The sequence below is a fragment of the Staurois parvus genome, unplaced genomic scaffold (genome assembly GCF_062004578.1).
Source record: "Staurois parvus isolate SC_StPar_1 unplaced genomic scaffold, SC_StPar_1.0 ptg000096l, whole genome shotgun sequence".
NCBI classification, from domain to species: domain Eukaryota; kingdom Metazoa; phylum Chordata; class Amphibia; order Anura; family Ranidae; genus Staurois; species Staurois parvus.
Window position 1 is genome coordinate 15,458,909 of NW_028317892.1, and position 144,179 is coordinate 15,603,087.

The window sequence follows — 144,179 nt, forward strand, 5'->3', positions numbered from 1 at the left end:
TTCATATACCAGATAGTACAATTTTTGTTTAATTGGTACAGTTTTCATCCAAAGATACAATACATTACATCACTTCCAAAATCTTATTCTGTTGTGCAAGAATTTTTGTAACTTTAGTAACCTCTTCATTTTCATTATGAGACTAGAATGCAAAAAAAAAAAAAAAAAAGGCTAATCATTCGTCCTATAATCTCATGGTGTGTACAGGGCTTTAGAAGCCGGTTCAACAGACCAAGGGGTTGATTTACTAAAGGCAAATAGACTGTTCACTTTGCAAAGTGCAGTTGCTCCAAAGCTGAGTTGAAGAGGTAAAGCTTTCCTTTGCCAAAAATATCCAATCACATTCAAGGAATATTTAAAAAAAAAAAAAAGCATTTTTTTTTTTGCACATGATTGGATGATGGAAGTCAGCAGAGTTTCTGCTCATTTACTAAGCTCCGGAGCAACTACACTTGCAGAATACAATTGCTTTTTGCAAAGTGCAGAGTCTATTTTCCTTTAGTAAGTCAGCCTCCAAGTATTTAGCTACAAAAGTTGTGCATATGCACAGAGACATTCTAGAGACTTAAAAATTACATTGTTCAGAGCATCAACACACACAAAAACCTGAGGGCATCAGCTGCAATTGTTCTAAGAGAGCAGGGACATCAAAGATAAGTTGCTGTTTATTTTTCTTGTTCAGTTAGCAATAGTCTGGCAAATAGACCTGGCTAAGCAGACACTAGTGTGCAGGGGCGGACTGACAACTCATGGGGCCCCTGGGCAATAGGGGATCATGGGGCCCCTGTGTCCTTGCCCAAACTCAAAAAAGCCTATGAAAAAGGTACCAGGGGCATCTCATGGGGCCCCCTACTGACCCCAGGCCGAGTTTCCAAATGGTCAGTCCGCCCCTGCTAGTGTGCACTGTGTCAGTGGGTCCTCAGTAGAGAGTATTTGGAGAAAAGCTGTAGCTTGTAACTCATAAAAGAGGAAGGAAAATCCTTTGTAGTCCCTGCTAGTAAATCTGGGTCCTCAATGCTTTCTTCCATAATATATTCTAGCAAAGGAAGTTCCATCTTCAATTTCTGAACAGGGTCAGGGGGAACAGAAGATGTTTAGAATTTCTATAAATCAAAGGTTTACAAGTAATATTCTTCTGCATTGTGTCTACATTAGAAGTGTAGTGACCTTATGCACTTCTGGTTGTATGGAGGCTCAGCATTTCCCTGCAGCAATAGTGAACTATTGCTGGTTGATTGCACAGGTTCATGGGGGGGGGTTAGATCAAGTCTCCACTGGCAAAATTCAGACCAGAACAAAAGTATAGTGTGAAACCCTAAGGGCTCGTTTACACTTGACTGTTTTACCAATGGTTGCCAAACGCCCCTATAGCATTTGGCAAGCGTTGGTCCGGCGCTTGCGGAACGTTTTTTAACGCTTGGCAAACGCTCCGCAAATGCCGCATGCGCGGTTTAGTGGCGGTTGCTAGGTGTTTGCTGAGAGTTAAAAACGCCACACAAACGCCTATAATAAAGTTTGAATGTTGTTACCGCTCCACAATCGCCCCACAACTGTCCTCACTCCCATAGTTTTCATTTCTATTTACCTGCATTGGTTTTTAGGTAGCAGTGAGGGGAGCGTTTTTTTAATTTTTAGTTATTGCTTTTTTCCCCTCTCTTACCTTATATACATTATTTTTCATTGTTAGTGCCTCCCATGCAATTAGCATATGCAGATATGGATGCTTATGAGGTCCGTGGTTAGAATGTCGATATTCTTTAAAGCCATATATGAACGGAGAGTTTGTTTGTAATGACACTGGGCCTCCATAAAAAAGGCTGTGATTCTGGCCTTTATACATCATATGGAGCTACAGTAAAATGGCCGCGTTAGATTCTCCCTCAGTGGACTGATTGGCAATCGGCTCTCCTATAAGAATGAGCTCTTGTCACAATGATGCTATCCTGAGAAAGTCATGTGGATGTGATGCAACGCGTAGATACGATGTGGTGACGCACTTCCATCAGAGAGCCATCTTGCTACAACATCAGGTTTACACAGTACACCCATACTGAGTGGTGTGACAAGCCTTGTTTGATCTGCGTTAATGTGAGTGCAATATTTGGTGATTTAACATGCTTTTAACATATTAAATAGTGTTGCACTATGGGAGACTTGTCTTTTTGTTCTTTCATGGCTGTAATATGATACTCATTTATTGGCCTGCACTGCGTTTATCCCTGAAAGGAAGAGTGATTCATATTGGAAGGAAGTTACCAGTGAGGTTCAGTGGAATCAGTGCGACCTGGAGAGTTGGTACCTGTAGGATCCAGAGTGATCCAAAAGGCGTGTTGACCCTTTTGGGTCTCAGCAAGGTGGTGAGGGGGCATGTCTGCCATCTATGGATATATGCTCACCATCTGCACCAGCACTATAGCACATGGTTGGAAGATACAGGCACATTTTGGCAGCCATTGCCATCTTTGCTATATTTTTTTTCGCACTTTGTTGGACACTGTTCATCGTTTTATGCGTTTATGAAGTTTATGTTTATATATTGTGTTTAACATTATTCACTAGTCACTTTATTTGGTTTATATCCCAATTCTGGAATACACTTTATATATCATTCACTTTATTTGTGATCATATCCCTTATTTTGGGATCCATTGTATATAGCACCTAGTTTTTTGGGGTTTGGTCCCAAGTGGGACTGGGTATTGTCACTGTTTGAGGATCCGGACGTAGGACCAGTTTCATCATATGCACTTTATGTACTGATAATATCACAGTTTGAGACACTGTTTTTCTAGATCTTGAAAGATCTATCACATATATTTATATTCCTTTATTGATGTGATTTACAGTATGTTTTTCTGTGGAGTTTGCACATATAGTTATCAGCACTACACCATTATTTTATCATTTATATTTGTCCACTTATAGGTAGAGGATAGGGAATTAGCAGCATATAGAAATTAGGTTCCATATTAGCGCAGGGGGATCTGTCACTACATTCATGTGGACTGCTGACACCGAAAGCACGCTGATTTCTGCCCATCCTAGAATTTCCTGAGCTAGGTCCAGGAGATTCCAGGATATAATGCCCCCCTGACGACTCAGACATATTGAATGACAGAATTTGGACTTATTTTCCTTCAATCCTGTCTGCAAAGGCTTTCAAGGCCTGACCTACTGCCAACAGCTCTCTGCAGTTGGAGGAGGTCTCTGTTTTGCGTTGCCCCCACAGGCCTTGGGCTTGTTGGTCCTCTAGATGAGCCCCCCTGCCCCATTTGCTTGCATTCGTGGTTACCCAAAATGGGTCCCACTGTGCCCACGGTCTCCCTTTACCCACATTCTGGGGCCTGAGCCACCATCCTACACTTTACAATCTCCGGGCGGGAAACTCTCTCATCCAGCGACTCCTGTTTCCTGTTCCAGGAGAAGAGAAGGAAGAATTGAAGCTCCCTGGAAAGTAGTTGTGCCCACTCCACGGCCAGAATGCAGGCTGTCATGAGATCTAGCATTCTCATGATGTGCCTGCGCGAGCAATCTGAAACCACTATCAGAGCAGAGTCTGCCCTCACTACCTTTTCGGTCTTCTGTTGGGGTAAAAATAGTCCACTACGTACCCCAAGAACACCTTTGTTTGGGAGGGAGTCAACGAGGACATCTCCACCCCAGCTGACTATCCACCCCAAAGAGTCCAAGGTGAGGAACACCTTTTCCAGGTCTCTCAGGGCTTGGTGCCGTGAGATTCCATAGATCATCAGATCATCTAGGTAAGGAATGAGGGAAATTCCCTGAAGGTGTAAAAAGGCTACTACTTCAGCCAAGACTTGGTAAATATTCTGGGACTGGCCGCTAGTCCAAAAGGGAGAGCTCGGAACTGCCAGTGACTGACGCCCTGCTCCATGAAGATGGCAAAGCATAAGAAGGCTTGGTACTCCGAGGCGATGGGAAAATAGAAGTAGGCATCCCTGAGATCCACAGTGGCCATAAAGACTCCTTTGAGCAGATGATTTGGCACACTGTAGATACTTTCCATACAGAACTTCTTTTATTAAAGGAAGCTGTTCAACCTTCCCAGCTTTATGATCAAGCAGAATTTCCCTGAAGGCTTTGGAACCACGAACATGTAGGAATAAAATCCCTGAAACAGTTGGTACGCTGGCACCTTTATCCCTCCAAAGAAACCCTCTCCATTTGTCCCATATCTGGGGGGATAAGTCAGCACAAAGGTATGAGGGGGGAGAAAGGAGAATTCCAACTGCTACCCCTCCCTTATTAACTGCAGGATGTACAGGCTCTCCGTAATCTTCCCACCCTGAAGTCTATGTCATTTGGGGTCCTTACTGGTGGGTTTGGAGCCAGAAAAAAGGAAACTTCGTTTTTGTCTCCCTTTATTGATTCATTTTTTAAGAGAGTCTTTCCTAAACCTTTGTTGGCCTTTATCAAGGGGGGCACGAAAAAACTTCTTTCCCTTAGCCTTTTTGGCCTTGGTAGGGAACTACTTCCTCTTTTCAGTGGACCTAGATACCACCTGGTCCAGCTCTGGGCCAAACAAAAAGAAGCCCTCAAAGGGTAAACCACAGAGACGGGCTCTTGACGTTTGATCGCCCTCCCACGTTTTAACCCACACTGCTCTCTGGGCTGAGTTAAGGAGAGCTGCGGTCTTAAGCGATGTTCTGACCATCTCCACCGCAGCATCTGCCAGGTAGGCCACTGCCTTACCAACCACCTCCAGGAAATCCAAGACCTCTTTTGACTGGGTTTCCCCTTTTTTCTTTGTACCCTGCGAGACGTGGTCAATTATTTTGTGCATCCAAGCATCAGCATTTCTAGCGATGCAGGTGGATGCCAGGGCTGAGGCCATCTTGTCTTGGGCTGAGACCTGCCTTGGTGGTTCTGGAATGTCCTCCAAGGCATAGAAAGCCCTTCCATGTTTTCCACAGCATAAAGGTGTCTAACCGGTCTAAATTCCTCACTAGCCAGACTAGCACCTTCCGAATCTTCCCTTTCTCCCAGGGGGCTTTGGCCAAAAACCTCTGCCTCCTCTAAGTCTTCTTCCTTCGTGACCTTAGAGGATGAGGGACCTAAACCTCCTCACTGATTCCCCATCCAAGCTCCCTCCTGGGAAGACTATCCTTCCCTAGAGGATCAGGTATCCACCTCCCGAGCTGTCAGGGCTGTCTTGAAGGATTGTAAGGTGGCTAACATTTCCGTCTGCACTGACAAAAAATCCTTCATAGCCGCCTAGCTTTTTTTCATGGACAACTCGTGGATACACTTAAAAGGGTCTGTCATGTTCTTGTAGGACCTTATCATTACAATAACCACACCCTTTGGAGCGGGGGGGGGGCTTTAGGTGTCTTGTGGGTGCTCTCCTGAAAAGTTCCACACAGCTCTAAGAAGAGATAAACAGGGGCTCGGGTTGGAATATTCCTTTCCCCCCTAAGCACACCCCTCCTCTCCCTCATTAGCTGAGTCAGACTCACCACTCGTGGTCTTCTCACTGGCTGAGGAACTGCTTTGCCTTCCATCTTGCAGGGTCCTTCAGGACTGCGCTGCCTTCGCTGGGCTCCTGGGTCTCCATTCCCAGGTGTAACTCCTGGAGGCTCCTCACTGGCCTCATAAGGAGAAATTTCCAACTGGCACCGCCATCTTTACCCCGGAAGTTCCACACCCACTGGAAGTTGTATTGGGAGTGAGGCTTGGACCGCAGCTCCTACTTCCAGTCCTGCGTCCTGAGCTCTCACTGTAGGGGTGCGCCTCACGATCTAGCCAGTCGGCCTCAGCATACCCGCAAGAAGCATCTCGTGGCCCAGTCCTCACCAGACATGCCTCCCTGTTGCCTTGGAAGAGGGAGGAAGACGCCTGTCCCTGGCACGCTGGCACACCTCCCTTGTGCACGGGAAGCAACGCACTAATGGGACCCCTGGAGTGGGTGTGTAAAAGCCTGCCCTCCCTGGCTTGGCTACTACCTCCCCAGGGGGGAGCTCCAGGCCCCGACCTTAGCTCCACAAAAGAAACAAACATTTTACTGCCAGGGAAACACAATCAAACACCGAGGTGTAGAGGGAAGGGCAGGGAATTTAAACTCTGTCAATTGTTGATTGTTTTTCCTGTCAGGTGGAGCTAGTCATCTCTCAGGTGTGCCGTCCTGGAAGGTGACTAGAGAAAAAAAAAGTTTTTCTTTTTTTCCCTATCAAAAATTTGCAAATAGGTAATTTTTCTCCACTGATGTGCGTTGATAAGGCTGCACTGATAGGCACACATTGGCAGCACTGTTGAGTACTTTTGGGGCTGCACTGATAATCAGTGCAGATATCTCCTTTAACGGTTGCTGGTTATTGACAGTACTTTCCTCACACTATGACAGCGTGAGGAAAGTACTGCCGATAACCAGCATGCATGCTTACATGGTGATCAGCTGTGATTGGTCACAGCTGACCACATGGTAAAAGGCTGCTGTGACTGGCCTTTTAACCATGCCATGTGATCAGCTGTGTCCAAAGGACACAGCAATCATAGAGAGCACCAGGTGCGCATTGCTGGGGGCACAACCTCGCTGTAGCCATCATTCGGCTATAGCATGGTCAAGAAGTGGTTAAACTGCTAAAATGTATTGTCACCAGCCCACTTTCTTTCACATTTTCAGCAGTCTCATTCTGAGCATGTGATGCAAGCTGCTTTGGCAATATTCTAAAAAGGTTGAAGTGCAGATAAAAAGCTCTTCATGCAATCTTTGAATCTGAAGTGAGTAAAGAATGTAAATTTCTTCAGTGAAGTGCTCCGTGTTCAAGTGGAAAATCAATAAAAATGCACTTTTTGTGCTCCATCATTCATTTTGTTTAACCAAGCATTGCAACCCAGTACAATGTAAACCTCTATAATGTTGTAATATTTTGTTGATACCACCCATTACAAAGCCTACAAAATCAAAATAGTTTGCCCATTAGTCTATACAAATATAAAAATGTTTCACTTAAACAGTGCATACATGTACAATACAGACAAAATTAAACTTGGTGGGTTAGCAGGTATAGATTTTTTTTCTTTTTTGGAAAATTTTCACAGAATAGCAGTAATGTGTGGCAAAATGCATGCATTATTGTAATGCATCAAGTACAATGCAAAGTGCTGCTCTACTTTTTTTTTTGTTGCAAAAAATGTGTGGTAGTGCACTGTAGGGTAGGTACTTCCTGAAGGTGCATTAGTGTGCCATCTAAAATTTATATCTGTGGACTAATCATACTTTACTATATATTAAAACTAATCCAGAAAAGAATCACCCCCCCCCTTTAAAATAATCACATGTTGCGCTTTGCAGGATGAAATTAAGACACACACAGTTTTTGTTTTACTCAGTGCAACTTAGAACATCCAAGTTAAAGATAGAACACCAACATGTCAGAAAAAAAAAACAAAAACAGAATCACTGAGTTGGAAAAAAAAAAAAAAAAAAAAGATTACCTCCCTCCTAAAAAAGACTTAACTCAATCAGGTGTAAATAATCACCTTCTCAATGGCACACAAGCCCATGTGACTTTCAACTGATCAGCTGTTGCCATTTTGCTCAGCATGAAAAGAGCATTTTAGTCCCTTGTAGTGCAACTGAAGCAAACAATCAACTATAGGCGGCAAGGCACTGTCAAAAGATGTCCGGGATAAAGTTGTGGACAGACACAAGTCAGGAGATTGATCCAAAAAAAATGTCAAATGCTATATCAATGACTAGAAGCATAGTGAAGTCTAATATTAAGAAGTGGAAGGTATTTGGTACAACACAGACCCTCCCTGGATTAGGACGTCGCTCCAAATTGGATGAAAGAGCCAGGAGGAAACTGGTCAGAGGGGCTATCAAAAGGCCTACAGCAACTCTGAAGCAGTCACAGGAAGTTATGACACAAAGTGGTCATTGTGTGCATGTGACAACAATATCACAAATTCTCCACAGATGTGGCTTGCACGAAAAAAGCCACGCCTCAAGAAAGGCCACATTTAGTCACCACTGAGCTTTGCTAAAACACACCTTGAAGATTCTGAGGCCACATGGAAAAAGGTGTTATGGTCAGAGGAGACTAAAATTAAATTATTTGGCCTCAACACTAACCATTATGTATGGCAGAAACCCAATACAGCTCGCCAAATAACATCATTCCTACAGTAAAGCATGGAGGTGGGAATATCCTGTTATGGGAGTGTTTCTCTGCAGCAGGGACAGGAGCACTTGTCAAGATAGAAGAAAAATGGATGGGGCACAATACTGTCAAATTCTTGAAGAAGATCTGCTGCCCTCTGCCAGAACGTTGTCAATGGGAAAAAGGTTTACTTTCCAACATGACAATTACCGAAAGCACACAGCAAAAATGACCAGACAGTGGTTGAAGGAGAAAAAGGTGATTGTCCTTGTCAGAGCCCAGACTCAAACCCCGTTGAAAATCTGTGGAATGCAGTCCACAAATGGTCACCATCAAATTTAACTGAACTTGAGGAGTTCTACAAAGAAGAGTGGGCAAATATTGCAAAGTCTAGATCTGCAAAGTTAGCTGAGACACATCCCAACAGACTATAGGCTGTAATTAAAGTAAAAGGTGGTTCAGCAAAATATTGACACAAGGGGGTGATCTTTTTTCCAACTCAGATATGTTGGTTTTATATCTTTCAGTTGGGTGTTATAAGTCATACTGAGTAAATACAGCTGGATAAAACAAAAACTGTGTATGTCTTCATTTCAGGCTGTAAAGCAGCAAAATGTGATGATTTTAAAGGGGGGTGATTCTTTTCTATAACCACTGTATATATAGTTAGGTCCATATATATTTGGACACAGGAACAATATTCATACTTTTGGTTCTGTATGCCACCAGAACAAATTCATTTAGATTGATTCATTTTAATTTAAAGTACAGACTTTCAGCTTTAATTCAAGGGGTTAAACAAATATCAAGTACAAATTTTAGGAACTGCAACCATTTTATACACAGTCTTTCTTTTCCTTAAAAAGCTCCTGGGTTGCTTTTGCAGTGTGTTTTGGATCATTGTTCATCTGTACTGTGAAGCGCCGTCCAATCAACTTTGCTGCATTTCGCTGAATCTGGGCTGACAGTATATCTCTAAACCAGTGTTTCTCAACCAGGGTTCCATGAAGTCCAAAGATTCTTCCAGAGGTTGCCAAGGGTTCCTTTAGCAATGAGCCTCCCAGTTAGGTTCCCACTGACACCATTGATCTTTTTACATATCTGTAAGGAGGGAATTCTTCCCAAAGACCACAAGTGTAAAAAGCATTCTTCCCACTGACCATCACACTAATGTATCCAGAGTTATAAATATCGTAATTTTGAGCACAGGTTCCTCTGTGTTGAAATGTTGGGAAAGGTTGCTCTAAACACTGCATAATTCATCCAGCTGCTTCTGTCTTCTGTCACATCATCAATAAACACCAATAACCCAGTGCCACTGGAAGCCATGCATGCCCATGCCATCACACTGCCTCCACCATGTTTTACAGATGACGTTGTGTGCTTTGGATCATGAGGTGTTCCAAGCCTTTTCCACACTTTTTTCTTCCTATCATCCTGGTACAGATTAATCTTAGCTTCATCCGTTCAAAGAATGCTTTTCCAGAACTGGTCTGGCTTTTTTAGATTTTTTTTGCAAAGTCAAATCTGGCTTTTCTATTCTTCAGGCTTAAAAATGGTTTGCACCTGTGATGAACCCTCTGTATTTGCTCTCGTGAAGTCTTCTCTTGATTGTAGACTTTGACAATGATACGCCCACCTCCTGGAGAGTGTCCTTCACTTGTCTGGATGTTGTGAATGGGTTTTTCTTTACCATAGAGAGGTCCTGCAATTAACCACCACTGTTGTCTTCCGTGGACATCCATACCTTTTTATGTTGCTGAGCTCACCAGTGCGTTCTTCTTTCCTCAGAATGTACCAGACTGTTGGTTTGGCCACTCCTAATGTTGCTGCTATCTCTCTGATGGATTTGTTTAGTTTTTGAAGCCTTACAATAGCTTGTTTCACTTGCATGGACAGCTCCTTTGAACACATGATGTAAATTCACAATAGATTCCAAATGCATATACTACACTTAGAATCGACTCCAAACCTTTTACCTGCTTAACTGATAAATAAATAACGGAGTAGCCCACACCTGGCCCTGAAACAGCTTTTGATTCAATTGTCCAATTACTTTTGGTCCCTTGAAAAAGGGGGGATGGCTATTCTTAAGAGCTGTAATTCCTAAACCCTTCCTCCAATTTGAATGTACATACCCTCAAATTAAACCTGCGAGTGTGCTTTTTCAGCCCATATCCATTATATAACCATAGCTTAAAAATGTTTTTGTCAATACCTGAAAAAAAACTAAAATTGTGCCTGTGTCCAAATATATATCGACTTAACTGTATTTATTTTAATATACATTATTTATTGATTTATTTTGCTGTCACATATGGGTAAGTGCTGTACATATGTCATTTTACGTTAAAGTGGTTCTACAGCAGCGGTTCTCAACCTGGGGGTCGCGACCCCTTTGGGGGTCGAACGACCATTTCCCAGGGGTCGCCTAAGACCATCGGAAAACACATATTTCCGATGGTCTTAGGAACCGAGACACCGCTGCTCTGTCTCGCGATCTGTGGGCGGGATGATATGCTGCCCCTGTAACCTGGCCACACCTCCGGGATCACTCAACAGCTCCGCCTCCTCGCCGCTGATTGGCCACCGGAACTGTAGCTCAGGAGAGGCACACAGGCGGCCAATCACCGGCGAGGAGGTGGAGCTTGGAGAGGAGGAGCTGAGCGGCAGAGCGCGCAGATCGAAGAAGATCGAGGGAGCTGCAGGACCGAGTGAAGAGGAGAGAGGCCAGAGAAGGAAGACAGCTGACAGGTAAGTGCAAATTTTGCTTCTGCAGGCTGTAGATGGGAGAGGGAGAGAGCGAGCCCAGGCTGGAGCAGGGGTCAGCAAGGTAAGTATCATTGGTGTCAGTGGGAGGAATAGTGCCCCATCATTTGTGTCACTAATACCAACGATGGGGCACTATTCCTCCCCCCACTGACACCAACGATGGGGCACTATTCCTCCCCCCACTGACACCAACGATGGGGCACTATTCCTCCCCCCACTGACACCAACGATGGGGCACTATTCCTCCCCCCACTGACACCAACGATGGGGCACTATTCCTCCCCCCACTGACACCAACGATGGGGCACTATTCCTCCCCCCACTGACACCAATGATAGGCACTATTCCTCCCACTGACACCAATGATGGGGCACTATTCCTCCCACTGACACCAATGATGGGACACTATTCCTCCCACTGATACCAATGATGGGGCACTATTCCTCCCACTGACACCAATGATGGGACACTATTCCTCCCACTGACACCAATGATGGAGCACTATTCCCCCCACTGACACCAATGATGGGGCACTATTCCTCCCACTGACACCAATGATGGGGCACTATTCCTCCCACTGATACCAATGATGGGGCACTATTCCTCCCACTGACACCAACGATGGGGCACTATTCCTCCCACTGATACCAACGATGGGACACTATTCCTCCCACTGACATCAGTGATGGGGCGCTAGTCCTCCCACTGATACCAATGATGGGGCACTATTCCTCCCACTGATACCAATGATGGGGCACTATTCCTCCCACTGACACCAATGGCGGGACACTATTCCTCCCACTGATACCAACGATGGGACACTATTCCTCCCACTGACATCAGTGATGGGGCACTATTCCTCCCACTGATACCAACGATGGGACACTATTCCTCCACTGATACCAATGATGGGGCACTATTCCTCCCACTGACACCAATGGCGGGACACTATTCCTCCCACTGACATCAGTGATGGGGCGCTAGTCCTCCCACTGATACCAATGATGGGGCACTATTCCTCCCACTGCAAAATTACAGTTCTGAAGTAGCAACGAAAATAATTTTATGGTTGGGGGTCACCACAACATGAGGAACTGTATTAAGGGGTCGCGGCGTTAGAAAGGTTGAGAACCACTGTTCTACAGGCTTAAGGTTTTTTTTTACCTTCATGCATTCTATGTATGAAGGTAACAAACCTTCTCTGTGCAACAGCCCCCCCCCCCAATACTGACCTAAGCCCCCTCTCAATCCAGAGATGTGCACTGGAGTCTTGGCTATCCTGGGATTCCCTCTCCTCCTTGGCTGAGACAGAAGTGGGAGCCATTGGCTCCCACTGCTGTCAATCACAGCCAGTGAGCCAATGAGAAGGGGGGGGGGGAGCGGACCATGGCTCCATGTGTGAATGGACACACACAGAGCAGCAGGTACCCCCATAGCAAGCTGCTTGCTGTGGGAACACCTGACAGGAGGGAGGGGCCAGAAACGCCAGCAGGGAACCCAAGAAGAAGAGTATCTGGGCTGCTCTGTGCAAAACTACTGCACACAGCAGGCAAGTATAGACATGTTTATTTGTTTTTAAATAAGCCTTTAGAATCACTTTAATTTGACTCACTTTATGAGTTATGGTAGCTTTAGAAATGTTTTTGTTATAGTAATAGAGCACAGTACTTGGCAAAAGGATTTACCAACAGGACAGACTGTGTTTAAAAGGTGATAGACATATCTGAAAGATATGCCTACTGTCACATAAATAAATGTCATAATGAATGACTATATATGGCCCTGTGGAGGGTAGCTTGGCAGTTAATGTGATTCCTGTAGGAAATGGGGTACATAGCATTACACATAACTGAAATGTTTGGTGCTGTGCTGCCCCGCACCCCTTCCCCCCCCAAAAAAAAATGCCAGCTTAAAATCCTAAATGAAAATGTCACAAAAGTGACATTATGGAAAAGAAGCACCAAATACATTGCCGACTATGTGTGTGTGAAAAGTGCCCAAGCCGAAAGTAGAATAGTTACATTTTGCTATAAAGTTTACTGATCTAATGATAGCTACCCTAGAAGGCAGAAGGAGGCAGTAAATTGTCATTTCTTCTATAGGATTACTGAAGGGGAAATAGGCTATATGTTTGAAAAGACTGTTCCTCACATACCACCTACAATTTAAAATGGCATCATCTTACTTCCCAGCTTTGTTTTTTCAATTTAAATGTCTTGCGGTCCAGTAAACTCCAGAAGTCCACATATAAATGCTATTAACATTTTACAAAAAATTATTTACGAAAAACAATGTTATTATTTTTGGTGACCCAACAGTTGCTGAGTTGATTTGATCTATTAACTGACACACAACTTTGATAAAAGTTCTGTCGCGTTCTGCCCAATATTGCTTTGATTTATATTGGATGGGGCAATCCATCTGATCACTTCATCACCAGCTAACATTTCCCCTTGTGTTCTTAGGGTGTGCATGATATATGGACTTTCAATAACAAGCAGAACACATTTTCAGGTGTGTTTTATTATTTAAAAAAGTCATAAACATATTTACTTTAAATTTTTGTCTTTTTTGCATGGACAATCAAAACCATTAACAAAAAATAAGTTCTGGACCAGTTGTTCCCTTTAATCTGCTTCAGATAAGGCCCCAGTGTAAACAGAACTCTCCCTCTCTCCTGGCTCTAAGGGTTGAAATATCAACATGTTGCAGTTTTTACAGCTTTAAATTTTGGAGAAAAGAATAAAGCACATCGAGGGGGAACTTCATGCCACCAACACAGTTCATGCGAACATCAGGAACCCCTAAGTAAGGAGGGAAAAGAAAACAACAGGACTGTACAAAAAAATCAGTGATGTCAGTCCTCTGAAATATATATAGAAAAAGAGGTAAACGCCATAGAAACATTTTCTGGAAACACGCTCAGTGAAAAAAAATTAGGAAGCTGCATCGTGGGACATTAAATTCCTTCAGTGGCTCTGTTGTAATAGATAAAGCCTCTTCTGCTTAGTGTTACGTAAGTGAAAAGCTTCTCCACGCTGGAGTGGTTGGTGTGAGTTTCATATTGTGTCCAGACCTCTTCTTAGCTCAGTTAAAGCAGCTTTTCATGTAGGAATTTTCTAGAAGAGCAGTAAACACACATAATAAACTTAGAAAAAGGGAATGGGGATCAAGAAAAGTTAAAGTTTGGTATATTTGCTTTGTAACAACACAAGTGAAGGGTCCTTCAGGTTGTTAGTCACACTGTATTAAGAATTGTGCAACATTTTCCAACGTTATGCCAGACAGTCTTCATTTAGGCTCTGGTTTGTCCTGCAACAGCGGTATAATAGACTCCCATGCAGTAAGGCACTAGTAGAGGACAAAAAACAAGTGTAAAGGACACAATTCTGTATCTACATGATTTATATTTGCTATTTTTCACATCTTTGCAAAACATGGTGAATCATTTTAGAAAGTAACTTTTTTTTAGGCTGCATTTAATTTTTTTCTAGAACATGCATAACAGCTATTGTTATGTTTTGCAGTATGTGGAGGACAAGGGACTGAGATGTGCAATTGGAAAAAAGGTGATCTTAACAGTATGATCTAAAGGTAAAAGTAAACCCTCACCTTGTAAAACAGCCCATTCAGTTTAAAATAGAAATGAAAGGCAAAACATTTGAGTATAGATATAAAAACATTATAAACACATATTTTCCCGCTTTGTTTTTATAAGTAATCACATTCCCTCTGTTCCCAGCAGCAAAAGAGGTGGGGGAGGAGAAACAGCAGGAAACTGGGCTTCCTAGTGAAAGGCTGTGTGGGGGGTGGGTGTCAAGAAAAGTCTGATCATTGGAGAGCATAGCTAGAGAACCGACCACTGTGTGCTCTCCTGCCTAGTGTGGTCAGTTTTAATAGGAAAGCAGGGGGAATGGCAGGAACCCCTGGGATTTCACACAAAGGAAGCAACACAAAGAGAACGGGTTACTTTTTCATACAAGTACATGATACAGTAGGAACATATGAGGAATATGAAATGTTGGGTTAACATATTCTTTAATTATTGAATGCCAGAGTTCATAACCTGCAAACAACCAATTCATTAAGGGATTTTTCACCCACAATCTATATTAACCACCTCCCGTCCGGCCATTGTATATAAACGGCCGGACGCTGGCAGTGCAGGGACGGGTGGCCGTTTATAAACGGCCTCCCCGCACCCTGCTTATGTGCGCTCCCTTGGAGCGCGCAGCACCGCGATCCGGTGCCCGCTGTGTCCTCCGGACACAGTGGAACACCGATCATCGGACGGGACCTCTGTACGAGGTCCCGATCATGTTAACACTGATTGGCCAATCAGTGATCACATGCAGAGTAGTAAGCAAGATGTCACTTGTGACATCATTGCTTACTACGTGTGAAATCTGTGAATGATCACAGGAGGTCACATGGTACAAGGCTATTCACAACAGCCTTGTACCATGTGGCAAGCTGTGACCAATCACAGCTCACTCAGTAGTTCTCAATGGCTGCAAGAATGCAGCCAGAGAGAAGAATAAATTATTGCTTTTACAGCCTTTATCACCCCCCACAAGTAGTACAGTGCCACCATGGTGACACTGTACTGCTAGGGTGACAGTATGTAAAAAAAAAAAAAAAAAAAAAATAATATAAAAAAATATAAAACAAATTTTTTTTTAAATGTAAAAAAAAAAAAAAAAAAAGGTTTAAAAATTATAATTTTTAAACCTTTTTTTTTTTTTTACTTTTTTTACATTTAAAAAAAAATTTGTTTTATTTTTTTTTATAAGTAAAAAAAAAAAAAAAGGTTTAAAAATTATAATTTTTGGTTATAAACCAATTTGGGTTATTCTTTTTCTACTAAAAATATAACAGAATAAATTTTGGCCAAGATTTATGATGAAATACTATTTGCAAAATTTTATAAGAAAAACACTTTTTTTTCAAAATTTTTGGACTTTTTCATTTACATAGCAAAAAAAAAAAAAAAAAATCCCAGTGGTGAATAAATACCACCAAAATAAAGCTTTATCTGTCTCAAAAGAATGCTAAAAAATTCATATGGCTACAGTGCTGCATGACCGCGCAATTGTCATTCAAAGTGTGATAGCACTGAAAGCTGAAAATTGGCCTGGGCAGGAAGGGGGTAAAAGTGTCCAGACTGGAAGTGGTTAACGATCCCCAACACACTGCACTATGTAGAGGAATTGTTGAGAGCAAGCAGCTGACATTTTTGCGTGGCTGCTCACTGTCACCAACTAAGAAATTGGGGAACTCTTTGAGCTCTGACATAGTGATCACATGCAGGCTGCAGGCTTTACTGACATACACCAAATATGAATTCCCCTATTTCATAGTTGGTAACAGTGTGGACTTAATATCTCTTATTAATGAAACATCCATTTTTTGACAGTTCACAAAAGCTATTATAATAGTTCACTAATAAGTGTCCGTGCTTCATGACAGTTCCAGCTTAAATATTTAGTGCCACACAAGTTGCTCCGAAAATGTGCTTCAAGATGGCGATCTTCCAGGAGAAAAATAGGACACATACAATTTCACACCACACTCACCACATGGTTTGACCCCTTGTGGCAGTGAGTCAATGTGGCATATAATACAAGAGTCATCCTCCTGCTCCTAGGTATGGGTAAACCACCGTTCCTAAATATGTTGCAGAAAACATGTCCTCCATGTATGTGCAGAAAGAGAGAGGAACCTATTGTTTATTCCAACACAAACCTTTGCCTCTTGTTGTTTGTGTCGAGTTGTAGGATAAACAAAAGTTTTCTGAGACATAATTAGGAATGATGGTTTACCCATACCGAGGAGCTGAAGAAAGACCCCTGTGTTGCCTTCACAGGCTAATTGAATTCTAGTTACTTATATGGGATATGTAGTGTATCACTGCCATCTAGTGGCAAACATGAATAGCAGTTCTCCTCTGGATATGTAAATTTCTCAGACAGGAAATGACTTTTGGTTTAGGAAGTTCTTCAGCCATTTTAAATTGCCATTCACTGTGGATGCAGCGTGCCTGCTTCTCTCCCAAGGGGCTTGAGACATCACCTGTAAGTGCCTTTCTGCTGTGTCATCTGTCATTTATGCTACATTAGTTATTCTATGTATACTGATATGCGGTCATTGTATTGTGTTTCAGTTTCACCTATAAAATAAAGTTGGATTCTTTGGTAGACAACACAAGTAGTGGGCTTCTGTTTGCTGGAGATTCTGACAAGGGTTTAGCTGTCCGTTTAGAGCCACACATAGTCAGTGATGTGAGAACGGAACAACCCCCTTTGGGCCTGGACCCATGTACGACCTGGTACATTAACTCACTTGCTAACACAAATGGACAAAACCATCTGGTGAGTATGGTGTGAAATCCTGTTAGCCTGGGCATCTAGGGCCTCTGGAAATGAAAAGGAAATTCATAAGGTATTCTTGAGGTCAGAAGTCTTCTTTTCTCCCACGATCTAAAGGCATTATGGTTTGTGTACACTCACCAGCCACTTCATTAGGTACACCTGTTCAATTGCTTGGTAACACAAATTGCTTATCAGCCAATCACATGGCAGCAACTCAATGTATTTAGGAATGTAGACGTGGGGAAGATGACTTCTTGAAGTTCAAACTGAGCATTAGAATGGGAAAGAAAGAAGATTTAAGTGACTTTCAACATGGCATGGTTGTTGGTGGCAGACAGGCTGGTCTGAGTATTTCACAAACTGCTGATCTCCTGGGAATTTAATGCACAACCATCTCTAGTGTTTACAGAGAATGGTCCGAAAAAGAGAAAATATCCAGTGAGCAGCAGTTGTGTGAATAAAAATGCCTTGTTGATGTCAGAGGTCAAAGAAGAATAAGCAGACTGGTTGCTGCAACATTCAGATGGTATGGCCAGAATTTGGCGTAAACAACATGGAAGCATGGATCCATCCTGCCTTGTATCAATGGTTCAGGCTGCTGGTGGTGATGTAATGGTGTGGGGGATATTTTCTTGGCTCTAGCAAGGTATACCCAATAAAGATGCCGGTGAGTGTATATGGACCTCAAACAGGTTTGCTGTACTTTTTCAGCAGTAGGTGCTCCCCAGTAGCACCTACTGCTGGATATGTATGGAACCTACTTCCTTCTTCCTCTTATAAGTATTTTGTGATTTACACATAAACACACAAAGAATTGCATTCATAATACAACCACATTTTTCATCCTTGGTATTCTATATCCAAACAGATGTCAGTCTCCACAAGTCACCTGCACACTGCATATCTGAAAAATATCATTACATTTGCTTCTTGAAGGTTTGGACATTTCAAACATAAACTCATGTCCAGTTAAAGACGGTAGCTATAACACAGCAGCTATTCCTCATCAACTAATAAAAATTTGAGTGAATAATCCTGTAAAAAAAAGCAAATATTTACCTGTCCATCAGTTGAAGAGTCTCTTGCAGAGCTACAGGTGCACTTCTGGGCTTTTTCAGCTGCCTGGTCCTCTACTGGGTGTTGTGGTTTCTCCCACTGGCCACTGCGTCACTACTGTGATATGTAGTGACAAAGCATCAGGCAGGTGGAACCACGAGGTGAAGTGGGGGACATGCTACCTGACACACCCAGAAGTGTTGGATAGCAGCAGCGCCTATAGCTCTGCAAAATAATGAAAAACGTAGCTTAGCACCGGGTCTATTGTGAATTGATCCATTGCAGAAATTGCATCATGCAACCATCTTGGCCTAATACATTTTCTCCTCACTGTAACATGATGGGAGTTTTTCAAATAAGCCTAGTACTGAGCTGATGTCAAATATTTGTGCTCAAAATTGGAAACCGATATACATTTTTAGGAAACACTGCAGAGTCTCAGCTCATTTGTGTGACTTTATTCTTGTCAGTGTCCTTATTAATGGAAGCTCTCAGGTGTAGAAAAAATAAAAAGTATTAAAAAAAAGAGAAAGGACCCAGGATTTTTAATGGGTTACACACGTACTTGGGCCTCATGTACACATTAACTCCCCTAGACGCTCAGCTCTCCTAGCAGCAGAAAAATGCTAAACGTGGCTAGCGTTTACACACATTTTGCCACGTTTTGCATTTTTTGACCAAAATGTTCCTCTCCTAAAAGTGATTTTTCTGTGTTTAGGGGCAGCTAAACGTTCCTCTCCTGAACTCTGGTAAAAGCCTATGTGTATATAGACACACAGGCTTTTATTGAGTGGAGTTCAGGGGCTTTGGGAAAAAAAAAGCCAAATGCTCCTAAATTTAAAGTTTAGGAGTAGCATTATACACGAGGCCTTAGAAATGAGAAGGCTATTCAAAGGAAATGAAAAAAAAAAAAAAAAAACAACTCAAAACATGAAAGTGGCTGTAAAGGCTCAAGGTTCTTTACCTTCATGCATTCTATGAGCCAATGAGAAAAGGGGGGCAGGGCCAAGCTGCAGCTGTGTGTGTGAATAGACACACAAGGCAGTGGGTGCCCCCATAGCAAGCTGCTTGCTGTGGGGGCACCCGACAGGAAGGAGGGGCCAGGAGAGCCTGTGGGGGACCAGAGAAGAGGAGGAACCGGGCTGCTCTGTGCAAAACCACTGCACATAGAACAAGTAAGTATAGACATGTTTGTTATTTTTAAAAAGAAAAAAATTAAGCCTTTAGAATTGCTTTAAAATATGGCATACATGAACTATTAAATGTTTATTCTCTTTACCTTTTCATAATATTGAATATTTTTGTCAGCCATTCCCATGAGCAGCTGGCGAAAATCTTGCCTCTTGTTATTCTGCCACCTTTCCATGTCTGCTTTCAAGTCAGCATTGAAGCATTCTACTTTGTCCTGGCACTTCTCTACTTCAGTTGGCCCCTGAAAGACAAAAATGATGCATATCTAAATTGTTTGTAAAGGCTATACAGAGTCATTTCTAAGATAATTAAATTTGCACTTCTTTTAGTTAACCTATTCATGTTCAGCAGCAAATCGAACCTTCATCACCATGTTCAGCAGCAAATCGAACCTTCATCACCAGACCAAATTTTGATTTTGGTTTGCAGTGGTTTACTCAATAGTGACTTTTGAACAGCTTTATATACCAAAATGTTTTTAACACCCCCTTTAACACAGGGCTTGACAAACTTGCTTTGAATCTAAGAGCCAGCTAAAAACGTTAGCAGCCAAACTTCTGTACCCTATATTTTACACCCCTCTAGGTTATCAGTTTAGCATTACGGAGGAGGTCTGGTGCTAGAATTATTGCTCTACTTCCTCATATGTGGGGGTGGGCCTCAAAATAGTTTTTTTGGGGGGGAAAAAAGGGGGGGGGGGGATTTTATGTGTTTTGTTTTTTTTTTTAACATCTGTCAAAAAGTCTATGTGATGATTTTTTGGGTGACAGGTTCTCTTTAATGAGACATGCAGGGTCTAAAAAGCCCCTGCATTGTCTCCCCTGTGCTCCACTGAATGTAATGCAGTGCAGATCGCACTGTATTACATTCTTTCCCGGCCATGCTGTTCGGGGAAACTGTCAACGGAGACCCGGAAGTGATATCATGTCACTTCTGGGTCAGGAACAAGATGAGGGGGGAGAGCAGATGTGTGTCCGCTCTCCTCCCTCCCCTCCACCCTGCGGTGCCCACTATGCCGGTCCCGGGCCTACAGATGGGCAAGCAGAGTTCAGGATACATAATGGGGGCCAGGGGTCAGAAATCATGGAGTCCCATACAGCCTGATGGAATCCCCAACCCTGTCCTGACACCTGGGGGGAGGGGGGAAGAAGTGGGGGGAGTGAGGAGGTGAGAAAAGAGGGATGCGAGAGAGGGTGACGAGTTGAGAGAGGGGGGTTAGAGAAAGGGGGATGAGAGGAGGGGATGTTCCCTGTTCTGTGGCTGGACACCAAGCTCTCCGATGTCTCCATCCTGTCCTCATGTAAGTGGGTCCGTGTATGCAGGGAGGACCGATCACATTTCACCAATCTGGGAAACTGGACTGGTAAGAAATTGGTGAAGAGAGTAACGTGAACAGAGATCGCTCTGCAGGCAAGTTTGATGGAGTATGATCTGTGCTGCACTACAAGTAGAGGTACAGTGATGGAGCCTGCATGTCCCGGGCATTGGGCAGTACAAATTGTGCATCCCTGTAACAGTGAATGGGCTGATAAAAACCCAGGCGCCAGGACACAATTTTTTTTCACTATGGCGACCTGACATCTGGGATTTGTCGAGCCCTGTTTTAAGTACATATTCTTCAGGACCTTTCTTATTTAAATAAAATCATAATGAGCAGAGAAATTGACAAAAATGCAAACAATATGCAGATTTAGATATTTATTTTATTTAGATAGACCAGATATTTTTGCTAATCTATTTTCTACAGGGACCCCAAATATTCCCAGGTTTTATTAAATACACAACCTATGGTTGATAAACAAGTGTGTATATTTTAGATTTCTAAATATTAGCCATTTACCTGGTTTTTTTTTTCGAAATGGCCTGGGATGATGATAATGTACAGCAGGATCATTGCAGACAGGTTGGTAAAGAGAGGGAATTGTCAGTTTTAAAATTTATAGGAGGTCTGATCAATAAAATGTTCTTCTAAATTGCATGTTTGTGCAATGACACATCACCCCCCCCCCCCATCATTCATAGCAGTGTCCTCAGGCCCGTTTACGTCACCCATACCCTCCCCCCCCCCCCCCCAGCAGTGTCCTCTGCCCCCCCTTCACATCACTGCCCCCCCCCCTTCACATCATAGCACTCATAGTTGTGACCTCTTCCCCCATTCACATCACAACACCTCAGATCACAAGGTCCTCTGGTCCACTGCTCCCCCTTCACATCACAGCAGTGTTCTCTGGTCCACTACCCCCCCCCCTTTCACATCACAGCAGTGTACTCTGGTTCACTGCCCCCCTCCTTCACATCCCAGCTGTTTCTTCTGATCCATGCCCATCCCCCACCACCTTCACATCACAGCAGTGTCCTATGGTCCATTGCGCCCCCCACCATCACATCATAGCGGTGTCCTGTCATCCACTGTCCCTCCTTCACTTCACAGCAGTGTCCTATTGTCCACTGCCCCCCCCCCCCCCCCACCATAGCGGTGACTTCTTATCCATCCCCCACCTTCCCCCTTCACAGAGGTGTCCTCTACCCCTTTACTTTTCTACTTGGGCACACAGTAGAGAGAAAGAGGTTGTACAATTCTGATCGGTGAGTGGGAGCTGCCAGAGTTAACTATTGATATTGCCAAGCTAATGATTGGTTGTTAGGACATCCCTGTGTCCCAGGAACCAATCACCTGCTAGTTAACTTGAAATCCAACGCCGGCAGCTCCTGCCCACCCTTCAGAAATGTACAACCTCCCGCTCTGCTGAGAATGACAGGCTGAGGCTTCGAGGAAAAGTCAGCTCCTAAATGGTGGGACTGCAGCAGTCCAAATAGAGGCTGCAGCAGTGGGACTGCAACAGTCCGGTGGGACTGCAGCAGTCCAAGTAATTTTGACATGGAACGTGGTCTGCAATTTAGTGATGCCTGGCTTAGAGAATAAATATTTCTAACCTAGATTTATGCATGTGTGTCCTTACAACACCACACACTGCACAGAAAGTGGGCAGATACACACTCCTGCCAGGTTCCAGCCGCTGCTAGTAGAGATCTGTGGCACAGAACACCGAACCGCTTTACCAGACTATTAGCAATCTGGAGCTGGAAGACAAGGACTGAGCCATCATTCTGCAATTCCCATTGAATCCACTTACTGGTTACTCCCTTCTGCATAGTGGCTGTGTATAGAGCACCCTACTTATGGTTGCATGGGAGTGTAATACAATGTTTGTGTTTAGGTGAATAAAATATTTGTTTTTGCACCCGGTCTGTGTGATTTCTTCTTTCCTTTGGTCATACGTACTTGCAAATGCCTCCCTCATGTAGACCATTGTTTCTCGACCTTTTTTCAGTTAAGGCACCCTTTAAAATTCAGCACAATCTCAAGGAACCCTTTCAAATTCTGGACAATCTTGAGGCACCCATTGCAAAGATTAAAAGAAAAACTAAACTAATAGTTTTGCAGAACGCAGCAACATCTGTACATATGAGACACCCAACGTTAGAGGCGATTTATTCTTCCTAAGCAAATACACCTTTGTGCACCGGTACTGAATATTAATCCAGTGTTTCTCTTCTCGCTCAGTATCGCTCTGTCACTCAGCTAATGTAACCCCAATGCTGATGGAGAGGAGCAGGGGAGGGGCAAACAAGGATGTTGTGCAAGGGCCTAATGTCCTTCTTATCTACTGATGACATCATTGGTTTTGTATGTGGTCGGCAGCTAAAAAGTTGTAATGGTGCACAATGAAAACCTGTGGGTTAGTGTAACTAAAAGACAAGCTTGACCCACCCACTGGCTTGTACACAATTTTTGGCCAATTTTGATGCATTTCGACAAAGCACCCCTGAAGGTACCTGAAGGCACCCTGGCTGCAAAAGGATGTTATAGACATTCAAAAGTCCTAAGACTGCTGATGGACGCTGCCATCTTGGATGTGATTACAGCTGTCCCTGCAGAGTCGTCATATCATATCGTATTCTGCTACACTCCATCCCTGGCAGTACATAAAAGTTTATGTAAGAAGATGAAGAGGAAACATAAATGCTGGGTCAGCACAGACAATTATTAGATCCTCCCAAAAAGGGAAACGTCGTTTTATGCAGAAGTCACATTTTGTAGCAAGTTCAAAGGCATATTACACATCAATAAATATATAATAGAATGGAAACTTTTTTTTATTACAATTATACTGTTAATTACAAATAAACTTATCGGACATCTTATTCCAAAACCACAGGCATTAATATGGAGTTGCCCCCCCCCCCCCCCATTTTTTTTTTTTCATTAAAACTTGCATATACACTGCTCAAAAAAATTAAAGGAACACTTTGAAAACACATCAGATCTCAATGAGGAAAAATATCATGCTATGGACTGGGTAATGTGTTAGGAACATAAGGATGCCCCATCGTTTGATGGAAATGAAAATTATCAACCTACAGAGGAATGAATTCAAAGACACCTCGAAAATCGCAGAGAAAAAAAAATGATTCAGCAGGCTAGTCCATTTTGCTGAAATTTCATTGCAGTAACTCAAAATGGTACTCCGTAGTTTGTATGGCCCCCACGTGCTTGTATGCATGCCTGACAATGTCGGGGCATGCTCCTAATGAGACGATGGATGATGTCCTGGGGTATTTCCTCCCAGATCTGGAGCAGGGCATCCGCTGAGCTCCTGGAGGTTCACCCTATTTGTCCTGTTGTTTTTTAATGAGCTAATTTAAATTTTTTTTTTATTTTTGACAAACGAAAACAAAAAAGCATACCTATGCCCAGCGGGTGAAAAACCAGTTCATCTTGATACGATGAACAAAGTAGCTCTCTAAATACAAGAAAGAGAATGAGCACGTTACCTGCCATGGGGGACTATCAGGGAAATCCTTCACAGAAACAAGAGTCATTATGATATGAAATACCAGGAGACACATTCCCAGCAGAGAAACACTACGCAACTCTAATCTAGTGAGTCACCTGATAAAATAAATAAGGATTCTGTGAACGATAACCACGGTTCCCATGTTTTAAAAATTTTTTTAGGGTATCCCCTGTGCTTATGCATACATTTTTTCCTCCTCAAAGTAAAGTTAACAGCGTCCTTCCATTGTGATATGTGGGGGGGAGATTAAAATCTACAGGTAATGTATTTTCTAGGAAAATGCGCAGAAAAGCCAGTTTGGAATCAGTAGGAATACTAGTAGAGCAAATACTGTTAAGCACCTGAATCTATTTCTCCTGTTTACCATTGTCACTCAAAGTGAAATAAAATCCTAAATTTTGGGTTGTCCTCAGAAAAGTAATAGAAGGAAAATCTTCCAATGGGGACAGTAGTTCTTGTGACCTGGATGTCCCCAAGGAATTCCCTTAATTTGAAGATTTCCTCACGTCTTATTTGGTTATGGGATAGGAAGTTAAGGGAATTCTCCGCAATGGGACATAGATGGCAAAAAAAAAAAAAATATCTGACAAAAGGTTATAACTCTCCCTTGCTCTATCCAAAATGAAGGAAAAAAAATAAAAAATTTGCCTATAGTTCTACTTTAAAACCCCTGTCATTTTGCCAGCTATATTCCACTTGGGAGATTTCTCTTCACTTCCTGTCCTGTAGCCATGACAGGATACAAAAGGTGAAAACTCTTCGAGGTGAGGAAAATCTCCTTTGAGACAGCTATCACCATAACGAATGTCCCAATAGGAAGATTGCCCCCTCTATTCCTGTCCTAGTGACAACTCAAACATTTTGGATTTTGCCACCACTTTCTTTCCCAGTGATCACCAGAGCAAACGGAAAGTAGAAATCTCCCTAGTTGCGACAAAGCAATCAATAGTTGATAAAGGAAAAAAAAAAAAGTGTTACATTTAGATATACTTTAGAGTTCATTTTATAAAGTCCTGCTCGATGTATTTTGGAACAGGCATACATCTGCAGCGTGCGTGTACAGGACTACAAAAGAATTACGCTCCACTCAGATTTCAAAATTATAGTCCTGGCTCTGACTACAGGGCTTTCATGTAGTCAGCTCACCCCTGTTCAATACACAATCATGGGATTAGGCAGATTCATACTGAAATTCAGTCACTAAAATCTTAACAAAAAAAAACACCATGAAATTTAATGAGGCTCCTCGAACATATGCAATCAGAAATAAAAACTCACCCCAGTTCTTTCTTCTCTTCTCAAGGCTGCAGCGTCCAGTTTAGCCTCATATTCTGCCTGCACTTGATCCCTTTTCTTTAGTACATTCTAGAAATACAGTTATTAGTTATCAGCTTGCGGGATGTGTTCTTGCATAGATAACTTTCTATTAAAAAACTGAAAAAAAGAAACAAGCCAGCAACTCAAGAAAATGAATGTGTGACTGTATCTTTAGATCCTTAGTTCGGACTTCTTTTTGAACATAAATAGCACAATAATTTTTTAGGGCTCATTCACACAAGGTGTGCTGCTTAGCAAAGTCCCACTGCAAGACAAGGCAATATGATAGACTCTCTTCTCTGTATTAAGGTAAAAAATGTCTCAGTAAATGTGTCGTCCTCTGACCTCTGTTCTGTTTACCGTCTTCACCTGACTCCTATATTGATCCAGCACTGTGCCCATCTGCAGCCAGTGTTGCGCTCTTTCCCTCTTCACACAGGCACAGAGGCAGCAGTCAATTAAACCCTTTGAGGAGGGAGCAGGGCCCAGCTGTACTGTGTGTGTCTACAGACGCACACAGTCCGGCTCAGAAGTGATCCCACAGGTGCACCTATGGTGGCACACAAAGAAGAAGAGGAACCCAGAAGAGGAGGATCAGGGCCGCTCTGTTACAATTGCACACAGCAGGTAAGTATAACATTACTAGTATAAAAAAAAAAAAAAAAAAAAAAACAGTATATACCATAGTAAGTGCTATAACTTTCACACAAACCTATCAATATACACTTATTGTTTTTTTTGTTTTTTTTTATTAAAGACGTGGCAGACTATATTATTGGCCAACATTTATGAAGAAATTTGATTTTTTTTTTTCTAGATATCTTCTGTAGCAGAAAGTAAAAAATATTGTTTTTTTTTCTTCAAAATTTTCAGCCTTTATTTGTTTATATCACAAAAAAAAAAAAAAACCAGTGGTGATCAAATATCACCAAAAAAAAAAAAAAAGGTCTATTTGTGTGAAAATTTGTTTTCAAATTTTGTTTTGAGTACAGTGTTGCACAACTGCGCAATTACAAGTTAACCGTTTCCCGACCGCCCTATAGCAGAAATACTGCTACAGGGTGGCATGAGTGCACAAAATCACGTATATATACGTGATTTTGCATTTCCGGGTAGGGGGCGTGCGCAAACTGTGTGCGCGTTACCCACACTGCTGTTCACGGCTGTCAATCATAGAGTCAGGCCCGGTAATTACTCGCTGGCGACCGTTGATTTCCAACGATCTCCGATGGGGAGGAGAACTGTTTTGTTTACTAACAGTTCTCCTCCCTGTCAGCTCGGGTACACTGCTCTGGATGGCTGGGCACAGCACAGCCATTCAGAGCAATGTGATTACAGTGAAGCACACTGACGCTGCACCTAGTAAAACACTCCCAGTACACAGTTAACCCTTTGATTGCTCATGTTAACCCCTTCCTGCCCAGTGCCATTAGTACAGTGTTAGTACTTTTTTTTTTTTTTTAGCACTGATCACTGTCTTTGTGTTGCTGGGGATGTCAGTGACAGCAAGTCAGTTCCCCATAGTGTCAGAATGTCCGTCGCAGTTCCGCTAGAAGTCACTGATCACTGCCATTACTAGTAGAAAAAAAAAATCACAGTATAAACACCATTTGTAAACGCTATAACTTTAACGGAAACCAATTAATTTACATGTATGGGGATTTTTTTTGTAGCAAAGATGTCGCAGAATACATTTTGGCCTAAATTTATGACGAAATTAGATTTTTAAAATTTTTTTATTGGACATGTTTAATAGCAAAAAGTCCAAAATATTGTTTTTTTTCAAAATTGCCGGTGTTTTTTTTTTATAGCGCAAAAAATTAAAAACCGCACAGGTGATCAAGTACCACCAAAAGAAAGCTCAATTTGTGGGAAAAAAGGACATAAATTTCATTTGGGTGCAGTGTTGCATGATCGCACAATTGTCAGTTGAAGTAACGCAGCGCCGTAACGCAAAAAAATTGCCTGGTCAATAAGGGGGGTAAATCCTCTGGAGGGCAAGTGATTAAAGTAGCACAGTGCTAAACAGCAAAAAAAAAAAAAAAAAGGCCTGATCATGAAGGGGGTAAAATCTTTCAGAGCTTAGATGGTTAATTAGGACACATAGGGTGTTTTTTTACTTTAATGCACTAATCTTTTAGACTTTAGAACTACTTTAAGATTACACAAGCTGGCCATGTCAGGATGTAGCAGAACATCTCTTAGCTAGAGGGTGGTATTGTTTGTTGGAGTGCTTGACAGGAGTACAGCTTAACCACTTCAAATCTGGACACTTTCACCCCCTTACTGTCCAGGCCAATTTTCAGCTTTCAGTGCTATCACACTTTGAATGACAATAGAGCGGTCATGCAATGCTGTACCCATCTGAATTGTTTTGCATTTTTTTGAGACAGATAAAACTTTATTTTGGTGGTATTTATTCACCACTGGGATTTTTATTTTTTTGTTATATAAATGAAAAAGTCCAAACATTTTGAAAAAAAAAGTGTTTTTCTTACAAAATTTTGCAAATAAATAATCTTCCTTCATAAATCTTGGCCAAAATGTATTCAGCTATCTTTTTTGTGGAAATAAAATAACCCAAAATTAGTTTATTATCAAAAATAGTATTTTTCAAAATTTGTTTTACATTTTTATTTATTTTTTTTATATGATTAATTTAGGTTTTTTTTTTTTTTTACACTGTCACCCTAGCAGTACAGTGTCACCATAGTGACACTGTATTACTTGTGGGGGTGAGATTTTTTTTTTTTTTTTACATGGATTACTTTTACACCCATGAAGGCTGGAAAAGCAATCATTTCTCCTTCTCTCTGGCTGCATTCTTGCAGCCATTGAAAAATACTGTGAGCTGTGATTGGTCACAGCTTGTCACATGGTACAAGGCTGTTGTGAATAGCCTTGTACCATGTGACCTCTGTGAGCATTCACAGATTTCACTAGTAGTAAGCAATGATGTCAGAAGTGACATCTTGCTTACTACTATTCTTGCGATCACTGATTGGCCTATCTGTGATCACATGATCAGGACCTCACACAGAGGTCCCGTACAGCGAATGGACACAGCGGGCACCGGATTGCGGTGCCACGCGCTCCCAGGGAGAGCGCACAGGCAGGGAAGCGGGAGGATGTTTATAAATGGCCACCCGCTCCTGCACTGCTCCCGTACGGCCGTTTATATACATGGGCCGGATGGGAAGTGGTTAATTGCTTGTGACAGAGAATTTAACTTGTACGAGAAAGCTAAAGCAAACAAGGCCCATGTAAACATAATATAAATGAATTGTTCAATAGAGAAAATATAAATACAGAGCAAGCAGGAATAATCACCTTCATAGATTCAGAGTAAAGGATATACTCTCTGAGCACGGGAAGGAAGTCTTCGGTCATGTCCTCAGTCAGCTCTTCTAGTGCTGTGCTGCAGTTCCCAACACAGGCAGACACTCCCTCTAGTGGCTCGCTTAGCTCTCCTTCCAGAGCACTCCAGGTAGAATAGACCGGACCATACTCCCGAAGCTCCACTAGATATTCTAACAGACAACAGAATCTTTTTTCAGCCAAGAATAATCTTGCACATTTAGAGCAACAATAAATGGCAAATAATAATACGAATTCTGCATTTTGAATATTCAGCAGATACACATACTGGGATTTAACTGTCCTGTGAAACTGACACGTTATATTTATTAGTGGAAGCAATAGTAAATGACTCTAGACCAGGGGTGTCAAACTGGCGGCCCTCTAGCTGTTGCGAAACTACAAGTCCCATCATGCCTCTACCTTTGGGAGTCATGCTTGTAACTGTCAATCTTGCAATGCCTCATGGGACTTGTAGTTTGGCAACAGCTGGAGGGCCGCCAGTTTGACACCTGTGTTCTAGACTGTATCTAAATAAGATTTGTTGCTCAAAACATATCACACTTCTGTGAAAGAAGAATATAATAGAGTTGCTTGCTAACAGAACCACATGAACACATGAGTTTTTTTCTTTTAGTGAAAAATGTATCAGTTTAAAAGCTAGTACTAAATGTCTGATTGACAAACACTTAAAATAGTTTTTTCTATTATATAGTACTTACTGCTTTTCTACCCTGTGTTTAATATTTTTGCTTTTGTATCTGCACTTTTTCATTCATTTATATTTTAGAAATCCATAGTGTGTTTCCTTGCTTTGATTCAAAGACTTAGAAATGAACATAAACTAAATCAATTATTACAACACATTTGCTCACACATAAAAAAGTTCTAACACAGGTAGCTCTTCTCAGCTCTAAGGATGTACCAATTTTGTGCATATACTTACCAATCTGATGTTGCTACAATCCGGTTATGTGATCTTCCTGGCAGCAGCTGCAGGGGAGAGGAGAAATTGCTGACAACAGCTGCGATGCCTAGGCGGTGACATCACCCATAGGCTTACTATGGGGCATCTGTTGTCAGCTGTCCCTTCTCTCCCCTGAAGCCGATCATGTGACCGGATCAGAGCGCCTTCGAAGTAGGTAGATATATACATCTTCCTTCTACAGGCTAGTTAAAATAGGCTTTAGAAAGGGGGTAGAAAAGGTTTCAGCTTAGTTACATCATTCCTCGACTTCCACTTTAAATACAAATTAACCTTTTTGGCTACAACCACCAAACAACAAGCTATGATCTTTGTCAAAGGGAGCGTCCCTAAATACTGACTTACTAGGGTAACCCCCTTGTGATAGCAACAAAGTAAAATAAAAAAAAAAAAAAGGAAAAAAAATAAAATAAAATTATAACATTTTTCAATTAAGCTTTGGCAATAAAACCTGGAAGTTGATTGGTTTCTATGCGAGCTGCACCAGATTTAGTAAATATCCCCCCTTATGTTCTGGGGGTTTTAATTTTATAGCCAAAAAAATGCAGATTTAAACGTGTGCAAAAAAAAATAAAAAATCAGAAAATTGTCCTAGAGGAGAACTAGATGTTTAGCAGAAACATCCAAATGGTACTAAAAGATCAGAATATATATAAAAAAAAAAAAAAAAATGTAATTCCTACATACAGAGCAAAACATACCTACTTCCTCTTTAATAATGCGTTGTGCTATCCTGTCAATAGTTCCAAGTTTTAATGCAAAGGTGTCCAAATACTCTCCTATGGCTGAAAATTCCAAAGGGCGGTTTCGGAGCTTGTATCCACTTGTTACATATCGCACAGACTCTCCCATCTTTGAAAGCAGAGTGGCCCCCTGTTTTTTGTGACTGTTCAGATCCTACGTGTAAATACAAATAGATTAGTTCCTCATTTCAGATTAAAATATTTTAAAAAGTCATAAGATTACCCCAATAATAAAAAAAACGTACAAAGGAATATTTATCTGAAAGCCTGGGCAAGAGCAAGTAAATGATCCCTTTGTGTACTTTTAGGCAACAGATCCAGACCTGCTGATTGACAAATACAGTGTGAGAATCAGGCCATCTCCCATATAATGGTTTATGATATGTTGGCCTTTAACAATAGTTCTATATTTAGGTTGTATCTATATTATCAACCAATAACTGTGGATTTGAAGCTGGCTACAGGGCAACATCTTAAAGTGAACCTGTCAAGTTATAAAATTGAAAAAACTGAAGAGAGTCCAAAAGTGCACTTGTTTTCAGCTCTGTTCACACTAGTGCAATTTCAGATGTGACAAAATTACATGACAATGGAAATCACATTGTTTTCAATGGTGCCTGTTCACATCAATGTAACTCAGCATTGTGTGATTTTAAAAGGTTCCGGTACCACTTTTGTGCAATTGCAGATCAATTTTTGTCCCGTAGAATATATAGGCCTTACCAAAGTTGCATCCAAGTTGCGCTACATAAAATCACACTGAAATTTGGATCAAAATCTGATCACAACAGTGTGAACCTAGCTTTATAATGACAGATTATTATGCTGTTAAGCAGACTGAATGAGAAAAAACAAACAGCATTTTCCATCCACACAAGCAAGGTGAATAGAGGAATCCTCCATGCTGGGACATTGTACTCTGACAGTGGGACTCTGATCAGTGGGGGCCGGCTGACCAAGAAAAATTTTCCAGCAAGCATGTTCGACAAAAGTCAATCTAATGATCAATGTCCATCAAACAGGCATGACATACCTAAATTTGTCCGGTCCCTGCTGAAATGATCCATCTTTGGCTAGCTTAACTATTTCATCTCTGGAATATTTACCTCCCTTCATGACCAGGCCATTTTTTGCAATGTGGCACTGCGTTATTTTAACTGACAATTGTGCGGTCATGCAACACTGTACTCAAATTAAATTTATGTCCTTTTTCCCCACATTATAGAGCTTTCTTTTGGTGGTATTTGAACACCTCTGTGGTTTTTACTTTTTGCGTTATAAGCAAAAAAAAAGACTGACAATTTAAAAAACAAAAAAACCAATATTTTTTTATTTTCTACTATAAAACCTATCCAATAAAAAAATTAAAAATCTAAATGTCTTCATAGAGTTATGCTGAAATATATTATGCTACATATTTTTGGTAAAAAAAATCCAAATAAGGAGTAAATTGATTAGTTTGTGCAACAGTTATAGCATCTACAAACTATACAAACAAATTAGTGCAGTGCCTTCCAATTACCAGAAAAAAATAATTGTAAATATGTACACATAACAAAACTTACATAGTCTGGCTGAACAAAGACAAAAGTTCATCCAGTTCAACCATTAAAAAAAAAAAAAGTTATAATCCTATACACAGTTGATCCAGAGGAAGGCAAAAAACCCAGCAAAGCACAATCCAATTTCTTCCTGATCCCCGGAGGGGCAATCCAATTCCCTGGATCAACTTTACCTATAAATGTTAGTATCCTTTTATATACCTATAAATGTTAGTATCCTTTTATATTGTGTATCTAAGAAAAAATCCAGGCCTATTTTAAAGCAATCCACTGAGCTGGCCACAACCAACTCTTGAGGGAGTCTATTCCACATTTTCACAGCTCTCACTGTAAAGAAACCTTTCTGTATTTGGAGATTACATTTGTTTTCCTCCAGATGTAAAGAGTGCCCCCTTGTCCTCTGTGATGACCTCACGGTGAATAACTCTACACCGAGTTCACTATATGAACCACTGATGTATTTATTCATATCCCCCCTTAATCTCCTCCTCTCAAGAGAGAATAAATTCAGTTCCTCTAAATCTTTCCTCATAGCTGAGCTCCTCCATATAGAAAAACTAGTGCATAATAGTGTATATATAAAGTACCATATATTTTGATGTAATATAATCTTTCCATATTGTATCTTCACACGACATATAGCAGTGTTCCTCCACCAACACCCAAGTTGTGCTCTCACCTGGAGCTTTTTGAGCTCACATTATACAATGTTTTGGTCACACCACACCTGTGTTCTCTAAATGGGACAAAGTAAGATGCAGGTTCCCCTGTCGGCACTCCTTCCCACAACAGGCTTTAAATTTTGTCAACCTTCACCTTCTCCTCCTCTCCCCAGCGAAAATGCCACTCACATGCTTTTGGTGCTAAATCGCACCAGATGTGTACCGCATAAACTTCCTCCGTTTTCCTATACTCTGACTCCGTGTAGCGTTGTGATGTCCATGCTGACAGAAGAGAGACCTGTGTTTACACACAGGTCTCTCCCCTATCAGCTTTGCCGGCGTTCACCGAGACCCGGCCGGGAATCGCTGGCTGGGACCTGGTGACTGACATCCCCAGCCGCCAATAGCGTCGAGGGTAGGGCGGTGCACGTACCCAGAAATTCAAGGGTAGATGGCAAGTGGTTAAAGTATTTGTGAAGGTATTTTTTTTTAACCTCTTCCCTACCGTGCTATAGACGAAAGACGGCTACAGAGCGGTTGTCTAGTTCTGGGATGATGTCCATGGACGTCATTCCAGAACAAGTCCCCTGCGCTCCCCCAGCGCCTCTGGTGATAGCTGTGTCCTACGGACACAGCTGATCACATGATACGGTAAACGGCCAATCACAGCGGCCTTTTACCACGTGACCATGTGCGGGTAAATACAGTTACCGGTTATCGGCTATACTAGTGATAAACAGCAATTGTCAGAAAAGTGATCGGCACGGATTATCCGTGCCCTGATGATCAGTGCCCATCAGTGCCACCCACCTGTACCCATCAGTGCTGCCCACCTGTGCCCATCAATGCCACTCACATGTGCCCTGCAGTTTCACCCAGCAGTGCTACCAGTCAGTGCAGCATCATCAGTGCCCATCAGTGCACATCAGTGAAGGAGAAAAATTACTTCTTTGCAAAATTGTATAATACAAAAAAAAAAGAAAAACTTTTTTTTTTTACTCTTTTTTTGTTTATAGCGCAAAAAATAAAACACCCAGTGGCGAGTACATACCACCAAAAGAAAGCTCTATTTGTGTGAAAAAAATTATAAAAATTTCATATAGGTACAGTGTTGCATGACTGCGCAATTGTCATTCAAAGTGCAACAGTGCTGAATGCTGAAAATTGACCTGGGCAGGAAGGGGGTATAAGTGGTTAAATACCAAACATGCCATACTTACCTACTCTGTGCACGGGTTTTGCTCACAGCAGCCCCGATCTCCTCTTTTTGGGTCCTCAGCTGGCACTCCAGGCCCCAATGGTCTGCTGAGTGCCCCCAGAGCAAGTTGTGCATGCTCGCTCCCAAGCCACCTCTGTGTTTCTCGCCCTTACCCCCCGCTCCCTCCTCACTCGCTGAGTGACAGCAGTGGGAGCCACAAAGATGCAGAGACAGGGAGAGCTTCTGCTCTCATGCACATTGCTGGATGAGGATCAGGTGAGTATAAAGGGAAGGGGGGGGGGACTGCATACTGAAGGTTTCAGCCTTTAAAACCACTTTAAAGGCATGATGTGAATGTAAAAAGCTGTGCAAACTACCATTGCTATAAAAGATAAAAAAAAGTTTTGGCTGGAATTCAGAACCTTTTGGTAGCAGCCAAAAAAGTATAAGAGAAAACCCTAGAAGAGGGTAATCCACCTTTTTCACAGAACTACAGAGTCGTCTACTGAATGCCAACCTTAGATGTTAGAAAAACATGGAAGTGCTCATTGAAGGAGAGAACAGGGTGGTCTGCAATCCTCTTAAGAAACTTGTCCAAAGCTCTTCTTCTGGTCTCCACAAACTCTTCAGAAAAACGGTCCACTACGCCTTTCACTACAAATTTCTCTGGAAGAGGCTGAAATGAAGACAGAAAACCACAAGTTTGTAGCAATACACATACAGTCAATATGAACAGTGCAAACATCTAGAGAAAGACATGACAACATCCATTTATAAGTAACTAATTAAAGGAAACCTTTAGTGAGAAATAATGGAGGCTGCTAATGTTCATTTCATCTCTAAAAACGTTAGTTGTCTGGTCATCATGTTGGTCCAATGACTTTATAGCTCAACTCAAGGCAACAAAAATAACGAAAACAGTCTTGTTTTCCTTTCCTTCAGGCTCAATTCACACTTCTGCAACTTCAAAATCGTGCGAACATCGTAAGTATGGCATGTGTTGGCATGTTCGTGCAAACAGTCGCACATATACGAACAGTACTCATTGGGAAACATGGGGTGTGACTTGTCATGCGACTTTGGACCGCAAAGTCGCATGACAAGTTGCATTAGTGTGAATGGCCTCTAAGTCTGACTTTGTAATCTACATGATTGTTCTGGGTGAGTGTCAAGGTCCTACCTTTTCCCAGAGGTTATGTTACTCCATGTGCTGGCATCCATCTTGGATTTCTGCTGAGCATGGTGGGAATCTTTTATGCCTTCAGGTCTCTGAGGTCCATCCCCCAGAGGGGTGTGGCTGATTACATATAAGCCTGGGGCCCGCACATGCTCTTTGCACTTGTGTCTTGGTGTTGCTATTACTCTGTTCTGACTCTCGTGACTCTCCTGGAATCTGACTCGGCTTGTTACTCGACTATTCTTTGTGTTCTCCTTTGATCTGACCCTCTGTTGCTGAACCCGGCTCGTGACCTGTGATTCTCGTCTGCTGTCCTGTACCGTTTTGTCCCGTTGTTGTCGACCCGGCCTGCCTGACTATTGTCTTTTCCACCAGCTACTCGCCATTGGCGGTGGCCATTACCGCAACTGAGGTGTCTTGGGGGCCGCGAACTGGTTCCTGGCTGCGTCAAGTCCATCCCCACCATCAGGGGCCCTGGTGAAGGGCAGCCTGGGACTTAGACTCCGCGCCCTGAGGGACTTCGGTCTGTGGGTGGTGGTTGTCGTCAGCCAGTGCGTTACATTGTTATTAGACCTGCCTGTCCGTTCCTCAGCTCCTGCCCTGACAGTGAGTGACCCAGGGAGGCAGGCAAGCAGCATTTTTACACAAAACTGGCAATGGTAGTCTGAAGGGTTATCTCGGTACAGGTTCTGTCTAATACCAGTTCAATATATAATGCACAGAAATGATGTCAGTTAAAGCTCATCTAAACCAAGATTAAAACATAAAATTATTGAAGCTTGCCAGTTGTTAGATGTACTTCAGTGTGTAATTGGAGTCTTAGTGCGTCCTGGAGCGACAGATGCAGCATCCAGCACTGCTCTAGGTTGCTTGTCAAAGTGTATGGCAGGCTGCAGTGGTAGCCATGTTCTGCACATTTAGGGACAAGGGTCCGAGAGCGTTCAGCCCTAGCCAACTGCTGCCTGCTATAGGCTTTCACAAGATGCCTGCAGCATTGCTGGGCGCTGCCCCTGTCCCTACTAAGAGATAAAATGCCGGGAGAGACACACTGCTCCTAGATGGCCCAGTGTGCAAGAGATCTTGGTGTTTACACACACTTCCACAAATCAAGACTCATTTCACAATGCTTGCAGGCAAAAATAAAAAGGAGGAAATATTTCACTTTGGTTAAAGGACTTTAAACTGCTAATGTAATGTCATTTAAAAAAATATAAAGAAAAGTGCATTAAAGCAAAAGAGCAATTTAGAGAGAGAAGGATTGAATGTGTAAAACTATTTCCAATCCTTAAAGTGATTCTAATGGTTCACTTATTCTTTAATAACAAACGTTATACTTTCCTGCTCTGTGCAGAGGTTTTGCACAAAGCAGCCCCAAACCTCTTCTTCTGGGGTCCCCCACCACTGCTCTGGGTTACTCCTCCCTTCTGAGTGCCCCCAGAGCAAGCCATTTGCTATAGGAGAAACTGTGTGGGCTGGGGGGTTGGGGGCTAATCTTGAAAGGTCTTTAAAACCCCAATCCAAAAAAGCTGGGTTACTGTGTAAAATCTACATAAAACACAGAATGCAAGGAGCATGCAGAATGCAAGGATTTGCAAATCTCATAAACCCTTATTTTATTCACTTTAGAAAATAAATCAAAATGTTTAAACTGAGAAAATGTACCATTTTAAGAAAAAAAATAAAGTAATTTTGAAATTGATGGCAGCAACACATCTCAAAAAAGCTGAGACAGGGTAGCAACAAGCTAAGTGGTACCAAGAAGGAAGAATCGGAAGAACATTTTAGAACTACTTTGGTTAGGGTAGGTTAACTGGAAACAGGTCAGTAACATGATTGGGTATAAAGAGTATTTAGAGAGTCAGAGTGTCTCAGAGGTAAAGAGAAGAAAGTCACCCATCAATGTCAAAATTACCTTATTTTTTTCTTAAAATGGTACATTTTCTCAGTTTAAACATTTGATATGGTTTCAATTTTCTATAGTGTATAAAATATGGGTTTATGAGATTTGCAAATCATTGCATTCTGTTTTTATGTAGATTTTACACAGCATCCCAACTTTTTTGGAACTCTTGTATCTTAAAAAAAAAAAACCTTAAGCCTTTACAACCACTAATAATTTATTTAAACTGGGATGTCAGACTGTTTATATGAAAAGAAAGCAAATAGCCTTGTCTTGGACTGTCAAACTGTCTGACTGTAGAAACTTAGATTTTACACTGGTCAATAAATGCAGCATTTCACAACCAGCGATGAGCAAACTGACTGTTGCCAATACATGTTATTAGGAATGCACTGATATATTGGCGGCCGAAAATAGTTATTTTGCCAATAGGAAAAAATGTGCCAATAATGGCCACTGAAAACGTTTGTTACCAACGGTTTTACCACGTTTAGGGTGTGTTTTTCATAGGTCATGTGACAAAAAAAATGCATCAAAAACGCAACACGTGTGCATTTTCAATGCATTTCAGGCCTGGTTCACACCAATGCAATTAGCATTTTGTCTATTTTGCAGTGCGTTTTGCGTTTTTGTACGCATGTTTTTGACTTTTTTTATGCATTTTATGTTCTTTGAATTTTTTTTTTGGGGGGGAAGGGACACGACTTGTTGTTGGGCAGATAAAAAATATGCAACGCATCAAAAAGGCAACACGTGTGCATTTTTTAAATGCGTTTTCAATGCATTGCAGGCCTGGTTCCCACCAATGCAGTTTGCGTTTTGTAGTGCCCCTAATTAATAACAATACCAAAAAAAAAAAAAAATCAGCAAATTTTGCTCTACATTCCCAAATGAGCTTGTATTGCCAGGCCAGCACTTACAAACCAGCTGGCTGTACAGCTTGACTTGTGAAAAGCCAGTTTAATTACAGGATTGCGGAAATTAACTAATATAATTAAGGAAATATATGTAATGCGACTCCAACATTCATATTTTGGTGTAAATCAACAGATTTCTACTTTGAGACACTTCCAAAGAACGACATCTAAAACACACCTATTTAACTGGGAGCAATGCAATAGTACAGAGCTCATAGAACATCCCTATCAAATACAGTGATCATTCAATTGTTCATGTTCAGTAAAATTGCATGCTGTTTTAAAACAGACACATTTTTATCAATTCAAGGAATCTGGGGCTTATTTTTGGAATGGGAGTATAGCCATGGGAACTGCTCTACTAGTCAGCATTTTATCCTCCATCAATCACCCCCAAAAATAAAATTCCCTAAAATAATCCCTAAAAATAGAACCACTTTACTAAAGAGAGACCATACATTTCAAGTGACACTAAACATTTTTTTAAGATATCAAAAAGAAAGTCTAGATATCATATAGTTTGCTTCCTTTAAAATGTGCCTTTTTTCCTTAGACAGTCCCTGTACTGCTGCCTCTCTCCCACCACACCTCCTGTTTGCAGGTGTCTCATTTATTTAGTAGGCTGCCAAGGAAATACCTGTGTGTGCACGCTGCCATCCAGGGCTGTGTGTGTCTGTTGAAACACACAACGCCCAGAAAGCCACAGAACTGCTCCCTTTCCTTAGACGTCTGCTGAAACCAATTGCTCCCAAACACTCACAGTCTACTCTACAAATCGGAAATTCACGGAACACCACGACTGTAAGGCACAGTAGGTAAGTGTTTTGAGAATAGGAAGGGTTGTAAATGAACTGGGACTTTTTTTTTTTTACCATAATGCTGTAAATGCAGTACGTTAATAAAATGATTGGGCTTTAGTACTACTTTAACTATACCTAAAAATTAGTTCTTGACATGTAATCCCTTCTACTTAAAACCTAACCCTGGTAACAAGCTCCTAAAACCTAACTATTTCCAACATAATCCCGAAAAGGAGCTGAACACGAACCTAAATTGTTGTAAAGACAGGACATTTTTAACCTTAATGCATTTCCTGGATTAATGTAAAAAAATGCATCATTGCTTATATCCTCCCCCCCCCCCCCCCCGTTATACTTACCAGAGTACTATCTCAATTCAGAAGGGTGCCCAAATGCAACAGCGCTGCTTTCACTTCCTCTCCTCAAATGGGAACCATTGGCTCCTGCTGCTGTTAATCAAATCCTGTGATGAAGGAGTGATAGGCGGGGTCAAGCCAAACTGTGTGTGTCTATAGATACACACAGCCCAGTTTGAAAGAGAACTCACAGGAAGCAGCCTTCTATGGTGGGGCACAGAGAAAAGGAGAATTCTAGAAGGGACCCCAGAAAAGGGGGTTTAGGGACTGCTCTGTACATCCTGTTTATTAGTTTAAGAAAAATTAAGCTTTACAACCACTTTAAACACAAACTAAGCACTAACGATAACCCTTATTCTGCTACATGCTCATCATGGAGGCCTCTATGTAATCAGTCCCAAGCACAAAGCATGCAGCACCAAAAGAAACTGTCCCAATAAAAAAAAAATTGTCAAAATTGTAGCTGGGCTCCTTATACATACATCAAATATTTAAACAATTCTTCACTATGATATATAATAAATCAATAAAAAAAAACTAAATACATAGTCACACTAAACACCGAAACATGCAGAAGCATCAGCAAAACTTAGACTCCTTAGGTCACTACTTCTGCACAGCTTATCCAAACAGCAGCAACATACTACCTACGGGAATGAAGTGAGTGGGCTGGGTTTCTTCAAGTTTATTCTTCAACCAATCAAAGTCCTGGTACCTTCGGCGTATGGAATACTCAGGGAAGTCAAACTCTACTCGTGTTGTCTGGGAAAAAAAAAAAAGGGAAAGACACAGAGGTTTTTTTTCTCAACTTACATCAACTGTGTTTTCACAATCCATTCCTAAATGCAAATATGCAAAAGCTCTGTGATGGTGCTGACCAATTATTATCGTTCTGATCCTTCCCGTAAGCACTGCACAGAGAAGAGAGGGGACTTAAAATTCCCATACCACTGCACCAGTTGCATGGGCAATGACAGCTCTGAATCCTAGGAGGTGGTAAGTACAGCGGGGACCAGGAGAGGGGGGGCAGGATGTACGGTGTTCATTCACCTTTTTCATTTTGTTCTGTAAAAGGTAAGCCAACACTTTAAGCTGACCTTGCATTAATAGATTTTTTTTTTGCTCAATCTGTGGGCTGAACGAAAGCATACTAACAGATTCCTCCATCCATACTGGGCTGGGCTAGCTTACAGCTGAATACCCAATTAGTGCCTGCAGCGGATTGGCTGAAGGCTCCGTTCGGCCAACAGTATTTGGACTAGCTCCTTCAATGAAGGTTGATTGAGTGACCTGGCATTGTTACAATTTTGGTTGTTTCCTCTGAATTCGTTGAAATTCTAACAGTGCATGACCAGCTTGAAGCCTAAACACTATTCTCCTGGAAGGAGACAGCAGCATTAAAAACATGCAGAAAGCTGCATTTTTTAAACACAAATAGGCGCATCAAGCATTTTGACATTCATTCATTTTAATGTCCAGAAAAATAATTTATTATGGCTATGCTGTCCCACTAACAGCCGACAGCTAGCTAACAAAAAACTGACAGAAGCAGCATTGTGTTTAATTCCAAAACTGAATTTTCTTCTGTGAACAGATCTGTAAAACTGCAATACAATCACATAAACTGAAGTTACAATATGCTTGTACACATTCCCCTCAGAAACCCAAACAATGGACACATTTCTTACAAACAGCTACCTACAAATCACATTGAATACACTGAAATGCAATCTACTTTCAATCTTTTTATTATCACAAGTACAGAGTTCAGAAACAGATAATTTAGTAAGAGCAAGAATCAATACCATAATATTTATTACAATAGTTAGTATGAGGCCGAGGCCCTGGCTCACATTCATGGGAAATAAAGGGGATAACAATGGCAAATCATAGGCAGGAAGACCAAAGAAACTGTACATTACAGTGTCAGGGTCCCCTAGCAGGAGTACTACCTGAGAAGGTCAAACTACGATCAGGACTAAAGGGCCCAGGCCGTATCTCCAATATATACCACGACTCGGCCCTGAAGAGCCAACTAAAATAAACCGAAATAGGCCATAGCAGATAAAAGAGAAAACGAAAGGAAACAAAAAAGAAAGAAAAGAAAGGAAAGGGGTGGATTCCTGGAGGAGGGGAGGAGTATGGCTCCAGTCTGAAACTCCAGAAAGGAACCTCTATAAATCCACATGAACATATTTTTCCCAAGGTTCCCATATTGCCTCAAATCGTTTGACAGCATCAGTGAGCACACTAGCAAGCTGTTCGTTCAACACTATCCAGGAGACCTTATGTCTGTACAGTGACATAAAGACCGTATGTTTTTTCCAAGATAGGCCATATCATGAGCTTGGATGCTAGGAGCATTAAAAAAAAAAAAAAAAAAAAAAAACACAGCTCTTTAGCGTGGTAGGTCCTCCACTGGATCATCCAAAAGTGCAATACGGGGTGACAGTAGGACCGGGGGCCCAGTGACCTTGCGATCAGAGAAAAAAACTCTCTATTCCAGAATCCATGTAGTTTTGGACTCTCCCACCAGAGATGATACATCGAACCCAGTAACCGTCAGCCCCTAAAACAGAGGGAAGTGGAAGTCAGATATAGCCTCGAAAGCAGAGCAGGGACCATATACCATCTAGTCATTACCTTTATATTTTCTTCCTTAAGGGAGATATTAAGAATGCCTTTATAGGCCAGGTGGAAAATAGATCTCGCCTCCAAGAAAGATATAGAGCATTGGCTTTCTGAGTCCCAAGCACTCATATAGGTGAACTTACCAGTGGAAACAAGCAGCAGCCTGTAGATTGTCAATATCCCTCCCCTATGGCCTGTGTCCTGTTGTGCACTAAGATGCATAAGCAGTAACTGCGGGATTATTTGTTACTGCAGAGCCTAGAGAGCGCAAAAGGTGTGCAATTTAAAAAAAAATGAAATGTTTCAGAGAAAGGCATTTTTAGTTTGGATTGATAATGCTGTAAGGTAAAAGGGCCGCTAGGAGTGAGAAAATGACCTAGTCGGTAAAGGCCCTTATTTAGCCACCACCGGAAGGCTTCAGGTTCAAGACCCAGAGGGAAAGCAGGATTATTGAAAAAATGGGTTAATGCTTTAAGGGGGGATTATTCAGCTCTTTGTCCCAGACACTCAGTGAGTTTGACAGGGTAGGGGCTAGGATTGGCATTCGCAGTTGATGTGGCTGCCATTTGAGAAAGTCCAGAGGGACCAAGTTTAGCTGCACTTCGTTCCATAGCTATCCAGTCTGGTTTTTCAGAGTGGGAATATACCACTGAAAGTTGAGCTACCTGGGCAGCTTGGTAATAATGCAACAAGTTGGGGAGACCCAGCCCCCCAGCCGTTTTATGAGCAAAGAGAACCTGTTTGGATAGCTTGTGCCCCTTACAATTCCAGATGAGGCAAATGAGTTTGGCTTGAAATTTAGCCAATTCCGAAGGGATTATAGCGATCGGCAATGAGCGGAAATAATATAGATATGCGGTAGTAATTTTAATCAAATGGATACTGCCTAGGCAGGATAGATCTTGAGTTGTCCAAACCCGTAAATCCTCTTCTAGTTTTTTTTAAATAAATGGTGGATAATTGAGCTTGTACAGAGAAGATATAGAGGGTGTCAGACGGATTCCCAAGTAAGGGACACTGAAATGCAATCTAGCGATGTATGTGACTTTAACACGCACAATGAAAGGACTTCCAGGCATATGTGTATCAAAGGGAGGAGGGAAGCCTTCACTGGTGTGTTCTTCTGGAAGATAAATTGGAACTGGACTGATTTGTGAGTGAAACTTCCGGTTTCAGAAAAGAATAAACTGCAATTGCAGTGAACGCCCAATTTAATACAATCCCTACTTAATACAATGACGTGAATACAGGACGATGGCCTTTGAAATGAACGTTCAAGCACTGAATGTCTCTAGGGGTTACACCTCAGTCACACTACTCCAATTTCAAATTCATATAGTATTCTGACTTGGGATGCGACTTGCAAGACATCTGCGGCGTAAAAGTTGCACCTAAAGTATTGCATGCACTACTTTAGAAATTGGTGCGGCTCCGACCAAGTTGGAATCGCACAGATATGACCGCTGTAACTGCGGAAAATAGGGTGCAACTTGCCATGCAAATCTCTAAACGCTTACGTGTGTATGTACACATAGGCTAACATGAAGTGGTGTTATAGGCAGGGGAAAAAAAAAAAAAAACCTCAAATGCCCTCAAAAGTATTTTTTTTTTTTTTTTTTACACCAAGTGTGTGTGATGACAGCTATTGTCATTTACATGAGTGGGGAAGAGGTTGACATTCAGAGACAATATGCCTTGGCTTTCATTTTTTTTTTCCTAATTCTTTATGTTGCCATAGTACATTCAGAAACATACGTGTACAGTATATTTGTAAACATTTTCAGTGATAGATTTCCATTAGCATTCAGACATGGGGGAGAAGTACAAAAATAATATACTTTAACATGGCAGAAGACATATCGTCCTTGTATGTTAAAAAGTGTTGATGAAGTTGGAATGGCCCAATATTAATCCCCGACCAACTGCTAAACACAGCAGTTACTACTCAGACGACAGTGCAGATTCTCCTGATTTTTCCAGAGCCATGGATTACATGCTCATTTACCTTTTACAAGTGTCACTTTCTTACTAGTTGCTGCTTAAGTGCTAATGGATTATATTTGATAATTTAAATAGCTTTTACTTTAAATAACATTCATTCTTTCAATCAGTGTTTCATTGGTTTACCTTGGTCATAATACGATAGGTTATATAAGTTTCCATAGTGCACACATGCTTCTTTGGGTCATCAACAGTAACAAAGAGGTCCCTTGTCTCTCCATCCATGTCATCATCTAGTTGTAGCCTGTTAAGAAGTGAGGATGATGATGCTGGACTTGAAGTATCTGCTGGGGTACCATTGGGTAAACTGAGATCCTATAACAAGACACAAAACAAATATAGATTATGAAACAAAATGCAAAATAAATCACTGTACATTAAGCAGCATCAGGCACTGGTACCTTACAAATTCAAAAATCCGGAAATCTTTGGACTTTCTACCATAGGACTGTCAGTGTTCATAATACAGTATAAACACACTCCCTCCCTGTATCTAGCTTCAGTTTGGTAAAGGAAATAACAAGAGAGGACAATGCATAAGTCAGCAAAATACCCACAACAAGGAGCTTGTTTTTTTTATAGCTTGAATGTGCCTAGACTGGAGCAAAAAGGCACAGAAAATATGGTTTGGTAAAGTTCTAAATGACCGTAGAAAGACTACCCATTACATTAACATAATACTGCTATGGAATTATTAATATATAAGATTTATATAGCACCAACAATCTGCGCAGTGCTTTACAAACTTTACTCGGGTAAAATAAATGTGTCATGGCTAAAGGAGAAGTCTTTGTTGTACAGAAAAAGGCCTGCATACATATAATGGTACAACACAGTGTCAGGCCGTCAGAAAAGCACGAAGAACAATATACCCATCCTTTATGTGACCAGCTTTACTGTACAATGAAATGACTAGTTGCTATAACACAAGTAAACACCATTGAATTCAAATCAACAAATGAAAAGATAAACCTTAAAGTGTTATCAAACCCAGGGCCCTGCATTTACTATATCTGGTTTCTCACAGTACACAGAGCAGGGAAAAGAAATTATTGTAGTAAATATAAAACTGCTAAAAACCTTTTCGCATCAGCAATATATAGCAGTCTTGTGACTTCTATCAGTGTCCAGCTAAGCACTGGGTAAAGCTTGCAGGAGGAGTTTTCATTCTCCTCTGTCTGATAACAGGCTGCTAGTCCCCCTAACCCTCTGTCTGGACAGTGCCGATTGGCCCTGTGCCGATCATATGCACCCTCCAAAAAATAAAAAACCCTTCTAGTATTTAACACCAAACTGAGCATGTGCAAAGTGCCTCCTAGGGCTCTGTACTATCAGCAGATGGATTGGGGACTGTGGAAAAAGGGAAGAATCAGGAAAACCGGAATCAAACAGCCTTTTTACACAATGAAGAAGATTAACCCCTTAGGTTCCACAGTGAGTATAACAAGCATGCTTTACTGTATATACAGGCTGATTTTACTGTTGTAGGTTTAGTAATACTTTAAGCTTGTCAGTCAAGACCAGTATAGGTGTAGGTATTACAGGTTGCCTTCTATTTAATAAGTTATTGAACAAAACAACATTATTAGTGGGCCTGTGATTTATTTTCACTTTATTAGGGGCACAACTTTTCATACTTCAGATTTTCAATTGAAAGATATTGGGTGGTAGGGGGCCAACAGAGTCCCCCACATAGCAAATTTCACATATTGTATTGGCCAGCTTTACCAGCACAGGCAGTTATCAGGGCATAGCCAAGAAGTTTGAGAAATTCAAGCCCTGGAAACAAAGAAAAGCTAAATCAGAGAGGAGCAAATAATAGGCTTTTTGGATATTGATGGTAATAGAAGCCTCATTTATATATGAGATTAATGCCAGTTGCCCCAAGCTCCCAGCATATTCCTGTGGCTGGATTCACAGGTAGTGGCAGACAGATGTGGCCGCTCCGCCTGTACAATGACAGGCTGACAGGGGCCACCGCTATCTAGGTATTCGCATGTCTAATTGCCTCTAATTGCCGGCAGTTAGGCCAGCCATAGATGGGTCAAAATTCGACCGATTTTTCGTCCGAAAATCGTACCCAAGAATAATCGGCAGATTTTCGCTCTGTTAGTGGGTCGATGGCACCAGCCAATTTTTGTGGTTCCTCCCCTTTTTGGTGATCGGGCATGTTGGAATGTTTGTGAAAAACTACTAATTTTTGACTCAATGATTGTCAAATCGTACGATCATTTTCCCGAAAAGATTATGCACATGAGCAGTGACCTGGAAGGAACAGAAGTTTCGCCTGTTATATGAGGTTAACTTTATGGTCGGCTGATTTTCTAAATCATTGATGGCACCATCGAAATACCGAGCGAACTACGTTTTCGATTTTCAGACGAAAAATCGTTCGGAATTCGAACCATGTATGATCGCCCTTAGTTGCAAACGCTTGCATTCAAGGGTGATCATCTGTCCCTAACTGCAGGTAATCAAACTGCTCTATGTGTGATTACATAAGAACACTCGGCGACAGCGGGGGACACTTTTTTGCTTCGTAAAGGCTGAGCGGACGCAACTATCCTCATCTACTCATGAATCCAGGTGCAGGAATACACTGGATACTTGTCGCAACTGTCACTAATAGCATGTGTGCATGAGGCTTTATTTTGAAAGTTTAAAATAGCTGACCGCTTCATTTTATAAAAAGTATGTAGAACAGTTTCTACTAAGCAAAAAAAATAAATAAATAAATAAAAATCACACTTCCTCTAAACTTTAAACATTGTCACAAGACTGCTTGACCTGGTTCTCAACATTCATGTCATTGAACAAATATATTTCAAGTATACGAAACAAGTATACGAAAAACCCTACCAACTTCTTTTAGCTCCCATTTGGTCTGCTAGATATACCATATTTTTTTTTATATATAGATTAGTTTGAGGAGTACCAAAAAATGCATATGATCCTGCCAGAAATCATGTGAGCTGATAAATTCCTGGACAGTCTGCTTATGCTGTTATCAGTTAAAGAATAAGTTCACCTTTGGAACATGTTACATCCGTTTTTAGGGTGGAACTTGTAACATGTTCCCATATCTGCAGCCGTGCCCTTACAGATAGTATGGGGAAACTTCTCCTGTGAATGAGTGCCTACAAGTCCCAGAAGCCTTAGCGGCTGTCGGCTTGTAGTTTTCAATCAACTACCACGGAGCTGTGGAGCAGGGTGCAACATGTTCCAATAGCGGCAGCTGCCACCCCCCTCCCTCTGACAGATTAGTATGGGGGGACTTCTCTGTTCCTCTTTCTGTCAAATTTGAATACAACGTGGCCATGCAGAGCTCCGCCCACAAGGCAAACATCATTCATTCACTGACTTCCGTGGATGAATGAATGAACTGCAAAGTCCCGGCAGCCTTAGCAGCTGTGGGCTTGTAGCTTCCCCTCAGTATATCTGCTTGCTCGTACATCACATAGGGCAAGCAGATATTCTGACAGGTCTGCAGGAAACCTGTATGGCATCAGCGATCTACTGATCGCTGCTGCAATGCTTTACAGGCTCCTTTGGACAAAAATAATAAATGCACATTTCTTTACCTGCAAAAAAAAAAAAATGTACATTTATTATTTTTGTCGAAAAGGTGAACTTATCCTTTAACATTATTCCGACCTATCTCTGAGGACTACAGAACACATCTCATTATGTTATAGAGAAGAGGAGAGGGGGAGATATAGTCCTAATACACTCCATAGACACAGTACCAAGAGTGAGTGTTGGGGAAGAAAGTGTGTTACTGGCAGGATTAACAGGGGCCAAAAAAATAAATAAATAAAGCAAATGCAGATGTCACATGCACTGAAGCATGCTATAAGAAAGTAGGTATTTTGCATTTGCAGAGCAGAGCAGGCACTGGCCAGAGAGGGATTACTTTGACACAGTTGGTCAAATTAAACACATATTGCAATGTACCTGCAATGATCAAAAATACCGGTTATGGAAAGTTTGCTAGAGAGAGTGTATAGCATTATGCGGAAGGTTCATTCAGGACTTTTTATATGTTATGATTAGAGCTACTAAATTAATCTCCGACTGAGAACAAGGCAAAATTACATAGCTGTCATATGACTTTAATGTGGTTGCAGTGTATTGAGAAAGTCTGAAGCAGTCATCCCTGACCCATAAGCAGCCAGACTGTATCTGCTGAAATTGCAGATGCTGCAAAACCTGTTTCTGGATTAACACGGCTGATATGCTGAGTATTAAAGTTTTGAATTTACCATCTGATTCCAAACAGCAAAAAATGGTCCATTCAAACAACACCACTGAGTAGAAATCCCTTAGTAAAGGGGTATCTTGAACCTCAGCTAAAATGGAAATATGTAAATTTAAGGCGGTATTAAGCCCAAGACCAACAAATGTATTATATTACAGCTTACCAATCAATAGATGTGGTAGCTGCAGTGTTTTATTTTCTTTGGCTATTTCCCTCTGTTTTCATCTGGTGATCTGGCCAATAATACACCTATTGTATTAGAGTGTCCCCACTCCGGATGAATGAGCACAGGAGACACAGCAGACAGTGACATTGTCAGTCTGGGGGGAGAGGAGTGTTAGATGTACCAGCAGATTTGAATACAATAACAAAATTGAAGCCAAACTACAACTCACACTTTATAATTGGTTGCAGCAAACTTTTTCCTTTTAACTCACCTCTACCAGCAGTAAATGGTTTGTCTCATGCATGCAATATGCTTGAGAGCTTGGCTTTTGAGAAACAACAGACTTGCTGGCTAGATTACCAGATGAAAACAGGAAAATACAGCCATCACATCTAAGAATTGGTAAGCGGCAACATAATAAAATGTTTGCTTTGCAGGTTAGTATTGCTTTAATTTGACAGATTTTATGACAACTCTAAAGTGTATAAAAGTTCCAACTAAATAAATGAACTCTGGTTCTAAAAAGCCACCATAGCATTTCAGAATAGACATAGATTTTTTTCCCTGACTGTGCACACAAGATTTCTGCTGCCAATCATAGTGTAATTAACGGAGAGCAGAGGGCTGAAGAACTTATTGGCGCATTTATTTTTAGCTACACTGCTCTCATGTGGGTGACAAATTGTTTAGTTCCCAGTAGCTTTTAATCCTGTATGTAAGAGAGACTGCGGTCACAAGAGTGACAAGGTAGGGAAAGGCAGCCATTTATCACTGCCCCTTGCAGGAAATAAAAACAGGCAAAAAAGGACTGTTGCACTCTTGTAGCTAAATGACTATAGATGGAAAAAAATAAAATAAATTTAAAAAAAAAAAAAAAAGGGATTATAACTTTCTACATGCCAGTGTTCAAAGTCTCATTCTTGCACATTGTTGCAAAACTGCAGTTAAATGCCGCATGAAGGCAGACCAATAGCCTCATAGGTAGGGGCACTTCATGTTTCCATATAAAAACACAAACAAAAAAAAAACCTAAAAAACCAAAACACAAACAGTATAGTACAGAAGATAGCCCAAGCAGTACAAGCTAATCATGGTTTAATATCCTTTTATCTCTATAAGAATATGTAGCTTAAAAGGAGAAGAAGAAGTACAGCCAAAGCTCTTTCACAGGAGTTCGTTCTGCACTCCTGTGAACCGCTGTCAGCTGACGTCACTCAGCCGGTTCCTGGGGAGAGATCCCAACTTCAAAGTCAGGATCCACCCTAGAGTCTGGAACGCCACCTGGCTTAGCCTCGCAGCGGGTAGAGCAGACAGTGGTGACTGACAGTTCTCAGCTGTGAGAACTCAGCAATCAGGGGCCATGTGATCACCAAATCCTCCAGCATTGAACAGATGTTGCATCCACCTAGGCAAGTATAACTGGGCAAAAAAAACCCTACTTTGCTTTTAAAAGAGCTCTCACCAAAATGTTTAACATTTTTTAAACCCCCAAGGGAACAAGTGCATATAACACTTGTTCTGATTCTGATGGCCCCATTACAGAGTAAAAGCACAGCTTTATTTCTAATACTGGCTGAAGCTCCACCCTAGTCTCAAGCCCAATTTATGGTCATTGCTGTGGGGTGAGGTACGGCCAGAAATGAGCAGCCGTCCCCTCTTTAAATGGTCCATTCAAACATCACCACTGAGTAGAAATCATTTAGTAAAACGGTATCTTCAATTTCAGTTTAAAATGGAAATATTTAAATTTAAGGAGGTAATAAACCCAAAACCAAAAAAGTGTATTCTATTGCAGTTTACCAATCATTAGATGTAGTGGCTGCATCAGTTATATTTTCTTTAGCTTTCTCCCCTCTTTGTTTTCACTTGGTGATCTAGCCAATAACACACCACCTGTATTAGTAAGACACCACTTTAGAGGAATGAGCACAAGACACAGCATCATTGTCAGTCTGAGGGGCAAGGGAGTGTTAAAATGTATTATCTGATTTAAATACAAATACCAAAATGAAGCCAAACTGCATCCAACATTTTATTATCAGTTACAGCAAACATTTTTTTTCTTTTTGGGATAAATTAATAAAGAAAAGCCGATAATTTTAAATCACCCCCGTCAGCAATAAATAGTCTCATACATGTAACCTGATACATTCTGATGGAGAGCTTAAACTTCTGTAAAGCGGCTGTGTTGCTGGCTGGTTCATCAGTTGAAAGCAGATGTGATGGCTGCATTTTGTTTCCTTTTTATGCTTTCTTTCTTCTAAGACTTGGTAAGCTGCAATAGAATGTTTGCTTTTGGGTTTAATACTACTTTACGCTAACTGGGTATTTTACTAGGACTCATGTACACTGAGCATTTTAAAAACACTGGTAACGTTAGTTGTAATTTTTCATTAGCGTTTACACACGTTCTTCCGTGTTAGCGGTTTTTATGGCTCAAAAATGCCGGTTTGCCGTGGTTTACCAGTGTTACAGCATTTTTACAGCTAAAAAACAGCTTTTGAAATCCACTAGTTCTGGGGGGTTTTTCCCAACCAGAAAACGCCCCTGCCAAAAACTGCTCATTAACCGCTTGCCTACTAGGCAATTTTGATCCCCTTCCTGACAGGCCAATTTTCAGCTTTCAGTGCTGTCACACTTTGAATGACAATTGCGTGGCCATGCAACATTGTACCTATATGAAATGTTTATTTTTTTTCACACAAATAGAGCTTTCTTTTGGTGGTATTTCATCGCCACTGGGCATTTAATTTTTTACACTATAAACAAAAAAATGTAAATGGTCTAATTTCAATTGGTAGTAATAGCTGTAGATTGCAACTCCTTAGGTGTAAGATGATCAGTAAAGGACCGGGGTGACTCAGAATTAGTCTCAGAAGCCACCAAGGTCACAGGTAAAACAGACACAGAATCTGCAGGAGAAGATGCCGGAGCACACTTATGGCCTCTGTGGTCAAAATAAGCAAATAAACAGGTAATTTGAGCCATAAAGAACCTTAAAAACTTCAGGCAAAAGGGCCAAGGAAGCGGCAACACCTGATGAAGTCCAAAAAGGAGTCCAATGATGGAACAGACTCAAGGAGCAGAGGGGTAAACAGGATTCCAGGCTGCAGGTGCAAGCACCATTAGGATGCAAGCTGTCAAAACCCTAGAACAGTTTGTAGTGTGAGCTTGGGTCAGATTTTATAGCGGGACTGTCCCCCGTGTCTAGAATCAGACATGTTGAAAGCATGTGGTAGCAGAACAACGTAGGGCTCAGGGTACGAGGTGAGGCCTTAGATACTGACAAAACCCAGACAGCTACTGGCAGTTAAGAGAATAACCATAAGTACTGAAAGATAAATAACCCTAAATAGAAAAACTAATGGGGCTTTGAAGGCATCATACCACAAAATTAAATATTCAAAAAAGTAAGAACATTTTGAATATTTAACTTTGTGGTATGGTGCCTTCAAAGCCCTATTTGTTTCTCTAGTTAGGATTATGTATCTTTCAGTGTCCGATTATAAAGGGTGTGGCACCAATTAAATCCCCTTGGCAAGGTGGGAGACCCTTATTGTGAGACTCCTTCTCCCTTTCTTTTTCTTCTTTAATACAATGACCATAGGTAATTGAGTTTCCATGTGGCTCCTTGCAAACAAGAGCAGCATTGGCAAAATTTTTCTTCAACACTACCTCATGGGAAGGAACGCAGCACATCTGTGCAACACTCCAGCAAACAGATGGGTTCAGTGCTCAGTCCCACAGTGTTAATCCCATCCACAGCAAAACCAGCAACCTATGTAACAGGGCAAGCACTAAGGCAATGCCAGCGACTCGACCTCAAAAGCTTGCATTAATGTGTGCATTTACAAAAGTCAAAGAAACTCGTGTCCCACTTGCAGTGTCGCTCATTGTTAATGGCACCCCAAACAAGGCAAGCAGATGTGCACTATTTGTGAGAAAAAAAAAATCACAACAAACAAGTGGTTAAAGAAAGCATGAAGCTCGAAACTCAAAAATCTGCATGAGCTACTTTGCCGCAATTGTTGCGCATAGAGGGCAACCCACTGAAATGCAGCATGACAGAAAATGAAAAAAAAAAACCAAATAAACAAAAACACACATAAGCGCAACACCTGGCATTGCGTTTTTTTTTGCGAATGGGGCAAGCCCATACATTTATAATTTTTTTTTTAATTTAACCACCAGGTAGAATGAAAGAAATGATCTGATTCTCCCACTGTGCTATTGTGTTCTGACGGCAGGAAGCTTTCCCGACCGCCAGAATACAATGATCAGTGCTGCCGGCTATAGCCAGCAGCACAGATCAATTTGGAAAAACCCAACAGGCTTTGTTGTACAGAAGTCAAACGGTACATCGAATTCTGTACAACCATGATGTCAATACATGGATCAAAATTTGTCCTGTCCTTGCTGAACCATCCAAATTTTGATCCATCTATAGCCAGCAGGAAAGAAAGACAAAGATGCAGATTATTTGTCTGGGAATCTGTTGAAATGGATTTGCAAGATAGAGATATGAAGAAAAAATGCAGACTATAAAAATGGCCAATAACAATGAAAAAGTGATTAAGAGGCAATTTGTACATGTGTTCGGAAGCCTTGTCATATGACACAAGTCAAGCTACAGGGAAAAAAAAAAAAAAAAGTTTGTATGTATGAAAATCTAAAAAGAAAGCACAGGATGAACCTTTATCAAAAACGGAAGGATGACATGATTTTGACTATGCATAATAGATTCAAGGTACTGTCAACTACGAAATATAACAATCTAATCTATATGAAAAAGTATTAAAACCCAATGGAACTTTTAGATTAAGTTAGCTAAATACATTTCAGCTGCTTCAAAACAAAATGTTGTGCAAAGTGTTGAAGTTTGTTTTCTTTAAAAATCAGCCACAACCTAACTAGAAAGACTGTCACCTGCCAGCATGCTGTAGATCAGGGGTCTCCAAACTTTTTAAACAAAAAGGGCCAGTTTACTGTCCTTAACACTTGAGCAGCCGGCATTGTGACCATCGGGAGTAGAAAATGTCACAGCATCAGTTGGAGTAAACAATGTCCCATTCTTGGTGTCATTGGGAGGAACTGTGCCCCATCACTGGTGTAACTGGGCCCCATTGTTGGTGTCACTGGAAGGAATAGTGCCCCATTATTGGTGTCATTGATAGGAATAGTGCCCCATCGTTGATGTAATTGGGAGGAATAGTGCCCCATCATTGGTGTGATTGGGAGGAATAGTGCCCCATCACTGGTATAATTGGGAGGAATAGTGCCCCAACACTGACTTCATTGGGAGGAATTGTGCTCCATCATTGGGCCCCATTGCTGGTGTCATTGGGAGGAACTGTGCCCCACTGTTTGTGTCATTGGGAGGAATTGTGCCCCATCACTAGTGTCATTGGGAGGAATTGTGCCCCATCATTGGGCCCCATTGCTGGTGTAATTGGGAGGAACTGGGCCCATTGTTTGTGTCATTGGGAGGAATTGTGCCCCATCACTAGTGTCATTGGGAGGAATTGTACCCCATCATTAGTGCCATTGAGCCCCATTGTTGGTGTCACTGGAAGGAACTGTGCCCCATTGTTGTTGTCATTGGGAGGAACTATGCCCTATTATTGGTGCCGGTGACTGAAATAGTGCCCCAAGGGCTGAATAAAAGCAAGCAAAGGGCCGCATCTGGCCCCCAGGCCGCAGTTTGGAGACCACTGCTGTAGACTCTTGCTCTCTGTGCAGAAGCAATGGTCCTTCTGCAGTGGTCTGTTACACCCCTTGCAGAGTCAGTACCAGAGGTCTCCAATCAGCAAGTAGCATGAGCCCTGCTGACTGCAGGGCAAGTGGTCTGACTCCGTAATGGGCGTGTTGAACTTCTGCAAAAGAGAGATCACGCACAGCAGGGGTCCATCTTTGCAGGATGTTGGTAGATTAAGGCCTCATTTATACAGTCCCTGAGGCCTGTAAAGAAACAAGCTGTTTATGTGGCTGGAGCTACCTGGGGCTGCATGCAACCAGTCTGTTACTGAATGGGGACACGTTACAGATACAGCTGAAAGTCCAAATTTGTTCCATACAGCCACTGCGTCCCCATGTAGGAACGAGTTACAATTCTGCAGAGCACATGCTAAGCGAAGCAGAAGTGCTCATGTAATGTCAGGGGTGTGGTAATTTTTGAAAAAACTACTTGTCCAGGGACTAAATCGGTGCCCCAATCTACTTATCCCTCATGAAAATCTACTTGTCCAGATAAAAAAAAAAAACATTTTTCAAACAAAACCGTATTTAAATCGGAGGTGATTTTAGGAATGTCTGGGGCTTTTAAAAACAAAAGAGGCTTTATGGTGACTTAAACGTGTAATATTTTTAACATTGCGCTGTTTATCTCCTCCTCCCTTCCCTGTGTCTCTCCAGCACCGCAACCGGGGACTAGCAGAGAGAGGGGAGACCTTGCAGTGTGATGAGCACCGATTGGCTGCTCTTCAGGAAAGGGTGGGGCAGGGCTTATATTTTATCCCTTTCGCTGCCAGAGCCGTTTTTGCGTTTTTTGCACACATTTAAAAAATCATTTTAGGCCTGAAGATTACATAAAACCCCCAAACACTATATATCTTCTGAAAACAGAGACCCTAGAGAATAAAATAGTAGTAGTTACAATTATTTATCTCGCATGATTTTACAGCAAAATTTTTATAAATAATACAAGCAATTTAACTTTAGGGCACAAAAAAAGCAATAAAATTACCCTATTTTTTGTAAAATATAAAAGAGGAGGTTGCAGTGAGTAAATAGATATCCAACTTGTAAAACCTTAAATTTGTGTGCGAAATGGCAACGAACTTCAGTACCCTATATTCTCTATAGGTCGACACTTTTTAAAACTTTATAGGTCACCAGTGTAGTGTTACGGAGGAGGTCTGGTACTAGGATTATTGCTCTCATTCTGGTGCGCGCGTGTTGATTGCAATACACATGTGATGTGTATTGCAATCAACGGTTTCATGCATAGGCACCCCAGCGTGTGCTTTTATGTTTGTACATGCGTATATATGTGGGGGCCTCAATATATTTTTTTTTGGGGGGGGGGGGGAAATGGTATGTGTTTGGGTGTAACTTTCATTTTTTACAATTAAAAAAAACAATTTTTTTAACTTTTTTTTTTTCAATCACATAGTGGACAAAGTCCCCTATGTGATGATTTTTGGTTACAGGTTCTCCGAGACATCCAAGGTCTAAAAGACCCTGCATATCTCCCCTTTGCTCCACTGAATGTAATGAGGTGCACATCACACCGTATTACATTCTTTCCCGGGGATTGCATTACAATCTCTCAACGGGGACCTGGAAGTGACATCGTAACGTTACTTACGGGTCAGCACAAGAAGGAGAAGGGAGTGGACTTGTTTGCTCTTCTCCCTCCTCTCTTGCAGATGGCGAGCTGGGCCCGCAGATTGGCAAGCAGAGCTCTGGAAACCTCACAGAGGCTGGCACTGTGTGGAAGCAATAGTCAGCATTGCTGCTGACTAATGCTTCCACCTGCTTGCCTGCAGCAGGGCTAAAGGTAGAAAAAAACTACCTGCCCGGCACCCAGAACCACATGTCCCAGGCGTCAGGCGATAGGAATCAAACTTTCCTAACTATAAGGATTATGCTGATAGAAGAAAAGAGCAGAGACAAAGTGATAAAGTAGGGCTGTGCTGTGTGGTAGAGCTTTGTACATTTTTAGAACTGGGTAAACTGAAATACAAAATACTTTGGCAGGTAAAACATCTCATTTGCTCTACATTATATCAGATAAAAAGTACAATGACACTGGATTTTCAATAACTTTCTGAAGTCTCAACAGAACTGACTCTGCTCACCTCTGCTAGGCTTTTGAGCATCTATATAGAAAAAAAAATGTGTCTGGTTTGCTATAGCAATGGACAAGCTCTACACTGACTGAATTCTTCCTACAAAACCACTCATTGTGAAATCCCTGGAACATACAATGACATTTCCTGCAGTGACATGGAACATTTCACATACAACATGAACAGTCTACCTGACTACACCCTAAAAAAAAAAAAAAAAAAAAAAGAGTAATGGTAATTATACAGTGCTTTACAAATTCAACACTCTACCTAGAAAAGCAAGCCTTGCTAGTCAGGTTATTTGTTATCTCTGATGCAAAGCATGCTCACATTTAAGGCATTCTTAAAATTAATGCGTTGTTGGGCACATACACTAAGGTTTTTTATATTTCCTTATTAAAGTGTTACTAAACCCAGGAACCTGCATTGACTATATCTGGTCTCCCACAGTACACAGAACATGCAATTATTTTAGTAAATATAAACTGCTAAATACCTTTTCTGATCAGCGGTTAGAGCAGTCTTGTGACTTCTGTCAGTGCTCAGCAGAGCACTGGTTAAAGCTTGTAGGAGTTTTCTTTCTGCTCTAGGAGGATGCAGAACCCCTGACCTCTTTCTGGACAGTGCTGATCACATGCACTCTCCCAAGAAAAAAACAAAAACACACGTGCTCTAGCAATACACACCAAACTGAGCATGTGCAGAGTGTGTCCACACAATAGGAGATAAGAGGGGGGCACTGGAAGGGGAGGATCAGAGAAGTCAGGATCACAGACGTTTTACACGATGCAGAGGATTAACCCCTTAGGTTCCATTGTGAGTATATCAAACATGCTTTACTGCATATACAGACTGATTTTACTGTTGTGGGTTTAGTAACACTTTAAAGTGACTTCATACCAAAAAAATGTGTCCTTAAAGCGGAGTTCCAGCTGAAAAAAAAAAAAAAAAAAAGTCAGCAGCTACATAAAACTGTAGCTGCGGACTTTTAAAATACAGACACTTACCTGTCCCTCGGTCCAGCAGTGTCCTCACCATGGCTGGTTTCACTGGCCATCTTCTCTCCCCGGCATCTTTAGTTTGGGCATCCGGCTTTAGTTAGGAATTCTTGTTATATTTTCTAATATTATCATCTGTATCTGTAGTTACTTAATTAAATGCTATACCTACAAGGGTTTGTTTGATCTCTCTGCACATCTCAAATACAACCCGATACGTAAACTATCACGTAACTGTGATAAAACAGCACTTCAACCAACATTTGAAACAAGACTGAAAGACAACCTCAAATGCTTCCAATTAACATAAATATAGCAAAAAAATAAAGAGACACCACTGGAAAATAACACGATTACAGCATCTCATAAGCATCCCCTTAGCACTACTTCCCTTCACAAACCTCATATCCTTTTGCATTTTCCAGAACTACATAATTACTATTTTCCATTTACCCTTTTCCAGAAATCTATAATTACATTCTTCTATGAACCGAAAGACCCATATAATACATTGAAAAAAAAAAAAAAAAGACAGAATGATCTTTATTAATAATAGTCATTAGGTAATAACCCTTATATTAAAGTGCAACATTTCTGGCAGGTAGGCATTTATTGTAGAAGAGCCTCTGTAAGTCCGTTCTATGATAAAAGCTGCTCTCCTGCCTGCCAACAATGTTCCTACTGAATGTACACTTGGGTGAGCATGTGTAGATCAGTGTACATTTTCAGCATGCCTTTGGTGCTAGGATGATTTAAAGGCTTACTCCATGTTTGTGTAGATCAGTGTACATTTTCAGCATGCCTTTGGTGCTAGGATGATTTAAAGGCTTACTCCATGTTTAAGACCATGTTACACCCATATTTAGAGGGTAACATGCAACATGATGCCAGGCAGATCCCCACTCCCAAAATGGCCACTTCTGATGGTGTGCTGAGATCTTTCTTCCTTGCAGCAGCTGTCAGATTTGAAACTGGAGTCTTACCGCACAGCCGCATCATTCATTCACAAAGATCTCTGAAAGAATAAACTACAATTCCTCTCTGCCACCACAACAGACAGACATTTAGTTTTCAACAGAACAGAAGTATGGCGAGTGTGGCACTCATAGTCCATTAACACTTCCTCCAGCTCTCTGATAGGCTACGTTCATTTAACCAGTTCCCAACCGTGCTATAGCCGAAGGACGGCTACAGCGCAGTTGTGTAATTCTAGGACGACGTCCATAGATGTCATTCCAGAACATGCCCCCCCTGCATGCCCCCAGCAGCATGCACCCGGCGCCGCCAGCGATCGCTGTGTCTTATGGACACAGCTGATCACGTGAAATGGTAAACGGCCAATCACGGCGGCCATTGGACACAGTCCAATGACACAGCAGATCACCGGATAAATACAGTTGCCGGTTATCGGCTGCACTTTCCTCACGCTGTCACAGCACGAGGAAAGTACTGCCGAGAACTGTCAATTGTCAGCAAAGGCATCGGCACTGATGATCAGCAGTGCCACCCATCAGTGCTGCCCATCAGTGCAGCATCAGCAGTGCGGCCTATCAATGCCCATCAGTGCTGCCTATCCGTGCCACCTCATCAGTGCCCATCAGTACTTCCTATCAGTGCTGCCTATCCGTGCCCATCAGTGCTGCCTATCAGTGCAGCCTCATTAACGTGCATCAGTGCTGGAGAAAAATTTACCTGTTTGCAAAATTTTATAATAGAAACAAAGAAAAACTTTTTTTTTTTCAATTTTTTTGTTCTTTTTTTGTTGATAGCGCAAAAAATAAAAATTCCAGTGGCAAGTAAATACCTCCAAAAGAAAGCTCTATGTATGTGAAAAAATTATAAAAATTTCATATGGGTACAGTGTTCCATTACCGCAACAAAGTGCGACAGCTGAAAATTGGCCTGGGCAGGAAGGGGCTAAAACTGCTTGGTAGGCAAGTGGCAACCTTGGTCCAACCTGGAAGCAGTTTGCTGTACAGAACAGACTGGGGAGCAACCAAACAATTATGTGGTGTGAAGGAGCAAGAATTGGGACTGATCTTTAAGGTCTGCTGTTGCAGAAATTGTGGTGGTCCGGGGTTTGAAGGTGCAGAAACCAGGATGTTTCGACGTACGAAGCAGAGTCCCTGAGATGATCTCCTGATATGAAAGCACACCAATCCTGGCGATAGAGGATATAAGGCTATTTCGTGTTACTGTAAAGAGGCGCACTCCTCCTGGTGGTAGGAGACGGCAAGAATGGTGCACTGGTGTTCCTGAGGGCTTTATGCTGAGGACCATTTGGCTGTGACCAGGAGTAGGTCATTATACTCCAATGCACGTTTACTTGCGCTATCTGGTTAGTGCATTTTACAGCTATTCTCCTATCACGGAAGTCACGGATTTGCTTGTCACTTGGATACACCCCCAAAACTTATGACTCTACCATCCCTATCACTATAGGCACTTTGATTAGTTGGATGAATCTTTATTACTTACCTGACCATTGTTTACATTAATTTATGAACGTTGGATCTGGTGCATGTCATAAAATGAATGTTTTTTCTTTTAATTCTGCTATATATATGGTAATTCCCTTTATTATATACTCAAGCGCTGCAATTTTTTGCTGTATTTGACTTTTGATGAAGAGGGTATACGAGGTTTACCTTTATGCTAGCAGCTTGAATCTGTCAGATCCAGCGCTCGTTCTTTTCCCCATATATTACTTAGTATAGCTGTCTGTCAGATAGGGGATCTGTTCCCCATCCTCCGGTGGATCGGATCAAACAACGATTGGGTGAAAACAGACAGGCGGTCCATTTCCCTTCAACTGTCCCATAGGAAAAATCAGGCTGTGTCCGCTCTGCAGCAGCGGAGCAGACACAGACCTGTCAGCCGCTTGCTCAGTAGGAATCAGCAGAGAGATCTCCCAATGAGCAAACAGATCCACTGATGGGTCGACCCCATCTGAAAGGGACCTAATAGTGGACAGTGCAGTCTCCAGTCAGTCAGTTGGCTTTGAGAAGGGAGCAGGAGGGAGGAGTAGGGGAGTGCCTTACCATCCTAGAATATGTGGTTATGTGTTTCTATTGATGCACACAGAGTAGGGAGACACACCTCTAGTCTGTGCATGAAAGGATAGCTCCATGTAAGTGGTTGAAATTGAAAGAAGCTTGCAAGATGCATGACCATCATGGAAATATATATCCGCCTATTAACAATCAAATAGACAGTTGCAGGTCAAGTTTTTCACTCTAGTCACAGTTTTTTTTTTTATTAATGGAATTTACTAAAATTGAAAAAGAAAAATATATAGAAGTCCACCAACAGCACAGTAACAAATTCCGTGAACAACACCATTATTTTATGTGCAATATGCTAGGCAGAGCCATACAAAGCAGCGTGCAGGAGCTGAAAGGGGAGAGATCTGTATTGTTTACATACAGGTCTCTGCCCCATCAGAGATACTCAGTGATCACCGGGTGCTGACAAGTAATAACCGGCCAGGACCCAGTGACTGGCAGCCGAGGCTGCGAATGGCCTCTACCCAGAACTGCAAAATCACATATGTATACTTGCTTTTGAGTACCCCTGCCCCCCTGTAGCAGTATTTCTGCTATAGGGTGGCGCAGATCTCGTCAATGCATCAAGGCAGGGGTCGCCAAACTTTCTAAACAAAGGGCCAGTTTACTGTTCTTCAGACTCTAGGGGGCTGGACTGTGGCCACTGGGAGTCAAAGGTCCCAATGTCAGTGGGGAAAAAAAATGCTCCATCTTTGGTGTCAGTGGAAAGAACAGTGCCCTATCATTTGTGTGATTGGATGGAATTCTGCCCCATCATTGGTGTCGGGGATGGGGGGATAACGGCCCAATGTTGGTGTTTTGAGAGAAATTGTTCCCCGACATTGGTGTCAGAGGAGGGAATAATGAACCATTGTTGGCATCAGTTATGAAATAGTGCCCCAAGGGCCAGAAAACAGCAAAGAGCCGCATCTGGCCCCAGGCAGTTTGGAGATCACTGCATTAAAGGTAAAAAATGTTATGACTTTAGAACCACTTTAACTTAAATGTATTAGGAGGCTAGGTATTCTGGAATAAGGTACACCCCTAAATTGTAATTTAGTTTGAAGAGCTTAACACAACTGGTCTGAAAATAAAATTGCTCACCTGGCAACATAAGTGAAATACAGGGAACATTATTTGTCTGTGTATACCTTCACTTCTCAGCTCAAGTGCCCCAGAAAACGTGGATATGGAAAACGTAACTATTGTACACTTACCCCTTATAGCCCTACATTGCCTATTCAGCTTGTCCAGGACTAATACAGAATAGCAGATGGGGCAACAATAACTTACCCAACACAAAGGGTTTAGTTTTAGGTGAAGCTACTTATTAACAAACATGCTATAAAATAAGAGAAGACTGGCATATTTAGAAAACTAGCTTTTTCTCTGAAGACTAGAAAGTACACATTCAGGAATTTCCCAGAACCATCTTGTTAAACATTGTTTTAATTCCTTACCTATGAAATACTTGAGACAGTTGGTTATCAAGCAGTAGAGAGTACATTTAAAATGTATAACTAAATGATTTAGGTCAGTCGAATTTAATTGCGGTCTGTAAATGTTTATAAAACAGTTTATCATTTGCAAAAAGAAAAGAAAAAAAAAAAAAAACAAACACAACAAAACACACACACAGGGTGTTTAGCCCCGTTGCACCATCTTGCCCCGCTGCCTGCAAAGCTCTATGCAAGGCCGAAAGCCGCTGTGGCTAGATGGTGCACAGAGTGATACTAACATTTAGGGTAGTATGCGCCGAGAGGGACATATGCAAGGAATGCAAATTTCTTGTGTCCTGGGAATATGTCCCCGAGCACATACTATTATTATTATTATTATACAGGATTTATATAGCGCCAACAGTTTGCTCAGTGCTTTACAATATAAAGGGAGACAATACAGCAACAATACAGTTTAATACAAGAAGGATAGGAGGGCCCTGCACCTTGGAGCTTACAATCTAGGAGGGAGGGGACATACCACCCTAACAGTAGTACCACAAGGTGTGCCGTTCACCCCTGTCCAGACACAGTGGCTTTCAGCCTCTCATAGAGTTCTACAGGCTACCAGCAGCGGGGCTGGACAGTGCATCTCTGTCTTCCACCACACCTAGACGCCAAAGCCTTAGGCCCCTTTCACACCTGAGTGTTTTGAAGTGCAAAGCTCAAACCTCCAAAACATTAAGGAAGAAAAAAAAAAAAAAATCAATATTACTCTATGGAGATGGTTCACATCTCCGCTCCAAGTTGCTTGAAGCAGAACACCTGAAGCTCAAAAAAAGTTTTGGAGCTATTTTTGTAGCTCAAATTGGGCAGATTTCCACATTTTTGGCGCATCTTTATTCCCATAGAAAAGGAATAGAAACATGCGATTGGCGCCTTTTTGTGCATTTGTTTTGCGCAATTTTCTGCTCAAATGAAAAGTATGTAAAAAAAGAAGTAATATATGGATAAATAAATGTAAAATAAATATGCATACAAATTAAAAAAATCATGATAAATAACTAACCTCTAACCCTAATAAAAATATATTTTTAAAAATAATCATAATGATAAACACAAAACAAAAAATGATTAAAAACACTACTAACAAAATACCAATAATTTATTATTATTTTAGGGGGTTAAGGTTATGGGTTATTATAAATTATTACAAGTATTTATTTATGATTATTTTTATTTGTGTATTTTACATTTCTTCTTATTATTATTATTATTATTATTATTATTATTAATACATTTTTTGTTTGGGTTTAGGTGCTAAAAAATATATTAAACAAATTATTTTTTATTATTATTATTATGGGTTGGGGGGGCGTTTAATGTTAGGGGTTAATTATTATTTACCTCTAATCTTAACCCTCTAACCCTTAAAAAAAATATATTAAACCATAATTATTAATAACAACAACAGATTGTTGCTCTGACCTTGCAAGCTTCTCAACCCCTCTGACACTCTAGGTTCAGACATGCTTAAACACAAAATTAATGCTCATCAAATTAGTGATAAAGAATATTGGCTAATAAAAGCAAGCTACATAATTCTATAGTAGCCACTGTTATACTGACCACTGGTAATCAAGGGCTACAATTAACCTAACACTTTCTCTGGTACCAATAAAGTCCTACATTTTTGGGGTTTTGGAGGTATAAGATTGAGGGATGTGATACATTAAATAGCAGTCCTAGGTTTCAATATATGAGGCTTCAATTAACATGTAAATAGTCCACAACAATCTCAGAGGGCATATAAAATTAGTGAACCCTAAGTACAGTACCAAGTGGTTGAGCAACAGTAGCAATGTCAACGTATATCTAGGGAGACAGGTTAGCTGCAATTAAAGGTAACCAACAAAGTGCAACACTGGTTGAAGAGACGTAGCTCCCTCTGGATTACTGGAGCACTAAGTTAGTTGTCACTAAAATACTCCTTTGTTTCAGTAACAACATACAAGGGTAGAGTGCTTCCTTAAATGGAGTAGTTTTTCAGAACCTGTATAGGAGACAGTTCCAGTTGGGGGGAAAATGGTCTTCTGCTAGCATTATTTGGGCCGTAGACAATGTTGGATTCCTATAGGCCAGTAATGTTATGCAGGTGAACAACTGGAGTGCTAATAGCAAAGGTGCCTTTATATATGAAATATAAAGATGTCTGTATGCAATGCCTCTAAGCAGTTGAATGGCAGAAACATGTTGGGTGTCTGCCCAGTCACCAATCCCGATAAGGATGCAGCCTACGTGGGAACAGAATGTGCTCTACAGGTCCTTGCATCTCAACTGAGAGGCGAGGGATGGTCACCCAGCAGGCTGTCAGCACAGTGAAAAAAAAAAAAAGCAGCAGAAGCATGGAGATGGACTGTGAAAGTTTCGGAATGCAGATAAACAGCTGTGGCACACGGTCAGTGACTTTTCAGATCCGCTGTCTGGAAAGTCACTGTAACCAGGTAGGCCACAAGGATCTGCTGCAACTATGTGCAGGACAGCAGCTTCCAAGCACCCTAACTGAGGTCCCGAGCCAAGAAAGCGAAACCACCAATCGCAGTCAAATATATTAGGCACTTCATTCTCCTCTGTAGGAGAACTCTCTGGGATGTGTGGTTCAAATGGTGCTTGGAGGTACAATGCCGGATGACTGTGAGACTACAGGTCCCAAGATATCCTGCTGTCACTCAGGAGATAAGCCCTCTCACTCAGGACAAGGAACGATGTATTAGTCCAGATACAGGGCACTAGAGGGTCTTAAATCATAGTTCAGCTTGTCAGTGTCCCTTGATTTCTATTATAATATAGCCGACACTTGGCTGTAGACCATACAAAAATAAGAAAAATAAATGAATATCAAACTCTCTGCAAACTTTAAAAGATCAGATGGAATTTGAAGAGAACGTTCTTTCTGATCTTCTGTCAAGATTTGAGGCTACTGGTACACCAAAATGAAAATTCTGGTGCCAAAAACGAAAATTCAAAATGCACTTGGCCGAAAACCAAAACGTGCAGTTTTTAAAAATTAATATATATTTTTTGGAAAAAAAATACACTTTGATGAAAAAAATATATATTCCCCAATTGTTTTTGTAAAATATGAAAGAGGATGTTACAGCGAGTAATTCAAATTGTGCACGCTCCTGGAATGGCGTGAAACTGCGGTACTTAAAAATCTCCATGGGTGATGCTTTAAAATTTTCTACAGGTTAGTATTGTAAAGTTACAGAGGAGATCTAGTGTGAGAATTATTGCTCTTGCTCTGACGTTCGTGGCGATACCTCACGTGTGTGGTTTGAACATCGTTTACATATGTGGGCAAAGCCTACATATGCGTTAACCACTTCATACGAGCACGGGGGAACGGGGGCACTTTAAACTTTTTTAAAAACATTGATTTAAATTTTTTGGGGGCTTTTTTGCACTGTTCCTTTGAAAAGAAATTGTAAATCGCTTTTGTTCTTATCACAAGAAATGCATGCATCCCTTGTGATAGAAATAATTAGTGACAGGTCCTCTTTATGAAGAGATATGGGGTCAATAAGACCCCACATCTCTCCTCTGCAATGAAAAGCATTAGATCAAAAAAAGCATTGGTCTAGTGCTTTAAAAAAAAAAAAAAAAAAATGGCCGGAACGGGAAGTGACATCGTTCTGGTCCTCCAAGGGCATAGAGATGAGTGGCGGCCATCTTTCCTTCACTCATCTCTATGCCCAGCGCTGGGATTGATGGTTTCTCAGGTATGGCTGAACTACCGAGCAGCGGCCGGCGGTGAGGGACAGGGTTTTCCGGAACCTGTATCGCCAATTTTTTTTTTTTTATTTCGGCCAAAGGCCGAACGGGGTGTCTTCGGCCGAGACGTTTCGGCCACCAAAATTTCAGTGCATCCCTATTTGAGGCACCATCTTTGTAGAAATATTTCCCCATTTCAAATCCTCAATTAGAATCCTCAGCTCTGTTTCCCTGTTCATGTTTAATTGTTCTGCCATTATTCTCACACACAATCTTTGCTCTGAGCAGAGGAGGGTTCGCACTCTGTCCACATTTGCATCAGTCCATGGAGTTTTTGGCTGCTCACTTCTTGCGTCATCGTGGACATCATCCCGCCCCTCCTTTAACCACCTATACCATTCAAAAACACTTGATTTCTTCATGGAATGTTTGCCATAAGCCTGTTGTGAGGTTAATCAGCTGCTCCAGATTCTGTCACTCAATTTCCATCAACAGCGCAACGCACACACGTTATTTCTTTTACAACTCAATAAAGACTGAGTCAACTGTGACCCAGGGAAGTTACAACATGTCAGAATGCGCTCGAGTGCGAATGGCTGTGTGACTAACCACTAGAGTGCTAGTGCATTCCGCCAATAAGGACTGCTCATCAGTTGTCAGTTTGAACAAGCTGGTCTTTATTTTTCACACTTAGCACGTGTTACAGCTTTTAAACAAACAAAATACCTTCACTTCAGGGTCACCAAAGTTCCAACATGAACAGCTCCAACTAACACTAGATGAATAAAAATGGAGCTGCTTGCCTCTCAGTCTTCTGTGTGCAGGAAGACCTGTTATAAAGACTTAAAAACATATGTTCCTGCGCACCCTGATTCGCACTACCTGGGGTGGAACCAAGTGGAGGAATGGACACTGGTACTCGGGCATTGCCTGGGGTCAGTAGGGGGCCCGGTGAGAGGCTCACTGGGCACAATTCACTAAGCGGCATTTTACCGCATCGGAGTATGCGGTAGGATACCGCATAGCATTTTTTTAAAAAAAAGTTTGAATTCACCAAAAAACACTACTAAAATACCGCATGAGTTATTTTATCAAGTCATGCCGAATTGTAGTAGGGAAAACCATGCGTTAATGTTTCAGCGGTCAGTGAGGTTCCCCACTGACAGCTGAATGTAAAAAAAGAAGAATTGCCGACAACTGAAAAAATGATTTAAAAAATGGCGTGGGGCACCCCCTCCATCCATACCAAGCCCTTCGGGTCTGGTAAGGATTTTGAGGGGAAACCCACACCAAAGTTTAGAAGAAGAAAAAAAAAAAATTCATACCAGACCCTTATTCGAGCATGCAGCCCGGCAAGTCAGGAAAGGGGGGGGGGGGTAAGTGCTTTGGGGCGGAGGGGGCTCCCCCTGCCCCAAAGGGCCTCTTCCCCACAACCCTGGACAGTGGTTGTGGGGGTCTGCGGGTGGGGGCTTATCGGAATCTGGAAGCCCCTTTTAGCCCCAATACCCCGCCCCCCATGTGAATGAGTATGGGAGTACATGGTACCGATACCCATTCACAAAAGAAAAAAAAAAAAAAAAAACACAACATGTAGTGTGAAAAAAAAAAAAAAAAAAAAAAAACAGGAGACAGTCTTTGACAAGTTCTTTATTAAAAGAAGAAAAATAAAAGAATGTCCCCCAAAGTAGATCCAACGTCAATCATGATGCCTGCCATCGCTGCTACGCAAAAAAAAGGAAAAAAAGAAAAAGCTCCGTTCCCGACCATCTGACTGGTCTGCTGGTTTGATAGTTCTTAAAGATATAAAGGGGCGGGCCACCTGGGGACATCACGTGTGTGACCCCGCCTCTTGTGGCATCATCAACCAGGGAATGCTGGGTCAATGGTGTCACAAGGTGGTGGGGCCACACACATGGTGTCACTGAGTGGCCCCGCCCCTTACATATTTAAGCACTCTCAAGCCAGTGGAGCATTCAGACGGCCGGGAGCCAGCGTTGGGAACGGAGCCTTTTTTTTTTTTTTTGGGTAGTGGAGGCAGCAGGCATCGTGATTGACGTTGGAATTACTTCGGGGAACATTTTTATTTTAATAAGGAACTTGTCAAAGACTGTCTTTTTTTTTTTTCTGAATGGGTAGCGGTACCATGTACCCCACAGTCATTCACATGGGGGGGGCTGGGATCTTGGGGCTCCCTTGCTAAAGGGGTCTTCCAAATTCCGATAAGCCCCTTGTCCGCAGACCCCCACAACCACAGACCAGGGTTGTGGGGAAGAGGCCCCTGTCCCCACCAACATGAGGACAAGGTGCTTTGGGGGGGGAACCTCCCAAAGCACCCCACCCATGTGCAGGGCATGTGGCCTGTCATGGTTCGGGGGGGGGGCGCTTGTTCGTCTTCCCCCCCCTTTCCGGACCTGCTGTGCTGCATGTTCGGATAAGGGTCTGGTATGGATCTTGGGGGGACCAAAACCTATACCAGACCCTCAAAACCTATACCAGACCTGAGAGGGCTTGGTATGAATGGAGGGGGATCCCACAACGTTTTATTATTTTTAATGTGTGGGTGTGGTTTTGGCTTGAGTGTAGGTAGAGACATAGGGGGCCCCAATACCTCTTATTGCCCGGGGCCCCATGAGTTGTCAGTCCACCCCTGCACTCTACTCTATCACTTGTGAGTCTGGAACACACTGTTACAAACTCACACAGGACCCATTTAATAATGGCACTCAAAACACAATGTGTGAGGATCACATCTGTGTGAACCACCTCAATAGGAACACAAAATATCTAGCCTGTCATGTGAATCTGTGAGTTTCAAAATAAATCCAAAACTGATACAGTGTGTGTGAACCAGGGCTGCTCCATTCACACCTGGGCCTAAAACATGGTGCGGTTTCGCTGTGATTATCATGTTGTAAAAACACATTGCATGAAGTCTCAGGCACTGACATCCCACACTACACTGAAAGAAAAAAAAAAAAAAAAACTGGCTCCTAACTGTTTTAGCTGGCTCCTAGAGTCAAAGAAAATTTGTCAAGCCCTGGCCTAAAGGATCGTTCCACAAAAACTATTTTCCTGGTATTGTTGGCTAATCTCACCTTCAATCTCTTCCATTCTGCATAAAGGGACGCTAAAAACTGCTGATGCCCAAAGCAAATGTTCCTGAACACATGTAAACATTTTCACACCATGTATATCCTACCCTGAAAACTGTCCTTGTAGTGCAAGTGTATCATTACATTTCAGATTACTAGAATGATACAAAACAGTGTAATAAGCATATGGACCATAACAAAGTTTAGCTGCTCTGGATACTTGACTATATCAAATAAAATCTCTCTGAAATGTCCCTTTAGGCATTTGTTCACATAAATGGTTACCGGTATTTAGTGCACTCGCTGTTATTAAATGGGAAAAAGACAATCATAATACACATCCCTACACAAACTGTAACTTCTAACAACTGTCACATTAATACCAAGAACCACAAAAAAAGTTGCTTTAAAAGTATAACTAAAAAGGCAAACTTTTTTTTTCGTTTTGGATAGAGTGGAGCTGGCTTAGAACCAGTCTGTGCAAAGTTAAAAGGGAAGTTCCTCATTAAGCCTTTGTCCCCCGCTCCCCATTAAGGATTGGCACCATTGGGGAGTGAGGGGGGAGAAGGTACCAGAATTTGACAGGTACCCACTCCCACTGCAATCGCCTAGGGCGATCGGAAGAGGAAGTTGTCCTCCCTCCCCCCAGTCTTCTGGGACACGCAACAGATCTCAGAAGACTACGGGGCTATTCACAAACCGCGGTGCTTCCTGCGCAGTGGGCATCTGGCTGTGAAGCCACAAATTGTCACAGCCGGGTGCCCACAGTGAACATGCTAGCGCCAGGAAGAGAAGACAGCCGGTGAAACCAGTAGGAGTGAGGAAACCGCTGGACCGAGGGACAGGTAAGTGTCTGTATTTTAAAAGTCAGCAGCTACAGTTTTTGTAGCTGCTGACTTTTTTTTTTTTTTTTTTATTCTCTTTCAGGTGGAACTTCGCTTTAAGGAGATTCACTCTCTCTATTTGCACTGTTTATCATTATCATTGAAAGTAAAAGAAAACCCCAAATTTTGGGTTGTCCTCCAAAAAGTATAAGGAAAAATCTTCCAATGGGGACAGGAGTTCTGGTGACCTGCAATGGTCACCATTGGTGCGAAACAAAAATTGCCAAGGGTTATAACCCTCCCATACTCTATCCAAATTGGGGAAAAAAAAAAAAAAAAAAAAAAAAAAAAAAAAAAGGTTTAGCTTTAGTTCTACTTTAAAAATGGAAGTGCATTTCTGGAATCCTCCTCCAACCTTTAGCTAATTATGTACATCCAATCAAATTAATGTAATTCTTCTGATTGTATATTGGAACTGTTCTTATGTAGATGCTTTCCAAGTGAGTCCACGCTAGTCAAACTCTTTTTCAGGGCTTAGTAGCCCACTTTTATTAACCACTTGCCCTCCTGAGGATTTACCCCCCTTAATGACCAGGCTTCTTTTTGCTACTCGGCGCTGCACTAATTCAACTGATAATTGCACGGTCATGCAATGCTGCACCCAAACGAAATTTATATCCTTTTTTTCACACAAATAGAGCTTTCTTTCGGTGATATTTGATCACCTGTGCGCTTTTTATTTTTCACGCTATAAACAAAAAAAGACCAAAAGAAAAATGATATTTTTTACTTTCAGCTATAAAAAATATATAGTAAACTCAAAGTTAGTTATAAATTTAGGACAAAATGTATTCTGCTACATGTTTTTGGTAAAAAAAAATCCCAATAAGTATATATTGATTGCTTTGTGTGAAAGTTATAGCGTCTACAAACTATGGTATAGATACTGCAATTTACGCCATTTTTTTTTCTATACAGCACTGCGCTAGTTTAACGGACAATTGCGTGGTCATACAATACGGTACATAAATGAAATTTATGTCCTTTTTTCACATAAATAAAAGCTTTTTTTCGGTGGTATTTGATCACCAGTGCGTTTTTTATTTTTTGCTCTATAAAAAAAAAAAAAAAGCTGACAATTTTGAGAAAAAAAACAATATTTTAGACTTTTTGCTATAAAACATGTCCAGTAAAAAAAAAAATTTAAAAATCAAATTTCGGCATAAATTTTGTCCAAAATGCATTCTGCGACATGTCTATGCTAAAAAAAAAAAAAAAAAACCAATACGTGTAAATTAATTGGTTTACGTGAAAGTTATAGCGTTTACAAATGGCGGGAAAGATACTGGGATTTTTAATTTTTTTTTATACTAATAATGGCAGCGACTTATGGCGGCGATCAGTGACTTATGGCGGGACTGCGGCGGACATTCTGACACTGGGGGGGGAACTGACTTGGGGTCACCGACATCCCTAGTGACACCAATACAGTGATCAGTGTTAAAAAAAAAAAAACAACACTGACACTGTACTAATGGCACTGGGGAGGCAGGGGTTAACTTTATTTACTGAAAGGGTTAACTGTGTGAAGGGAGTGTTTTACTAGGGGGCAGGGGTGTGTACTGCAGGTGACAAGCTGATCGAGAGAGAGACTCTTCTCTCTGGCTCAGCATGTCAGGAGCTGACAGGGAACTGACAGAGAGCAGAGCTACTGCAGCCCTGCTCTCTGTCAGTGATTGCCGCTAATCGGCGGGACACAGCCAGTAACGACCGGCTGTGACCCGGCAACTGACATCCGCGGCCGTGATCGGCGGGACATGTAGGGCGGTGGGGCGCCCCCCCTACCTTTTTTGCAAACACACGTTTTAAAACGTGGTTTTGCCCAGCCGTGCTGCCCTGCTGCCGTATTTCTACAGTGGCTGGGCGGCATGTGGTTAAAAGGCAAGAAACAAAAACACAAAAGTTCTACATAAGCTTTCCCCACACAGGGGTTCTTCTCCAGTGGTAAATACCAATGAAAAATGCTAAGCCTTCTGGCTACTCCTCCTTAGCACTGATGGTCAGCAGTACCTCTGCTGGTAGAGGTCTTCCAGACCACTGGCTATTCCCAGCACACAGTATTGGACTCCTTCAACGCACATAGCATTGAGCCCTTCAACGCACATAGCCTCTGTCTCACACAGAGACATTCAATGGCAGCCACTGCTCCAACTGCACTCCATTCCCCTCTGCAACCCTCAGCAGACCATCATTATAAGGGCTGTGAGCACCTGGGCCCACCCCCTCCTGGTTAACTACAAACTCTGGACACTGGATTGGATATTTCTTCCCTCCCAAGGCACTTTGAAATCTCCAAACTACGAAGCCCCATCCAGAAATATCAAAATCCGGAGAAACGTGCAACAGCAGTTTTCTCCACTCAAAATCTACACTCAGCAGTTCTGCACTCCGCACGTGTGTAAACCCTGTGTCCATTACCAGACCACTTCTACCTGCACTGTTATATATATATATATATATATATATATATATATATATACACACATATACATACACACATATACATACACACATATATACACACACACACACACACATATACACACACACACACACACACACACACACACACACACACAGTTGTGTTCAAAATAATAGCAGTCAGACATCACTAACCTGATCAATCACTGTTTTTGGTAGAAATGATATTTCTACATGGCAAATAATTTACTAGCTGGTGTAGTAGAGTAATAGAAATCCAACAGACCCAACAGTCATGACATGCATGCTGCGGATTCTGTGTAATTGAATCACTAATTGAAAGGGGCATGTTCAAAATAATAGCAGTGTGGAGTTCTATTAGTGAGGTCATTCATTCTTTGAAAAACAGGTGGCAATTATTGCCCTTATTTAAGGAAGGAAGGCAGCAAATGTTGTCCATGCTGGTTACAGTGCATTTCTCTCTGAAATTCTGGAAAATGATAGGCTGCTCAGCTAAAATGATCACAAATGCTTTAAAATGGCAACCAAAACCTGAAAGATGTGGAAGAAAGCGAAAAACTACCATTCGAATGGATAGAAGAATAGCCAAAATGGCAAGGACTCAGCCAACAATCAGCTCCAGGAAGATCAAAGAAGGTCTAAAGTTACCTGTGAGTACTGTTACAATTAGAAGACACCTATGTGAAGCCAAGCTATCTGCAAGAAGCCCCCGCAAAGTCTCACTGTTGAAAAAAAAACACATGTGCTGAAGAGGTTACAATTTGCCAAAGAGCGCATTGACTGGCCTAAAGAGAAATGGCGCAACATTTTGTGGACTGATGTAAGTAAGATTATTCTTTTTGGGTCTAGTGGCCGGAGACAGTTTGCCAGACGACCCCCAAACACTGAATTCAAGCCACAGTACACTGTGAAGACAGTGAAGCATGGTTGCGGAAGCATCATGATATGGGGATGTTTCTCATACTACAGTGTTGGGCCTATTTATCGCATACCAGGGATCATGGATCAGTTAGAATACATCAGAATACTTGAAGAGGTCATGCTGCCTTATACTGAAGAGGAAATGCCCTTGAAATGGGCGTTACAACAAGACAACGACCCCAAACACACCAGTAAACGTGCAACATCTTGGTTCCAGACCAACAAGATTGACGTTATGGAGTGGCCAGCCCAATCCCCGGATCTTAATCCAATAGAAAACTTGTGGGGTGACATCAAAAATGCAGTTTCTGAGGCAAAACCAAGAAATAGAGAAGAACTGTGGAATGTAGTCCAATCATCCTGGGCTGGAATACCTGTTCACAGGTGCCAGAAGTTGGTTGACTCCACGCAACACAGATGTACAGCAGTTCTCAGAAACAGTGCTTATACAACTAAATATTAATTAAGTGATTCAAAGGAAAGCAAAATCTTCAAACATTTTTCAGTTTATATAGTGAATGTTTGAGTTTGTAAAGAATACAAACACTGCTATTTTTTGAACAGTCTAATATTCACTTTTCTTCAAATTTTTTTTTAGAGGAACAACACAAATTTGATATATTTTTCTTCATGTTTTGATTTGCAATAGCATGTGTAGTGTTCCCAATGCATTTGTGTGTATGGAAATAAAAGCTATTAGAAGGATTTTGAGCTTTATTCACTTTTTTCAACACACTGCTATTATCTTGAACACAACTCTACATACACTATATTGCCAAAAGTATTGGGACGCCTGCCTTTACCCACTTTAATGGCATCCCAGTCTTAGTCTGTAGGTTTCAATATTGAGTTGGCCCACCACACACGGTAAAGGGATATGCTTTGTTCATATTTTATATCAGAGGTTTACAACCACTAAGTCTATAAACATATATCCGGACATCTCCAACCAACCAATACCAGATCACAATTTTATGTAGCCTGGATTTAAGTTACCACCAGGTGTGTTGTCTTTCCTCCCTCATATTCACGAGCATGTATTCTAATTTAACCCAAGTATGCATGTTTAAGGAAGAAGACTTCTTAAGAAAGGCCCCTTTGTGGTTGAATTATACCTCCACATGCATCTCTACAGGCAGCCTAAGACAAACAACAAACTGCATAGATCTCAATCTTGGCAGGTTTATTTTAAAATGACTGATCTATCTGGTTAGGTGACCTATATAAATAAATACATAAACAAAAGTAGGATTCATCAACTTTCTGTATCAGGTGGAACTTAGTCACAATAAAAAAATAAATAAATAAATAAAATGCAAAACTGAATGAGGAAATACAGCATATGCTTTCAGTTAAAACATTGGAAGTATGTCTTACGGTTGGTTGAAGATCCCTGTCCGCAGCTTTGTGCAGAAAAGAGGTGCCCAGAATTTCTATTTCTGTAGTCTGACAAGTTTCAGATGAAAAATAGTGAAGAACAACCACAAAGCTTGACTGGCAGTGCTAGAACAGTGCTTTTCAACCTTTTTTCAGTTGCGGCACCCTTTAAAATCCTGCACAATCTCATGGCACTCCATTCTAAAATGTAAAAACTAAACTTAGTTTTAAAAAATGCAGCAACATCCACAAACATAGGACTGATTTTCTCCCCCAATTTAAAAATATACAAGTTAAATTGGTTCCAAAGTCTGAAAATGTTTCACCTTAATGCACTCTCTCCCCACACTCTTTGCCCCCCCCCCCATTTCTAAACACTTACCTGACTTCTTTCCCCACTCCAGTACTGTCTCCAGCTCCAGCACTGGTACCACTCTCCTCTTTCTCATAGGAGAAACTGAGGGCAGCAGACCAATAGTCTCCTGCTGACATCTGTCAAACTCCTGCAAGCTGAAAGCAGGCGCATGGCTTACCAGAACTGTGTGAGTCTATGGATGCACACAGCCTGGCTCGGAAGTGTGCACACACACAGGTGCCTCCTTAGCACCCAGCTTGCTGCATGAGGCTCCTATTTAGGAAATATGAAAATTATAGAGTTAGGACCGCAGTATACAGAGGAGCCTTGACATGGGCATTGCAGCTTACACATAGATTTGTAAATGTGTGCGAGCAAAACCATCTGTTTTTAACGTAAATTGTTAGACAGGATCAGTTCGGTTTTGTTGCAGGCTGGCTGTTAAAGTGTGCTGGGAAATCTTTTGCTTGTTTGTGATGTCTGTTGCCCTTCCATGTGCACCTTACTGCAAAGGCTAGTTATAGGTTGGGGTGGTTGCCACTTTTTTGTACAGTATATTGCTGCATGAGGCACCTGGAATAGAAAGAAATGGACAAACCCAGCACGAGACTACCAGAAGGAGAGGTAAGGGACTTTAGGTCATGTAAGTGTACATTTTTTTTAATATTTAAAAAAATAAAATTACATACCCTTCATTATTACAAAGCAGTCATGAGATCCATTCAAGTGACTCTGCCTAGGCTGAGATGATGTCATTAGTCTGCTGCAGGCAGGAGGAAGCATTTCCCCAGTCTGCTCTCCATCAGTCATGAGACGGCAATGCTGTGGGTTCATTTACACTATGCACAATGACTGGTATTTGTCCACATTGAATAAATGTCAGTCATCACAAGGGCACATATTAAACAAAGGGCATGCATTTTCCCACAATTTAATGGATGGAACCACATCAGGGATGTTGAATTCCTATCACCCAACACCCGGGACATATAGTTTAGGGCGCCGGGCAAGTAATTTATTTTCTACCTTTAGCCCTGCTGTGGGCAAGCAGCGGGCTCACCTGTCAGGTGGAAGCATTCAGGCAGCAGTGCTGCCGCTTGAATGTTTCCACACAGTGTCAGCCTCTCCGCCCCCCCCCCCCCCCCCGTGTGAAGCTCCCCACTGTCTCCCAGGCTCCGCTTGCCCATCTGCGGGCCCGGGAGCAGCCCACCGCCAGCGGTTAGAGGGGAGGTAGGAGAGCGGACACATCCACTCCCCTCCTCTTCTTGTCCTGACCCGGAAGTGATGTTTGACATCACTTCCAGGTCCCCATTCACAGATTCCTGGCAATTGAGGCTGGGAAAGAATGTAACGTGGCGCTATGTGCACTGAATTACATTCAGGGGAGCAGAGGGGAGACATCCAGGGTCTTTTAGACCTTTGATGTCTCAATAAAGATAACCTGCCTCCAAAAAAATCATCACATAGGGGACAATCACCCCAATGTGATGGGAAAAAAAAAAAAAAAAAAAAAAAAAAGGAAAAAAAGTGTTTTTTTTTAACTTTAATTGAAAAAAATGAAAGTTACACCCAAGCACAGAACACCCCCCCACCCCCAAAAAAAATTACCTTACTCACCTATACACATGTACAAACGTAAAAGCACACATTGGGGCACCTAGAAATGAAAATGTTAACTGCGATACACGGAGAACAATAATTCTAGCACCAGACCTCATCCGTAACACTCACGGATGACCTAGAAGGGGCTTTAAAAGCGTCACCTATAGGAAATATAGGGTAGTGACGTTCGCCGCCATTTCGCAAGTGCATGCAAACCTAAGGTTTGACAAATTGGATATCTATTTACTTGCTGCAACCTCATTTTTTATATTTTACAAAAAATAGGGTAACTTATTGCTTTTTTGTGCCCTAAAATTTACTAGTATTTTTACTGAAATTTTGCAGTAAAATCATGCAACATAAAAAATTAGAACTACCACTATTTTATTCTCTAGGGTCTCCGATTTCAGAAAAAATATATAATGTTTGGAGATTTAATGTAATCTTCAGGCCTAAAATGATTTTTTTTAATCTTGTGCAAAAAACTCAATAACAACTCTGGCAGCATAAGGAATAAAGTATAAGCCCTGACCCACCATTTCCCGAGGAGCAGCCAATTGGTGCTCATTACACTGCAAGGTCTCTCTGCTCCCTGCTAGTCCCTGGGTGCGGTGCTGGAAAGAGGCAAGGAGGAGAGAAGGAAAAAAACAGCGCAATGTTAAAAATATTAAATGTTTAAGTCGCCATAAAACGCTTTTGTTTTTTAAACATTCCTAATGTCATACGGGACAAGTACATTGGGGCACTGATTTGGTCCCTTGGACAAGTAGTTTTTTCAAAAATTTCCAGACCCCTGCATGTCACCACACTGCAGAACAACGCACCATGCTGCTGTGCAGAGACATGGATAAAGGGTCACTCTGTGACACTTCCAATATTAGTATGGTTTAAAGCAGGGATGCACCAATACAGGTGAAACTCAAAAAATTAGAATATTGTGCAAAAGTTCATTTATTTCAGTAATGCAACTTAAAAGGTGAAATATATGAGATAGACTCATTACATGCAAAGACACATTACATGCAAAGCAAGATAGTTCAAGCCGTGATTTGTCATAATAGTGATGATTATGGCTTACAGCTCATGAAAACCCCAAATCCACAATCTCAGAAAATTAAAATATTGTGAAAAGATGCAATATTCTAGGCTCAAAGTGTCCCACTCTAATCAGCTAATTAAGCCATAACACCTGCAAAGGGTTCCTGAGCCTTTAAATGGTCTCTCAGTCTGGTTCAGTAGGAATCACAATCATAGAAAAGACTGCTGACCTGACAGTTGTGCAGAAAACCATCATTGACACCCTCCATAAGGAGGGAAAGCCTCAAAAGGTAATTGCAAAAGAAGTTGGATGTTCCCAAAGTGCTGTATCAAAGCACATTAATAGAAAGTTATGTGGAAGGGAAAAGTGTGGAAGAAAAAGGTGCACAAGCAGCAGGGATGACCGCAGCCTGGAGAGGATTGTCAGGAAAAGGCCATTCACTAGTGTTGGGGACTTTCACAAGGAGTGGACTGAGGCTGGAGTCAGTGCATCAAGAGCCACCACACACAGACGGACATGGGTTTCAAATGTCGTATTCCTCTTGTCAAGCCGCTCCTCAACAAACAACATTAGTGGTCCAAAGTCCTCTTTTCTGATGAGAGCAACTTTTGCATCTCATTTGGAAACCAAGGACCTAGAGTATGGAGGAAGAATGGAGAGGCACACACTGCAAGATGCTTGAAGTCCAGTGTGAAGTTTCCACAGTCTGTGTTGATTTGGGGAGCCATGTCATCTGCTGGTGTTGGTCCACTGTGCTTCATTAAGTCCAGGGTCAACGCAGCTGTCAGGGAATGGGAAGATCGCCGCGGCGATCGAATCTGCACATGCGTAGAATCCTGACAAAACGTACAGGCAGGCACTAGGACCCAGGCGCGTCTGTCACCAATGACGGAGCCGGGCAAGCACTAGGACCTAGGAGCGCCTGTCAGGAGTCGGGCGGGCTATTTAAACCCGGCTCTTGCAATGCTCAAGTGCCGTATGGTCTTACCTCTTTCCTGAAGTTCCCGATTTGTAGATTGTCTTGTTGCCGACCCTGCCTGACCCTGATTTGCTGTCTGTCTCCTGTTCTGATCCCTCGCTTGTCTGACCATTCTCCTGCTTAACCCTGCACGTTCTGATCTCCTGTTAACGAATCCAGCTTGTGACCTGTTTATTCCTCTGCCTGCTGATTTTGTACCACGCCGCCACCACTGTTACCAACCGGCCTGCCTGATGCTGCTCTTGTGACCTCCTCTCATCAGACTCTCACCTGCTATACACCTCCAACAGTGCTTCTACCACAGCTGGGTGAACCCAGGGGCCGCGACCTGGTCTCGGCCTGCTCCATCCCCACCATCAGGGGCCCTGGTGAACAAGCAGGTAGGGACTTAGATTCCGCGCCTTGGGGGAATCCGGTCTGTGGAGCGCTAGAGGCTACCGCGGTAGGATCCCGACAGCAGCCGTCTACCAGAAGATTTTGGAAAACTTCATGCTTCCTTCCGCAGACGATCGTTATGGGGATGCTGACTTCATTTTTCAGCAGGACTTGGCACCTGCCCACACTGCCAAAAGCACCAAAACCTGGTTCAATGACCATGGGATTACTGTGCTTGATTGGCCAGCAAACTCGCTTGACCTGAACCCCATAGAGAATCTATGGGGCATTGCCAAGAGAAAGATGAGAGACATGAGACCGAACAATGCAGAAGAGCTGAAGGCCGCTATTGAAGCATCCTGGTCTTCCATAACACCTCAGCAGTGCCACAGGCTGATAGCTTCCATGTCACGCCGCATTGAGGCAGTAATTGCTGCAAAAGGGGCCCAAACCAAGTACTGGAGTACATATGCATGCTTATACTTTTCAGAGGTCCGATATTGTTCTATGTACAATCCTTGTTTTATTGATTGCATGTAATATTCTAATTTTCTGAGATTGTGGATTTGGGGTTTTCATGAGCTGTAAGCCATAAGCATCACAATTATGACAAATCACGGCTTGATCTATCTTGCTTTGCATGTAATGAGTATCTCATATATTAGTTTCACCTTTTAAGTTGCATTACTGAAATAAATTAACTTTTGCACGATATTCTAATTTTTCGCGTTTCACCTGTATATCAGCCACCGAAAATCTGCATTTTGACAATAGAAAAATAAAAAAAAGTTCCCGTAATGGCATGCTGTGTCCCACAGATTTCAATGCAAAATCACGTCCCATGGACTTCAATGCAAAACTGCCAGCCACGTTAAAATTTTACTTTTTTTTTTTTTTTTTTTTTTTTATATAAACTGTCGGTTTCAGCTTTTGGCACAGTGCATCCTGAATTTTCGATTTCAGCACTGGAATTTTCATTTGGATGCATCACTCCTTTAAAGCCCAGCTCTGGGTAACTTGGTTGGATTGTTTGTTTACGTTCCACCAGTGGGCTGAACAGAAAAACAAACTAACAGATTCCTCCATCCACACAAGCCAGGTAGATGGAGGAATCCTCTCCACTGGGCACATTGTATTCTGATAGTGGGACTCTCTGCTATTAGAAAACACTGATCAGCAGCTGCTGATTGACAAACGTTTTCCAGCTTGTCCATTCAACAAAAGTTGATGTACAATTGACTTCTGTCAAATGGGGATGGCCACACAGAAATCAAAAATTTTGCCAGTCCTTTCTGAAACGCCTGGATTTCAGTTTATGCCCAGCTTTAGTCTAGGGGAGAGAAGAAGCACTTTAAATTACCTGATTGTCCACAGCCTCAAGCTCCATCGGTGGATTGTCCCTTGGTGTCATCACATCCAGTGCTTGTCTATGGACCCTGAATTGGTCCTAATGGTGTCAGGACTTTAGACCTCTGGAACACAAGGAAGAAGTTGCTGTGGGGGCCAGTCTGTGCAGAGGATAGGGTAAGCTGCTGTGGGGGGGTTAAAAAAATCTTTTCTGTGTTCCCTAGACCTAAATGATCAACTAACTCTGGCAGCGAGGTTTAAAGTTTCCTAGGTCTGGGCTTTAAGTATACTTCAGCCAAGTCTAACCAGTTTGTGGTTTCAAGCATAGTGTACAGTGACCTGCAATGTTTTCCTTTGTTTAGTCCCATATCTCTAACACCTGTTATCTAAGGACTATATAGGCCAGCCTCGGTTATCTAGACGCAGAAGTTATTCAAAAGCCCAGTCATCCAAGCAGGTACTTGATGTATTTTCAAAAAGTCACGCTTTTATGTTTAAGTTAGTATAAAAAAATATGCATGTAGTTGCTAAGAGAGAAGGTTAGGAACTAGAGGGTGGCAACTTTCCAAATGGTATGACAAAAACAGTCACAATCATATATCTCACTATCTGGATTTCCTAATCTCTTGGCATAACATCCATGACGTGTTCGGTAGTTTCTACATCCAACACACCCTCTGCTCAACATTAAAGCTGAATGCAAGGGAAAGTAAGGCCTCATTCAGACGGATGCTGGCACCTGTACTGCGTGTAGGCTGCATCTGTCCCAAGCAGCCCATAGAAGTGGCCTTCTTTCTGCTTCTGGCCATAGAGTTGGGGTGAAGTGAATGAAAGTATATGCGTATATTGAGCTCTAAATTAAAGTTACTAAACCCTGGACCCAGTATCTGGTCTCCCACAGTACACAGAACATGGAAGTGCGATTATTTTAGTAAATATAAACTGCTAAATACCTTTTCTCATCAGCAGTTAGAGCAGTCTTGTGACTTCAGCAGAGCACTGGTTAAAGCTTGTAGGAGGAGTTTACGTTCTGCTCTAGGAGGATGCAAAACCCCTAACCTCTGTCTGGACAGGACAGTGCTGATTGGCCCTGTGCTGATCACATGCACTCTCCCATGAAAGAAAAAAAAAAAAAAACCTCTCTAGCAATACACACGAAACTGAGCATGTGCAGAAGGGCTACGGGTTCAGTCTGTCTTATCAGAGTAGACATTTGAACAAGAGGAGGGGCAGAGATGTCAGGATCAAACAGCCTTTTTACACAGTGCAGAGAATTATCCCCTTATGTTCCACAGTGAATATAACAAACATGCTTTACTGCATATACAGACTGATGTTACTGTTGTGGGTTTAGTAACACTGTACCCATGTCACATAGTATTAGGGTATAGGTCAATCAAACCATATATTCAGTAAAAAAAAAAAAAACACTAAAAAGTTAATTTGAAGGGCACACAATATATTACCTAATTTTCAGGTAAAATATAAAAGATGAGGTGGCGACAAGTAATTGCCCATAGGCAGCTTTTTAAATGCCCTCACAGGTCATTAATTTAAGTGGTTGTAAAGGCTGTAGGTTATTTTACATTCACACATTCTGCGCATAAAGGTAAAAAAAAAAAACATTCAGTGTGCAGCCCTTCCCATTACTTACCTGAGCCCAATCTCGATTCAGGGAAGTGCACTACGGCAGTGGCTCTCCCCCTCCTCAGTGGCTCAGAGGCAGCAGAGGGACCCATTGGCATATGGATGTATCACTTCCAATAACAAACAATAAATGGTTGTTGTGTTGCGATTTGCTGTGCATTTTAATTCCTGTGTATAAAAGGCCCCGCTGAACCTGAAGTGCCCCAGGCCCCCAAAAATTTGAATCTGGCCCCGACTGGGGTACATTAAGAAATCATTTTGATTGGCTTCAAAATGTTCCCACACTTTGCACATCCTCATGGCTTTACTCCAAATGAAGGCATTATGCACATTTTTTAATAGGTTTCAAGCTGCCTTCCAACCAACTCTAAGGCCCCGTAGTGATGCTACCATGTTGCTTTTTTTGCATGCTTTTTGAGCGACACCATTACATTTTGAATAGGCCACCCTGCACTCCAAAAATGCAAAAAAAAGTCAAGCTCGTTTGGAGTAGCGTGTTTTGCCACAATATTTGTGCATTTTGTCACAAAATAATCACAGCAAAAATCAAATCATGTTTTGGGTGCCATTAAGAAATGAGGAACTGCAAGCGTGTTGCACATTGTACTCCGATTCTGGAATCACAGTCAGAATCGTGTGAGTCTGCCTATAATTCCAGTAAATGTGAACAGGACCTAAGGTTGGCCATACACTGAGCAAACTTTGGCAGGTTACTAATAAACGAATGGAAATTCAAGAGCCGGGCGAACAATTGTCAGGCAAACAGTGAGTATATCAAAATAGATGCAGGCACTGTTTGGGTATTCTGACAGCTGTGGCACTGGCTGTCAGGATACAATAGCCACAGCAAGCGATTGATTAATCTGTGCTGCTTACTGTATATAGAAGAATCTGTTAGATTTCTTTCTGAATGAAAGAAGTCTGTATGTGTAGGAACAACTTAAACCTTGCGATTACAGGTTTCATTCATTTAAAATTCAAATTAATTTACTGATAAAGGTTCATATATAGTCAACACCTCAAGTCCTTGTCCTGAATGAGCCAACGTAACACGTTTCACCACACAGGGGATTCATCACCTTTTGTAGGATACCAACATATCTTCACGATTGAGAGAGAATATAAGGCTTTTTAGACTCCGTGTACACTAGGTGTTTTTTTGTTTTGTTTTTTTTTAAGCTCAAAAAAGCTGGAAAAATGCTGGTAGTAGCGTTTAGGAGCATTAGCATTTTATTAGCGTTTTTACAGTACATGTAGAAAAGTTAAGGAAAAAAAAGCTTTTAGGAGCATTTTAATAGCATAATGCATTTTTTTTGTCTGTTGGAAAAACGCTCCAAAAATTTTTTTTCTGCTCCTGAATCTCAAAAAATACTAACAGCCTAAAAGTAGTGTGCATGGACGCATAGGATAATACTATTTAGGTTCTAGTAGCAGAATAAAAATGCTAATAGCTTCTAGGAGCTTAAAAAACTGCTTTTGTTCATGGAGCCTGAATTGTTTGTGGATTTAACTGATTTGCGCATTGATCAGTTTAAAAAGGAAAAAAAAAAAAAAAAGTGTGTAGGCCACATGCACGTTTTTAACACTAGCGGGGTTTTTTTCTGCCTCTGAACACCCCCCTGCATGTTTGCCTATATGTCTGTACACACAAACTTTTAGGTTTCACTATAGAAACGCAGTCCAGATGTGTTCTGGATGCAATTTTGTATGTGTGTTTTTGATGCGTTCCGGTGCATTTCTGATGTGTTTTTTGTGCGTTCCAGTGAGGTTTTTTTCCCCCCTCTCTTATGCTTTAATTTAAACAGGGGCATGTACATTCCAGTGCGTTTTTGATGCATTTTACTGCGTTCCAGTGCAGAAACAAATTCAGCACGTGCTACTTACTTTTCTGCGACTGCAACGCACTAGAACTGGAAGCACTGATGTGAACTATGACATCGACAACCATATAACCTTTCTGTGCATTTTGGATGCAGAAAAAAAAAGCAACTAAAAACACATGTAGTGTGAACTGGCTCTTAGTGGAGTTTAGAGGCCCCACTGCCAGCATGTCCAAAAGCAGCAGTGCCAAAGAGAGATTAAAAAAAAAAAAAAAAAAGTCCAGTGTGCATAAGGACTTAGGCCTGGTTTATATCTAAGTAGTTTGCATTTGATCCATTTCTGCAGTGCTTTTTTTGCAGTGCATTTTGCACGCGCCTTTTTAGATTAGTTTTTAAGTCAATTTGTTGTTGGGCAGATTAAAAAACGTAAAACACACACTTCTGCAGCGTCTCCATTGAAGTCTATTGAACCAAAAATGCACTGTTTTGCTTTTATTTACGTATTATTTATTTCAGGTACTTATATAGCGCCGTCAATTTACGCAGCGCTTTACATATATATTGTACATTCACATCAGTCTCTAACCCTCAAGGGGCGTACAATCTAAGGTCCCTAACTCACATTCATACATACACATACTAGGGTCAAGTTAGACAGGAGCCAATTAACCTACCAGCATGTCTTTGGAGTGTGGGAGGAAACCGGAGTTCCCGGAGGAAACCCACACAAGCACAGGGAGAACATGCAAACTCCAGGCAGGTGGTGCTGTGGTTGGGATTCAAACCAACGACCCTAGTACTGCCAGGCGGAAGAGCTAACCATTTGGCCACTGTGCTGCCCTGCTTTTAAAAAAAAAAGTCCCTGACCCTTTCCAAAAACACAGCAGCTGAAAAACACAGAGATGTGAACATGTCCCATAGGAATCCATGCTAAATGGATCGTGCAAAAAGCAGCAAAAAAAACACATAGGTGTGAACCAGGTGGCCATAAAAACTGCAATCAGATCTCACAGAAATTGACCAAAATTGTGTAAGGGAAGGACAAACCCATACAATCCACTCAATTCCTATCCAATCGCCCAGGTCATTTTGTGACATGGTTGGTGGTAGATCTAAAGCAGATTGTATGGTGTATGGTCAGCATAGCGATAGAACCAACAGAATACAGGACATATTCAGCTCCACATCAGATCCTGGAATAATGCAGGACCTCTTGTGATCACCCCAGCACCATGCCTGTAGTCCTTACCTTCTCTGCTATGCTGCTGGGATCAGTGTGGGGTAACTCTGGGCTGGGGGTGTCATTGACAATCACCCCAAGGTCCCCTGATTCCTCTTCAGCCCCCGGGGAGCAGCTGAGTGGATGCTTGATGTCATGCAGAGACTTCTGTCCGGAAGATGGCAAGGACTTGGGAGTGCTGGAGCCAGACATGGCCAGGCAGGGGCTGGGCTCTGCTTAGCAACCAGATGCCGCTGTCATAGAGATGATGAGTCCTGGAAGGAAGGGGGATCGCCTCCAAATCCCACTATGTACTGAGACACATCGTGCCCTCCTCCTCCCTCCCTTCTCCTTCAATGTACGGTGCCACCCACCCCCCCAGGCTGCTGATCTCGGAGGAGATGGGATCAGGGGCTCACTCTATGGAGAACCCTCGGGGGGTGCGATCCAACACAGATAACAGCTGTGCCACTTCAGGCTTTCCCGAGACTCCTCCTTTTTCGCTTTCTCTTTTTTTCCTCCATCCCGATCGACCCCCCTCCCACTGTGCGTGACCTCACAGGAAGTGCGACCCAGCCATGATCTCAGGAAGTGATTGGGGGGGGGGGGGAAGCAACTCTGGGACCGGAAGAGCTCACTGGAGCCCCTGGACAGGGCCAGTCGCACTCACATCACACCTGACAACTCATTGAAAAAAGGACATGTGCACCTGGCTCTATAATGACATCTAATCGTCCTGATATGATTCCCCAACTTCCTGGAAGGAGGGCTGATCCAAATGGACGGCTTAGGCCTCATGCACACAGGGAGCTTGTTTAACCACTTCAGTACTGGGCGCTTTCACCCCCTTCCTGCCCAGGCCAGTGTTCAGCTTTCAGTGCTGTCATGCTTTGACAATTGGGTGGTCATGCAACACTGGACTTAAATGATATTTTTATCCCTTTTTGTTTGGAGACAGTTTACATTTGGCATTTAACCACTTGCCCTCCCGAGGATATACCTCCCTTCCTGACCAGGCCATTTTTTGTGTTATTTTAACTGGCAATTGCGCAGTCATGCAGTGCTGCTCCCAATTTAAATTTACGTTCTTTTTTTGCCCACGAATTGAGCTTTCTTTCGGTGGTATTTGATCACCTGTGCGGTTTTTATTTTTTGCTCTATAAAAAAAAAGTGACAATTGTGAGAAAAAAAACAATATTTTTGACTTTTTGCTATTAAACATGTCCAGTAAAAAAATTTAAAAAAATCTAAATTTGTCATAAATTTAGGCCAGTATGTATTCTGCTACATGTCTTTGCTAAATTAATTGGTTTAAAGTTATAGCATTTACAAATGGAGGAATAGATACTGGATTTTTTTTTTTTTACTAGTAATGGCGGCTATCAGCGACTTATAGCGGGACTGTGGCAGACATTCTGACACTGGGAGGAACTGACTTGGTGTCACTGACATCTCCAGTGACACCAATACAGTGATCAGTGCTAAAAAAAAAAAAATCACTGACACTGTACTAATGGCACTGGGTAGGAAGGGGTTAACATGAGGGGCGATCAAAGGGTTAACTGTGTACTGGGAGTGTTTTACTAGGGGGTTGCATCAGTGTGCTTCATTGTAATCACTCTGCTCTGGATGGCTGTGCAGAACTGTAGCAGAATACATTCTGACCTAAATTTATAAAGAAATTTGATTTTTTTTTATTTGATATGATTTATTGCAGAAAGTAGAAAAAAAATATTGTTTTTTCTTTTAAAATTTTCGGTCTTTTTTCATTTCTATAATTAAACCCAGTGGTGATCAAATACCACCAAAAGAAAGCTCTATTTGTGTGAAAAAAATTATATAAAGTTCATCTGGGTACAGTGTTGCATGACCGTGCGTTTGTGAGGTAAAATAGCGCAGGGTAAAATAGCAGAAAAATGGCTTGGTCATGAAGGGTGTAAAATCTTCCAGAGGACAAATGGTTACAGTGGTTGTAAACCCCAGACGTGAAATGTAAGCAAAGCATACCCTCTGTAGTGTGTACTTGTCTCAATCCAGATCACTAAGTGTCATTTCTGTCTTCTGCCTCATTCATCTGTTAATCTAAATGAGTCACTTCTGATGAGTTTACCGGACACCAAAAGAAAAATGGTGACAGGGAGGGCACAGCCTGTGATTGACAGCCACAGCTCTGTCCATGTGTACTGTGTGAAGGAGGTGTGTCCTTTCCCTCCAATCAACTCTCAGAACTCATGTACAGTGTGTATCTGCAGCTCCCCGCCCCTGATTTTTAGAGCTGAGAGATCCTGTTTGAATTGTTCACTATGAATGGATGTAGGGGACAGATGGCTATAGATAAACAGGTACAACCTATGTGGGAAGATTTGTTTCATCTCTGTGTGTCACCTGAGGCCAGTCACTCCACTAGGTATATGTAGAGGTTTACATTACAACCACTTTAATTAAAATACTTTCTACCTTTACAACCACTTTGAGGGTAGGAACTGATTTGAATGTGTTATATGTAAATGGTGACGCTACATAAATACCTATAATAATAATAGAGTGACAACACTTTTGTGGGGATCCAGTGAAGCATTTGCAACATATTTCTGGTAGTGGGGATGTAGTTGAAAGCCTTGCACCAAATTCATGAAACAGTTGACATTTTTAGTGACGCATGCAACATATTTAAGCAATTCATCATATGGCACTACTGTTGAAGAAACACCACCATATCAGTAATAAGGAAATTGACCTCTTTTCTTTTGGTGACAATTGTTGATTGTTTTGAAATTATGCAAATAAATGTAATTATTGTATTGCATCTCTCAGACAATTCTGCAAAAACATTTGTAAATAAAATAAAATTCCGCTTCAACTGAATTTTAATCAATGAGACACGGCTAAAAAAAAATGTGGCATTTTAGCAGTACATTGTTTTACTGATCTGAATACAGCTGTATTTTTTTTTCTATGGGCACTTGCACACAGGGACATAAAGATCAGAAAAATTGCACTGAGTACAGTTTCACAGGAGGGGATAGGAGGGGTGTTCTGTTTGCTCCTAAACCGGAGCTGGCTCAGTCTCGTATGTGACTGAGCCTACACAGGCCGCCCTGCCGTAGTTAACCACTTGCCGCCCAGCCACTGTAGAAATACGGCGGCAGGGCGGCACTGGCAGGCAAAACCACATTTTAAAACGTGTGTTTTGTAAACAAACAGGGGGCGCGCGCGAGGCGCGCCGCCGCCCTATCTGTCCCGCCGATCACCGCCGCGGATGTCAGTAGCCAGGTCACAGCCGGTCCTTAGCGGCTGTTTCCCGGCGATCGGCGGTAAACAGTGACAGAGAGCACAGCTGCAGTAGCTGTGCTGTCTGTCACTTCCTTGTCAGCTCGAGGATGAGCTGATCGAGACAGAAGAGTTTCTCTCTCTCGATCAGCCTTGTCCCGTCCAGCACACCCCCCCGCCCCCTAGTAAAACGCTCCCCTCACTCAGATAACCCTTCCCTGCAAAATAAAGTTAACCCCTTCCTCCCCAGTGCCATTAGTACAGTGTCAGTGTTTTTCTTTTTGCACTGATCACTGTATTAGTGTTTTTGGGGATGTCAGTGACCCCAAGTCAGTACCCCCCAATGTCAGAATGTCCGCCACAGTCCCGCCATAAGTCTCTGGTCGCTGCCATAAGTCGCTGATAGCCGCCATTATTAGTATAAAAAAAACCCTAAAAATCCCAGTATCTTTCCCGCCATTTGTAAACGCTATAACTTTCACATAAACCAATTAATTTACACGTATTGGTTTTTTTTTTAGCAAAGACATGTCGCAGAATGCATTTTGGCAGAAATTTATGACTAAATTTGATTTTTTTTTTTTACTGGACATGTTCTATAGCAAAAAGTCCAAAATATTTTTTTTTTTTCCTCAAAATTGTCAGCCTTTTTTTTTATAGCGCAAAAAATAAAAACCGCACAGGCGATCAAATACCACCAAAAGAAAGCTTAATTTGTGGGGAAAAAAAGGATGTAAATTTCATTTATTTACCGTTTTGCATGACCGCGCAATTGTCCGTTAAACTAGCGCAGCGCTGTATAGGAGAAAAATGGCGTAAATTGCAGTATCTATACCATAGTTTGTAGACGCTATAACTTTCACACAAAGCAATCAATATACACTTATTGGGATTTTTTTTTACCAAAAACATGTAGCAGAATACATTTTGGCCTAAATTTATAACTAACTTTGAGTTTACTATATATTTTTTATAGCTAAAAGTAAAAAATATTGTTTTTCTTCCAAATTTTTGGCCTTTTTTTGTTTATAGCGTGAAAAATAAAAAGTGCACAGATGATCAAATACCACCAAAAGAAAGCTCTATTTGTGTGAAAAAAAGAACGTAAATTTCGTTTGGGTGCAGTATTGCATGACCGCGCAATTATCAGTTGAATTAGTGCAGCGCCGAGTAGCAAAAAGAGGCCTGGTCATTAAGGGGGGGTAAATCCTCTGGAGCTCAAGTGGTTAATGTACTGTGGTGGGGTGGAAAGTGGTTAATGGAATGAGATGGTAGTCTGTCACCCCCACCCTATGGCCTACTGCAGGATCTTTTTGTGTTGTCTACCCTGCTATATGATGAGAGCTCCCTTCTCCACAGGTTTTAATGTTGGTGACTTAAAGCATATGAAAACCCAAAAAACAAAAATGTAATATATTGCAGATTAGCCATACCTAGATGCAATAGCTGCATAGCCGCTTGTGGTGCTGAAACTTTACCCCTAGCCACACTCGTGAATACCTCCAGGGAGGGTTAAAATTTGGCACAATCTTGAGGCACCCCATTCTAAAATGTAAAAAACTAAACAAATAATTTTACATAATGTAGCAGCATCCACATGCGTAGGACATCCAACATTAGAGGTGATTTCTTCTACCAAAGCAAATACACACTTATACTGACTAGTATTCCAATATTTCTCTTCTACCTAAGTTTTAATGCTAATGAACAGGGACAGAAGAGGGGCATGGGTTCCCGATGTCCTCATTATCCACCGATGTTGTCACTGGTTGTTGGGATGCCGGCGACTAAAAAGTTTTAATGCTGCACAATAAAAACCTATGGCTTTGTGTAACTAAAAGGTAGGCTTGATCCACACACTGCCTTGCATACAGTTTTTGGGCCATTTTTAGGCATTTTACCAAGGCATCCCAGGGTGCCTAGGCACCCTGGTTGAAAAAGACTGATCTAATGTCTATTAATGTCATAAGGGAAAAACTGAGGCTGCCATTGCTGACCCCTAGCAAAATAAGCGTGTCTCCTTCTAACTTGCTAGCCCTCTTGCTTCAATACTTTAAGGTCCCTTACCTTGAACAAGTATGCAGATAAGGACTTCTGACTTTCTCCATCTGAACGTTTGTTCTAGCATCAGTGGCTCAGAAAATATTGATGCCTTTCCACATTACAGCCAAACTAGCATTTTCAGAAGAAGGTAAACAGATGGGCTTGTGCTGTATTTTGACAATGAGTGGTTTGCTTTAAAGTGTATCTAAATCCAAAACCTAGTTTTGAATATAGTAAGGAAGGTTTAGACTCCCTGTCGGGGAGAATCACCCTCTCTACTTGTGAGCTGAGAGAAAATTCAAAATGTTGAGTTGTCACAGAACAGGAATAAGAGGGACATCTTTCAATAGGGATCCTAGTTCTGTTGAGAGAGATTTCCATTACTTTGGAGAGATTTCCTCTCACTTTTGTTGTGTTTACAGGGCAGGAAATGAAGGGAAATCTCTGCAATACACACATATGGGAAAAAACTGTCAATGTTTACAACTATCCAAGCTAAGAAAAAAAGTTTGGTCTCCAGGTATACTTTAAATGTTGCCAAATGTCCAAACAAACATGCATGTTATACTGGATACATACTTTTTGGAGCTAGTAATGACAACAATCTGACACTCACAGTTTGAAATTTTTTTGTTTTGAGTGTTTCAGCTACTGAAATTGCATCTTCCAAGCAATTGAAGAAATTGATTTCTATCACTTTCCATTTCAGTTGCGTTCAATGGGAACTCGATGCATGGAAAATATTGAAAATGTGGGTTGACAAATTGCTGTTAGTGAAAGCTGATGGAAAGCTAAAAAAATTGCCAAGTGTGAGGCCTGCATTAAATAGGTCCCATTCACACTTGGCGATTTGGAATCGCAAGCAGAATTGACTAGATTCTGTCCCCAATTCCAAATTGTGTGGCAATCGCTGCAAAAAGCACAATGCACGTTTGGATGCCATTCTTTCTAAAAGGCACCCCAAACGTGGTGCCTTTTTGCCACACAATAGAATCACGCCACAATCACAGGAAAACACGCCTTTAAAATTTGTGTAAAGCTTGTCCTTAACCACTTGCCCTCCAGAGGATTTATCCCCCTTCCTGACCAGGCCATTTTTTTCAATAGAGCGCTGTGTTACTGTAACTGACAATTGCGCGGTCATGCAACGCTGCACCCAAATGACATTTATGTCCTTTTTTCCCATAAATAGAGCTTTCTTTTGGTAGTACTTGATCGCCTGTGCATGCTTTATTTTTTGCACTATAAAAAAAAAGACCACCAATATTGAGAAAAAAACAATATTTTTTTACTTTTTGCTATTAAACATGTCCAGTAAAAAAATTTTAAAAATCAAATGTCGTCATAAATTTAGGTCAAAATGTATTCTGCTACATGTCTTTGCTAAAAAAAAAATCCCAATACGCTTAAACAAATTTGTTTACGTGAAAGTTATAGCATCTACAAATAGTGGTATAGATACTGGAAATTATTTTTTCCTCTATTTACTAGTAATGGCGGCGATCAGCAACTGCGGCAGGCATTCTGACACTTAAGGGGGGGGGACTAACTGTCACTGACATCCCCAGTGGCACCATTACAGTGATCAGTGCTAATAGAAAGCACTGACACTGTACTAATGGCACTGGGCAGGAAGGGGTTAAATCTAGGGTGATCAAAGGGTTAACTGTGTACTGTTTCACAGTGCACTGTGTGTGTGCTTTACACTGTAAACACACTGCCTTGTATGGCTCTGCTATGCAGAGCCATACAAAGCAGTGTGCAGGAGCTGACAGGAGAGAGATCTGTATTGTTTACATACAGGTCTGTCCCCCGTCGGTAATACACGGCGATCACTGGGTGCTGGCAGGGAAACACGCATAGGGCAGCTCAATTAGGTAATTGGGCTTCCCTATGCTTGACATACAGAATCGTATGAATATCGCCCACACAAAAGTGCAAGCGGGAATGCAAGCGGGAAGTGTGAGTGGGGCCTCATTCCGATGGCATGATTGGGTCCTCTAGCGTTCTCTGACAGGGTAAATGGCAAACGACAGACAAACTTATAGGTAAGCCTTATGGAGGCCATGCATACTTATTTTTTTTTTAATTCACTTTCCTACATGAGGCATATCAATCAAATGAGATGCCAATGATAGATCTGTTATTCCTATCGGAGGAGAGTGATCAGAAGAGAGATTGATCTTTTACCAAATCATGTATGGCCACCATTAAACTTTTAGTCATGTCAAGGGGAAAGCAACACATCTATTACACATTTCCACTGCCACTAAAATTGACCTTTTCCTATGCTCCCGCACCACCCTATTTCCCAGCTGGGTATAGATTGGAGATTACACAGTGTTAACAATCTTCCCAGCTACAATGTCACAGTACTTGGGTCTCGTGGATGAACCAAGTACTGGATGATGAAATGAAGTGGTGAAGTTAACATGCCCCCCCATACCTTCATCTACTGGGCATTTCCAAGGGTTGCAGCAGGCAAACAGGGTAGTGAGAGTTATGGGGAGAATAAATAGTAGTAGGGAGACTTTAGAAATAACCTATTATTTTATCCTGGTTGATCAAGGTAGTGGGTTTACTTCACAACATTGGGCAACAATCCAGAATCTACACTTACCTGCACGAATGGTCTTCTACAAAGTGAAGTTGGTCACCAGCAAGACTAGTCTTACCAACAGGAACTGACAGCACACAGGGTGTAGTCCCTGCAAAACCCATTACCTTGCAGATATGCCAAGCCACCCTCCATAGCTGCTATCATGTAGACAGCCCCTACCATCATAACTTCTAACTTTCTGAGATGAGAAAGAGGGACATCTTCTAGCACAATGTATTTAGGCAACGCAGGGCTGGGGCCAGCAGAAGGCAGCTGCCTTAGAGTGCCGGGATAGGTGGGGCAGTAAAATTTGAATCCCCAGCTGCTTGCTGGGGATTCAGATTTTTAACCAAGCTGCAAACACTTGTGTGTGTACCTTTGAGAAGCCGACTTCCGGCTTTCAATGTGGAAGTGATACAAATTACTTCTCAGTCGGGAAGCACTTCCACAACAGCCGTGGTGTGCCCATGTTTACCAGGCTCTGCTATCCCATATTTGGGCCTGGGGCAATCATGGCAGGTGTCGCTGTGAAGGGCGGTAGGAGCTTCCCTCCTGTGTACAGACTAGGAAGTGTTGTGTATGATGTCACTTCCTGGCCTGGAGCTGTTGATCACCAGGATCAACGCTTGGGGGAAGCAGCTAATGGAACACAATCTGTGTTCCATTAGCTGTAGTGGAGTACAATTACAAGGGAGACAGCCAGGGTTTAATAGACCTTGAATGTCTCATAAAGTGAACATGTCACCTATATACTATCACATGGGGGCTGGTGATCCCCTATATGATAGCAATAAAAGTTATTTAAAAAAAAAAGTTTTAAGCATTTGAGACACATAAAAAAAATGCACCTTCGCCTGAGTACAAAAATCCTTGCACCTGCCCTGAGACAATAGGAAAACAACTGCCACAGCCCGATCTTGCAAACCAAAAGGAATTTATATGCCAAAAGTTATTAGCGAAACCAGAATTGTTTTTTTTCTAACATTACTTTTCCTTTATGCTGACTTTTTTAAAAAGCAAAGAACATAAAGAAGTACAACTAAAGCTCTTTTGGCTGTACTTCTCCTGTGGATTACAGGAGTGCAGATCGTTCTGCAGTCCTGTGACCCCTTTTCAGTTGACAGTGGGCTGAAGTCTGCTGTCGGCTGACATCACTCAGAGTCTGGAGCAGCACCTGGCCCAGCCTCTCAGCGATCCGCTGAGAGCCTGAGCCAGCTGATCCCTCCCCCTCCACAGCCCAGCGCTCCAGTGAGCACTGAGGGGGCTGAGCAGGGAGACGGTGACTGTCAGTCTTTGCTCTCCGCTCAGAGCGGCTGTGAGAACTCAGCGACAGATGCAGCATTGGACCAATAAATAGGGGAGAAAAAAAGAAAAAGCCCTACTTCTCTTTTAAGCAAAAAAAATGATGGTTTTAGTGCAGAATAACACTTGGTAGTTAACCACTTGGCGCCCGGCCTATGGTCAAATAATGGCGGGGGCGAACACTTCGTCCCTCCGGGAGGGCGTCATATGACGTCCTTCACGGTTGTGCGTGCCCGCAGGGCAGTGCTGTGGCGAGATCTGTCACTGGCCGTGTCACCTCGGACACGGCCAATGACAGATCTGTGTACCGGCCCCGTTGCCAGTACCATGTGCCCTGCTGTGACCAGTCCATCCCCCACAGTTACTACCTTTTGTACCACTAGCCCCTCCCTCCTAGATTGTAAGCTCCAAGGAGCTTGTATTGAACTGTATTGTTGCTGTATTGTCTCCCGTTATATTGTAAAGTGCTGAGCAACCTGTTGGCGCTATATAAATCCTGTATAATAATAATAATAATGACCAATCACAGCAGGTCACATGACAGTTGTATACAATGAATAGCTTCCATTTATGCCATCCATTGTATAGAACTGTGTCTGTGAATGGTCACAGCGATCACATGCACAGGCTGGGCCAATCACAGCCCATCTGTGTCATGTGATTAGCCATGGCCAATCACAGCTAATCACAACAAAAAAAACCTGAATAAATCGATTTCATTCAGTTAAATGCTTGCTAATAGCAAATAAACTCTTTGCTATAAGCAATCAGATTGTGTAAAAAAAAAAAAAAATTAAAAATACTGATCACTTCCCCAAAGTAGTACAATGTTACTATGGTAACATTATACTACTTTGGTCATGGTGCAATATGAAAAAGAGAAAAAATGTAATAAAAACATTTTTTTTTAAATTATCTTTTTTGTTTTCGTACTGTCACCAGTCAGTGTCCCTGATCACCGCCACACCAGTTATATGCTGACGCTGTACTGCACTCGTGACAGTAAGAAAAATTGTGAAAATAATTTTTTTAATTTCTTAATTTTCCAAAAAATTATGACAAAAAAATTACAACTTCAAAAAACACGCTATGCGGGATACCTGTACTGTTCTGAGATTTTTGGGCCTCAAGAAATTAGATTTGCTGTCAGTAGTTCAGGATTGATCAATTTTCTGATATATCCCATAGTTTGTGAACTCTATAACTTTCCTACAGACTAAATAATAAATACTGATTTGGGTTATTTTCACCAAAGACATGTAGCAGAATACATTTTTGCCTAAATTTATGAAGAACAATTATTTATTTGCAAACTTTTATAACAGAAACAAAGAAAAACGTGGGTTTTGTTTCAAAATTTTCGGTCTTTTTTTGTTAATTTAGCAAAAAATAAAAACCCCAGCGGTGATTAAATACCACCAAAAGAAAGCTCTAGTTGTGTGAAGAAAATTATAAAATTTTAGTTTGGGTACAATGTTGTATGACCGCGCAATTGTCATTCAAAGTGTGAGAGCGTAAGGAGGAAAGAGGGGCAGAGGATTTGGTTCCAAAAGAGGAACAGTCTCTCCAAATGAGGGAAAGTTGTGAGGTATGGCCACCCTACAAGAGTGTCCCCTTCTCTTTTTTTTTTTCAATTTAACAACATCCTAAAAATTCAAAATATAAAAGTTAGATGACCCCTATTTAATTTTTGAAAGTAAACTTCAATTTGAACACAACTAGAGTTAAACCGTTTATTTATTTAGTGTGACATTCACATTTTACAGGGATATCAAACCCAAAACCAAAAATATATATTGCAGCTTGCCAGCCATTAGATGTGGTGGCTGCATTAGTTTTCTTTTTTTAGTCTTTTACCTCTGTTTTCATCTGGTGATAGGACCAGTAACACACCTCATGTATTGGCATGCCCCCACTCTGGATGAAGGATCACAGTGGCACCTTTGAAGAGAAGCACTGTCAGCCTGTGGGGAGGGGAGTGTTAGATGTACTAGCAGATTTAGATACACTAAGCAAATTGCATCCATACTCCAGTTAACACTTTATAAGCAGTTTCAGCAACAGTTTTGTTGTTTTGTTCTTTTGGGGATAAAGGTTTTGCGGAAAGAAAAGCTGATCACTGTAAGCACCCCTGTCAGTGGTAAACAATTTGTCTCAATCCTCTAACCACTACTTTGTCTGGACAGCTTTCTGGTGAGAGGAAGTTAAAAATTAGGACTGAATCACCAGGTGAAAATAAAAGAAAAATAGCCTAAATAAAAGAAAACTAATGCAGCCACCACATCTAAGACTTATTAAACTGTAATATAATAAATATTTATCTGTCGGTTTCTCACTGCTTTAACCACTTCCCGACCGGCCGTTACATATAAACGGCCGGACAGTGGCAGTGCAGGGTTGGGTGGCCGTTTATAAACGGCCTCCCCGCACCCTGCTTGTGCGCGCTCCCTGGGAGCGCAGCACCGCGATCCGGTGTCCGCTGTGTCCTCCGGACACAGTGAAACACAGATCGTCGGACGGGACCTCTGTACGAGGTCCTGATCATGTGATCACTGATTGGCCAATCAGTGATCACATGCAAAGTAGTAAGCAAGATGTCACTTGTGACATCATTGCTTACTACGTGTGAAATCTGTGAATGATCACAGAGGTCACATGGTACAAGCCTATTCACAACAGGTTTGTACCATGTGACAAGCTGTGACCAATCACAGCTCACTCAGTACTTCTCAATGAGTGCAAGAATGCACACAGAGAGAAAGAGAAATGATTGCTTTTACATCCTATATGGGTGTTAAAGCAATGTTTAAAAAAAAAAAAAAAATCTTCATCACCCCCCACAAGTAGTACAGTGTCACCAGGGTGACAGTATGTAAAATAAATAAATAAAAAATAATAATATAAAAATGTAAAAAAAATGTTTAAAAATGATAATTTTTGGTTATAAACTAATTTGGATTTTTTTTTTACTAAAAAGATAACAGAATAAATTTTGGCAAAGATTTATGATGAAATATTATTTATTTGCAAAATTTTATTAAAAAAAACACTTTTTTTCAAAATTTTTGGACTTTTTCATTTACATAGCAAAAAAAATAAAAATCACAGCGGTGAATAAATACCACCAAAATAAAGCTTTATCTCTCTCAAAAAAATGGTAAAAAAGTCATTTGGGTACAGTGTTGCATGACCGTGCAATTGATATTCAAAGTGTGATAGCGCTGAAAATTGCCCTGGTCAGGAAGGGGGTAAAAGTGTCCGGTCTGGAAGTGGTTAACGTACTTGTTATTTAAGTGTGTTTTATAAATGTATAAATGCTCCCTCTGCTGGACATCTGTATATAAAACAATATGATGACCAATTCTTTGTTGACAGAAATTCTTAGGGCCCTTTCACAATGCTCCGCTGGAAAAAAAGTGCTAAAAAAGCATATGCATTTTTAATGTGCTTTCAATGCATTTTTGGTGTTTTTTCTGGATTCCTGACTTCCAGCATGAACCTGTAAAACTTGTGGACTGCAGGTGCATTTTTGATGGGGTTTCCACTAATTTCAATGGGAAGGTGCGTTTTTTGGTGCAATTTTTAAGAATGCACCAAAAATGAAGCATGCAGGAATTTAAAAATGCACTTCATCTGCAGCACTTGTGTGTGAAGAGTTCCAGAGGATTTAAAGGGATACATTTTCCATGCCTTTTTGTTCTACTTTTTAAACACAAAAACAGATCAGTGTGAAAGGGCCCTCAGGCTGACACTGAGTTCTGTTCTAGGTATAGTGCTAATTGCTTGGTTGTCATGCTGATCCAGACATTATCATATATCTTAGTATTGGACCTAAAACAATCATGTACCAAGTGTGTTACAGTCAAAAACCAAAAAGCGGTAGTAAACTCTACCATTTTTTTAACCACTTGCCCTCCAGAGGATTTACCCCCCTTCCTGACCAGGCCATTTTTTGCGTTGCGGTACTGCGTTACTTTAACTGACAATTGTGTGGTCATGCAACGCTGCACCCAAATGAAATTTATGTCCTTTTTCCCCACGAATAGAGCTTCCTTTCGGTGGTATTTATAGTGCAAAAAATATCGCCCCTGCTGTTTTTATTTTTTTACGCTATAAAAAAAAGATTGACAATTTTGAACATGTCCAGTAAAAAAAAATTTAAAAAATCTAATTTCGTCATAAATTTAGGCCAAAATGTATTCTGCTATATGTATTTGCTAAAAAAAAATCCCAATACATGTAAATTAATTGGTTTACATGAAAGTTATAGCGTTTACAAATGGCGGTATATATACTGGGCTTTTTTTTTTGTTAATTTTTACTAGTAATGGTGGCAATCAGCGACTTATAGTGGGACTGACACTCTGACACTGGGGGGAACTGACTTGGTGTCACTGCCATCCCCAGTGACACCAATACAGTGATCGGTGCTAATAAAAAGCACTGATACTGTGCTAATGGCACTGGGCATGAAGGGGTTAACATGCTGGAGCTGACAGGGAGGAGAACTGTTTTGAGGTTCTCAGCAATCACCAAGCGCCGGCGAGTAATCACCTGCCAGGACCCGGTGATTGACAGCTGCGGCCGCGAATGGCGGCGTGGGTAGGGCGCGTGCCCCCTACCTGGAAATGCAAAATAACGTACATATACGTGATTTTGCGCACAGCTGCCACCCTGTAGCAGTATCTTTGCTATAGGGCGGAGCTGAAGCAGTTAATGACACATAGGCCCTGATTTACTAAGACTTGAGTCTACCAGCAGACTCTGAACATTCAGGCAGACTCAGTTAAATCAGTCAGTCTTCTGAGCGGCGTCTAGCAATCTCATTGACGAATGTCTACTTTGCAATTAGTAAATGTGGAATCGCGTCTGGCACATTTTTAGGTGCAATACCGGATATGTTCGCTAGATGGCGCACAAGCGCGGGCTTTGTAGCATTGGCGTTTTCCTGTTAGCAAAAGAGAATACTTAGAATGTAACATAATTAGTACACCTATATTTTTTTTTTTTTTTGCTGTTTCTCCAAAATGATCAGACAACTAATACATTTACTAATGAATGTAATACATTCTATTTTCAAATGTTAAACATTTTCACACTTATATCTCAAATAATTTGGATAGTTCTAATTTCCCAATATAATGATATATCTTCATTCTCTTTATTCACGTAACTATTCTATGTTAAAGTCAAGTGCAGCGCTATAAATACATGTGATCAATAATGAACGCATGTAAAAACCAAAAAGTGCAAAGAATTGCAATAATGATCTAAAATGGTAAATGGTGCGAAAATAAGTTCATATAATCATTCCTGAATAATGGAATGTCCTTCGTGTGAGAGTACCAACTCAGAGAGTGCCTATGAATGGCACGTGTGGTTTCTCCGTGACGGACAGTAGTGCATGAACTCGTGAAAGATAAACCACCCTTGGGACTGGTCTACACTCACCAGAACAAAAGTATTAATGCGCATGGGTTATACACATCACAAATCTGGGGGTGCAGCAGTATGCTGGCAGCTATGGGTTAGTCATCCAGCTCCAGCCATCCATCAGGGTGGGTGCCCAAATGGTCCTGGAGAGGAATTAGCTCAGCCACAGGAGCCAGAAAGGTACTTAGTAGTGCAGTACACTGTCACAAGGGTGGATGACCTTTCACGAGTTCATGCACTACTGTTCGTGGTTATATTTATCTTGTGTAATACCATTTTAGTAGTCTATATAATTTTATCAGCGCTCACTTTATCATTTTTAAACAATGTAACTATTCTACATAGTAGCTCAAACTGTGTCTCCCACAGTGGTTTAGTGGTTAGAGCTCAGAACTTTCAGCACTTGGGTCATGGGTTCTAATCCCAGTTATAGCTGCATCCCAGTTTGCATGCTTTCCCTGTATGGATGTGTTTCTGCCAACACGCAAAATACATGCTGTTAGGTTACATGGCTGAGTTTTTGCACTTAGATTATAAGCTCCTTGACATTTATGAACGTTAAAAAAATGGAGATCAATTTTCTGGGTTGTGTCAGTGCCAGGAATATTGATCAATCAATTATGATTTTGCCTAATGACTAGAAAGTGGATGAATGTTACCTGCGTCCTGTTCTTCTGCCAATTAGAAAATGTGCAAGTTTCATGCTGTGTATATTTCATTGTAACTTTTTTCTCTTCTTTTAAATCTGTCTCCTTATACAACTTGACCCCCTCCCCCACCCCATCATCACCTGTCCCATATGCAAATCTATGGATCACCGCCCAACTCTTTTTAACTATTTACTGATCAAGTGAATGTGTCTCATTTTCTATCAGCTACAGCTTAGATCTCACATTATTATACGATTGCTGATTGTATATCACCACTAGCCTGATTGAATTCACAATCCCTGGTCAGTCCCGTTCCCTTACCTCTAATAATCTTTAGGGCCAGTTCACACTACATGTGTTTCAGTTGCTTTTTCGGCATCACAAACGCACAGAAAGAAGGTTATATGGTTGTCAATGTCATAGTTCACATCAGCGCTTGCATTTTCAGTGCATTGCAGGTGCTGTAAACAAAGTTGACCACGCTGCATTGTTTCTGCACAGAACTGTACTGGAACACATTAAAACGTCCTTGAATGTACTAAAACGCACATGTCCCTAATTAAATTGAATAAAAAGAAAGTAGAAAAAACTAACTGGAAGGGATACAAAAATGCAATGCAACATGTCCAAAACGCATCCAAAATGTACTGGAACACACTAAACATGCATGCCAAAAGGGCATGCAAAAACGCATCAGGAACACATCTAGACTATTTCTATAGTGTGAACTGGCCCTTAGGACTTGTTCACGCCATTGGTGGTGCAGAAACGCCTGCAAAAACACACATTTTCCAGCACAACAAAGAAATGCAATGCCCTTTGCAGATGTGCGCGGTTAGGTGCAACACACTTTTAAAATAATATGCCTGCAGTATTTTTGCATGTTCCCACACATTAGGCAGCCCATTGAAATTAATGAGCTGAGGAAAAAAAAAAGTAAAAAATGCCCCATTCACACAGGTCCTCTGGCCTGTACAGCATGAATGAGTGGGTTGTTTATATGGCTAGAGCCACCTGTTACACTATGGGGACACAGCAGCTGTATGAACACAGGTTTTAATCTGACAGGTGTGAAGGCGTGGGGAAGTGGCCCTTAATGCTCACTGTCTGTGTTCAGGGCTGTACACCTGCACCCATATGCTTGTCAAATTATGACCTGCAGCAATTCCATAGTGTAACATAGGTTGCCTGCAAACGGCGACAGCCACAAAAGCAAACCACTGACTCCCACTCTACAGGCCACAGCACCCATGAGCCCCAAACCTCAATTACACCTCAATTACACACACAGCTTTATTTATGAACGTAGTACAGTTTTATCATTTAGATTTCACAGGAATATGGTTGGAATTATGTCCATTAACAATGGTCTTAGTGTATTTTTACCATAAATTTAATTTGGATATTTTCTCTGGCAGTGGGGGGCTGTCAGGTATGCTGTACGGGGCCCCATGATATCTAACAGTGGCCCTGGGTGTATGCTTGTGTCTGTGCCACCTGTATAGTTAGGAAGAACCTTGAACCTCTGCTATGTTCCTCAATGGATCTAGGAATTGGACATGTTTTCAACTGAAAATACAACAATTATTAGTAATGTTTCCCCAGCAAATGAGGATCAGCTCCTCGGTGGAGAACAGCGATCTTGCCATGTCCAGATGTGGTCTGGAATTCCACAAAAGAACAATTCACAAAACTAAAAAATAGACTTGCAAATTACCACTAAACTCTCCTAACTACACTCCCATCCACTCACACTCCCGGGTGTGTGCAAACATCCTTCCGCCAACATCATGACGTATTTTCGGTATGACAGATGCTCTAGCGCCTCCTCCAACAGCCGTCCTGGCGTTTATTTGTGCACCTTAGCAATTTTAAATGCGGCTCCATTGTGTATATGACATTCGCAAATATATGTTTGCAGTTCTATTGTAGATTTGGCATTGGTGAATGTATGCTTGCAGCTATACTGTGTATATGAGATTGGCAAATATATATTTGCCAGTAAAGGCCCAAAGTCAACATAAATTGGGGGCCCAATTTATTACTGTTAAGAGGATTGTAGAAAAAGAATAGCTAGCTGCACATTGAACACGACCTATTCATTGGTACATAACATGATCTTGTGGTGCAATAGGGGGCTTTTGGTTTGTTATTTTGGACATACTTGCACATGTGCGCTCTAACAAGGAAGATTTGGGCATATTATATAGCTAGCAAAAATAAGTGTTAGGGGTGCTAGTACATTTCAGATACTTATATAGCGCTGTCAATTTACACAGTGCTTTACATATAGATGTGGTAAATTCACATCAGTCCCTAACCCTCAAGGGGCGTACTAAGAGCCCTAACTTACATTCATACATATACTAGGGCCAATTTTGACAGGATCCAATTAACCTACCAGCATGTCTTTAGAGTGTGGGAGGAAACCAGAGTACCCAAAGAAAACACAGGCACAGGGAGAACATGCAAACTCCAGGCAGGAGGTGCCGTAGCTGGGATTCAAACCAACGACCCTAGTACTACCAGGTGGAAGTGCTAACCATTTAGCCACTGTGCAACATTCAACTAGAACATGAAATAATCCCCCCAAAAAAGTACAAATGTTTATTGATCAAATACACATTCCACATTTGGACAGCAACAAAAAGCTATATTCAATATCTTGGTGTGAAAAAAAAAAGCAGGATTGATGTTGCTAAAATAGAACGGTCCTGCTCAAAAGAGCTTACAATCTAAAAGATTATACTTATAATGAACTGTGCTTTCACAGGTTACAGCAGGAAACAAACGGTTAATATGAATCACTTGGGCTTATTCACAAAAGCTGCAGATCGAAATATCAATATAAAAATACATACGTGGCAAAATAAAAACACCTCCCACCTCCCCAAATCCCCCAAACATACATTTCTCACCATGTTTGTCTGAAAACTGCATTTCATTCTAAATAAAGCAAACTTGGAAGTGCAGAGCAATGGACATTAGAGATGAGCGAAGAAATGAAAAATTCGATTCGACTGATTCGGCGAATTCGTGGACAATATTCGATTCGAGTCGAATAAATTCGCTGTGAATTTAACTTAAAAAAGGGTGTTTCTAGGCTTCAGAGAGACTTAATATTAGTGCAGAACACTGTACCTTTAATTTAAATGCCCTTGGAGTCTGCTGGGGAAGAGAAATAATACTGTCAGTCAGTATGACATGCAGATGAGTGCCGTCGATCTTAGAATCACCGCACACTTCACTCATTTGGGCAGTCACGGGGCCAAAACCAGAGTGTGGAGCCACAGTGTGGCGGTGGAGGCAGCAGCAATGGGAGGCCATACAGCACCCTATGACAAAAATGGAAACCACCAGCAGTGTGAGGAGACCTGAAAGTGGCACATGGCAGAGTGTGGCGATAGAGACAGCAGCAATGGGAGGCCGTACAGGGACCCATGACACACTCTGGACCTGGCAGCAGCATGAGGAGGCGGTACAGGGGCCCATGACAGATTACGGGCCTGGCAGCAGCATGAGGAGTCGGTACAGGGGCCCATGGCAGATTACGGGCCTGGCAGCAGCAATGGGAGGCCGTACAGGGACCCATGACACACTCTGGACCTGGCAGCAGCATGGGGAGGCGGTACAGGGGCCCATGACAGATTACGGGCCTGGCAGCAGCATGAGGAGTCGGTACGGGGGCCCATGACACACTCTGGACCTGGCAGCAGCATGAGGAGGCGGTACAGGGGCGCATGACAGATTACGAGCCTGGCAGCAGCAACTTGGACAGGAGGACGTTCAGCTTCTGCACCGTCGGGTGCGTGCTCGCAAACTGTTGTCTCTTGGAAACGGATTCCAAGAAAGACTGCTGACGGAATCCGTGAAGAGGAGTAGCAGGAGAAGGAGCATCTGAACGAGCGGAATATGCCAACAAGCGACAACAGTGGCCCATGACAGATTACGGGCCTGGCAGCAGCATGAGGAGTCGGTACGGGGGCCCATGGCAGATTACGGGCCTGGCAGCAGCTATGGGAGGCCCGTAATCTGCCAGCACCCTATGACAAAAAATGGAACCCACCAGCAGTGTGAGGAGACCTGAAAGTGGCACATGGCAGAGTGTGGCGATGGAGACAGCAGCAATGGGAGGCCGTACAGGGACCCATGAGAGACTCTGGACCTGGCAGCAGCATGAGGAGGCGGTATAGGGGCCCATGGCAGATTAGGGGCCTGGCAGCAGCTATGGGAGGCCCGTAATCTGCCAGCACCCTATGACAAAAAATGGAACACACCAGCAGTGTGAGGAGACCTGAAAGTGGCACATGGCAGAGTGTGGCGATGGAGGCAGCAGCAATGGGAGGCCGTACAGGGACCCATGAGAGACTCTGGACTTGGCAGCAGCATGAGGAGGCGGTATAGGGGCCCATGGCAGATTAGGGGCCTGGCAGCAGCTATGGGAGGCCCGTAATCTGCCAGCACCCTATGACAAAAAATGGAACACACCAGCAGTGTGAGGAGACCTGAAAGTGGCACATGTTTGGGGCATGATTCATGGCGGATTTAGTCAGTTGTGTCAGGAACTGGTGGTTTGAAATCCAGACTAATCCACGCCTGATTCATTTTCACAAACGTCAGTCTCTCCACACTTTGGGTGGACAGTCGTGTCCTCCGCGGAGTTGCAATACCTCCTGCCGCACTAAACACGCGCTCCGATGCCACGCTACTGGCCGGGCATGACAGCCTTTCAAGGGCAAATTCAGCTAGTTGGGGCCAAAGGTCAAGTTTCGTTGCCCAGTAGTCAAGGGGATTGTCTACCTCGGTTGGCAGGGTGCTGTCCAAGTAGGCCTAAGCCTGTTGTTTGAGGTCCTGCTCCAGGTCCACCTGATGCTGCTGCTGCTGCTGCGGCTGGTTAGTAGTTTCCTCACTGCGCTGGTGAAGAAAGCTACTCATCATCGACTGCAGACTGAGGCAGCCGCTGCTGGTGGAGCTGCCACTGCTCCTACCACCCCACCCCTCCCCTGCTGCCATGGCAGCGGAACACGAGCGCACAGGGCCCACAGTGTCTGAGGATGGACGTTGGCGCAGACAGGCAGAGACCAGCTGACTACATAGGTGTTTTTTATAGTACGTTATTTTGGCCTCCCTCTCAGCAGGTGTGAAAAAGGCCACCATTTTTGAACGGTAGCGAGGGTCCAACAAGGTGGACAGCCAAAAGTCATCCCTCTGTCTGATGGTTATTATTCGGCTGTCGCTACGCAAGCAACCGAGCATGCTATGGGCCATTTGTGCCAAGGAATGCGAGGGACTCCCTGCCTCCATCTCCACAGCATACTGCCACGGTGCGTCTAGGTCCTCTGTCTCCTCTTCCTCCTCCTCTACCAGATGCTCCTGCTCCTCCACTCCTGTCCGCTGAGTGGAAAAACCACCCATTTCACTCAATAATTCCTGAGCACCAATGTCCTCCTCTACCTCCTCCTCTTCTTCCAGTCCTGCCCCCACAGGGGCCATGTGGCGTTGAGATCTGTGCGCCACGTCTACCGCACCCTGACCAGCCATTGTTAACAGCATTTGTTCCAGGACGTGCAACAGAGGAATGACGTCGTTCATCCCATAGTCCTGCCGACTCACGAATAGCGTGGCCTCCTCAAAGGGCCTGAGCAAGCGCAGGTGTCACGCATGAGCTGCCAATGGCTGACATCTAAGTTACACAGGGAGTACCTTTATCTGCTTTTAACATCAGGAAATCTGTGATGGCCTTTTGCTGTTCGTAAAGGCGGTCTAACATATGTAGGGTTGAATTCCACCTTGTTGCAACGTCACAGCATGAGGAGTCGGTATAGGGGCCCATGGCAGATTAGGGGCCTGGCAGCAGTTATGGGAGGCCCATAATCTGCCAGCACCCTATGACAAAAAATGGAACACACCAGCAGTGTGAGGAGACCTGAAAGTGGCACATGGCAGAGTGTGGCGATGGAGACAGCAGCAATGGGAGGCCGTACAGGGACCCATGAGAGACTCTGGACCTGGCAGCAGCATGAGGAGGCGGTATATAGGGGCCTACGGCAGATTAGGGGCCTGGCAGCAGCTATAGGAGGCCCGTAATCTGCCAGCACCCTATGTCAAAAAATTTAACACACCAGCAGTGTGAAGAGACCTGAAAGTGGCACATGGCAGCAGAGTGTGGCGATGGAGACAGCAGCAATGGGAGGCCGTACAGGGACCCATGAGAGACTCTAGACTTGGCAGCAGCATGAGGAGGCGGTATATAGGGGCCCATGGCAGATTAGGGGCCTGGCAGCAGCTATGTGAGGCCCGTAATCTGCCTGCACCCTATGTCAAAAAATTAAACACACCAGCAGTGTGAAGAGACCTGAAAGTGGCACATGGCATGAGAGACTCTGGACCTGGCAGCAGCAGGAGGAGGCGGTATAGGGGCCCATGGCTGATTAGGGGCCTGGCAGCAGCTATGTGAGGCCCGTTATCTTGCAGCACCCTATGTCAAAAAATTTAACACACCAGCAGTGTGAAGAGACCTGAAAGTGGCACATGGCAGCAGAGTGTGGCGATGGAGACAGCAGCAATGGGAGGCCGTACAGGGACCATGACAGACTCTGGACTTGGCAGCAGCATGAGGAGGCGGTATATAGGGGCCCATGGCAGATTAGGGGCCTGGCAGCAGCTATGTGAGGCCCGTTATCTTGCAGCACCCTATGTCAAAAAATTTTACACACCAGCAGTGTGAAGAGACCTGAAAGTGGCACATGGCAGCAGAGTGTGGCGATGGAGACAGCAGCAATGGGAGGCCGTACAGGGACCCATGAGAGACTCTGGACCTGGCAGCAGCAGGAGGAGGTGGTATATAGGGGCCCATGGCAGATTAGGGGCCTGGCAGCAGCTATGTGAGGCCCGTAATCTGCCTGCACCCTATGTCAAAAAATTTAACACACCAGCAGTGTGAAGAGACCTGAAAGTGGCACATGGCAGCAGAGTGTGGCGATGGAGACAGCAGCAATGGGAGGCCGTACAGGGACCATGACAGACTCTGGACTTGGCAGCAGCATGAGGAGGCGGTATATAGGGGCCCATGGCAGATTAGGGGCCTGGCAGCAGCTATGTGAGGCCCGTAATCTGCCTGCACCCTATGTCAAAAAATTTAACACACCAGCAGTGTGAAGAGACCTGAAAGTGGCACATGGCAGCAGAGTGTGGCGATGGAGACAGCAGCAATGGGAGGCCGTACAGGGACCATGACAGACTCTGGACTTGGCAGCAGCATGAGGAGGCGGTATATAGGGGCCCATGGCAGATTAGGGGCCTGGCAGCAGCTATGTGAGGCCCGTAATCTGCCTGCACCCTATGTCAAAAAATTTAACACACCAGCAGTGTGAAGAGACCTGAAAGTGGCACATGGCAGCAGAGTGTGGCGATGGAGACAGCAGCAATGGGAGGCCGTACAGGGACCATGACAGACTCTGGACTTGGCAGCAGCATGAGGAGGCGGTATATAGGGGCCCATGGCAGATTAGGGGCCTGGCAGCAGCTATGTGAGGCCCGTTATCTTGCAGCACCCTATGTCAAAAAATTTAACACACCAGCAGTGTGAAGAGACCTGAAAGTGGCACATGGCAGCAGAGTGTGGCGATGGAGACAGCAGCAATGGGAGGCCGTACAGGGACCCATGAGAGACTCTAGACTTGGCAGCAGCATGAGGAGGCGGTATATAGGGGCCCATGGCAGATTAGGGGCCTGGCAGCAGCTATGTGAGGCCCGTAATCTGCCTGCACCCTATGTCAAAAAATTTAACACACCAGCAGTGTGAAGAGACCTGAAAGTGGCACATGGCAGCAGAGTGTGGCGATGGAGACAGCAGCAATGGGAGGCCGTACAGGGACCATGACAGACTCTGGACTTGGCAGCAGCATGAGGAGGCGGTATATAGGGGCCCATGGCAGATTAGGGGCCTGGCAGCAGCTATGTGAGGCCCGTTATCTTGCAGCACCCTATGTCAAAAAATGTAACACACCAGCAGTGTGAAGAGACCTGAAAGTGGCACATGGCAGCAGAGTGTGGCGATGGAGACAGCAGCAATGGGAGGCCGTACAGGGACCCATGAGAGACTCTGGACCTGGCAGCAGCAGGAGGAGGTGGTATATAGGGGCCCATGGCAGATTAGGGGCCTGGCAGCAGCTATGTGAGGCCCGTAATCTGCCTGCACCCTATGTCAAAAAATTTAACACACCAGCAGTGTGAAGAGACCTGAAAGTGGCACATGGCAGCAGAGTGTGGCGATGGAGACAGCAGCAATGGGAGGCCGTACAGGGACCATGACAGACTCTGGACTTGGCAGCAGCATGAGGAGGCGGTATATAGGGGCCCATGGCAGATTAGGGGCCTGGCAGCAGCTATGTGAGGCCCGTAATCTGCCTGCACCCTATGTCAAAAAATTTAACACACCAGCAGTGTGAAGAGACCTGAAAGTGGCACATGGCAGCAGAGTGTGGCGATGGAGACAGCAGCAATGGGAGGCCGTACAGGGACCATGACAGACTCTGGACTTGGCAGCAGCATGAGGAGGCGGTATATAGGGGCCCATGGCAGATTAGGGGCCTGGCAGCAGCTATGTGAGGCCCGTAATCTGCCTGCACCCTATGTCAAAAAATTTAACACACCAGCAGTGTGAAGAGACCTGAAAGTGGCACATGGCAGCAGAGTGTGGCGATGGAGACAGCAGCAATGGGAGGCCGTACAGGGACCATGACAGACTCTGGACTTGGCAGCAGCATGAGGAGGCGGTATATAGGGGCCCATGGCAGATTAGGGGCCTGGCAGCAGCTATGTGAGGCCCGTTATCTTGCAGCACCCTATGTCAAAAAATTTAACACACCAGCAGTGTGAAGAGACCTGAAAGTGGCACATGGCAGCAGAGTGTGGCGATGGAGACAGCAGCAATGGGAGGCCGTACAGGGACCCATGAGAGACTCTAGACTTGGCAGCAGCATGAGGAGGCGGTATATAGGGGCCCATGGCAGATTAGGGGCCTGGCAGCAGCTATGTGAGGCCCGTAATCTGCCTGCACCCTATGTCAAAAAATTTAACACACCAGCAGTGTGAAGAGACCTGAAAGTGGCACATGGCAGCAGAGTGTGGCGATGGAGACAGCAGCAATGGGAGGCCGTACAGGGACCATGACAGACTCTGGACTTGGCAGCAGCATGAGGAGGCGGTATATAGGGGCCCATGGCAGATTAGGGGCCTGGCAGCAGCTATGTGAGGCCCGTAATCTGCCTGCACCCTATGTCAAAAAATTAAACACACCAGCAGTGTGAAGAGACCTGAAAGTGGCACATGGCATGAGAGACTCTGGACCTGGCAGCAGCAGGAGGAGGCGGTATAGGGGCCCATGGCTGATTAGGGGCCTGGCAGCAGCTATGTGAGGCCCGTTATCTTGCAGCACCCTATGTCAAAAAATTTAACACACCAGCAGTGTGAAGAGACCTGAAAGTGGCACATGGCAGCAGAGTGTGGCGATGGAGACAGCAGCAATGGGAGGCCGTACAGGGACCATGACAGACTCTGGACTTGGCAGCAGCATGAGGAGGCGGTATATAGGGGCCCATGGCAGATTAGGGGCCTGGCAGCAGCTATGTGAGGCCCGTTATCTTGCAGCACCCTATGTCAAAAAATTTAACACACCAGCAGTGTGAAGAGACCTGAAAGTGGCACATGGCAGCAGAGTGTGGCGATGGAGACAGCAGCAATGGGAGGCCGTACAGGGACCCATGAGAGACTCTGGACCTGGCAGCAGCAGGAGGAGGCGGTATATAGGGGCCCATGGCAGATTAGGGGCCTGGCAGCAGCTATGTGAGGCCCGTAATCTGCCTGCACCCTATGTCAAAAAATTTAACACACCAGCAGTGTGAAGAGACCTGAAAGTGGCACATGGCAGCAGAGTGTGGCGATGGAGACAGCAGCAATGGGAGGCCGTACAGGGACCCATGAGAGACTCTAGACTTGGCAGCAGCATGAGGAGGCGGTATATAGGGGCCCATGGCAGATTAGGGGCCTGGCAGCAGCTATGTGAGGCCCGTAATCTGCCTGCACCCTATGTCAAAAAATTTAACACACCAGCAGTGTGAAGAGACCTGAAAGTGGCACATGGCAGCAGAGTGTGGCGATGGAGACAGCAGCAATGGGAGGCCGTACAGGGACCCATGAGAGACTCTAGACTTGGCAGCAGCATGAGGAGGCGGTATATAGGGGCCCATGGCAGATTAGGGGCCTGGCAGCAGCTATGTGAGGCCCGTAATCTGCCTGCACCCTATGTCAAAAAATTTAACACACCAGCAGTGTGAAGAGACCTGAAAGTGGCACATGGCAGCAGAGTGTGGCGATGGAGACAGCAGCAATGGGAGGCCGTACAGGGACCATGACAGACTCTGGACTTGGCAGCAGCATGAGGAGGCGGTATATAGGGGCCCATGGCAGATTAGGGGCCTGGCAGCAGCTATGTGAGGCCCGTAATCTGCCTGCACCCTATGTCAAAAAATTTAACACACCAGCAGTGTGAAGAGACCTGAAAGTGGCACATGGCAGCAGAGTGTGGCGATGGAGACAGCAGCAATGGGAGGCCGTACAGGGACCCATGAGAGACTCTAGACTTGGCAGCAGCATGAGGAGGCGGTATATAGGGGCCCATGGCAGATTAGGGGCCTGGCAGCAGCTATGTGAGGCCCGTAATCTGCCTGCACCCTATGTCAAAAAATTTAACACACCAGCAGTGTGAAGAGACCTGAAAGTGGCACATGGCATGAGAGACTCTGGACCTGGCAGCAGCAGGAGGAGGCGGTATAGGGGCCCATGGCTGATTAGGGGCCTGGCAGCAGCTATGTGAGGCCCGTTATCTTGCAGCACCCTATGTCAAAAAATTTAACACACCAGCAGTGTGAAGAGACCTGAAAGTGGCACATGGCAGCAGAGTGTGGCGATGGAGACAGCAGCAATGGGAGGCCGTACAGGGACCATGACAGACTCTGGACTTGGCAGCAGCATGAGGAGGCGGTATATAGGGGCCCATGGCAGATTAGGGGCCTGGCAGCAGCTATGTGAGGCCCGTTATCTTGCAGCACCCTATGTCAAAAAATTTTACACACCAGCAGTGTGAAGAGACCTGAAAGTGGCACATGGCAGCAGAGTGTGGCGATGGAGACAGCAGCAATGGGAGGCCGTACAGGGACCCATGAGAGACTCTGGACCTGGCAGCAGCAGGAGGAGGTGGTATATAGGGGCCCATGGCAGATTAGGGGCCTGGCAGCAGCTATGTGAGGCCCGTAATCTGCCTGCACCCTATGTCAAAAAATTTAACACACCAGCAGTGTGAAGAGACCTGAAAGTGGCACATGGCAGCAGAGTGTGGCGATGGAGACAGCAGCAATGGGAGGCCGTACAGGGACCATGACAGACTCTGGACTTGGCAGCAGCATGAGGAGGCGGTATATAGGGGCCCATGGCAGATTAGGGGCCTGGCAGCAGCTATGTGAGGCCCGTTATCTTGCAGCACCCTATGTCAAAAAATTTAACACACCAGCAGTGTGAAGAGACCTGAAAGTGGCACATGGCAGCAGAGTGTGGCGATGGAGACAGCAGCAATGGGAGGCCGTACAGGGACCCATGAGAGACTCTGGACCTGGCAGCAGCAGGAGGAGGTGGTATATAGGGGCCCATGGCAGATTAGGGGCCTGGCAGCAGCTATGTGAGGCCCGTAATCTGCCTGCACCCTATGTCAAAAAATTTAACACACCAGCAGTGTGAAGAGACCTGAAAGTGGCACATGGCAGCAGAGTGTGGCGATGGAGACAGCAGCAATGGGAGGCCGTACAGGGACCATGACAGACTCTGGACTTGGCAGCAGCATGAGGAGGCGGTATATAGGGGCCCATGGCAGATTAGGGGCCTGGCAGCAGCTATGTGAGGCCCGTTATCTTGCAGCACCCTATGTCAAAAAATTTAACACACCAGCAGTGTGAAGAGACCTGAAAGTGGCACATGGCAGCAGAGTGTGGCGATGGAGACAGCAGCAATGGGAGGCCGTACAGGGACCCATGAGAGACTCTGGACCTGGCAGCAGCAGGAGGAGGCGGTATATAGGGGCCCATGGCAGATTAGGGGCCTGGCAGCAGCTATGTGAGGCCCGTAATCTGCCTGCACCCTATGTCAAAAAATTTAACACACCAGCAGTGTGAAGAGACCTGAAAGTGGCACATGGCAGCAGAGTGTGGCGATGGAGACAGCAGCAATGGGAGGCCGTACAGGGACCATGACAGACTCTGGACTTGGCAGCAGCATGAGGAGGCGGTATATAGGGGCCCATGGCAGATTAGGGGCCTGGCAGCAGCTATGTGAGGCCCGTTATCTTGCAGCACCCTATGTCAAAAAATTTAACACACCAGCAGTGTGAAGAGACCTGAAAGTGGCACATGGCAGCAGAGTGTGGCGATGGAGACAGAAGCAATGGGAGGCCGTACAGGGACCCATGAGAGACTCTGGACCTGGCAGCAGCAGGAGGAGGCGGTATATAGGGGCCCATGGCAGATTAGGGGCCTGGCAGCAGCTATGTGAGGCCCGTAATCTGCCTGCACCCTATGTCAAAAAATTTAACACACCAGCAGTGTGAAGAGACCTGAAAGTGGCACATGGCAGCAGAGTGTGGCGATGGAGACAGCAGCAATGGGAGGCCGTACAGGGACCATGACAGACTCTGGACTTGGCAGCAGCATGAGGAGGCGGTATATAGGGGCCCATGGCAGATTAGGGGCCTGGCAGCAGCTATGTGAGGCCCGTAATCTGCCTGCACCCTATGTCAAAAAATTTAACACACCAGCAGTGTGAAGAGACCTGAAAGTGGCACATGGCAGCAGAGTGTGGCGATGGAGACAGCAGCAATGGGAGGCCGTACAGGGACCCATGAGAGACTCTAGACTTGGCAGCAGCATGAGGAGGCGGTATATAGGGGCCCATGGCAGATTAGGGGCCTGGCAGCAGCTATGTGAGGCCCGTAATCTGCCTGCACCCTATGTCAAAAAATTTAACACACCAGCAGTGTGAAGAGACCTGAAAGTGGCACATGGCATGAGAGACTCTGGACCTGGCAGCAGCAGGAGGAGGCGGTATAGGGGCCCATGGCTGATTAGGGGCCTGGCAGCAGCTATGTGAGGCCCGTTATCTTGCAGCACCCTATGTCAAAAAATTTAACACACCAGCAGTGTGAAGAGACCTGAAAGTGGCACATGGCAGCAGAGTGTGGCGATGGAGACAGCAGCAATGGGAGGCCGTACAGGGACCATGACAGACTCTGGACTTGGCAGCAGCATGAGGAGGCGGTATATAGGGGCCCATGGCAGATTAGGGGCCTGGCAGCAGCTATGTGAGGCCCGTTATCTTGCAGCACCCTATGTCAAAAAATTTTACACACCAGCAGTGTGAAGAGACCTGAAAGTGGCACATGGCAGCAGAGTGTGGCGATGGAGACAGCAGCAATGGGAGGCCGTACAGGGACCCATGAGAGACTCTGGACCTGGCAGCAGCAGGAGGAGGTGGTATATAGGGGCCCATGGCAGATTAGGGGCCTGGCAGCAGCTATGTGAGGCCCGTAATCTGCCTGCACCCTATGTCAAAAAATTTAACACACCAGCAGTGTGAAGAGACCTGAAAGTGGCACATGGCAGCAGAGTGTGGCGATGGAGACAGCAGCAATGGGAGGCCGTACAGGGACCATGACAGACTCTGGACTTGGCAGCAGCATGAGGAGGCGGTATATAGGGGCCCATGGCAGATTAGGGGCCTGGCAGCAGCTATGTGAGGCCCGTTATCTTGCAGCACCCTATGTCAAAAAATTTAACACACCAGCAGTGTGAAGAGACCTGAAAGTGGCACATGGCAGCAGAGTGTGGCGATGGAGACAGCAGCAATGGGAGGCCGTACAGGGACCCATGAGAGACTCTGGACCTGGCAGCAGCAGGAGGAGGTGGTATATAGGGGCCCATGGCAGATTAGGGGCCTGGCAGCAGCTATGTGAGGCCCGTAATCTGCCTGCACCCTATGTCAAAAAATTTAACACACCAGCAGTGTGAAGAGACCTGAAAGTGGCACATGGCAGCAGAGTGTGGCGATGGAGACAGCAGCAATGGGAGGCCGTACAGGGACCATGACAGACTCTGGACTTGGCAGCAGCATGAGGAGGCGGTATATAGGGGCCCATGGCAGATTAGGGGCCTGGCAGCAGCTATGTGAGGCCCGTTATCTTGCAGCACCCTATGTCAAAAAATTTAACACACCAGCAGTGTGAAGAGACCTGAAAGTGGCACATGGCAGCAGAGTGTGGCGATGGAGACAGCAGCAATGGGAGGCCGTACAGGGACCCATGAGAGACTCTGGACCTGGCAGCAGCAGGAGGAGGCGGTATATAGGGGCCCATGGCAGATTAGGGGCCTGGCAGCAGCTATGTGAGGCCCGTAATCTGCCTGCACCCTATGTCAAAAAATTTAACACACCAGCAGTGTGAAGAGACCTGAAAGTGGCACATGGCAGCAGAGTGTGGCGATGGAGACAGCAGCAATGGGAGGCCGTACAGGGACCATGACAGACTCTGGACTTGGCAGCAGCATGAGGAGGCGGTATATAGGGGCCCATGGCAGATTAGGGGCCTGGCAGCAGCTATGTGAGGCCCGTTATCTTGCAGCACCCTATGTCAAAAAATTTAACACACCAGCAGTGTGAAGAGACCTGAAAGTGGCACATGGCAGCAGAGTGTGGCGATGGAGACAGCAGCAATGGGAGGCCGTACAGGGACCCATGAGAGACTCTGGACCTGGCAGCAGCAGGAGGAGGCGGTATATAGGGGCCCATGGCAGATTAGGGGCCTGGCAGCAGCTATGTGAGGCCCGTAATCTGCCTGCACCCTATGTCAAAAAATTTAACACACCAGCAGTGTGAAGAGACCTGAAAGTGGCACATGGCAGCAGAGTGTGGCGATGGAGACAGCAGCAATGGGAGGCCGTACAGGGACCATGACAGACTCTGGACTTGGCAGCAGCATGAGGAGGCGGTATATAGGGGCCCATGGCAGATTAGGGGCCTGGCAGCAGCTATGTGAGGCCCGTAATCTGCCTGCACCCTATGTCAAAAAATTTAACACACCAGCAGTGTGAAGAGACCTGAAAGTGGCACATGGCAGCAGAGTGTGGCGATGGAGACAGCAGCAATGGGAGGCCGTACAGGGACCCATGAGAGACTCTAGACTTGGCAGCAGCATGAGGAGGCGGTATATAGGGGCCCATGGCAGATTAGGGGCCTGGCAGCAGCTATGTGAGGCCCGTAATCTGCCTGCACCCTATGTCAAAAAATTTAACACACCAGCAGTGTGAAGAGACCTGAAAGTGGCACATGGCAGCAGAGTGTGGCGATGGAGACAGCAGCAATGGGAGGCCGTACAGGGACCATGACAGACTCTGGACTTGGCAGCAGCATGAGGAGGCGGTATATAGGGGCCCATGGCAGATTAGGGGCCTGGCAGCAGCTATGTGAGGCCCGTAATCTGCCTGCACCCTATGTCAAAAAATTTAACACACCAGCAGTGTGAAGAGACCTGAAAGTGGCACATGGCAGCAGAGTGTGGCGATGGAGACAGCAGCAATGGGAGGCCGTACAGGGACCCATGAGAGACTCTAGACTTGGCAGCAGCATGAGGAGGCGGTATATAGGGGCCCATGGCAGATTAGGGGCCTGGCAGCAGCTATGTGAGGCCCGTAATCTGCCTGCACCCTATGTCAAAAAATTTAACACACCAGCAGTGTGAAGAGACCTGAAAGTGGCACATGGCAGCAGAGTGTGGCGATGGAGACAGCAGCAATGGGAGGCCGTACAGGGACCATGACAGACTCTGGACTTGGCAGCAGCATGAGGAGGCGGTATATAGGGGCCCATGGCAGATTAGGGGCCTGGCAGCAGCTATGTGAGGCCCGTAATCTGCCTGCACCCTATGTCAAAAAATTTAACACACCAGCAGTGTGAAGAGACCTGAAAGTGGCACATGGCAGCAGAGTGTGGCGATGGAGACAGCAGCAATGGGAGGCCGTACAGGGACCCATGAGAGACTCTAGACTTGGCAGCAGCATGAGGAGGCGGTATATAGGGGCCCATGGCAGATTAGGGGCCTGGCAGCAGCTATGTGAGGCCCGTAATCTGCCTGCACCCTATGTCAAAAAATTTAACACACCAGCAGTGTGAAGAGACCTGAAAGTGGCACATGGCAGCAGAGTGTGGCGATGGAGACAGCAGCAATGGGAGGCCGTACAGGGACCATGACAGACTCTGGACTTGGCAGCAGCATGAGGAGGCGGTATATAGGGGCCCATGGCAGATTAGGGGCCTGGCAGCAGCTATGTGAGGCCCGTAATCTGCCTGCACCCTATGTCAAAAAATTTAACACACCAGCAGTGTGAAGAGACCTGAAAGTGGCACATGGCAGCAGAGTGTGGCGATGGAGACAGCAGCAATGGGAGGCCGTACAGGGACCCATGAGAGACTCTAGACTTGGCAGCAGCATGAGGAGGCGGTATATAGGGGCCCATGGCAGATTAGGGGCCTGGCAGCAGCTATGTGAGGCCCGTAATCTGCCTGCACCCTATGTCAAAAAATTTAACACACCAGCAGTGTGAAGAGACCTGAAAGTGGCACATGGCAGCAGAGTGTGGCGATGGAGACAGCAGCAATGGGAGGCCGTACAGGGACCCATGAGAGACTCTGGAACTGGCAGCAGCATGAGGAGGCGGTATATAGGGGCCCATGGCAGATTAGGGGCCTGGCAGCAGCTATAGGGGGCCCGTAATCTGCCAGCACCCTATGTCAAAAAATTCAACACACCAGCAGTGTGTGAGGAGACCTGAAAGTGGCACATGGCAGAGTGTGGCGATGGAGACAGCAGCAATGGGAGGCCGTACAGGGACCCATGAGAGACTCTGGACTTGGCAGCAGCATGAGGAGGCGGTATATAGGGGCCCATGGCAGATTAGGGGCCTGGCAGCAGCTATGGGAGGTCCGTAATCTGCCAGCACCCTATGTCACTCTCCTCGCCAGTACTTCTTCGCCTGGCTGCTGAAAAGGCTGATGTCTCCCCCCGTTTCTGACCGCCCTCTGTTAGCTCTTCCTCACTGTACAGTGGGGCTGAGCCCACAGCATGCGATACTTCGCTTGGTGAGGGAACAGCAAAGGACAGGGGCAGGTAGAGGACACGTGATTTCAGTGGGCTTGGTCCCGGGCCATGCCAACTAACGGTTGTGTCTGACGTACCCACCGACCGTTGGCTGTAGGTGTCAGAGGTGACCTGGGAAGAGGAAGACGACCGAGCCAACCAATCAATGACGGCAGGGTTGTCGGTGGAGACACGACCGCTGGATGACACCGGGAGCACTGGCCTCTGGCTGCGAATACTGCTGCCTCGACCCCTTCCTCTGCTGCCACGTCTGCTCGCTCCTAAAACATTGCCTCCTCTGCCACTCCTCTGCATGTTGTCTGACATACTATTTAATTCAACGATTAGGTGTCCCTGAGTAACAATTCTCTGGCACTCAGTAACAATTCTGTCTGTCCCTGAGTATGAATTCTGTGGCCCTGAGTAACAATTGTGTGTCTGTGCAAGTAACAATTCTGTGTCTGTGCAAGTAACAATTTTGTGTCTGTGAGAGTAACAATTCTCTGGCACTCAGTAACAATTCTGTCTGTCCCTGAGTAACAATTCTCTGGCACTCAGTAACAATTCTGTCTGTCCCTGAGTAACAATTCTGTCTGTCCCTGAGTATGAATTCTGTGGCCCTGAGTAAGAATTCTCTGGCACTCAGTAACAATTCTGTCTGTCCCTGAGTATGAATTCTGTGGCCCTGAGTAACAATTGTGTGTCTGTGCAAGTAACAATTCTGTGTCTGTGCAAGTAACAATTTTGTGTCTGTGAGAGTAACAATTCTCTGGCACTCAGTAACAATTCTGTCTGTCCCTGAGTAACAATTCTCTGGCACTCAGTAACAATTCTGTCTGTCCCTGAGTATGAATTCTGTGGCCCTGAGTAACAATTCTGTCTCTGTGCGAGTAACAATTCTGTGTCTGTGCAAGTAACAATTTTGTGTCTGTGAGAGTAACAATTCTCTGGCACTCAGTAACAATTCTGTCTGTCCCTGAGTAACAATTCTCTGGCACTCAGTAACAATTCTGTCTGTCCCTGAGTAACAATTCTCTGGCACTCAGTAACAATTCTGTCTGTCCCTGAGTAACAATTCTCTGGCACTCAGTAACAATTGTGTGTCTGTGCAAGTAACAATTCTGTGTCTGTGCAAGTAACAATTTTGTGTCTGTGAGAGTAACAATTCTCTGGCACTCAGTAACAATTCTGTCTGTCCCTGAGTAACAATTCTCTGGCACTCAGTAACAATTCTGTCTGTCCCTGAGTATGAATTCTGTGGCCCTGAGTAACAATTCTGTCTCTGTGCGAGTAACAATTCTGTGTCTGTGCAAGTAACAATTTTGTGTCTGTGAGAGTAACAATTCTCTGGCACTCAGTAACAATTCTGTCTGTCCCTGAGTAACAATTCTATGGCACTCAGTAACAATTCTGTCTTCCCTGAGTAACAATTCTCTGGCACTCAGTAACAATTCTGTCTGTCCCTGAGTATGAATTCTGTGGCCCTGAGTAACAATTCTGTCTCTGTGCGAGTAACAATTCTGTGTCTGTGCAAGTAACAATTTTGTGTCTGTGAGAGTAACAATTCTCTGGCACTCAGTAACAATTCTGTCTGTCCCTGAGTAACAATTCTCTGGCACTCAGTAACAATTCTGTCTGTCCCTGAGTATGAATTCTGTGGCCCTGAGTAACAATTGTGTGTCTGTGCAAGTAACAATTCTGTGTCTGTGCAAGTAACAATTTTGTGTCTGTGAGAGTAACAATTCTCTGGCACTCAGTAACAATTCTGTCTGTCCCTGAGTAACAATTCTCTGGCACTCAGTAACAATTCTGTCTGTCCCTGAGTATGAATTCTGTGGCCCTGAGTAACAATTCTGTCTCTGTGCGAGTAACAATTCTGTGTCTGTGCAAGTAACAATTTTGTGTCTGTGAGAGTAACAATTCTCTGGCACTCAGTAACAATTCTGTCTGTCCCTGAGTAACAATTCTCTGGCACTCAGTAACAATTCTGTCTGTCCCTGAGTAACAATTCTCTGGCACTCAGTAACAATTCTGTCTGTCCCTGAGTATGAATTCTGTGGCCCTGAGTAACAATTGTGTGTCTGTGCAAGTAACAATTCTGTGTCTGTGCAAGTAACAATTTTGTGTCTGTGAGAGTAACAATTCTCTGGCACTCAGTAACAATTCTGTCTGTCCCTGAGTAACAATTCTCTGGCACTCAGTAACAATTCTGTCTGTCCCTGAGTATGAATTCTGTGGCCCTGAGTAACAATTCTGTCTCTGTGCGAGTAACAATTCTGTGTCTGTGCAAGTAACAATTTTGTGTCTGTGAGAGTAACAATTCTCTGGCACTCAGTAACAATTCTGTCTGTCCCTGAGTAACAATTCTCTGGCACTCAGTAACAATTCTGTCTGTCCCTGAGTAACAATTCTCTGGCACTCAGTAACAATTCTGTCTGTCCCTGAGTAACAATTCTCTGGCACTCAGTAACAATTGTGTGTCTGTGCAAGTAACAATTCTGTGTCTGTGCAAGTAACAATTTTGTGTCTGTGAGAGTAACAATTCTCTGGCACTCAGTAACAATTCTGTCTGTCCCTGAGTAACAATTCTCTGGCACTCAGTAACAATTCTGTCTGTCCCTGAGTATGAATTCTGTGGCCCTGAGTAACAATTCTGTCTCTGTGCGAGTAACAATTCTGTGTCTGTGCAAGTAACAATTTTGTGTCTGTGAGAGTAACAATTCTCTGGCACTCAGTAACAATTCTGTCTGTCCCTGAGTAACAATTCTATGGCACTCAGTAACAATTCTGTCTTCCCTGAGTAACAATTCTCTGGCACTCAGTAACAATTCTGTCTGTCCCTGAGTATGAATTCTGTGGCCCTGAGTAACAATTCTGTCTCTGTGCGAGTAACAATTCTGTGTCTGTGCAAGTAACAATTTTGTGTCTGTGAGAGTAACAATTCTCTGGCACTCAGTAACAATTCTGTCTGTCCCTGAGTAACAATTCTCTGGCACTCAGTAACAATTCTGTCTGTCCCTGAGTATGAATTCTGTGGCCCTGAGTAACAATTGTGTGTCTGTGCAAGTAACAATTCTGTGTCTGTGCAAGTAACAATTTTGTGTCTGTGAGAGTAACAATTCTCTGGCACTCAGTAACAATTCTGTCTGTCCCTGAGTAACAATTCTCTGGCACTCAGTAACAATTCTGTCTGTCCCTGAGTAACAATTCTGTCTGTCCCTGAGTATGAATTCTGTGGCCCTGAGTAAGAATTCTCTGGCACTCAGTAACAATTCTGTCTGTCCCTGAGTATGAATTCTGTGGCCCTGAGTAACAATTGTGTGTCTGTGCAAGTAACAATTCTGTGTCTGTGCAAGTAACAATTTTGTGTCTGTGAGAGTAACAATTCTCTGGCACTCAGTAACAATTCTGTCTGTCCCTGAGTAACAATTCTCTGGCACTCAGTAACAATTCTGTCTGTCCCTGAGTAACAATTCTCTGGCACTCAGTAACAATTCTGTCTGTCCCTGAGTAACAATTCTGTCTGTCCCTGAGAATGAATTCTGTGGCCCTGAGTAAGAATTCTCTGGCACTCAGTAACAATTCTGTCTGTCCCTGAGTAACAATTCTCTGGCACTCAGTAACAATTCTGTCTGTCCCTGAGTAAAAATTCTGTGGCCCTAATAACGTTTCTGTGGCCCTAAGTAACAATTCTCTGGCACTGAGTAACAATTCTGTCTGTCCCTGAGTATGAATTCTGTGGCCCTAACTAGCGTTTCTTTGTCCCTAAATAACGATTCTGTGGCCCTCATTAACAAGTCTGTGTCCCTGAGTAATGGTTCTCTGTCCCTAAGTAACTTCTCTCTGTCCCCAATTCTCGTTTCTGTGGCCCTAACTCTGTCCCTGTCCCTAGTACAGAGCGGTCTGCCTCTGTTCAATGACTGCAGGCAAATGAAGATTTCCAAAATGGCCGCTATATATACCTCGACCATTACACAGTGCTGGCTGGCTGGCTGCTGATTGGCTGATGCGATCACATGTCGTTGAGGAATGCATTATGGGGCAGCGCGCCTTGTCTGCGCGCCTTCCCCGACATCCCCGCTCCGTCGCCGCACATGTCAGCCGCCATTTTCGGAAAAATTTCGATTCGCGCGTCCGAATTAGGCTGTTTTTCGGATTCGGCACGAATCGAAATTTTTCCGAAATTCGACTCGAATTCCACTTCGGATACTTCGATTCGCTCATCTCTAATGGACATGTGTTAGGATTACAATGCAAAGATAATAAACACACAATCATTGTACAATACAATAACACACAAACACACCTTAGAAGGAAGAACATGCAAAACATTTACAGCCCACATCAAAACACAGCGTGAGTGTGGCCTGGGGCAATTCACCACAATATCTCTTCCTCCCCAAACCACCACAGACAAGGACATGAAGAAATAATGTGCCTGTAGAAGGCAAAAAATCAGCCGCTACTGCATCTCTTTATATAAGGTAGGCCACACCCACCACTGTCATTCATTTGGTCAGAGAAAGTGTTTGCACCTGATTAATTCTCTTCCCACCTGCGTTAACCCTTGGTATACAGGCCCCACAAATCAGAGTCAGAAAGAAAGCCACAGTGAAGTGTACCTGTGCAGCATACAACAGAACATTGAACAGGGATGTGAAAGGGAACCCCATTGGCAATATTTCTTGGCCCTATGGGCACAATTCACTCCAGATTATCGCATGAGTTAAGGCAGTCACATGACCACATCTCGCATGCAATACTGAAAATGTCAATTCACTTTTGCTAGTTTACGGCATTTTCCATAAATCGGAAAAACACTCAGGAAATCAAACATAAAAAGGCCTTACACCGCGGTCACATCAAAGCCGATTTAGAAATTGTGCGACGTACAGTGAAGATGCTGATTTCCTTACGATTTGCAAGACATCTGACACAGATATCTATGCAAATCGTCACAAAAGTAGTACATGTATTACTTTAGAAATCAGTGTCGGAAACGCACCCATGTGACTGCTCTAATAGCAGACAATAGGGTGCGACTTGGTATACGATTTGCAAGTCGCATGCCATGCAAATCGCATTTCAAGTCGCATCCAGGGTGCACGATTTCAGGTGCGATTTGGGAATTGAAATTGTACCTGATATCCGATCTACTGAATGTGGATGTGAGTGTCTTAACGTAAGCGATTTGCTGCAGCACAATTTCAAAAGTAGTTCTCGTCTAACTTTTTCAGCATTTTGTAGCGATTTCACATATAGACTACAATCGAAAACGCAATGCAAAACACAATTGAAAACGCAATAACTCATTGGTAAATCTACAGAAAACACGGTGAAATTGCCAACAAAAAGCACAATTTTAAATCACATCTAGTGTGAACCAAGCAGGCAATTCAACAAAGGAAATAAATCTTTGAAGGCATGCGGTATCTGCATGCTCAGATAAGGGTCTGTTATGGATTTGGGGGGGGGACTCCATGCCATTATTTTATTTTATTTTTTTAATCCATTTCTTTCGCTCACTCTTCTCATGGTTTGACAAAGTTTCCCAAAAGGAGGTGGAGTGCAAAGCAGCATTATCCAATCAATCATTAGTCCAGGCCCTTATCTCATCCCATCGTTTGACATTCACATAAGGTGCTACTTTAACCTCCCTAGCAGTATGATTATTTTTTTATATTTTTGGTGCTGAAAGCGGTACCATTATTTTGCATGGAAATATGTTGTGCTGCCTTGTATTACACAAGGCATTCTTTAGCATTCAGCAGTGTCTGTCCCCTTTAAGGCTAGGGACGTCCTGTCTGCTAACTTGGGAGCTAGTGACCTCATCTCTTCAGACTGAAGAAATTCTACTATGCAAGTAGATGTGGGATGCTGTTCTCTCTTCATATATGGGCTTGATTAGACCCCCAAAGTCTGTAAGTACCCCTCCTATATACTGAGGAATGTTATGCATATTGCTAGGTAGTTAGATATGTACTCATGTCTGTTTGTTCTGTTTGTATTCCAGTTTTACCGCGCATTTACATTTATTCACATTTCATGTACTATGATCACATGTTATCAGTAAAAGATCATCGGTTATCAATCATCGACTCTTTACTGTGTGGACATCAAAGGCTATACTGCCTGTTACCCTCTGTAACCCTTTCATAACTGCAGAGAAGGCAGGACATATGTAGTTTTTTTATTGTAGGCTGTAATTTTTAGGAATAACTCACTGAAATCTGTCCGAACAAGAGTCTATTAAACATCCCGGGTATGATAAAATTTGAAACACGAAATCATAAATTATAATTTAATAAATAATCATAAAAAATAATAATATAATAATAATACATTTAATTCAATAATATAATCAAATCAAAAACACTGAAATTTGAAATAGAGCACCAAGTTCGCACATCACTGAGCAAAGTCGCAATATCGTTTTCGGTGTCTGATGACGAATTTCCCCACAATTCATTATCACTCAATTCTGCAAGTGGTTCTGATTTACTATCGCTGTTTTCTAGCTGGTCTAAAACCACTTTTGACCTAAAGGGACGCTTTTTGGACGCCATGGACTTTTCTCAGTTTCCAGGCAGAAAGAACAGACAAATTGCAGGCAGGGCACAGGAGACAAAGCACTAGGGACAAAATGTATGTGAAATGGGTTGAAACAGCAATGTTTTACTATGTAAAATTTGTTTGGAAAAGAAATGAAATTTTTTAAAATTTTCAAATTTCCCGCGTCCCGACATCACGAACACAGAAGCCGGATATGCTGCAGGGGACACATCACGGGAGCGCAGGACAAGGTAAGCTCTGCAGAGACTCCATATGCAGCGTCACATGGTAAGCCCGAGTGTAGCTCGGGGTTACCGCTTTTGGTACTGACATTTTACCCCAAGCTACACTCGGGAATACCGCTAGGGAGGTTAAAGGTGTTTGAACAGACAAGGCCTCATTCTAATTCACATTCTAGGGATCATTTAAACAGAAAGCAAAGATGCTGCCACCAGCACATGTATGTTAGGGTAGTCACACAGATATCATGCAAATTCATTGCTGTGGTTGGGATTCAAACCGACAACCCTAACATTGTAAAGCAGCAGTGCTAACCACTAATCCACGGAGCTGTTGAACACTAATCCCACCTGTATTTCTGTGGTGTGAATCAATCCTAGGTCCCTGGGCAAGGTCAATGTACAGTTGCAAGAAAAAGTATGTGAACCCCTTGGGATTACGTGGAGTTTTGCATGAATTGGGCATAAAATGTGCTCTGAACGTCATCTAAGTCACAACAATAGAAGAACACAGTCTGCTGAACACAATACTACACAAACATTAGATGTTGCCATGGTTTAATTGCGCATAACATGAAAACATTCACAGTGCAGGGAGGAAAAAGTATGTGAGGCCCTAGCTTAATGACTTCTCCCAGAGCTAATTGGAGCCAGGAGTGAGCCAACCTGGACTACAATCAGTGTGATGATATTGGATGTGTTGCTGACAGCTGTCCTGCCCTTAAAAAACACACACCTGTTTTGGGTTTACTGGTTTCAAGAAGCACTGTCTGATGTGAACCATGCCTCGCAGAAAAGATCTCTCAGAAGACCTACGATCAAGAATTGTTGACTTGCATGAAGCTGGAAAGGGTTACAAAAGTATCTCCAAAAGCCTTGATGTTCATGTGTCCACGGTAAGACAGACTGTCTACAAATGGAGAAAGTTTAGCACTGTTGCTACTCTCCCTAGGCGTGAAAAATGACTGCAAGAGCACAGCGCAGAATGCTGCATGAGGTAAAGAAGAATCCCAGAGTGTCAGCTAAAGACCTACAGAAATCTTTGGCACATGCTAACATTTTTGTTGACACATCTACAATAAGGAAAACATTAAACAAGAATGGAGTACATGGTAGGACACTACGGAGGAAGCCATTGCTGTCCAAAAAGAATATTGCAGCACGTTTGAAGTTTGCAAAAGAGCACCAGGATGTTCCACAGCACTACTGGCAAAATATACTGTGGACAGATGAAACCAAGATTGAGTTGTTTGGGAAGAACACACAACACTATGTGTGGAGAAAAATAGGCACAGCACACCCACATCAAAACCTCATCCCCACTGTAAAACATGGCGGAGGGAGCATCATGGTTTGGGGCTGCTTTGCTGCCTCAGGGCCTGGACGGATTGTTGTCATTGATGGGAAAATGAATTCCAGAGTTTATCAAGACATTTTGCAGGAAAATGTATGACCATCTGTCCGCCAACTGAAGCTCCGCAGAGGATGGGTGATGCAACAGGACAATGACCCAAAGCATACAAGTAATTCAACAAAACAATGGCTGCAACAGCACAGAATACGCCTTCTGGAGTGGCCCAGTCAGAGTCCTGACCTCAACCCGATTGAAATGCTGTGGCATGACCTTAAGAGAACGATTCACACCAGACATCCCAAGATTTTGCTACACTGAAACAGTTTTGTGAAGAGGAGTGGTCTAAAATTACTCCAGATCGTTGTGCAGGTCTGATCTGCAACTACAGGAAACGTTTGGTTGAGGTTATTGCTGCCAAAGAGGGTCAACCAGTTATTAAGTCCAAAGGTTCACATACTTTTTCCTCCCTGCACTGTGAATGTTTACATGTTATGTGCAATTAAACCATGGCAACATCTAATGTTTGTGTAGTATTATGTTCAGCAGACTGTGTTCTTCTATTGTTGTGACTTAGATGATGTTCAGAGCACATTTTATGCCCAATTCATGCAAAACTCCACGTAATCCCAAGGGGTTCACATACTTTTTCTTGCAACTGTAACTATCCAGATATCTCAAATGCGACACAAATGTTGTGCTATGTTGCCAATTCAGATGTATGTTGGTTCTATATATCCCAATACAAAGGATTGCGATACTAATGCAGCCGTACCTCGGTTTACCAACGCCTCAGTTAACGTAATGAAAATCCATTGAAAATAATTCCTTGGTTTACACAATTGTTAATGATTTTTTTCGCAATACAAAGTGTATGTCAGCGCTGATTTTCAAATGCAAATGCCAGCCTTTTTTTTTCTTCACTATAGTTCACAAGCTTAGAAGTCACTTTCCCCGAAGTTACAGAAAACTTTGTATCTTTTAATAAACTCAAAGTAAACATTGTTTCCTTTAGGGATATAAATTCCAAGAAAACTTTCTTTTTTAGCTGGGGGAAGTGACAGGTGAATTTCTGAGTTATAGTGAAGAAAAAAAAGGGAAAATTACATTTAAAAACCAGTACCATAATAAATACAAAACGGCATGGGGTCCCCCCTCCCATCCACACCAAGCCCTTTGGGTCTGATATGGATATTAAGGGGTAACTCCACGCCAAAATTAAATACAAAACAGCTTGGGTATCCCCCCAAAATCCATACCAGACACTTATCCGAGCATGTAGCCCGGCAGGTCAGGAAAGGGGGGGGGACGAGCGAGCGCCCCCCCTCCTGAACCATACCAGGCCACATGCCCTCAACATGGGGGGGTGCTTTGGGGCAGGGGAGGCTCCCCCCCAAAGCACCTTATCCAAATGTTAATGGGGACAAGGGCCTCTTCCGTTAGTGGGTTAATTGGTCGGCCATTTTTCGGGATTTTGGCATATTTGGTTTATCAGTAAAGTTGGACATTTTTTTTTTCCAAATTTACTGATAAAAAAAAGGTGCCAAAATCCTGAAAAACGGCCGACCAATTAACCCACTAACGGACCGAAAATCGTTTGATTTTTTTTTTCGGCAGAAAAATTGGCTGATTTTGGACCCATCTATGGCCTGCTTTAGATGGGTCTAAAATCGGCCGGAAAAAAAAATCGGCTAATTTTCGGGCCGTTAGTGGGTTAATTGGTCAGCCATTTTATGGGATTTTGCCACTTTTTTTAATCGGTAAATTTGGATAAAAATCAGCCGATTTTGCAGATCGGCCGATTTTAGCGGCAATGATCGGCAAATTGGCTGATCTTTTTACAGATAAAAAATCTGCGCATGAGCCATGCCCTGCAAGAAAAAGAAGAAGAAAATTAAAAAGAAGAATAAAAAAAAGAATAAGAAAAAGAAGAAAAAGAAAAATGCAGGCCATAGATGGAGCGAAAACTGGCTGTGTTTAAAAAAAAAAAAAATTGGTTGTTCAATGGGCCGACGTTACCACCAACAGTAAAAAAATTGTCCGATTTTCGCCCCATCTACGGCCGGCAAATATAATAGCGAAGTAATTACTTCTGTCCCTGCAGAGAGCTGCGCTATTATATTTGACATTAAAAAGTATAAAGGTTGCAACATTGTATCTATATGTATCTGAATAAAAACATCTATATCCGAAATGGATACAAATAGATACAATGTTGCAGTCTCTATACTTTTTAATGTCAAATATAATAGCGGAGCTCTCTGCAGGGACAGAAGGAATGTTTCAGCTGTCATCGGGGTTTCCCTCTGACAGCTGAATTTTAAATTATTTCCGTAAATTAAATAAATAATTTAAAAAACAGCGTGGGGTTCCCCCTCCCATCCTTACCAAGCCTTTTGGGTCTGGTATGGATGTTAAGTGGTAACTCCACACCGAAAATTAAAAAATAAAACAGCATGGAGTACCCCCCAATAAATAAGAACTGTCTCCTGCATACAGCTAGTTAGCCTCAGTGGAGAGACAGGGTGACAGTTCATAAATAGGTAAGGGGCGGGGCCAGCCAGGGACATCATCCGAGAAACCCCGCCCCATGTGACATCAATGACGGGACCGGAACTTTTTTTTTTACTTTTTTCGGTTCGCCGCCGTGATTGATGTTGGATCTACTTTGGGGGACATTGTTTTAATAAAGGACTTGTCAAAGACCCTGTACTGTGTTTTTTTTACACCACACTTTGTTTTTTTGTGAATGAGTCGCGGGACCATGTACCGCAGACTCATTTACGTAGGGGGGGGCTGGGATCTGGGGGCCCCCTTGTTAAAGGGGGCTTCCAGATTCTGATAAGCCCCCCGCCCGCAGACCCCCACAACCACCGGCCAGGGTTGTGGGGAAGAGGCCCTTGTTTCCATCAACATGGAGACAAGGTGCTTTGGGGGGGAGCCCCCCCTGCCCCAAAGCACCCCCCCATGTTGAGGGCATGTGGCCTGGTATGGTGCAGGAGGGGGGGCGCTCGCTCGTCCCCCCCCCTTTCCTGACCTGCCGGGCTGCATGCTCGGATAAGGGTCTGGTATGTGTCAGGGCAGGAACGACGGAACGGGCAGGCAAGCCTATGGTACGGTCACGCCACGACTGACAACAGCCACTACCCACAGACCAGAGTCCCTCAGGGCTCGGAGTCTAAGCCCCAGGCTACCCTTCACCAGGGCCCCTGATGGTGGGGATGGACTTGACGCAGCCTGAGACCAGGTCGCGGCCCCCGAGTTACCCCAGCTGCGGTAACAACTGCTGCCAATGGCATACAGCTGGTGGGAGCTAGATGGGAACATGTGTAGCGTAGTCAGACAGGCCGGGTCAATAACAACGGAGCAGACAGTACTAGACAGTAAGCAAAGAATACTCAGGTCACGGGCCGGGTTCAGCAACGGGAGGTCAGGTAAAGGGTTAAAGCAGCGAATAGTCTTGTCCAAGCCGAGTCGGTTACCAGGAGAGCAACGAGAACAGAACAAGAGCTTGCAACAAGGAAACATACAGGACAATAATGCAGAGAGCACTTGCAGACAGCAGGTTTAAATGTGCTCAACCACACCCTTCTGAGGAGGAGCCGCAGAAGCCTGAAGGCATAAAGGTTCCCACCATGCTTTGCAGAAACCCAAGATGGATGCCAGCACATGGCGATGCACAAGCTCTGAAGAAAGGTAGGACCTTGACAGTATGGATATTGAGGGGGACCCACGCTGTTTTTGTTTTTAAATTTCGGCGTGGAGTTCCCCCTTAATATCCATACCAGACCTGAAGGGCTTGGTATGGATGAGAGGGGGGACCCACGCTGTTTTTTGTTTTTTTTTTATTGCGGACCTTTATTTTTACATTCAGCTGTCAAAATAAGTAAAATCATTACAGAAATAATTATAAAGGATAAGAAACAAAAATAGAATCACTAGAACTAAGGAAATCAAATTAGAATACATAAAGATATGCTTAGTGCTGTTCGTTAAACACATTAGACGCGACCGAGTGCCGGCTGTCAGAGGAATCCACACTGAGATTTACTATTGAGCAGTGGCAAAAAAGCAAGCGCCCACAGAGGACGTCTAAAATGTGTTCTGCACATGCGCATTTATATCGGCCAAAGACACTGCACGGACGTCTAGTTTTTTACTGTGTTGATTTGCTTTAAAAAAACTATTTTTAAAACATTCTTAATTTTTCTTGAAATGGCAGATATTGTTTAAAGTGAAGTCCTGATATTTGGCAAAGCAATTTTCTAAGTGAACATGTCTCTGCAGTGATTTTTCATGGTGTTAGACATGCCTCTTAGCAAGTCTGCTTTGTGAGTCTGATTCCGGGCGTGTGTCTCGTTAGTAAATTCGATTGGGCGTCTACTTATGGACGCTGCCCAATAGTAAATCTCGTTGCGGGGTAAAATTAAACGGTCACTCGTAAAAATTAGACGTTCGCCCATGGAAATGCGCCCAGGCACAATAGTAAATCAGGGCCAAAGTGTCCCTCCTCTCCAAATTAGAGTAAATTAAAAATGGTGGGTTTAGTGAAGTGCTGAGGCCAGTTAGACACTAGCTCCAGTGGAGTATTTAGGTTTTGTGCTGCCCTAGGCAACACAAAAATCACTCCCCCGCAGAGAGACCCTGACACCGACCAACACCCCCCTCCCCCACGAAGAGTGCCTGACATTGACTAACAACACCTCAGCCCCCACCCGATAGAGCCTTCAACTACCACCACCCCCCATACACTGGCAACCTCCCCCTCACCCCACCTCGGTGAGAGGAGACACCTTCACAGCTCTGGACATCCCCAGAAACAAGAGTCAGGCTCTGCATACACCATCAAGCAGCCCGCAGCCTCTCTCCTGGTCCCCATGCTGTATGTGTCTCTTCTTCCTTCCCTTTTTTAGGGGTGCACCGCTGCCCCCCTGAAAGATGCCGCCCTAGGCAAATGCCTTGTTTACCTTGTGGTAAATACGCCCCTGACTAGCTCCCCTGGGAGAGTATGTTACAGGCTATTTTGCCCACTTAACTCCTGACACACCTAAAAAGATAGGAGGTTCAGTGGAGGGCAGGAACCTGGATATTCCAGGAGTATTATGGCAGCTTTTCCCCTGTCCACAGTGCTATAACAGGCAATCTGAATCTATTATGCCAGCTGCTATGGATCTGGCAAGATTCCTCCAACATGAGTTTTCATCTGTTTTTTGCCCGTTTACATCCATTTTTCATCTGTTTACATCCATTTTTAGTCTGTTATTATACAGTTCCTTTTTTTAACGGAAGAAAAATAGGGTTTTCTTCCGTTTAGAAAAAACTGATGTTAACGGATACGGACATTAACGGATATAAACAGACCCACATGGAAGAAAAACATATTTGAAATATATTTTAAAAATATTCTTCCCAAATATATTTACATATATTTATATATATATATGTGTATATATATATATATACTGCCAGACTCATCCACCTTACTAACCGTTCTGTATCTGCCACCCCTCTCTGACAATCCCTCCACTGGTTTCCCGTTGCCCAACAGATAAAATTCAAAACAATAACGTATAAAGCCATTTATAACTCTGCCCCAAATTACATCACTGATCTTGTCTCTAAATATCACCCAAACCGTACTCTCCGCTCCTTGCAAGACCTCCTACTCTCTAGCTCCCTTGTCTCCCCCTCCCATGCTCGTCTCCAGGACTTCTCCAGAGCTTCCCCCATCCTCTGGAACCTTCTACCCCAATTTATCAGACTATCACCTACTCTGCTCACTTTTAGGCGATCTCTGAAAACCTATCTCTTCAGGGAAGGCTATCCTACCCTCAGCTAATACTGGAATCGTCCACTCTTCCAACCAGTCCATCCCCCACAGTTACTACCTTTTGTACCATTAGCCCCTCCCTCCTAGATTGTAAGCTCCAAGGAGCAAATCCCTCTTCTATTGAACTGTATTGTTGCTGTGTTGTCTCCCGTTATATTGTAAAGCGCTAAGCAAACTGTTGGCGCTATATAAATCCTGTTTATTGAAATATATTTTGGAATTTATTGAATATGGCCAAAAATGTAGTATTTCAAATATATGTCAATATATTTGGGAAGAATATTTTTAAAATATATTTAAAATATATTTTTTTTCCATGTTGGGATGATCATCTGTTTACATCTGCTAGTCCATAGAAATACATGGGTGTCCGTTTTTTCATCTGTAAACAGACAGATGAAAAACAGACATACCCGTGTGAAAGGGGCCTTACACTGTTGTTATAATTTGTGGTGTGTAAACACAAGTGGGGTTTGTTTTTGGGTTACAGCCTACCCTGAACTAGAAGCATAAAAGGTTATATTGCAGCCCTTAATTGTTGGGTTCCTGGTGCAAACATCCATGCAGGAGATAACTACATAAACCTGTACCAAATGATTGCTTGTTAAGGCCTGCTGGGTACACCCGCCTTCATTTACCACAGGGAAGGCTTGGACTTGCTCCCACCTGTGTATAGGCTAGCTAAACCTACTTATACTTATATCAGTGGATGGGGAATTCACAGAGATGCATGACTAAGTATGCAGCATTAGGATGACTCCTATTTTGCACCTATTCCAAACCAAAACCTTTGGTGCGGTTTAAGCTTAGTGGTGGAAACTATAATCTATTGCTGGTTACCAACAGCTACTACAATGGTGGTACGTTCACCTTAGATTTCCATCATCCAAGACCCTTCACTGGATGGATGGATGAAGGATTAGTATCTAGTGTCCTGGCCATACCTATGATAGGTAGTGCTGTTTGTGTAGTGTTTCTTATACAAATACACCATGACTGTGACTTTATGCTTCGGCAGCATTTGTCCCTGTTTACCCGGTTGCACGTCGGAAATACACAACTTTGAGGTATGAGTTTTTTCTGTTTGTAATATTTTCCTGCACATCAGAAATGCAGACAACATTGAAGTTTGTGTCCTGTCTGGTTATATGTGTTATAATATTTTAGCTGGTGGTACATCAGAAATACACATTGAAATAAGTTTGTGTCTTTTCTGTTTATAGTTGTTATATCACTTTAACCACTTGACCTCCAGAGAATTTACCCTCCTTCCTGACCAGGCTATTTTTTGCTGTTCGCCACTGTGCTGTTTCAACTGGTAATTGCGTTGTCGTGCAATGCTGTACCCAAATGAAATTTATGGGTTTTTTTTCACACAAATAGAACTTTCTTTTGGTGGTATTTGATCACCTCTGCGGTTTTTAATTTTTTTTGCTATAAACAAAAAAATACTGCAAATTTTGAAGAATATTGAAGAATATAAGTATTTTTCACTTTTGGTTATAAAATATATCCAATAAACTCAAAGTTCATAGTTTCAAAGTCATACATTTAGGATAAAATGTATTCTGCTACATGTCTTTGGTAAAAAAAATCTCAGTACATGTATATTAATTGGTTTGTGTGAAAGTTATAGCGTTTACAAACCAATTAATATACATGTACTATGATTTTCATCTGTGCGTTTACAGATGAAAAAACAGACATCCATGTATTTCTATGGACTAGCGGATGTAAACATGATCAAACTGAAATTATGAAATTCTTGTAGCTTCCGGTCTCTTAGACTATAGAGATGATTGGAGCCATTCTGTTCTCTGATCAGCTCTATGGTCAGCCAGCATAACTGCCGGCTGCATTCTCGGATTCCCCTGTGGGACAGGAGCGCCCAAGAAAACTCTGGAAGGCAACAAGAAGGGGGGGGATGTCCCTTCCCGCTGCTCGTAAAAACAATTCAGCAGCTAATTAGCCACTGGGATTGCTTTTACATGAAAGCCGACCTCCAGCGGAAAAAAAAGATACCAGAATGATGCCTGTAGCTGCAGGCATCATCCTGGTACAACCACTCAAAGTTCAACAACATACCAGTACATTGCTCATCTTGGGCATATACAGTGGGGCAAAAAAGTATTTAGTCAGCCACCAATTGTGCAAGTTCTCCCACTTAAAAAGATGAGAGAGGCCTGTAATTGGCATCATAGGTAGACCTCAACTATGAGAAAATCCAGACAATCACATTGGCTGATTTGGAAAGAATTTATTAGCAAATTATGGTGGAAAATAAGTATTTGGTCACCTACAAACAAGCAAGATTTCTGGCTCTCACAGACCTGTACCTTCTTCTTTAAGAGGCTCCTCTGTCCTGCACTCATTAACTGTATCAATGGCACCTGTTTGAACTTGTTATCAGTATAAAAGACACCTGTCCACAACCTCAAACAGTCACACTCCAAACTCCACTATGGTGAAGACCAATGAGCTGTCGAAGGACACCAGAAACAAAATTGTAGACCTGCACCAGGCTGGGAAGACTGCATCTGCAATAGGCAAGCAGCTTGGTGTGAACAAATCAACTGTGGGAGCAATAATTAGAAAATGGAAGACATAGAAGACCACTGATCATCTCCCTCAATCTGGGACTCCATGCAAGATCTTACCCCATGGGGTCAAAATGATCACAAGAACGGTGACCAATATCCCAGGACCACACGGGGGGACCTAGTGAATGACCTGCAGAGAGCTGAGACCAACGTAACAAAGGCTACCATCAGTAACACACTACGCCGCCAGGGACTCAGATCCTGCAGTGCCAGACGTGTCCCCCTGCTTAAGCCAGTACATGTCCGGGCCCATCTGAAGTTTGCTAGAGAGCGTTTGGATGATCCAGAAGAGGATTGGGAGAATGTCATATGGTCAGATGAAACCAAAATAGAACTGTTTGGTAGAAACACAACTCGTCGTGTTTGGAGGAGAGAGAATGCTGAGTTGCATCCAAAGAACACCATACCTACTGTGAAGCATGGGGGTGGCAACATCATGCTTTGGGGCTGTTTCTCCGCAAAGGGGCCAGGACGACTGATCCATGTACAGGACAGAATGAATGGGGCCATGTATCGTGAGATTTTGAGTGCAAACCTCCGTCCATCAGCAAGGGAATTGAAGATGAAATGTGGCTGGGTCTTCCAACATGACAATGATCCCAAACATACTGCCCGGGCAACGAAGGAGTGGCTTCGTTAGAAGCATTTCAAGGTCCTGGAGTGGCCTAGCCAGTCTCCAGATCTCAACCCCATAGAAAACCTTTGGAGGGAGTTGAAAGTCCGTGTTGCCCAGCGACAGCCCCAAAAAATCACTGCTCTAGAGGAGATCTGCATGGAGGAATGGGCCAACATACCAGCAACAGTGTGTGCCAACCTTGTGAAGACTTCCAGGAAACGTTTGACCTCTGTCATTGCCAACAAAGGATATATAACAAAGTATTGAGATGAACTTTTGATATTGACCAAATACTTATTTTCCACCATAATTTGCAAATAAATTCTTTCCAAATCAGCCAATGTGATTGTCTGGATTTTTTTTCTCATTTTGTCTCTCATAGTTGAGGTCTACCCATGATGCCAATTACAGGCCTCTCTCATCTTTTTAAGTGGGAGAACTTGCACAATTGGTGGCTGACTAAATACTTTTTTGCCCCACTGTACCAATACTTGTGAGTATGAAGAAGCATGTGTAGCCAGAGGCTGGCACTAAGACCCCTCTGGAGAAAAAAAAAGCAAGGGAAAGATAGATTTTACAGAATTATGTCCTGGCATGCCCAATAACTATGCCTCTATTGACTCTTATGTCCTTCCCTACTTGGTCAACATCAGACTAGGAAGATGGGGAGTTGTTAAGAAAAGGACTGTAGGAGATATAGTTTCAATAAGTACAAACATCTCTACATCCCAGTTTTCAAGGAAACTACAGTTTCCAGGTTGCTATGCAGCCTAGGAGGAGACGTGGAGAGAGATTCGGTGAGCTGCTCAGGGAGGTTTGGGACACTTGGCACCAGAATGAGAACAGAAGTGGATGTCCATGGTAGAGTGTTGAGTCCGCTTGCCTTCCAGTGGAACCTAGCATCAACCTCTTCAGCCATACAGAGCAAGTTTTCCAGTCTCCTACATCTTCAGCCATACAGAGTGAGTTTGCTGGAGTTCAAGCTATCAATGCACGAGGGCCCCCTCTGCCTTTGGCATCCTCATCTGAAGCACAGGATTAGTGAGAGTGTTGCTAACCCAATAAACACTCTGTACAAATGTAAGCAAGACTTTAGCTAACTCAATTTTGTCTTCCAGTTCCTTAGTAGTTATCTCACTTCTGCATTAAACCACTGAGCAGTGCCACGTCACTTGTTCTGGATTTCCTTAGAAACTCAGATTCACTCAACTTCTCCCTGAACTTATTGCTTGTTCCTACATTAAAGTTAAGTTATTCCTACCAGAGTTTTCCAGATCCCATGAACTGGGAATATCTGGAAGTCACTCAGCATAACCACTAGTGCACCACCAAAAGAAATAACTATTATTTTTTTTTTTTGCCTACTACATCCTGTCTCTTAGTATTCACATGGACTTTGTCAATTTATACCTTTCTGGAATAGACTTGGACCTAGCAAAGTCACTCCATGGCTTATGGCAGCATAGCCTCCAGGGCTTTATACTATCTATTCTAGCTGCCCTTACGATACTCTAGGTGACTGTTACATTTTAGGCCAATTGGTAAAACTTGGACTCAGATACTATTGGAGTTGCTCCCCATATACATACTTGGTATAGAAGAGCTCTGTGTAGGAATTTGTGTTATTTTACCCTGGTCACAGTTTGTATTACTTCACTTGACCAATTTACTTTTAATATTTAATACAGATAGTGTACATCTAAGCTGGTGTTGTTCATTCCACTGTTGGGGGGTGTCAGAGTGGTACTGGCAGTGGAACAACTATCTCAGAAAGGGATTACGTCTCAGAGGGTTCTTTAAATCAGCAGCTCCTGAGAGGGTGTGCTACACATGTGATAGCACTGGGGTTTAGCAGCAAATCATTGGGCCCAACTGCTGTGTAAGGGATTTCCAGCAAGATGAATCGTGATCAGAAATGCGCGATCGCGAACACGCACGGCGAAGATTGGTGCCAGACAGCCTATTTAAGGAGTGGCTCTGCTCGTGTTTAGTGCTGACTGGTCTTCAGCTCCCCCGTGTCCTGCTTGTTCCTGTGTGATTCCTTTGTTGCTGACCCGGCTTGTTCCTCACCTGACTCTGATTGCTCTCCTGATTGATACTGGTTCCTGACTTCGGCTCTGCTCCTGACCTTGGCTTTTCCTTCTGATTCTGTACCAAGGCACAAAGACTTTTGGTTCATCTAGCGGATGGGTCCGGTATCAGTTCTGGCCCTGTGACACAAGAGACCGTGCCGAGTTTTGGGCAGGGGGGTGGAGCCTAAACATGGCGGCGTCGGAGAGCACGATGTGAGTGCTCTCCGATAATCTCATACCCGACCACCCCGAGACCCTCACGGAGTGAAGCCCTACCTGATTGTGGAGGGCCCTGGGGAGAGAGAGGCAGACGTGGAGAGCGGAGCTTGCACGGACCTCCGGGAGGTGAACTTGCTGGGGAGATCCCAGCGCAGCTGCCGGGTTGCCGGGGAAACGAAGCTGGGAGGCGTGAGCCGCAAAGGACGACTGGGAAGTAGAGACGCCGGCCGGTTCCCTCGTAGAGAGGTAGTGACAGGTCGGCTCCCCTGGCACCACATGAATGAAAACCCGCGCGGCTAGAGGAGGAGAGATGCTGCAGGAGTAAGGGGCCAGCTACGGAGGACCCCTGGAGGGAAAGTGGATGCTGGCTGGCGCCCTGATGTGATAGGGTGTTGCCGGAGTATAGCTGCCTGTACCCCCTGGACGGCTGTTTGATCCTGGGTCAGGGAGACCCATAAATATCAGATGAACCACCCTCCTTCCCTGAGTCGACTTCTAAGGACCGAGAAAGGAGGAGGAAAGAAAGAAAAACAGTATCGGAAACCCTGAGGAATCCCCCCCCAGGACTGAGCAGCAGTGAAGACCTCCCACACAAGTATGGAGTCACCGTCCTGAGAAGGGAAGGGTGAGTGAAAAATGCTGGGAGCTTATTGTGTGGTGAACCCCTGAGTGATATAGGCTACTAAGGGGTGAAGGAGGGGGAGGATTCCCAGGGGTTAGAAGATAAGAAGAGAGGAGGCCCAGGCGTCCTAGGAGAGTAAAGGATATAGGAAAAACTGCAAGTCTACCAAGTTATTTAGAGGACATGAAGAATAAAGGTCCCAAGGGAGCAGGGCCCAAAGGGTCCCAAACAGGAACAATAAAGAAATATACATCATATGGAAATACTACGCCAGAAAGGACCCAAGGTGCAAAGGGGGAATTGGACACTAGTTCAGGAAGTAGTCCTAGATTATCATTGGGCTTGAATAGCAGCAGTAGCCAACAAATAGTGGATGGCCTGGGAAGGAAAGGATCTGAAGGTGAACTACAGGTACCAAATAAGAAAGAGATGACTGAAATGTTTCAAAATTTGGAAAAAACGATAAAACATGAAATGACAACTATTCGAAACGATTTAGGACATCTGCTATCAAGAATGGAAGAAACGGAGGAGAAAGTTAAAACCCAGGCCCAGAACATAGATAATCTAAGGAAAAAAATAAGCCAATTAGAAAATAACCAGAAAAAAATGATCTAAAAGATGGAAGTTCAAGAAAATAAAGAAAGAAGGTGTAATCTTAGAATACGAGGAATCCCAGAGACTGCTAAAGGGGAAATATTATATGAACTAGTTAAAATAATCCTAAACTCCATAAGAGATAGACCTGAAATAGACGGGATCAAGTTAGACGGAGTGTTTAGAATAGGAAAGTTCAATCAGGCTACTGAGAAGGAAAGACCGAGGGACATAATTGTCCAGTTCCAAAACTTTGGGGTCAAAGATGAGATTTGGAAGAAGACCAAGGGAAGATCATTAATTAAGTTTGGAGACTTGACTATCCAAATCTATGCGGACTTAACAGTAGAGACCCTAAGGAGAAGGAGATCCCTGAAACCCCTGTTGGAGCAAATGAGAAAACAGAATGTGCAGTATAGATGGGGTATCTCAGTATTTCTAATTGGCTGGAAAAACGGGGTCACAGCGTATTTGCGATTTCCGGAGGATTTAAGAGATTTTTGTGATAGACTGGACTTGCTTAGAATGGAGATAGCTGGGTGGGAAGAAGAAAAAGAAGACAAAGGAAATATAACTAATGCAAGAAAAGAGGACTGGCAGCACGTCGGGGGGAGGGGAGAGGGAGGCCTGGGGGTTGGGGAGGGAAGAGAGGGAGAATTAAGTAGAGAATGAGTTTTGTTTTTTTGTTTTTTTTTTCTCTCTCTCTTACTTCACTCTCTCGCCACTGGTCTTCCTCCTCCGGAGGTTGAGACCCACTTGGAGGTTACGGTTAAGGGTGGGAGGTAAAGAGTAAGACTCTCGCTGAGTCTAGACTATAGAGAGGGAATCGGGGGGGTCGGAGAAGAGGTGAGCCGTACATAGGTGGAGCTTACGCCCTACATTTTAATCAATGGTGGAAATGGATCCACAAATGATTTGTAGGCAGTTTATACGCCTAAAAATGGGTAGGGGAACAAAAAGAGAGGGTGTGAGGGGTGGTAGGTGGGGGGAAGGGGGGGAGGGGGGAGGGGCTAATATTCTGCAAGATATCCGGGCTTAATAGGTGGAGACGAAATAGAAGAGAGAGAGACAGAATTAAGAAGGACGTAAAGGGGCTAATATTCTGCAAATCATTCGGGCCTAATAGGAGGATACGAATTAGAAGAGAAATAAACAACATCAAGAAGGATGGAAGAAATGCAGTTTATAACATATAATGTGAATGGGTTGAATTGCCCTGGGAAAAGATTTAAGCTGTTTAAAGAGTTACATCATAGGGCAACGTCAGTGGTATTTTTGCAGGAGACACATTTTGAGATAGAATCAAATGTGAAACTAAAATCCAAATATTATCCTACATGGTATTACGCTGACTCTCCAATTAAAAGAGCAAAGGGGGTGGCAATAGGATTGGCAAAAAATATGAGATTTGAGTTGGAAGATAGAAGGACTGACCCGGAAGGGAGATTCCTGTTTTTGAAAGGTAAACTACAGGGAATTGAATGCACACTAGCCAATATATATTGCCCCAACAAGAAACCTGAGATCTTTCTGAAGGGTTTGCTAAAAAAATTGATAGATTTTAAAAAAGGGCATTTGATAATAGCAGGAGATTTGAATCTCTGTATGGACCCACAAATGGATGCAACCTCCCTTGTGCAGAGAGAAGGGGGTAGGTCCCTGAGAGCTTTGAGGAAGGTGATCCACGAGTACCAGCTGGTGGACACCTGGAGAATAATGCATATGAAGGACAGAGACTATACCTTCTTCTCTAATGCACATGAGATATACTCGAGACTGGATTACATTTTAATAGATCACCAACTCATTGAAATGCTGGTTAAAATAGAAATAGAGACAAGAACTTTTTCGGACCATGCCCCAGTTGTAATGAAAATGGGATGGGGAAAAAGCTGGTCGGGAGGTTTAGGATGGAGGTTAAATGAGGCTCTTCTCTTGGATGAGGATATTGTGCAGAAGATCAGTGAAGAGATTGAGGTATATTTCCAGGAGAATGAAACAGAGGAAGTATCGACAGCTACAGTATGGGAAAGTCATAAGGTATATATAAGAGGAATCCTGATAGCGATGGGAGCAAGGAAGAAAAAAGAAAGAAGAGAGAGGGTTAGTGGACTCTTAAAGGAAATCCTGGATCTGGAGCAGATACATAAGAAAAAAATAACAATAGAAACAAGACAGAAGTTAAGGGATAAAAAAGACGAATTAGAGAGTTTGATGGAAGAGGAGAAGAGAAGAGTATATAATAAAGTATTAAGTGAAAGATATAGATGGGGTGATAGACCAGGAAAATATTTAATGAGAGCCCTGAATAAGAAGAAGAACAGGAATTATATAGAAAAGATAAAAAGCCCTAAGGGGGAGATGGTCCACTCAACTAAAGAAATCATTAAAGTATTCACGGAGTATTATAGAAAGTTGTATAACATCAGTCACCAAGGAATACCAAAAGAAATTAGAGAAGGTATTAACGAAAAAAGGAGGATATATTTAAAAAATGCGGGATTGCCAAAGCTTAGTGAAACACAACTGAACTCCTTGGATGAGGAAATTTCTCAGGAAGAAATAGAAGCAGCATTAAGAAGTACAGGGGGAGGGAAAAGCCCAGGCCCGGATGGTTATACTGTTAAGTACTATAAAAAATTTAGTGAAGTACTGTTGCCAAAGTTAAAGAAATACATGAATGACTTGGGAGGCGAGATGGAGGGGAGGAGGGAATCCCTTCAGGCCCATGTAGTTCTCATCCATAAGGAGGGAAAAGATCCCTCTCAGTGCTCTAGCTACAGACCAATTTCATTATTAAACACTGATACTAAGTTGTACGCAAAGGTCCTAGCAAATAGGCTGAAAGATCTAATGCCCGAATGGATCCATGGAGACCAGGTGGGTTTTGTCCAGGGGAGAGAGGGTAGAGATAATGGCTTGAGAACTCTGATGCTTATCCAGAAAAGTAGAAAAGGGAAAGCCCCGGTGGTGCTCTGTCAATTGACGCTGAAAAGGCGTTTGATAGAGTGGACTGGGGCTTTATGATGGACAACTTGGAAGTGTTGGGGATTGGAGAGAGAATGCGTGAATGGATAGGTAAACTATATAAGGAACCCACCGCAATCATCACGGTAAATGGGGAGAGGTCGGAATCCATTGGGATGTCCAATGGAACAAGGCAAGGATGCCCATTGTCCCCCTTGCTGTATGTATTGACATTGGAACCCCTGCTATCAATAATAAGGAATAGTGGAGCGGTAAAGGGAATCCAGATAGAAAATATAGAACATAAAGTAGCGGCCTTTGCGGACGTCCTACTGTTTTATGTAGGCAACCCCCGAATAACACTACCAAATATAATGAAGATCCTGAAGGAATATGGTGAACTATCTAATCTAAAAATTAACCCAACAAAAACTGAGATTTTGAACATTAATATACCAAAGAGCGAAAAAGAAAGGCTACAAAAAGAATTCCCCTTTATTTGGAGAGAAAAAGATATAAAATACCTAGGAATAAAACTCGCTATCTCATATAAACAACTGTATAGATTAAACTATATCTCTCTGATAAATGAGATTAAGGAAGAACTAAAAAGATTAGAAGGAGGAAACCCATCATGGTTAGGACGTATGAACCTAATTAAAATGGTAATTATACCTAAAATACTCTATAGATTTCAAATGATCCCGATCAAACTCCCAGAGGTGTTTTTTAAGATAATGAGAAAAATGCTAACAAGATATATATGGAGGAATAAAAAACCAAGAGTATCATATGAAACACTAAGTAGGACTAAAGAGAAAGGGGGGATGGGACTACCTGATGTCAAGAGATATTACAAAGCAGTAATGTTAGCAAGAATTTATGACTGGACTTTTAATCATAAGGGGAAAAGTTGGGTAAAAATAGAGAATGATCTGAGTGGAATCAATTTGAGTAAGATGATATGGGTTCCAGAACATTATAGAAAAATTAAAGAGAGCACAAGCACTTACACTTTAATTGTCTTAAGGATATGGGATAATTTACACAAACACATGAAATGGGATTTTAACTCTATATTAATGCCACTTGCAAACACGGAATTTTTCCCTCCAGGAAAAGATGAGATATCAGGGAGATGGTTTAAAAAGGAAGATATCCAATTGAGAGACGTATTGGTAGAGGGGGAATTGAGAACATTTAAAGAATTAAAAGAGATGGGAGGAGATATGTTTACTAAAATAGACGAGTGGAAATATCATCAATTAAAATGTTTTATAGGAACTCTCCCAAAACCCTTGAGATTAGTGCTGCAAAAGGGTTGATCCCCAAGTATTGGCGGAAGACAGAGGTACCAACGGAGGAGGATTGGATCAATAGGGTAAACCAGATTAGCAGAATGGAAAAATCTTATCATATTCAGGAAGACAGGGTGAAAATATACTATTCACGATGGGAAAAATGGGAAAAATCGGGATTGAAAGAGAAATATAGAAAACTCTAAACTAGGAAGTTATTCGAAGTTACTGGGCCTAGAGAAATTGGACATCTTGCAGAGGGGAGGGAGGGGGGGAAGGGGGGAAATGGTGGGTTGGGAGGGAAGGGAAAGAAAAGAGGTAAATAGAAGGGACAGAGTAGAAATGTATTGATATTTATATGTATTGTGTCTCTTATAATGGAATTTTTGTAATAATGTGAAAAATTAATAAGTATTTAAATTAAAAAAAACAAAAAAAAAAACAAGAGACCGTGCCAATGTTATGCCTCACCTCCTCAGGACACCAGGAATTTCTGTGTCTGGGTATCATTACTTCCCCAATATTTTCAGTTAATCTCAGCATGCCCTGGATAAGAGCACACAACCCAACCATCAACTGGTTGTCTGGAGAAATCCTCTTCCCTTCGGAATACTGTCTGAACCACTGTATTCCTAGAGAACAAAGTGCAGCAACCCCTCTTCTTAGTATTCACTCTGATCCCGAGACCATGAAACGTGTTCCTGTCGTTTACCACAAATATCTGGACGTATTTAATAAAAAGAGTGCCAATACTCTCCCTCCTCACCATTCCTATGCTTGTCCCATTGAGCTCCTGCCCGGCGCTGAAATTCCTTTCGAACTAATTTACCCCCTATTCGAAGTAGAATTAGAGGTCCTCCGGGGTTATATTGATGAGAGTCTGGAAAAAGGATTTATTCGGCCTTCTACATCACCAGCAGGAGCTGGCATCTTCTTTGTTGAGAAGAATGATCACACCCTCAGACCCTGTGTGGACTACCATGACCTAAACAAGATAACGGTCAAAAATCGTTATCCCCTGCCTCTAATTCCTGAGTTATTGCAAAGGCTGCGAGGAGCATGTTTCTTCTCAAAACTGGATCTGAGGGGCGCTTACAATCGGGTTAGAATCCGTGAAGGTGACGAATGGAAGACGGCTTTTCGAACCCGCTTCGGGCATTTTGAATACCTGGTGATGCCATCTGTAATGCCCCAGCAACCTTCCAACACATTGTAAATGATATATTTCAGGACTATTTGGATCTATTCATAATTGTTTACCTGGATGACATCTTAGTTTTCTCCAGTTCAATAGAAAAACATCAGGATCATGTGAAGAAGACTCTGGATAGATTACGCCTACATCACCTTTACGCAAAAACTGAAAAATGTGAATTTGAGAGACAGTCTATCCAGTTCCTCGGACTTGTGATCACCCCCGAGGGCATTTCTATACCCCCAAAAAGTGTTCTCTGTATTGGAGTGGCCCGTTCCAGGAGACAGGAAAGCAGTGCAGCGTTTCGTAGGATTTGCAAATTTCTACAGGAAATTTATCAAAAACATCTCTGAGATCATCGCACCAGTAACACAGCTCACCAGGCAACATATCCCCTTCAAGTGGACTCTCGAGGCCCAAGCAGCCTTTGAGCAAATAAAGACCTTGTTCACCTCCGCACCTATCCTGAAGCACCCAGATCCTGCTCTAGCCTTTGTCCTCGAAGTGGACGCTTCTGAGAATGCTGTGGGAGCCATATTGTCTCAAATCCCTTCTGCACCCTGTTGCATTTTTCTCCAGGAAGTTAAATGCCTCTGAAAGGAACTATGATGTGGGAGACAGCTGCTAGCCATCAAGGCAGCACTTGAGGAATGGTGCTACTTACTGGAGGGAGCATCCCATCCTATTCACATCTTCACAGACCATAAGAACCTTGAATACCTGAAAACTGGCAAAACGCCTAAGGCCACGACAAGCAAGATGGGCACTATTTTTCTCCCGCTTTGTCTTCCATTTAACATACCGTCCTGGATCAAAAAATGGTAAACCGACGCACTCTCTCGTATGTTTCCCGACCCAATTGTATAGTCTGAACCTGACACGATTTTG

At 43.2% G+C, this 144,179-nt stretch overlaps 1 protein-coding gene across 1 annotated transcript; it reads right to left on the bottom strand.

The window, feature by feature from the left end:
• Positions 1-13,400: 13,400 nt before the first annotated feature.
• SNX30 (sorting nexin family member 30) lies at positions 13,401-85,171 on the bottom strand. The gene is made up of 9 exons (XM_089670926.1): positions 84,637-85,171; positions 44,105-44,293; positions 39,998-40,108; positions 34,714-34,872; positions 30,733-30,928; positions 29,020-29,219; positions 25,651-25,737; positions 19,602-19,754; positions 13,401-14,246 (listed from the first exon to the last, which is right to left on the bottom strand). Exons 1-9 carry the CDS (start codon positions 84,817-84,819, stop codon positions 14,187-14,189), a joined length of 1,338 nt encoding a protein of 445 aa, XP_089527052.1. The 5' UTR covers positions 84,820-85,171; the 3' UTR covers positions 13,401-14,186.
• Positions 85,172-144,179: the final 59,008 nt, after the last annotated feature.

Excerpts from the sequence above, each read along its gene's own strand:
- SNX30 (XM_089670926.1), bottom strand. The coding sequence starts at position 84,819 with ATGTCTGGCTCCAGCACTCCCAAGTCCTTGCCATCTTCCGGACAGAAG. Across the intron at positions 44,294-84,636 it reads CCAGCAGCATAGCAGAGAAG|GATCTCAGTTTACCCAATGG; the intron begins GTAAGGACTACA and ends GTCTTGTTATAG. Across the intron at positions 14,247-19,601 it reads ATATTCAATATTATGAAAAG|TGCCTTACTGCATGGGAGTC; the intron begins GTAAAGAGAATA and ends GTCCTCTACTAG.